At 36.7% G+C, this 121,896-nt stretch overlaps 3 protein-coding genes across 4 annotated transcripts in view; 2 read left to right on the top strand and 1 right to left on the bottom strand.

The window, feature by feature from the left end:
- Nucleotides 1–13,740: 13,740 nt before the first annotated feature.
- On the top strand, nt 13,741–62,241 carry LOC129237051 (glutamine synthetase 2 cytoplasmic). Of its 2 annotated transcripts, none has more exons than XM_054871445.1 (6): nt 13,741–13,882; nt 27,377–27,561; nt 60,145–60,485; nt 60,569–60,760; nt 60,840–60,943; nt 61,016–62,241. In XM_054871445.1, exons 1-6 carry the CDS (start codon nt 13,869–13,871, stop codon nt 61,302–61,304), a joined length of 1,125 nt encoding a protein of 374 aa, XP_054727420.1. In that variant the 5' UTR covers nt 13,741–13,868; the 3' UTR covers nt 61,305–62,241. The 2 variants fall into 2 exon arrangements, with proteins under 2 accessions (XP_054727420.1, XP_054727421.1); XM_054871446.1 differs by lacking the exon at nt 13,741–13,882 and adding an exon at nt 22,449–22,753.
- A 7,997-nt stretch (nt 62,242–70,238) lies between these two features.
- On the top strand, nt 70,239–98,810 carry LOC129237052 (glutamine synthetase 2 cytoplasmic-like). The gene is made up of 6 exons (XM_054871447.1): nt 70,239–70,488; nt 75,747–75,928; nt 97,287–97,627; nt 97,695–97,886; nt 97,948–98,051; nt 98,106–98,810. The coding sequence occupies exons 2-6, from the start codon at nt 75,748–75,750 to the stop codon at nt 98,392–98,394; spliced, it is 1,107 nt and encodes a 368-aa protein (XP_054727422.1). The 5' UTR covers nt 70,239–70,488; nt 75,747; the 3' UTR covers nt 98,395–98,810.
- Nucleotides 98,811–113,364: 14,554 nt separating this feature from the next.
- LOC129237044 (ecotropic viral integration site 5 ortholog) overlaps nt 113,365–121,896 on the bottom strand; it is a 112,716-nt gene continuing 104,184 nt past the window's right edge. Inside the window, exons 13-14 of the mRNA XM_054871431.1 lie at nt 120,817–120,915; nt 113,365–114,026 (exon numbers count right to left, since the gene is read on the bottom strand). Coding sequence (XP_054727406.1) covers nt 113,889–114,026; nt 120,817–120,915 — 237 coding nt within the window. The 3' untranslated portion in view covers nt 113,365–113,888. The remainder of the gene's footprint in view (nt 114,027–120,816; nt 120,916–121,896) is intronic.

Genomic DNA, 121,896 nt, shown 5'->3' with positions numbered 1-121,896 from the left:
CGTCGTTGCTTATGGTGTTCGGGCAGAATATTCTACAGATGATGCGGAGGGATTTGTTGACAAAAGTTTGTAGCCTCTGTGTGATGGTATTGGAGACTAGCCATGTTTCACTTCCGTAAAACAATACAGACTTGACAGATGAGCTGAATATTTGCAGTTTAGTGCGCTTGTAGATTTGCGAACTCGCTCATGCTTTGTTTAGCCTGCAGTTGACATCTTCAACTACTCCGCCGTCGTGCAGCTGTGTAGACGAGGTAGCAGAAGCTTTCGAAAAATTCCACCGCATAGGTATTTCACCATTATAGGTCTTGCTTCGTTGTGACTGATTCTCATAGCCTTTGTCTTGGCGATGTTGACCACCACTCCAATAGTGCGCACCAGCGTGACTAGTCTGTCCAGATGTTAGGAGGAGGGAGGTTATCAGCAAAATCCAGGTCTGTCAGAGGAGGCAGGTGTTTTCAGCGAAGTCCAGGTCCTCAAGATGTCTGGTGAAACTCTATACGATGCCTTTTTTGCAGGGTCAATTGGCTCAAACCGCCATCTAGGACTATGGCAAAGATAAGGGGCCACAGGGGACAACCTTGCCTTAAGCCAGTTCGGAGCTTTCGTAAAGGGCTCAAATGAGGCTTCTACTATGATGCGAAGGGTGTTGGCTTCGTCGACACAGCTTGCGTGAGGGCGAAATCCAGCTTGTTCGTCCCTTAAGGAACCTTGCACGATCGTGGCTAGAGTCAGTTGCCGCAGGCACGCAAATCGCATTTCTTGGGCAATTTCATGACGATGCTTTTCGTCCAGGACGGAGGCAGCTTTTCATTGTCCCAGACTAGGGCAAGATGCTGTTATTTTGCTGCGACCATAAAACAGTTTTAAACTATTTGCGCAAATATTTTACGCAAAAATAATGGATTTATTAATAAACTAATATTAAGTGAAAGCATTGCATCGTCCACTCTTACTGTTCCAGTATAGTTTCCTATAAGCTCTTTCCTTTCAGGGCGGAGAGGGCCGTCTTGAAATTACATATATTGTAAAACTACTGAATATTAGGCGTCACAAGGAATCCGATTGAGGAAGATAGGGAGTTAAATTTCACCATTTTAAAAACAATATACCCTTATTTATTGGTGGATGCAAGCACTGCCAAAAATTTAAGGAAATATCTTCTTCCCTTTATTTTAAAAATTTACTTGATTTCATTCGTGAGCGACACTAAACAATTAACCACCTTTTTTTAAATCTAATCAAAATATTTATAATAATCTTTAAGCATGCAAATTTTTTAGTATATTCGGCTTTCCCTGATATCCCGCAAAAATCATAAAAAAACAGAATTCGAGACATTCCTTAACTTTATACTCAACGTTGTATGCATTGGCCTGCTACAAAAGGAAATGAGCACCAAAGTTTTTAGTTTATTGCATTATCATGAAAGTATGGCGCTTGCTTAATTTATCAATACCTCTACTGAGGCGATGTTGCGTACGAGCAGCAAATGGAATTTGGCACTCTATTGCCAATAAAAGCTAATTCCTACGAACTACGTAGCCAAATGTATTTTAATCTCCGTACGTAAGTTACTTTTATGACTATTTTTTTTTTTGTGCTCTTCAACCCATCATGCGGCTAATGAGTGATTCTAACGCAATTTAAAATATATGTAACTATGTACGAACGTGAATATAAAACGTGATATAAAGGGTGTCTCTGATTGGAAAAAAAAGTATTTTTAACTACAAATAATTTCTTTAAAGATTTTAGTATTAAAAATTGCAATTTATTTATTACACCAAAAATGTATTTCCTATGACATCAAATAAAAATTAGGTAGCAAAATTATTTAAGTTTTAAACATACTTTTGTGGCAATAAAGAACCTTAATGTGGTAAAAAGTTGCTTAACAGTTCTGAAGAAATATTGAAAGTTAGATTATATTTTTTATTTAGACTATATTTTTTGACGGCCGCCGTAGTGGAATAGGTTGGTTCGAACGTAGGTTCGAATCTTGGTGAAAGACCAAAATGTGGAAAACATTTTTTCTAATAGCGGACGCTTCTCGGCAGGCAATGGCAAGCCTCAAAGTGTAAAAACTGCTCATAAAAAATATCTGCCGTTCAGAGTCGGCTTGACACTGTGGTCCCTCCGTTGGTGGAACAACATCAAGACGTACACCACAAATAGGAGGAGGAGCTCGGCCAAACACCCAAAAAAGGGTGTACGCGCTAATTATGTATGTATGTATGTAGATTATATTTTTAAAATCTATTTGGCGTAATGTCTTCCAATCAGAATCTCCACTTTGCATGCTTCCATCCCTAGGCAGGTAGGTAGGTAGGATGGTTGCCGTAATGACACACTTAGACTTGTCGTAGATCCATTGTAACTCCACTGGAACTTTTCCTTGTGCTATGGGTTACTTTTTAAACCATTCTTTAGCTTTTATAAACGAGCAAAGCTTCGTTAGTTTTAAAAAGTTTGCATACTTAGAAGTGAAGAAATATTAAAAACAAAATTCCTTTCCATATTTTTCATATTTAAGGAAAGGAATTTTATGATGGATCAGAGGCAATATACAGGGTTTGATTGAAAAGTAATGAGCCTTATACAACTAATATTCTTCAAAATAGGACCCTTGAGCATCAGTACACCGCTGGTAGCAGTCCTTACACTGCAGGAAACATTTTTTGGATCGCCTCGATGGAGTCGAAACGCCTCCCCTTCAGATTCCTTTTCAGGCGCGGGAACAAGAAGAAGTCCGGAGGGGACAGGTCTGGGCTGTAGGGAGGGTGGGGAAGCACCGGAACCCCCATCGTGGCCAATGCAGAGGTGCAGAGGAAGGCGTTGTGCGCCGGCGCATTGTCGGAATGAAGGGTCCAATTGTTGACGAGGTCGGGCCGAACCCGGGCGACGCGGTTTTCCAGCCGAAGGAGCACTTCTTTGTAAAATGCCGCTTTTATAGTGCTTCCTGGAGGTACAAACTGTTTAGTTTTACGCACAATTTGATCTAGTAACGTTGCTCCAACGATCGCTGCATTTTCGCCACTGCAAAATCCTAACACACTTTTAAAACAGCTTTCACGCGGGGAGCGATGTTGACTGCACCGCTGTTGCCAGCGAGCTGGGACCGGTTTCTAGTGGAAGGGGAAGGTCCAACGATCATTTTCCCCCACCAGCCGATTCGGTTGATCGCTTGGCAGACGCTCCGCGCGGGAAGGCTCATTACTTTTCAATCAAACCCTGTACTTTACACAGATATCTAAAAGTAGCTGTCTTACCTTCGCACATGATGCAGCAATGCTCGTAGGTTAGGTTAGGTTAAGGCGGTTCTCCACTATGGAACGCGCTCAGGCTCATAGCCTGTTGTGATACCGCGTGGGGAATTCGTCCTTATCGCTTCTAAGTCCAGTGTGCACTTTTCAAAAATTTTAGAAGATCTCTCATTTCCATAGTACTGAAATTCTCCGATTCATTAAAAAATTGTCTACTTAAAATGGCAAATCTACATTTGGATAGAGCAGAACAATGGCATAGAAGAAGCGAGATCTCCTCTTTCTCCTTTAGAAAGCTTTTGCAGAAGACGTGTGCTTCCACGCCCATCCTCTGGGCTTGTCTACCTATTAGGCAGTGCCTTGTTATAATGGAAATCAGTGTGTTAAGACTGAGCTTATTTTGACTTAGCAGAGATTCTGAGCGTTTGGAATTCAGAGGAGAGTCGATCACAATTGTCGAACGATTCTGCAGGTGGTTACATTACACATTATTTCATGCGCTGCTCTTACAATGTTTTTAAAGATAAGTAGCTTACAAGTCTGCAAGGGTTGTTTTTGTTTTTTTTTTTTTACGAGGAGGAATTATCGAAAACTTAAGTCCCCTCCATGTGGGACTTTAACCCCCGAACTAAACCTCCTACCGTCAAATGCATATGTGATACATAGTCTGTGTACTTGTCAGTCAACTTGGTGTCAAGTCTCGCTGGTTTATCGGCTCTGCAGTTACCCTCAATGTTACAATAGCCAGGAGGAGCCCATGTTACCTTTTTGGTGAAATGACTCAGCCATCTTGTTAAGAGATGTCACTCATTTCATGGGTACCTTAGAGGATGCCGATTGCTTCCTAGGGACTTAATAGCCATCTGGCTATCAGTAAAATTGTGGGTATCATCCCCAGGTATCGCATCACTGTGTTATGGTTTTTTTTATTGCATCAGTTCAGTCTGAAAGACAGTGCAGTAGTCGGGAAGTCGAAAACTAAAGGAGATCCCCAGATTATACTCGTAATTGACAAGAATGAGAAATTTGATTAAAAAGTATAAAAAAATATTTGAAAATAAAAATATTAAAATATTTGTATATTAGAAAAAATAATTAAAAAATTAAAATAAAGATTTTTTGTTCGAAATTAGAATGTTTTTCTGATTATTTATGAAAACAATTTCCATTTTGAAGATAAGCTTTCAATTCCGGTATCGGATATATATCACAAATGTATATATATAATGGCGCTTACACCTTTTGTTGGGTGCTTGGCCGAGGTCCTCCTCGACTTTATGGTGTGCATCTTGATGCCTTTCCATAACTGCGGCCTCCGAACGGTAGATGCATTTTTTATGCGGACCTTTTATATGGCAGAAATATACACGGAGTTCTACCATTTTTTGCCGAGAGGCCACTGCTTTAAAAAAAACGTTTTCTGTCACTTGATTTTTCTTGCCCGGGATTTCGAATCAGTTACTTGCGGATGGCGGCCCATTCTGCTACAGCGGGCGCTCATATGTATGTAGTATATCGTGCCGTAAATTAAAATGTCCCAAAATTAAAATGAGCCATTTTAGCACCCTCCGTTAACTCAATTTTAATGAAGCGGATTTCGATTTGAAGCTTTTTTTCTGCGCAAAGTATTAATATATATTGAGCACGTGGCGTGGCACCAGAAATAAAAAATAATACTAATACCTTCTGTCAACTTCCGAATTTGTACGGTTAACCCTCCGTTGTGCACCCGGCTCTGGTGAGACTGGCTTTTTCGACTTTGAACGTATATTTCTATTAGAGCTACCGTCTTGAGATTCCAGTAGCTTCCTAAAATTTAATTTTCTATCGATTTATGTAAATAAGAGTTTAAAAAGGATCTTCGAACAGGACGAAAAAAGGCTAGACCCAGGGACACAACACAAGGTTTTAAAAAGAGTCCCCAATGAACTTTATTGGAATTTGGTATGATGGCATATGCGAGTATTATAAGTACCCTACAACTACTAGAAAACTGTGCTTTCAACCGAGAAACTTTACTTTACAGAAAAGAGCGGAACGCATTTCTAGATGAGTATTGGCTTAGTAGGCGTTACACATTTTATATTGGCTGTCACATGGTTGGCTGCGAATGGTTGTTTTTTTATACTCTAAATGCGTAATCGGGAATTTGAGCATGAATAGTGACGGTTTCGCTTCTCCCAACAAATTTTGTCCTCTTCTTGTTCGTGTTCGATTATATTTTAGGTGTAATCCGGCGAGGAAATTCTGTGTTCGTTTCCAAGATGCTACACTCAACGAAGGCCAAAGAGGCAAACATTTTCCCTTGAGAAACTTTGTCAGGAGAGTTGGTTGCATTTAAAATGTTAATGTCAAGAAATGCGTGGGTCAGACAAAGATAGATATATGCACGCAGTGTTTTATGCGCTCTGAGTAGGCAAAAAACATACCTGTTTATAGGGTTGAGTGCAATATTGAACAATTTTTTCGTAGAAATGAAAACAACGCTCGGGGCAAAAGGATATAGAAACACTGAAAATGGCGTATATACTTTGAATGGCGTATATACTCACAGATATTCAAAGAGACGCACTACTTGTATATGCTTTGAGTGCGAGAAGGACGTCTATACGGCTTGGAACATGTCACCGATCAGGAGGCAAATCTTTTGCTTCAGCTCGTTGAGTTGATAATCTGTGAATGCTGATTATGACCCAAAACCATGTCAGCTTTGAAATTCCATGAAGAGCACTTGGCATCAAGTACTGCATTGGGCGGTGTTCCTAATTGATATCAGTTTTGAGGTCAGTAAAAATTTATTGAAAAGGCAAGCAACAAGAATGTTGCGCAATTTTCACGTTCGGCCATTCTGAGACACCCATTATGTACTTAAACATGTTTAAGCGTTTGTGAGCTAATTACTAATGAGTGCGGGTAATTTTTGTTCTTTTTCCCTTTGCATACTCTGTTTGTACTCCGCACAGTGGCACAAATGCGGGAAGATATACAAAAAAAAATTTAATATGCAAACATTTTGCATTTACCTATAGATAATATGTTAGTGATAGTACATCCTGTATTCTTTTTACTATCCTTCAAAGTTCCACATTTCGGAGGATGCACATTTTAAATGTCAAGTGTACACCTGAAAAATTTAAATATGTTCATTCCATCTTGAAGGCTTGGATGGCCACGCTTAAACTCTAAACCCATCGATTTTTAATTGAATTTGTTTTTTTATTTCTTTGTTATTCCACTTGGGAACATTAGAGCTTCAACAAAACATGTATATCTTATTACTACTTACTGCTGTTCTCTTTGCGATATCCCATGTTTGGTTAACTGCTTCTAAATGCAGAAGGTTAGAACGCCTCCAGGTATTTCGTAGACGATCGAGTCGTCTGTGTCCTTGAGGATTCCATTCCAATGCTATTATGCTTATGCTTTCCCTGTCCTTTCTGAGAGTGTGCTAGGCCAAACTTTTTTTTATAATTTGAAGGCATTTATTTGTGAAGCTTTCTAGTTTCTGTATAATGCTTCTCGACACCAACCACGTCTCACTTCTTCTTCTTCTTAATTGGCGCGATAACCGCTTACGCGATTTTGGCCGAGATTAACAAAGCGCGCCAGTCGTTTCTTTCTCGTGCTAACCGGCGCCAATTGGACACACCAAGTGAAGCCAAGTTCTTCTCCACCTGATCTTTCCAACGCAGAGGAGGCCTTCCTCTTCCTCTGCTACCACCAGCTGGTACCGCATCGAATACTTTCAAAGCCGGAGCGTTTGTATCCATTCGGACGACATGACCCAGCCAACGAAGCCGCTGGATCTTTATTCGCTGCGCTATGTCTATGTCGTCGTAAAGCTCATACAGCTCATCGTTCCATCGTCTGCGATATTCGCCGTTGCCAACGTGCAAAGGTCCAAAAATCTTGCGCAGAATATTTCTCTCGAACACTTCAAGCGTCGCTTCATCGGATGTTGTCATCGTCCAAGCTTCTGCGCCATACGTTAGGACGGGCATGATGAGAGTCTTGTAGAGTGTTAGTTTTGTTCGTCGAGAGAGGACTTGAAATCCAACGTAGAATCTCTCTTGCCAACAAGTGCTACTTTGGACTAAGTAGGCAATTGAGCAGTAAAGTCCTCTCTCGACGAACAAAACCACGTCTCACTACCATACATAAATATTTGTATATGAGTTTTCTGTGAAATTTGTGTTGGCTTTTCCAAATTGGCTGTGGCCGTGCAAAGGCTGACCTACATAGCTGTACGCAGACGTCTTCTTCAGCTGCTCCGTTTGTTGACAATGTTCGATTATATGCAATATTGTTGGGATTTGTATTATTGAGTCGCATTGATAACCTTTTTTTGCTGTTTATTTTCAGGCCGAATTTTAGTGCAGCAATGACTAGAAGATCAATTTTGGCCCGCGTGTCGGAATGTCTGTTTGAAAGCAGGCAAATATCGTCCGCGTAGTTCAGGTCATGTGGTTGGCAGGATAGCGTTCAGCTGATGCCATGGGTCTTGGTTTCGACTTTCTGCATTATTTCGTCAAGTGTTACCGCAAATAGATGTGGCGACAGTGGGCAGCCCTGTCGTTGTTCTAAATGAAGTGCTTGTGGCGCTATTGTGGAGAACTGTTAGCCCCGCAAATGAAGGAGCCAAATCCGTTTAATTATCTTTCGGCATTAATTACCTCCTCATTATAGCTTAAAATTTTGGGTTTGTTTTTTTTTTAAATATGTGCGACTCTACGTGTGGTGCAACGTGAATATCATAATTCCTGAAAATGTAATGAACTCTTTCATTTTGTCAGCAGTGAGAGCTGGTGTGTTATTGCGAGGCAAAAATGTTAAATGTAGTACCTGTAGACATCGCGGGCAAAACTGCCGCTTCATGTACCGTAATCAGGCTGAGAGGCTCGGACTTCAGGCTCGACCTCACTTACGGACGCTCAACTATCCTTAGACATTTTGGGATCTGTGTATACCCTCGTTCCAACCGGAACTTTCTCCACATGGAAAACTTGGCGACAGGGCTTGGTGAACCAGTTCGTGGATGGCTCGAAGTCCGATGGAAAGGTTAGCGGAGGATTATTCTGCGAAGAGCTCCCCTTCAGACTCAAATTCAGGTTACCGGATCACTGCAGTGTGTTCCAAGCAGAGAGGTAATTAAAGAAGCAGCTGACTGGCTACTTACTTGTGTAATAACTGTTAAGAGAGTAAATATTTTCTCTGATAGCCATGCGGCGATTAGGGTCCTAGGCTCAATAATGGTGCATTCGAAACCGGTCAGGTAATACCTGGTTTTACTTTCGATTGCATCAGAATTCTTTGACATAAGCCTCATCTGGGTACCTAGTCATAGCGATATTGCGGGAAACTGCGAAGCGGACGAACTGGCCAGAAAAGGGATATGTGAGGTAGTTTCCCCGTGAAAGGAGAATCGTGATCCCTTGACAACTACTCCTGGAACGATGGGCTTCACCTCAACTCAACGAGCGCTGGGCAAGTACATAAACTTGTAAAGTCGCGAAATCGTTCTGGGCACGTGTGGGTCGGAAGTGTTCGAGGGATATTCTGAGAAAGACAAAACCTCAGCTCTCAAATCTCGTGGGTATCTTCACGGGGCAATATCTGCGCGGTATGCATGCCGTGAGACTTGGAATTATTTTGCGTCAGCTGTATGGAGGATGAGGTGGAATCATCTTATCACCTTCTCCTTAGCTGCCCTGCTCTTCGGGGGACTAAGATGTAGGGATCTTGGTTCTCACTTCTCTCCTACGTCTGTTGATATAGCAGACCTTGATATTAAAAATCTGATGAACTTCATCAGCAGCATAAAGCAGTTAACACAAGCGTAACTAAGCCGCCTTTTATAATCCTCAAATACTCAACCCCTTCCTTACCCCACCCTTTCCTCTCCCTTCTTTCATCCTATCGGTTTCCTTCATCTCTTTTCCCTTGCAATGGTAAATTTCTCGTCTAGGTGAGCCCATTTTCCAGGGCAACCATTATACTGGTAACCTAACCTGACATATTGTAAAGCAAAACGTATCAGTTCAGCTAACACAATTTCTGTTTTCCCTACAAGTTTTCGAGAACTTGTGGCTAGTAGCTTAGAATATACTAATAACTATTGTATTGTGTTAATATTTCATATGAGTAAATTGTAGACTTCATTGGAGCCACACACTTACTTAGTGTTACTGTTAGTGGCGAATGGCTTGGGCGACCTCTCATGTCTCGTGAGACTCGCCCGCGACAGAGAAATATCACATAAACACGGCGAGACAATAACAAGCGATACTCATTTCGCTTTACACCGCTAAGAAAATGATATCATCTTCTCTGAATTCATATAAGATTGACGATTAAGGCGGGTCTATTTAAAAATCGCTCATTGCTCTGTGAAAATCGTATTCTAGGGATCAAAATAAGAAACTTTGCCGAAGGAACCATACCTCTAAAACGAATTCTGATGTCCCCCATTTTGGGTCGAACGAAAAATCCCACTTTGACCCATTTAGAGTGCTCCAATCGAGTCCAAATGTATGACCGACCCCCACTAACTTTGGACGGCCGATCCACCCATGCCAGTGGCACACCCCCTGGAACTCTCTGGGGGGTTCCCCATACAATCATTTCAAAATATCACCATTTTTGGCCTTTACATATGAAAAGAAACTAAAAAGTTCGACCCAAATTGGGGGACATCAGAATTCGTTTTAGAGGTATGGTTCCTTCGGCAAAGTTTCTTATTTTGATCCCTAGAATATGATTTTCACAGAGCAATGGTCGATTTTTTTGCCTCCCCACAAATCGACCTGGCCTATTGACGATAGTTCTCGTGCACCTTACATTTTTATTCCGCTTTTATGTAGCTGAATAGTTTTAGATCTCGGCGATTAGCCAACTTTCTTGGCCCACCGCTAAAACAAAATACTTCCAAAGACTGCAAGTGAAGCCAAAATGAGTGGTTGAATTTCTATCAACTCTTTCTTGTGGGGACCTTTCAGAGAAGGGGACTAAAAGAGCACTTTCTCTGTCAATATCTTCGACAGCCTGGTGCAGTGCGCCAACCTAAATCCCATCAATCTTCTTCATTATATCAACAGCTCTGGTTGGCTATAGATATCTTCCGATAATATATGAGTTTTCAAAAATGTATACAGTGTTGCCAAAGTTTATTATTTATTTGTGCTTTTCTCGGATATTTCATTAATTCACAGGCAGTTATATGTGGAAAATTTCATAGAGATTGCAAAACGCTTATTATTTTTGGTCATTGTTCGTGTAGCCATTTGCGTACACTGTGCAATATCATCATCGAATAAAGTGAGAACACGCGTTAAAAAAATTGCAATAAAATTTTTTACTCAACTTGATCACTGATATACTTCAACTTAAATGTACATTCAAGTACATACAGATGATTGCAAATCTTCACATCCCATCTAGACTGTTAGCGGTCAATAAAAAATTAAGAAAGTAAAACACGTTCTAATCAGTATCCCGATAAAACAGGTTTTGTACGTATTCGACGGTATAAATTGGCGTGATTAGGTTGTTCACTGCAATTGTTTAAAAATAAATTAGCAAAATTCGAAAAATGACGCAGCTCGCTGTCTGCCAAGTATTTGTATACGAGCATGCATTGTATGGAAGTATATTTAGCGAATCCCGTTCACATTACTATGCGAATGAACTTCAATTCACAACTTCTTAGAGGTGACCAGCTTTCGTCCTTCACATACTCGCCCACAAAAGATAGGAGCACTTTGGCTCATTTTTATTTAGTTTTACTTTTATTATTAGGTACTATTTGTGACTACTTTAAAGATATCGTTTTGTTCTCCCGCTTTTACAAATGCAATTAGCAGCAACTGTAGCCAATAAAACTTGTTAATTCTTCTAATAAGTTGGCAAATATTAAATAATGCACCCCAGCAGGGAAGCCCATTAGCTAAAAATTGGTATGCTACCTTTAAAAAATTCAGAACTATGACTACTTAGTCCGGATTGTCAGCATTTGTAGGCTGAAAGTGGAGATTCGAGAGTGGACGATTTATGTTTTCAGCAGGACATCACGGCATGCCAAAACACATCCGCTTACATAAGATGAATGGGATCCAGATGTAGCTACTGGAAAGTGGATGTGGGTAGAGAAATTAAAGAAAAAATTGCACAATTGAATTATTGTTGCAGAAAATATTTAGAAGGTTAATATATGGCTGTGATGAGCATGCAGCATGCATGACCAAGACGGATGACCACACGGAACCTATACTCAATTTTACTAACTCGTCTAGGGAAGAGTGGAGCACGAGCCTAATATGGCTACATGATGACTCACAAAAGTGGTATACAGATGGATCAAAAACGCTCCGGGGTGTAGGAACAGTAATAGTGGGGCTTAGAGCACACAAATATTTAGCACTGAGCACAGATACCATAATTTTCCATGCGGAGCTTTTCGCCACAGTGGAAGCAGTGGAAATCGTATCCAAAAGAGGGTTTGAAAAGGTAAAAGTTAAAATACTTTGAAGACAGTCAAGCAGTCTTCAAAGTCTTAAATAGCTTTCCGTTCAATTCAAAAGTCCTTATAGAATGTAACAATGCACTCAACAAACTGGCGGCTCTGAATCAGAAAAACCAAAAAATGGACCAAAATAAAAAGCAAGGAATACTGGGACGGCACAAATAGTCTTAATCACTTCAAAAAGCTCCTGAATTTTAATACCAATAGCGTAAAATTTGCTATAACCCTAGACAAAAAGGGTCTCAGATTAATCTGTGGAGCATTTACAGGTCACTTTGCCTGCAATAAACTTTTCAGTACAAGAGGACTATCTAGCACTAGTTTATGCAGGCTCTGCTGTGATGAAGAGGAGTCTATGGAACACTTAATCAGCAACTGTGATATAAGGTCACAGGAGACACAGAATCTTGGGCTCGCACCTCCTCGAGGATGAAGACTTACAAATGCTTCCTCCTAAGGAGCTGGTTCGATTCCTCGCAGTACTAAACAATTAAAATTAAGCACATAGAGGCGGACAATAGATCAATCTGGTCGTAGGACCAGATTGCGTAATTCGTTTCCATTACCATATGGCAGTGGTGCCCATTCGAATGAGCAAGCTCATATGGTTGTTAATCATCCAGAGCTCCGACTAGAGCATAGATTTGAGCGCCATATGTCATGTAAATGGACAAAAAAGAAGTATTCTTAGGGAATCTAAGCTGTTAGTAGGCAGCGCACGTCCTAGTTGCCGTTGCTTGCTGCGCAATGAGATTAATTATAGTAAACAAGTAGCTTTAGCCCAAGCATGATAGATTACCAGCCTTGCTAATTAGCTATGGTGAAAAAGAAAATTGTGTGTTGAACTTTTGATTCGATAGCCGAAGTCGCACGATCATTTCACAAATATTCAGAAACTCTTCCAATCAGTCGTTGTTCAGACGACAACGAAGTGCCATTGGTTGATTTTTTTCGTATATCACCAAAACAATCTCAGTTTCTTTGTAAACAAACCTCAAGCTGATTCTGTCAAATTCGGTCAGAGCACAATACAGGTTTGTTTAAGAGCTCACCTTTGTAATCTTTTCACCATAGCTTTAGCCAAATAGGTTGATGCGTGACTACTATTCGGAGGTACACAGGTTGGAATTTCCGGTCATGAAACACCAAATTACAGAAAAAGTTTTTTCGAAAGGCGATCAATTTAGAAGTATCAGATTTTAAATTGAAATGAAACAAAAAAAATTAGAATTGATAGGACAATCTTTATTATTTTTGTATAGAATAAATCATGACATTTATCCTTTTAAAATGTGGGCCGCAAATGCGCTGTAATTCGGCTATTCGTAAACACCAATTTTAAATGACTCGCTGGAGGACTTCGGTCGGTATCTTGTGAATAACTTTAGTACTGAGTGCATTGTAAATATCATGGACTTCAATTTCCGCCATCAAAAAGTCGTTTATCATGGCGCGATAGCATTCACTAAAAGGCTGGGAGCTCCATACTATGTTTATTGAAGAAGCTGCTATAATACAGAAGAGGAGGAAACTATTAGACACCTTCTTTGCGAGTGTGAAGGATTAGCTAAAAGAAGACTTTACACGCTTAACAGATGTAACGGATATAGCGCATCTTAAACTAAAGGCGTTAAGCTCGTTTATAAAAGCCGCAGAATGGCTGAAAAGAGATCTCATAGTGTAAAGAAGAAGTTCCAGTGTGTCATGTTGGCAGCCACCAGATTCGCCTAACTACCTTTATGGCCTAAAGCAAAGTGAAGGAGTGCATCTCAATAATGGTTCTAAATTCACTAGAAGCGTCCCAGTTCGGTGCTAACGGTTTTCGCTACAGGGTTCGGATGCATTTCTCGTTGTGATTTCTTATATGCCGCTGTAAGAGTGTGAGTGCTTAGCTGGAAGATCGTCTATAAAAAGTCGATAAGAGTCTACAGCTGCTAAAATTATCAATTCGTTCGTTAAGATAAGCGGAAGTGTTCATTACGTGTGACAAAGCTCGCCTAGTAAAAGTATTTTCATCTAACTAAATTTGAATTTTTTAAAAAGTGTAAATTGTGTAAAGAAATAATTTTTATATACTTCTCATCATGCGTTGTGGAAAGTAAGTGAAGAAGGATGATTGCATAACATCCTTAAAGTCCGAGTGTAGCTGAATGAGCCTATGAATCAATGAAAACTGGCAGATATGAGAGTATTTGAGTTAATTTAAAATAGTATTAATTTAAATAAAAATTAATATTCAGCAAAAGTTTTAAACATTGGATAACGATGGTTTCAAGGCTTTATTCGGCTCCACTATTTATGTGATTTGAAGATCAGAAACGTGTAGGTTATTGTATCAAATATTTTTTTTTGGTGGGCGAGGTAGTGCCTTCACACTCATAGCGACCGTCGTCTACTGCGTCGTGTGGTGTGTCCACTAAAACGATCCCTCCTCTCCTTCTTGGGAGACACCCTTCCAGGGACTGCTTTCTATATTACTTCGGGAGGGCCCAGAACGGCATCCATAAAGGGCCAATTCTATTCACCCACGTCTGAGTCAATCGTATTTGTAGCAATATTGTATCAAAGTATTGGAATTAGTTCTTTTTAAAATATTAATCTTTAACTAGTAGGTTGCAGTAAATATCCTCTTGGGATTTTCAGTTCACGCAGTAAGGGTGATCAGGAATTAGAGGTATCGGATTTTAAATTGAAATAAAACAACGAAAATTCAAATTGATTGGGCAATCTTTATTATTTTTGTGTAGATCCCTTCAGGACATTTATTTTTTAAAGATATTCCCTTTCAAATGGTGGCCGCAACTGCATCGTAATTCGGCCATTCGTAAACACCAATTTCGAGTGACTCGCTGGAGGACTTCGGTCGGTATCTCGTAAATAACTTTAGTAATGTTGGCTGCCAATGTTGTTGGCTCAATCGAAGCGAGTTTATCCACAAAGCATTTAGACTTCACATATATCCACAAATAAAAGTCCAAAGGTGAGATATTACAGGATCTTGGTGGCCAATCCACAGGTCCGAGACGAGAGATGAAATGCTCACCCAAACGACGACGCAGTAAATCCATTGCCTCACGTAGTCGTAAGTCGTAAGTCTTTCCATGATGAAATGTCAATGAATACTAAAATTATGTATTTAGTTTGACAGTAGTCACGCGTGATCTGTCGAAAAAAACCCTATTGGAAAAAGTATTACCTCCCATCTGAACACTCTTTAAATTACTTATTCAATAATTGCCTGCCACCTGATGTGGTGAGATTGGATTATCCGTAAGAGAAATAAAATAATATCTTCGCTGGAATATGGTGGATGGATGATCAAAGAACCCTACATTCAAAGTGGATGGATGGTCAAACAACCCTACATTCAAAGCAATCATGATTCTGTCGCAAGACAAGACAGGCTTGTACTTATATGGGTTCCGGGACACTCCGGTGTTCAAGGAAACGAAATCACCGACGAATTAGCCAACCGTGGATCAGCGGTGTCCCCACAGGGGCCAGAGTCAATCATCGGAATCAGTTCCGCAGGAATCATGAATTGGATCAGCGATTATGTAGGCAATCTGCATAAAGAACTGCAAAGTGTTTTGTGACAAGACCGAATAGAAAACTGTCAAACTTTCTACTAAAACTTACAATAGAAGGAAAGACTTTCGGTTGATGGTCGGTATCATTACAGGACACAACCCGTGGGGTCAGCATATGACCATCATTGGAATCATCGAGGACCCAGTGTGCGTGTCATGCTTGGAGGAGGCGGATAACCCTGAGCACTTTCTCTGTGAGTGTCCTGCCTTTGCTAGAGCACGGCTACGAGTTTTGGGTTCCGATGTCATGAGAATGAGTATATTCGTTCTCTAAAACTGGAGCATATTTACAGATTTGCCAAAGAATCTGGAAAATTCTCACAGGACTAACTATCTCTACCTCTGTTTCTATTCTTTCCGATCTCTTTCTCTGATACTTTTCTCCTTCCCTCCTTGACTATCAACCCCCTTTCCAGAGCTTTAAATACAATGGGCTTTTTAGCCTGAGTGTTTTAGGATCCACCAAATCTCCTGGTGCTCCTTGGCTCGACCTTTTCAAATTTCAATTTTCAAGCAATCGTGATTCATATCATATATGGCAATGGTAATGGTAATGGGGATGGTTGTACGTTTTAGGCTAAGACCTTTATGCACTGCGATCAGATTGATCTATTGTGCGCCCCTAAGTGCTTAATTTTAATTGTTTAGTATTGCGAGGAATCGAACCAGCTCTTTAGGAGGGAGCATTTGTAAGTCTTCATCCTCCAGTAGGTACAAGCCCAGGATTCTGCTTCTAACTTGATACTTTTCTGCTTCACAGTTGGTGATTAAGTGCTCCATAGACTCCTCTTCATCACAGCAGAGCCTGCATAAACTAGTGCTAGATAGTCCTGTTGTATTGAGAAGTTTATTGCAGGCAAAGTGACCTGTAAGTGCTCCACAGATTAATCTGAGACCCTTTTTGTCTAGCGTTAGAGCAGATTTTGCTCTGTTGGTGTTAGAGTTCGGGAATTTTTTGGAGTGATTTAAGCTATTTGTGCCGTTCAAGTATTCCTTGGTTTTTATTTGGGTCAATTTTTTGGTTTCCTGTTTTAGGTAAAAGTCTGTCTTCTTGTTTTTTTTGTGTCCTCATGTCCTAATACCCAAATCAGCGAAAGCGTAGTGAGAGTCGGCAACCTATTGAGTGCATTTTATACATTCTATAAGGACTTTTGTATTGAGCGTAAAGCTATTTAAGGTTTTGAAGGCTGTTGGCATCCATCACGCCAATTTTCAAAACCGGCAATAAGAAAGAAGTAAGAAATTAAAGGCCTATATCTAAATTATCGACTTGTTCCAAACTTTTTGAGAAAGTGGTAAAGGACAAGCTAGCATTTGCTGTTGTTGGACTATTTACTGTTGGTGGACGATCTACTGTTACAAATTTAGTTGTCTTTTCTCAGTTCTGCGTCTCTGAGTTTAAGAGTAAGTTTCACCATATACACCGATTTTTTGAAAGCATTCGATACGGGCGTGTACAAAATCCTCCTATGGAAACTTGAAAATCTAGGCTACCACTCGGTTTACCTCTTATGGCCGAAATCCTACCTGTCAAATAGGATCTCATTTGTTTAAATTGGGGATACTAAATCCAATACACTGGAGTACCACAAGGTAGCATTCGTGGTCCTGTCTTGTTTATACTTTTTATTAAAGACGTTGGTCGGTGTTTCAAGTATTCGAAATATTTACTCTGTGCAGACGATTTGAAACTTCTTCGTAGAATCTCCTCTCTATCGGATACACTGTTATTACAGAAATACTTGAATGCTCTGAACTATGTCTTAATACTAGTAAGTGTTATCATATGACGTTTTCCAAGTCTATGAATCCCCTATGATAGTAATTTTAAAGACCCATACACTTTAGTCAGTTCGAAATTGGAGTATGTCTCCGTCATCTGGAATCCGATTTATTCCTCACATTCTCTTAGCTCTCTTTGCTCTTTAACCTTTATACTTTAATAGTCCCTTGCCATTCTGCACTGTTAGCTGCATGCTTATCATTTTTTTATCATTTGAGATCCGACGACTTCTTCAAAGCTTACTGTTCATATACCATATAATATCTGGTACCATTGACTGTTCATATCTTCTTCTTCTTCTTAATTGGCGCGAGAACCGCTTACGCGATTTTGGCCGAGTTTAACAAAGCGCGCCAGTCCTTTCTTTCTCGTGCTAACCGGCGCCAATTGGACACACCAAGCGAAGCCAAGTCCTTCTCCATCTGATCTTTCCAACGCAGAGGAGGTCTTCCCCCTCCTCTACTACCACCAGTTGGTACCGCATCGAACACTTTCAGAGCCGGAGCGTTTGTATCCATTCGGACGACATGACCCAGCCAACGTAGCCGCTGGATCTTTATTCGCTGCGCTATGTCTATGTCGTCGTAAAGTTCATACAGCTCATCGTTCCATCGTCTGCGATATTCGCCGCTGTCAACGTGCAAAGGTCCAAAAATCTTGCGCAGAATCTTTCTCTCGAACACTCCAAGCGCTGCTTCATCGGATGTTTTCATCGTCCAAGCTTCTGCGCCTTGCGTTAGGACGGGCATCATGAGAGTCTTGTAGAGTGTTAGATTTGTTCGTCGAGAGAGGACTTTATTGCTCAGTTGCCTACTTAGTCCAAAGTAGCACTTGTTGGCAAGAGGGATTCTACGTTGGATTTCAGGGCTCCAATTCCAATTCCTCTATTTAAGTCACTTATTGAGTCTTATTTTTTTGTCAAACAAACTATCTATTTAATTTCAGTTCTGAAGTTTTTCTTTATTTACCTTGTAAATCTAGTCAGTAAGGTTGTTACCATTGGCTTAGGTTAGGTTAGGTTATGGTGGTAGTCGGTCCGTATGACGAACTCACTTAGACCTTACAGGACCATTGTGCGACGCGGTAACCTTGTTTATTTACTTTCATGAAACCATTTTGAGGCTCTTATGAAGCGCAGGATTGGTCTAATCCCCGCGCCAGATAGTTCTGTAAAATAATGGAAAAAGTGTTTACCTAGACAACCTGCTCTGATTTTAGCTAAGGCTGGGCAATTGCAGAGGAAGTGCACAACTGTTTATTCCTCTTCCTCATCTCTACAGCTTCTACAATATTCATGGGAGAATACTCCTAGTGTCAAGGAATGCTTTCCAAATAGCCAGTGGCCGGTGACACAAGCCTCGACCTTCGAGATATCTTCTCTTGAGAGGCTAAGCAATTCCCTTGTCCTTTACTTGTTTATTTGCGGCCATAGTAGCCTGGCTGCTACGCATGTATCTTCGTCTTCCCATGACCTATTGGCCTCTTGGGTAATGTTGTTTTTTATTTACCATTGACTTAAAAAATAAAAAAGCAGGTAGATAAGTGCGCACACTGAAAGTATGAGACCAGCTTCTCACTTTTTAGCGAGGTTTTATTAAAAATAAAAAATAAAGGAATTTTTTTTTATTTAAAAAAAAATTCACTTTTTTGAGTTCTTAGCCGAATCTATCTTTAGATTGCAACTTAAAGACTAAGACTAGGACAAACTTGAATTTCCTGCAATGGTATTACTGAAGCATACTCGTACCTTTCGTTTTGTCCACCTTGCATATTTGGTCAGTTGGTCAGTATTAGCGAGTGCCGGAAATGCAAATTCGGAGTTCAATATTTGTGCAATTAAGATGTAATAAAAACAATTCATTATAATCACTTTATTTCAGGCGGTACGTGTCGAAAATGCAAATTCAGTTAAATTATGAATACTAATGATGTGTATTATACTTAAGGGCTTCACTAAAACAAAACACTTCTCCTCTCTGGAGAAACCCAGCTGTGTTTGTTTAACAAAGATGCTTGGTTTTTAGCGCGAAGATGTGCACATTTTTGAGAGTAGTTTGTTAAAAAGCATGGAAGGGGAACTACTTATTAATGGAATTGCTTTTAATTACCCTTTGTGGAGTTAAAGAGCTGAGAATTATTCAAACGGAAAAAACGCAACGGTAACGGGAAAAAAATTGTAATACAAACTCAGTCTTCTTTTAGCTGTTTGTGTGCCCATATTACGCTGAAATTAGGCTCAACTATAAGAGAATGAAATTTGATGCTTCTTCTTTAACCTAGCTTTATCCACTCTCCTTGGGCGAAATCTCCAGGTCACGCGGTTCTGACTCGTGTCTTTGCTAATGCTTCTGTATCGCTTGTCGTTTTCAATGGTGTTTTGATGGTCCGCCTGGCCTTCTTTTCGCTACCGCTATCTGCAATACTTTCTTTACTGCGTAAACCTCTGGTCGGTACATAACATTACCGTACTAGCGCAGGCGATTTTCCTGCAGCTCAATGCTGATTGGAACAAATTTATTGCTACCAAGTATAAAGGGGTTTTGAATCTTTCCAGCAGTGTAACGGCGCTGGCCCACCATTCGCATTTCAGCTCTAGTTTACGTGGTACAGCCCGATTATGCTTTTGTAGATTTCACCTTTTAAGTTTTGTGGAATTTTCTTGTCGCACAGGACACCAGAGGCTGCTCTCCAGCTTTCCCATTCACAGAGAATTCGGTGTGCAATTTCTCGTCGAAGGTGCCATCTTCGTTGACATGCGAGCCCGAGTATTTGAAGCTATTAACGATTTTGAGGAGGGGGCTGCGTTATTTATTGTAAGAGCTGGACTAACGCCACTCGCTGTGACAAAATGAAACTCGATTGCTTCGGTATTTGAGCGGCTTACTCGTAGCCCGTTCGGTTCAAGGACGGTGACCTACCGGTTTAGATTTTCTTGGAGGATGGCCTTGTCGCGTGCGGGTAGGGCTACATCGTCAGCATACAGTGGTGTGCAAGACAGGTTGTCTTGGATTTTACGCGTAAGGAAGTCCATCACTAACTTTTGTAGATTGTTAACAGGGTTGGAAAAAAATGTACATATTTTATCACAGGAAAAATTAAAAAAATGCGTTTTGAGCTCAGGAATCCAAAAAAAAAGGAAAAAAATTAGTATATCGATAAGCATGCGACAGCATATCTCAGTAGTAACAAGTTCATTCTTCTTCACTTTTTCACTTCATTCACTTCTTTTAAAAATTATCTTACAGTTCAAATTAGGAGCCAAGATTCAAAAAATTATAGAATATCGCCAAATAAAAGGAGTATATAATGGAAATTTAAACAATTTTTTTATACACAACTAGTGGAGTCGACAGACGTTTTTATTCTGCTGACCTTCACACACCGCCCTATCATCATGGCGACGGTTCTGTTCAGGAGAATTAAAGAAAAGGGTCAGCTCGGGTGACCTAAGTATCTTCGCTTCCTCGAACTTTGGCCACCCTTTTGGGACCCACTAAAAACCCAACAGGGATGTTTTTTGCCAGAGGGCTTCCAACTAAGAGGGAAACTTCAGGTTCAAACTTCAGGTTATTATTATTAACATAGGGTTAATAACCGATATAATAAAGAATAATGAAATAAAACGCATATAAGTATTTTCAGTAATCGCTTTATTGTAAATCAAGTGAATCATAATTATGAACAAAAATCTGTTTTATTTTTATTGTAGTGCTTTATGATATACAATGTATTTACAAACAAATCTGATGGTTTTCCAACACTGGAACAGGCAACATACAATTGACCATGTGAGAAACATGGGTTTTCCAGATTAATTAATAATGTTTGTCTTTCGTTATTCTTAACTTATGTTTATCTTCTGTTCTTCTTAAAATATGTTTATCTTTTGGTATTCTTAAAATATGTTTGATTTTGTTCAGCCCTGCATGACTATTCTTGGAATTTATTTACCTATTTTTATTTATTATTTGTGAATGAACGAGTTAAAGTTCTGAAACTAAAACAAAAGAAAGAATATTGCGAGGCCAATCAAATCTATAGTACTTACATTTTTTTACTTTTCAATTTGGTCGGGTCCACGATATTATCACTTTTGTGTGAACGCATTAGATCCTCCAACGCGAGCACGCACACACACGAACGCGAAATATTTGTATGGGAAAAAGAAAAAGGCTGTTTTAGAGTTTTCTCGGAAATTATTCGATTTTTTTTCGCCGCACAAACCATCCTTGGACTTCAAGGAACATTTTAAAAAAATAATTGTTAAGATTGGTCCATGCGTTGTTGAGTTATGCGCTTACCAACACATTTTGCGATTCATTTTTAAATTATAGATTACGCTTTTTGAAGCATGTGAAAAATGTGGTTTGAAACTTTTATTCTTCAATGTAGAGGATGGGCGCGAGACGGGTGTGGAAGTTTAGCATATCACCTCTGCCCCTGTCTAGGTTTGGAAAATATGCGACACTACTGGCTACAAAAGTATTTATTTGAATGTCCAGCAGACCTAGAAATAGCCTTCGAGAATTGCCATTGCGTGGTACTATTAGAAAACTATTAATATTTTCTAGATTTTCTACTATTTTTACTATGTATTATTATTAAATTCGTTAAGTGCCACTGTCACTACAGTGATGGCTAATGAAAATGATTGCCAGTTGCAAAATTGAGCAAAGTCACTCACTCACCCCAAGCGCTCCAATCGCTTGTGCGCAAACACAATTTGCACATTCTACCGTATTTCCCCTTTGTTTTAGTTGTTGCAGCTATTTAGTTTTGTTTTGTTTTGCTTTTTCATTCTTGATTTAGTTTGTTGTTATCGCTGCTGTGTGAGGGAGAAACCGTTTAACTACAAAAACCATTATCAATCCGCCTGCCGTTGTGAACGCTTTTATGCTCAGCAGCGATTAGCTTTTGTTTGTTAATTCTTATTGTTGTTATTATACAAGTATTATAGTGCTATGTACCACCGTTATACATGTAAAGATATACACATAGGTATGTGTGTGTGTATACATTGTAATTGTTGCTACTACATTTTTGTCATTTCATTTTAAGCTTCTTTATTGTTTTTGCATTTGCCATTTTTGTCTTTGCGCTAGAGGAGAGGGAAATAAACTACATATTAGCGCACACATATATACATACAAACACGTATATGTTCGTATGTTTACTTTCATTGAGTTAGTGTTCCGCAGCGCTAAAAACATACGCCTGTCGTTATGTATATCCGCATATTAATTTAGTTTGTTTGTTGTTATTATAAATTGACTTGAAATAGCGAATTTGAGTTTAGTTGCATTCTAGCAACGTTTGCGCTCAATACTGAAAAAAATTATAAAATCAGAACGCAAACGTTTAAATTTTGTGTCGTTTATACACTTGAAATTACATTCACCCATACATACGCGTCTTGTTTTACTCGTTTATCCTGCGCCTTTGTTTGTAATCCCTTCCGGTTACGCGTCACATCATTGCCGATCGTTGAAAGCCGCTAATCTCGCACAGTGCATTCCATTAAAAAAATAGAAATAAAAAAATATTACATTACAGGATTTTTGAAGTCAACTTGAAAGGTTATTCAAAAAATCAGCAGGTTGGTGTGTTTTTGTTAAAGTTTGTGATCTGTGTTATTTATGCAAAAGTGTCCTTTTCTTCGTTTGTGAAGAATGCAAATTTTATTCATACAGGCTTTGGAGATGTTTTTTGAATATTTTTGAAGTTTCGTAAATACGTTATTTTATGCAGCTGTCAAATTTTGAGATTTTGCATTCTTTGAAAATCTATTTTGTTTATTGCTTGGTGAGAATAAAAATATAAATTTGGCGTTTAGAAATTTTGGCATAAAAAAATATTAATAATTTTATGATTTAACAGGATTTTTTTTTTAAATAAAAATAATAATAATGAGAAGAAATAAGCTGATAAAGCTATAAATACACTTTTTATTTACTAAAAAAAATATTACATTTTCGCTTTAAAGTCCTATAAAAAAATGCAGCATCCGAATGAGTTGGTGTGTGACTACCGTTCAGTTGGTGCTGGGCTGTGGATTTGAAGCATCAGATGCTGAAAGAATTATTTCAAATAGCGGTTGGCCATGGCAAACAGCTAAGATTTTTTCTGCGAAGAAAAGTTTCTTATAAAAGTCAATTGCTGTAGGTCCTTCCATTTCCATTAATTTCAAAATTCTTACTCGGAACTTGTAAAAAAATGCAATTTTATAGCTCATTAAATTTTGGTTTAGTAAAGTGCAAATTTCAAGTAGATCAAAAATCACACTAATTTTTCAGAATTTTTTTCGTTCGCGGTCCTGTGTAATTTCTCCATTTGGCGCCTAGTCCACATTTTTTTACATGGAAGAAAACACCCAACACAGAAAAAATTGTCAGAAATCAATGCGATTTTTGAACCAACTAAAACTTGCACTTTGTTATGCTAAAATTCAATGAACTATAAGACTGCCTGAATTTTTTTTTTAATTCTAAGTAAAAAGTTTGAAATTTCCACGACTCTCTTGCTTCGGATGCGCATTTTTACAAATTTAATGCAAAGTTCGAAACTTTGCCTTATATGGTTCTTGTTCTACTAACTTTTTTTGTTTTGGTGGGTGATGTAGAGTTCAAAATGTCTTCGTACTTAGCGACAGTCGTCTTCTACGTTGAGTGGTGTGACCACTAAAACAATTACTCCTCTTCCTCTGGGGAGCCACCCAAATGCAAACACCTTTAAAAGGCATACAAATTATAACAATTAATGTAAATTAAGAAAATAAAAAGACAATTTTCAAAATATTCTACAGAATAAATTTTAACGAGTTTAAGAAACGTTACCTGGAAAAAATTATAGCAGCAAAAAGTTTTGCCACAAAAAATCAGTGTTTTTTACGTATGCAGAAATAATTTAGTATTTCGTAGCACCTCCTGTTTATTTTATGGCTTCTTGATATCCTTGAAACATTGAATTTACCAAATTTTGGGCATTTATCCGGAAAATAGAGTATCAAGGCATTTGACACTGGTTCCGCATTTCTTCGCCATTTGTGGCTTAGAAGGGTCCGAATATATTTTTCAGTTTTGCCCAAATAGTATGCTCAATTGGGTCTAAGTCAGGAGACTGCGGCAGTCGTTCTTAGCGTTAACTTTTTCTTTCTAAAACCTATCCCTTGCCAATTTTAATGAATGCTTAGGACCGTTATCCTCCATAAACTACCATCTCATAGCTTAAACAGACGGTGGCGTTAGTCGTAACTACCATCATAATTTGGAATTAATTGAGGAATTAAGTGCAACTAGTGCGGATTGACAACTAGAAAGATGACTAAACTAAAAGAGGAAGACCGATGGGATGCAGGGAGAGGGCGGGGAGAGGTAGTGCTGGGATGGTAAGGGTTTAGAGTGCGTGGATTACGAACGATGACTGTGCTGCGTTTGCGCACTTATATCAGTAGGCGTAACAAAGAAGATGCCTGGATCTTAGCCGTTGTGAATGAAAATTAATGAAACTTTTAAAGAGAAGAACAAGAAAGACTGGATGCAATGCTAATTTGCACTAAAACTTTCGAAGTTACATTCCATGTTTTGATATTTTGGACCAGTTTGAGAAATTTTATTTTAAGATTTTCCTCAAATGAATAATTATTATAATTATTTTTTAATATCAGTGCAGCTAATACCCGCATTTGTGGCCTGCGGTCTATCTTTCACTGGTAAAACTATCAAATAAACAAATCAGTTGTTTACTAATCCGCGTAGCAACCGTCTGTCACACTACAGTTTTAATCAGAATTAACTGCGTCCGGTAATCCCGATTAACGCCGCCGTCTGTCTAAACTATTAGGGACCTATTTTCTCTTGCATATTCTCGCGTAGTCCACCGCACACGTTTTATCTTTTATGCAAAATATTCGACTTATTTCTTCCTCCGCAGAACATTGCCACACCATTATTGGTTTGCTTTGCTGTTTTTTTTTTGTATATATGGGATCAGATGCTGAACTTGTGGACCGTGGAACATATTGTTTTTCATCAAATCCAAACATGCATTTTTTTTTTGTTTAGTCTGCCCATAGCAAATTTTTCCTGCCTCGACGAAAGAGGTGTTTCGTTAGACTTGGCTCTATATCGTTCGTTATTGACAGATGCAGTGCGATTTTTTTGTTTTCTACATACAAATTTAAGCCTTCGGTCGGAAAACCATACCAAACAATGAACTCTTCAAGGTGAATCGGCAGTTAGTTTGTTTATGTATGTATGTAGTTTGGTATATGCAAATGCCAAATGGATACTTTTTCACTTTGTGTGAAGCACTCTGCGCAATTTTTTATTTAATCGCCGTTTTCTCATCTACTAATTTTCACATCTGGTGAGCTTATCTAACCGATCCAAAAAAATTTTCCTAGCATTAAATTTCGATTCTTCAAAGACAGATTTGTAAGATCCACAAAACAAAAAAACAAAAAACTGATTTCAATCAATCATAATCAAAAAAATAAAATTAATAAATAGAAAAAATCAGCTACTATGTTAAACTTTTTCCGAGGCTAGGGAAGCCGGTGATTTAAACCATCCGCCACTTGCAGTGCGGATTAATTTTCATTAATTTCACATCATTTTGAACCTAACCACAAATGGTTAAGAGCACCTTAACTAACATTATAAGAGTTTAACAAGCTTTTGAGAGAAAAAAATTTTAAATTAACATTTTTTTTTATCAGCAAGATACAGTTCATCGGCATGAGAAAGATAAATCTAAGTGGTCAGCTGTGAAATTAGTCTTTAAACTGATTTCGGAAATAAATTTCGAAAATTTTTCAATGCTGCTCGGTTGTAAAGGGAAAACGATATGAAAACAATTGTTACTCATCAAAATAATGAAATGTAATGTAATGAGTCGGGTACAAGAGAAACCCCAGAGCATCTCCTATGTTACTGACCGGCTCTCTCAAAAACTATGGCTACCTGGCTGCATTCAGTTTTGACAGACTAGAATGTATACCTGTACTGCAGCTTAAGCGACTCATAAAACTTGCGAACAGTACACGCATCTTGAGTGATGCATATTTTCCCTAACATAGAATGATCTGATCCGACATCGCTATGGACCAAAATGGTCTCCGCGTGACTTCGGGCAGCCAGTATAACCTAACATAACCTATCAAAATAATGGTACTAGTGCCGGAGCTTCGATCATCGAATTTTGTGTTTGAATCCCTTTTTTACTAAATAAAAAAAGTGGTTTTGAGTGGTGGAAATCTCTATTTTCACCTTTACGTGCTCCATTACGTCTCTGTTTGTTTACTGCAGCTGTCTATTTCACAAGTGTCAAATATGATTGATGTGCGAGGCCATTTGGTGATTAATTTTGCGCAAGCATACAGTGCGAGAGTTGTTACATAACCACTTGACGCTTGAGTTTTTTGTAACACAAATGTTACCAAAAATATGAGAAAGTAAAATAATAGAAATAAAAATTATTAAAAAGTACTAAAAAAGTTTATATTGTTTAAAAATAAAAATAATTAAAAATAGAACAAAAAATAATTTTATTAATATATTTAAATATTAAGTATAAAAATATCAATAAAATATCTAATGAAACTTAGTAGTTTGATTTTGAGGGGTATATATAGAAATATTACTCCAAACATAAGCCAACTCCAAAAACCACTTATAACGACTCTCCTCTCTTCGGATGCGTTTCCCTGAATTGTCTTGCTTGGAGGAACGGCTAATTTTATTTTCCATTTCAGTAACTGTCATCAAAAAGCGACTTTCTGTCAATTTTAAAAACATGCGCATGCATAATCATATGCAGAAGCCGGTATAAATGACAAGTAGCGATTGGCAAGCACGATTTGTTCACATGTCTTATGCAAAATAAAAATGCCAGAAACCTATGAGCATCTCTTGGGCTAGGGCATTGAAGTATGTCCACTGCACGCGAGCACTTTTCGTTAAAAATCATTAAGCGTTTAAGTTTTGAGATATGGCAACAGCTGAGTGAATAAGTGAAATCTGACAATTGACGTCATAAAGTTTGGTATTTTTAATAATAATCCTATACAGAGGGTTTTCTTCAGGGGTCACCTCGTATGTCGAAGTTATTTGTGTGACTCGTATTTCATTTTGGCTTTCATAATTTATTTTTGTTGAAGTTTATTAAAAGTATACTTTTTTTTATAAATACTACATATTATTTATTTTCTCTATATTTTTAGCATGTCATCTCGTGTTTTAGAAGGTTCACCAAATGCCCATCTTGATAAGACCATTTTGGAACGCTATCGCAGCTTACCATTGAAGGAGAATATCGTACAAGCCACCTACGTGTGGATCGATGGTACCGGTCAAGATTTGCGTTGTAAGGATCGTACGCTAGATTTTATACCAAATGACCCAAAAGGTGAGTCACACGTGAGAAAATAGTGTATAAAATGTAAGCAATAGATGTTACTCTGAATGAGTTCAGGGAATAGTAAACCTCTTTTAAAAAAGGTTCACAAACTTAAAACTTCAAAAAAAAAAAAAAGAAAAAAGTGTAATCTTGCTTTCAAAACAGTTTTCAATTTAATCAAATCTATGCACTCGGCTTAAGAGAGTTTATAATGACCCATCTTTAGTCTAACTATCTTGACTCTCCTGTGACACAATCACAAAGTGTTTGTTTCTCTAAGTCAATTGGTTTCATTTTTTTGAGAGTGTTGAGCTTTTTGAGAAAATTTTAAATGATAGCTGGGACTTACTCTTTTCTAGGGTGCCTTGAAAAAATTTAGAAAAATGTAAATCTTCAAAAAAAAAAAGACGAAAAATTGGAATCTTGCTCTCAAAGCACTTCTCATTTTATTGAAATTTATTCACGCAGCTTAATTTTTAATCTATCATTCTTAGCTTCCCTGTGACACAATCACAAGAAGTTTGCTTCTTAGTTCTCTGATTCCATCGGTTTCATTTTTTTGAGAGCGTTGAGCTTTTTGCGGAAATTGTTATAGTCTCAATGTTGGACTAGCTATTTTGGAATACATTTCTGCCTTAGGAATATAAAGAGAAATTTGCTTCAATCTGTATCTTATAGAGCACCGAACTCGATAATTTTCTTAGTAGGTGCTGATTGATAAGTAAACAGCTCAGAAAATTTCACGTTCACGACTGTCTAAGTGAACAAGTTTTAGCACAAAACCTCACATCAGCAAAATCAATTATATGGGAACTGCTATATATGTTGTAGTGGTCTGATCTTTTCAGTTCCGATTAATGTATTATAAAGGGTGGTTAAGTTTTAGAGGCCGGTATTAATTTTGAATAAAATACATCCTTTTTAGGAAATTATTATCACTTCTCTTTATTATGATAATATTGGTATGGCTCAATTATATATAAAACAAAATATGGGCCAAACGGCTGCCGCGGCCTCGGCGGCACACCTCCAAAGACCACCAAATGCAAATAGTTCCTTATCTACCGGGTGGTTAAGTTTAAAGGGCCGGTGTTGATTTTGAACATAATACAATTTTTTTTTTACATTATTGATATTTTTCTTTATAATGATAATATTGCTATAGCTCAATTATATATGGAGCAAAATATCGGTCATATGGCCGCCGTGGCCTCGGCGGCACACCTCCATCCAATGGTCCAAATTTTCGACGACGCTGAGGCATAATTGAGGTTATATGTCTTTAATGTGCCGAATTATCTCATCCTTTAGCTCTTGAATTGTTGCTGGCTTATCGACGTATACCTTTTCTTTCAAATAATCCCAAAGAAAGAAGTCCAACGGCGTCGTTGACGTTTAGGTGTGGTTCACATTCAACATCGGCCCTTGAAATGTAACCACCCTTTACTATAAAGATACATTTGTCTATCGAATTTCAGCCCAATAGCTTTAACCCTTTGCGGTCGTATGTCTAATCTCAGCCGCTACAGCAAGAAACCCCATTAATTTTATGCAGTATTTATTAATAGAATTAACAAGTCTTGTTTATCCGTCATAATCTTACATCAGTTTCGATCAGTACGACCCCATCTTCAAATTTAATACAACCGCAAAGGGCTAAAAGTGAGAGATTAGTTTGCGTTCAAAGAGACTGATAAACGGACATATCTAAATCGACTGAGATCTTCGTCCTGATCATTTTGGTAAAAATGTTTATTGGTCTCTCTGTTCTTCCTACTCCGGACACGAAACACCACTTGATAGAAAAAGTTTTTTTCTAATAGCTGTCGTTCTTCGGCAGACAATGGAAAGCCTCTGAGAGTAGTTTTGACATGAAAAGTTCCTTAAGAACCATTTCCCGTGGGAAGGGGGCGTAAATTGTAGGTCCCTCTATTTGTGGAACAATATCAAACGCGCAAACCACAAATAGGAGTAGGAATTGTTGAGATTTTTCGAAAATACTTGTAGAAAGTCACTCGAAAGAATTTTAACACAAGAGCTTTAAAAAAATTCCACCTTTTATTGCTTCAAGCCCTTGATTCGAAATAAAAATGACTAACCGCTTAAAATTGATGGAATTAGAATTATATTTTATTTTAAGCATATAAATACGCGACAAATAACAGCACCATCTCTAGGCCATGTACCGGTTAAGATTGGTAGTTTTCGAGTTATAACAGACCAAACTGGGTCTCTTTTCACGAATTATTTGCATCAGCTAGTTTTAAAGGTTATAATAATATTCAGAATTTATTGCTTCACAGGCTTGCAAGTACTATAATTCACAAACAAAATTCCTTTCGCATCCCAAAGAACTGATGCTAACACCTTCTTGGCCGATTTCTGGACACGAACTCGTTTTGGAGCCGAAGAACCAGGCTCATACCACTCATTAGGTTTCTGTTTTGATTTAGGATCATGGTGATAGACCCAAGTTTCTGCTATAGTGATGAATTGATGCACAAAATCCACTTTATTCTTTCGAAAAGGCTCTAAGTGTTGCTGAGAAAGTCGCGAAAGTCGCATTCGAATGTGCTTTTTGTTCCATTGTTAGCGAATGCGGCACCCATTGTGCATGCAGCTTTTTGAAACCCAATACTTTAATCAAAATATTGCTTATACTAGGGCCTCTACTAAATCTCTTTGCATCACTTGACGATTTTTCAATATAATATCCTGTATTTTTTCCACGATTTCTGGTGTTGTTGCTGGATCATCTTCAAAGCGTGTACGACCATGCTTAAATTCAGTAACCCATTTTATTACTGTACTAATTTATGTGAATGAACAACCTGGTAATATACATACTATAAAATATACATACACCCCCTTTTGAGGTGACTTTTTCAATCCCGAGTAAGCCAATAGAAAGTTTCCATATCAGCCTATGATAAGTATTTTTTCAACAGCGAAGTCCGCATTGCTGCGTTTTATGCACGCCGGTTTATCGACTATTCTGCTGGTCCATTCATCGGATAAGCTTCTCGGTGCAGGTGGTCGAGAGGAGGGACGCTTGTTGGATTAATTTGACAAAAACTATTGAATTGAAGTGATTTCTTCATTCCGATTAAAAAAAAAAATTGTGCGAACCGGAAAAACGGACATAATTTAAATTTTTAAATAAAAATGCAGAACAGGTCTGATTTCCAAACCCTTTTTTCTCAATTAATTTTATATATAAGTACGTATCTGATTTGTTTTCATAGACAAGCACAGACATAGCACAAATAATTCGTGTGGAGGGCTATCACTTCAACAAGATGTAAATTAAATTAAATTATTATAAATATACATTTGCAAATACGTAACGAGTAAAGTGTTGCACTTGAGTGCAATTTGAAAAAATTTCCCCGCATGCTTGCGGTTAGCATCAATTATTAATTTATAATTAATTTTACATAACTTAACTGCGGGGCACGAGTGCGACTTTTCTAATTTCGACGGGTAATTTTTTTTTCTACCTTAAAACGAAATATAAGTATTCGATTAGTCTATTCAAATTCAGCCCTTTATGTATATACCTACAGATTTACACTAGTACGTGTGTAGCTGTAATTCATATTTCGATTGCGATTAGTTTCATTATCTGAAATGTGAATTGAAAATGTTCGAGTGGCTATTTGTAATAATTTTATTGCAGTTTAACATTTTAATAGAGTAATAATTGTTTATAGATTTATAGCGAACTATAATTGATTACCCTTTGAGTATGTACGTATGTGTGCACATGTGTGTACGTATAAGGCCGACAACACACATCCGATTTGATTGTACAATGCACGCAGCGATTTCACTAGCATGAAAGCAAAATTAAACTAAAAATAGTAGACATTGGAAACTGATTGCATTGATTGCGTTCTCAGTGCTGTTGATGTATTGGAGGGGAGAATAGCGAACGAGACAGGAGAAGTGCCTCAGGCTACCTCCAAAAGGCACACTAAGGAACCTCGAGCTGCTAGAACCGGACATTTGCAAAGGAAGTGTTTAACAGTCTCTTTCTCTGCAGTATCCCCACAGCTTCTGCAATGTAGATAGATACGGAAGTGTCAGTACGGAACTCCAAGCTTCTCTGCATGAGTTCCAATAACCTAGTGACTGGTGAACATCGTTATTTGTTTGGAAAGTGAATGGCGGGGTAGCTACAGCACTTTAAGCTTCCAGCTTCTGTCGTACTGAGACCAAAGAGTTTTTGAGATAGCACACGCTAAAATAGAACTCCATCTATTTTGCGCTATTTTAAGGAAGAAATTGTATAGTTTTTCTTTAACATAAAGATCGATGGTCCGGCCTGGAACACTGCAGAACTACAAAATGTTTTGTGACAGGTTCGAACAGAAAACTGTCAAACTTTCTACTAAAACTTGGAAGAAAAGACGTTCGGTTGATGGTCGGTATTATTACAGAACACAATCCTTAGGGTCAACATATGGCCACCATCGGAATCATTGAGGACCCTATGTGTCTGTCATGCTTGGAGGAGGCGGTTAGCACTGAGCACTTTCTCTGTGAATGTCCTGCCTTTGCTAGAGCAAGGCTACGAGTTTTGGGTTCCGATGTCATGAGAATGAGTAATATTCGTTCTCTAAAACTGGAGGATATTTACAGATTTACCAGAAATCTGAAAAATTCTTACAAGACTAACTACCTTTGTCTCTGTCTCTTTTCTTACCTATCTATTTTTCTGATACTTTTCTCCTTCCCTCCTTGACTATCTGTCCTCTTTCCACAGCTGAGTGCTTTAGAGCCAACAAATCTCTAGGTGCTTGACCAATTCAAATTTCAATTTCTAAATGTTCGCTTTAACAACAGTGACACCGATATCTGAGATGGGGACCACTGAGCCGGTTCTGTTGACTCCTTTCTGGCAGACTCATCAGCAATTTCATTTCCCTCTATCTTCCTATGCCCTGGAACTCAGATAAGAAAAATATTTCCTATACGTTCGAGAAGTTTTATCTCTTCCTTATAGGAGTTGATCAGAAGAGAGCTGCAACATGACGACGACAGAGCCTTGATCGCAGCTTAACTGTCAGAAAAGGCATTAAAGTTTCCACCCTAACAGCGACCACAAAGCATTTTGTATCGTGCAGGTATACAAAATCGCGAAGATCTCTGCTTGCAAAACTCTACTAGTTTTTTCCGCAATTTGACGAAGACTGAAATATTGCCTGATTTAGAGAAACACCCCGCTCCAACTCCAGACTTCATCGGTGAAAACAGAGGTATCTATGTCCGTGCAGAGTCTTCCCTCTTTCCAATCCAGCCTGCGTGGAAATATAGGCCTAGCACAACCCTCGAAGTACTAAGTACAGAGAAGGAAGAAGAAATCTGCCTCAAAATGCTTCATATCCTATAGGAGATTGCCTTCAGAGGCCAATCTTCTTCAACATAATAGCGCTCTGAGCAGCAATGGATTTCACTTGAAGATCAACGGGAAATAAGTGCAGAATGGCATTAAGGGCGATAGTGGGCATGAACTACACACCACAGTGATGCTAGTACATGCAGTTCTCTACACTCGCTCTAATTTAGTGGTATTATAGCTCTTCCGAAGAGCTCCCCACAAATTAGGCAACCATATGTCAAAATTGGCAGAACCACTAAGTTGTACATCCCAAGTTCGGCACGTGGTTTGAGACCCCATATTTTGCCGAAGATAGATTTACAGGAGTAGAAAGCTATACTGGCCTTCTTAACTCGATTTTCGATAGTAAAAACCTTCTAGCGCATTTCTGCCATGAAAAAGCCTCCGAACATAAAGGCACATAGGTATCACAATTTGTTGGAGTAGCTCGGTCAAAGACCTAACAAAGAATCGTGTCTGTGTACGCAGTTTAAGTAAACAAATTATTATATTTTCTGTAACTTTTCTGTATCTTCTCCTCATGCAAACTCCAGCAATCTTTTAGCTCCTTTCATTCCTCGTAGTTCTTATGTGACGCATTTCAAATTTAGCGCACAATCCATTTCCTTCTTTCTCTGTTTCTGTTTATTTATCTTTAGACTATAACTTTCGGTAGTGTTCTGTATATTTGTGGAACTCAATTAACATATTTTTAATGACGTGTAAAATTGAATTTTTGTTTTTGCATTTTCTAAATTTCCTACACATTTTTCTGAAATCCGCTTTACGTCTGCGTACATATTTATTTAACAAGCAAATACAAACACGTGCATAATTCCGGTTAATCTGTGAAATAGAAATTATCAACGCACCTCTAATTAAATAATTAAACCACTCAGCTTCAGTACTTTGTATGACATATATTTTAGCGGCTTTACACTTTAGTGAATTGGCTGTATTTAAATTTTTTTTTATTTCGATTTCGAGTTATCTCAATATTTGCTTTGACATGTTAAAACCATGCATCCAGCTTCATTAAAATTAAAGGAAATCATTTAACATGTCTGAGATTTAGGTTCCCGTTTTATTTTTATGTGCAAATATTTAATTGGCATATCTAGACAAAGTAGACAGAGCAGAGGAGACATAAAATATATTATTGCGCCTTAGATTAGCGACGTTAGCTGTGACGTTACTAGTTTCGGCTGCTTGTTATGTAGCGGCAGATAAGTTTAGAACACATTTCTGATTACGCAGAAGTTTTTTGATGATCGAGCCGCCATACATAGATTTAAATTTCTTAAATAATGGGTGATTCTTCTTAACACATGTCGAACAAAATATTGGACATCTAGAGCATAGATATAGAAATAAAAATAGGAATAGATATAGGAATAGAGCTAGAAATAGACATAGACATAGACGTAAGCATAGACATAGGAATAGATTGGCATAGACATAGGGATATACATAGACATAGCTGTAGACATTTTTTGTTTGTTTTATTTTCCAGCGGAGGTTAAAATCGAAAATATCAGAAACATCAACAAAGGTGCCGTCACACTAGTGGTATGTGGTGCATGCTCCCAGTAATACTATAATATTCTCCCCTCTTGGCTTATTCCCCCCTAGGACTGCTAAAAGCTTTTAATCAAGGTGGATACGCGTTTGTGATTTTCTAAGTACCTGCATCCAAGTTCTTCTCCTAGTTTCGTATCGGGGTTGTATGCTATCAATAGCCTCTATTACGACTTTGCGAATAATGCGGCATCGGAGAGCTGCAATATCGTTGCTCGATTTCGACTTGTCGTCTGGTTGGCCTGTTTTGTGGCTTACTTTAGGCGTTCGGCTGCTCGTAAATACAGTCATCCCCATAGGAGATATGCTTCAACATGGCTTCTTTGGATGACGCATCTACTGGATGTTCTAGCTCGGTCACATTCGCCTTGTTTCCACTATGCGCTTCCTTTCTATGTTTCGGAGTTTTATTACAATCTCTATATATATATATAATTGTTTGGATGTTTGCCGAGCTCCTCCTCCTATTTGTGGGGTGTGTCTTAATGTTGTTCCACAAATCCTTGCTGCAGTATTTTTTACTGCTTCCTATTTCTCTTTCGAGGGCATCATTTGCAACGGCGGACATACGCAAGAAAGCTACCATGTCCGGTAGGAATGTAGGCTAGATAGAAATCTGTTACACCATGTTTTCTTTTTATCCATTCATCTAGTTTGGGAATCAACTTATATGCCCAGCGGCCTTTGGAAGAGTAATGCCATCTGATTTGCTGCTTTGCTATAGAACATGCGCGTTCGGTTAACTTTTCTTCAACCGTCGATTTGTGTCCACGTGAGTGATACAGTCGCTTAAGCTCCTCTGCTCGTATATTAAAGGGAACTTTACTTGCTATAACGCAGATTGCATCATCCGATACTTTTCTGTATTGCATACGCTCAGAGAGCGCACTAAGTCTTTTAACTTGCAGCTCTTTTGAGCGTCTCGTTCGTCCTCCTGATCATACTGGTGCGGCGTATAGGAGAATAGAGCCAGTAATTGTTGAAAGCGTCTTTCTTTTACCTCCTTATGGTCCTCCATGGCTTGGTAGCATGCGAGTGAGTGTGCTATTTACTCTCATTGCCTTGCAACTGCTTATTTTCTTCTCGATGCTTCTTGAATATCAGCTTCTCAAGGGTATGAATCCCAAGACACTTTAACGATGCTTGGGACTCGATATCATACCCTTCAATCAAAATAGTGCGGCTCTCCTTCCGCCTAGAATTAAAGATACGGGAGAGCTCAGTTTTTTGCGCCACCAACTCCAGATTAGCGTTGTGTAACCTTTGAACCCTCGGCGCACCATCTTTAGACTTATGCTGCAAGCAGTCACTACGGTAGACATAGACATAAGTAGATATATATAGATTTATATATAGACACAGTAATAGGCAGATCCATGGCCATAGACATAGACATATATGATACATATGTAAATATAGGCATGTAGACTTGATCTCCAGGCTGATGGAAATGCTAAGAGTCGTTGCGAGACGATCACCGGACAGATTCTCGTACTGACAGAGGCTGACTGATTTGAGTTAACATACTTCATAACGGTTTCCCGACATACTACTTAACGGCAGGGTTCCGGGAGAAGCAACAGTTAGAGCAATGGGAGGTCTTAGTTCGTGTTAAAGTCCCACACTGGCTGCTACAATGGCTATAGGCTTTCGAAGAAAAATACATAGACACAGACACATTTATAGACATATACCTAGAAAAAGATATAGGCAATGACGTATGTAATCTTCAGGATATTTCTAGATCGTGCCACTTCCTCTAAAAACCATCCTGTGCTCAGAATTTCTTTCAAACTGAAGACAGAGCCAATCCCATATTTTGTTTTACCAATCGTCTTAGTGCTAAATAGTTCAAACAAGATGGTACATCATGCCGTAAGGCGCAGGAAACCAGCACTTTATGGAGACGAATCATCGTAATACGAGGGGTGCCTTTTATGTGTCGGGATTAGAGAACAAAAACAAATTTTAATCATCGAAAATCACTTTATTGTTTTTCAAAATATTCTCCATGAAGACCTATACACTTTTGCATGCGTTTGAACCAATTGTCGAAGCACTTTTGCCACTCTGAATGAGGTACCTCCAAAACATGCATTCTGAATGCCGCAACCGCTTCCTCAGGTGTCGAAAAACGTTGACCTCTCAGTTTTTTTTTACGTACGGGAATAAAAAGAAGTCATTCGGTGCCAAGTCAGGACTATACGGCGGATGACCCATTAATTAGATGTTTTGGGTGCTCAAAAATGCAGTTGTTTGAGCCGATGTGTGAGAGCTCGCATTGTCCTGGTGAAGAGTGATCCGTCTTTGGCGATTGGTTTTCCTAATTTCTTGGAAGACAACTGGCAAACAAATGGTTGTGTACCACTCAGAATTTACTGTTCTGCGTTGTTCTAGTGGTACGGTTGCGACATGTCCAGTTTTTCCGAAAAAACAGGCGACCATTTGCTTGGAAGTGCTTCGTGCACGAACAACTTTTGTTGGATTTGGCTCATCTTGAAACACCCATACAGTCGACTGCTGTTTACTTTTGGGCTCATACGCGTAAATCCATGATTCATCACCTGTCACGATGTCATAGACGTGTTTCGAAGCTCCGCGATCGTATTTTTTGAGCATTTCCTTCGACCAATCGACACGAGCCTTGTTTTGAGCGATTGACAAATTGTGTGGGATCAAACGCGAACAAATGTTTTTGACAGTCAAATATTTATGCAATATTGAATGTATGCTGGTCCCACTAATGCCTAAGATTGTCTCAATCTCACGATAGGTCACATGACGATCTTGCAATATCAGTTCGCGCACAGCATCAATGGTTTTCGGAACAACAACTGATTTTGGACGACCTTCACGAAATTCGTCTTGGAGTGAACTACGACCACGATTGAATTCACCATACCATCGATAAACACTGGTCCTTGATGAAGCTTCATCGCCAAAAAATGAATTAAGTTAATCCATGCAATGTTGCTGAGTTAATCCACGTCGAAAGTTGTAAAAAATAATCGCACGAAAATGTTCACGATTTAATTCCATTTTTGGACATAGATGAATCTTTTAAGTTACTGTAAACAACACAAATAGCGCTGGTATTTCAAAACGTTCTGAGTACGTAAAAGCCAAAAAATGTCAAACTTTGCGATACAGCTGTCAGTTGCCAGATTGCAACACCAGGCTTGCCAAATCCCGAAATATAAAAGGCACCCCTCGTAAATGGGCCTGGTAATTAACAACTTTATTTATATGGCTGGCCCTTTTTACTACTCTCTTAGGGGTTCGTCTAGTCATTGGTGGATGCTAATCAATCCGTGATGCCATATAATACGTCTTAGAAGCCTACATTCGTAGCATAGATAGCGAGTTAAGAACACTAATGCTCAAAGAGGTGCTACAAAGTGCAGCCAAGCGGATTTATTCGACTCAGTGAAGTTAGCCATAGGTCCAAAATTTCTATAAACACTAAATCCCATACAATTTCCAAGCTATTGAGGCAAAATTTTGTTCTTGATTTGTTTGTTTTTATACGAAAGAAATTTCCATACTTCTAAAACCAACGCCCGTTACATAACGAGTACAATATATACTAAATATTTGGCTGATAAGAAAATAATTTCGGGTTTATAGTAGGTAATAAATATTTCATTTTATTTTATTTTTAATAAAGGAAGTAAACTTTAACCCACCGTATACGTATTTCACCATCTGTTGCGATGACCGTTTGTCATCTTTCGGATGTCTGATGCCGTTATCAGCCAAAAAATACAACAAAATTGCGATTATTGGCTGTCATCATTAGTGAAAGTTTTACTAGTTATTCAAAGATGCCTAAGTCCATAATACAAATTATGATACTGTCGCGTATATAACTTTGAGGGGTTTAAGTTGAGCTATCTTCCAATTGCCTTGGACACAGTGATAGTTATTATATATGACTTTGAGGTAATATCCTGATTATCATCTTTCTGTGGTAAGTCAAAGAGACTACCAGACAGAGTTCAGAGTTCAATTCATGAGGACTTGTAAGCGAACTTGGGAAATTTGACGACCATAAAACTTTGGCTTCTTCTTCCTCTGCTTGATTGGCGAGATAACCGCTGAGCGCACCAGCCGTTTCTTTCTTTTGCTAACTTGTGCCTATTAGACACATCAGCCGAAGCAAAGCCCTTTTCCACCTGATCTTTCCAAGGTAGAGGCAGCCTTTCTCTTTCTCTGCTACCACCAGCTGTTACGGCATCGAATACTTTCAGACCCTAAGTGTTTGTATCCATTCAAACGACATGACCGAGCCAAAGAAGCCGCTAGATTTATGGACTATGTTTATGTCGTCGTAAAGTTTATAGTTCCACCGCTGGCGATACTCGCCGTCACCAACGTGCAATAGTCCAAAAATTTTCCGCAGAATCTTTCTCTCAAACACTCCATGTGACCAACAGTAACGTGGGTGTCGATAGGCAAGTGCGCTGACTGTTTGTTTGTTTGATGGTAGGAGGTACTTCGTTTTGTCCTCGTTCACCACCAGACTCATTCACGTTGCTTCTTATGTATGTTGATTGGACATCTTTCAGGTAGGTTTTCAGGTTGACAGGAGTTGCTATATGCTTAATCGAGGACCGCCGATGTTGGGCATTAGCCTCCATAGCGCACAATTTATTCGTGTAACTTTGTCACTTACTGATTGCAGGTGATGCGTGGATGTCATACGCGAATCGATGAGCGCTCTCAAGTATTTTATATACAGCTGAGACGTGGTGTTTGCTCACCAATCGTAATAATTAATTCCATACACATCCATAGTGTGCTCAGAAGGACCGATTCGGTTTTGTGTTCCGCAAACTCGACCTTTGCCTCTCTCTGCCATAGTTGAGCTCTTGAGATAGCATCGTTACACAATGCCTGAAGGCGCAGGAATGCCTGAAGCGTATCTAGGTGTTTTGCCACTTCTACCAGTGCTATTATCATCAGCGTATCCTATGAGCGTTCTTCCTACTGAGACATCTAGCTTAAGTATGCCATCATACATTCACCCTTTCTGAAACCTCTTTTGGTAGTTGTTCACACCACTTGCAAAAATGTAGAATCCTTTAATAGGGTGATTACTTTTGCGCCACCGTGTATGTGTAAATATATAAGTATACCTCGCGGCAAAAAGATACCACATAAACATTTTTGCTATTCTAAACTATTTTTCTTTGCTGTTTTGAATGTTCATTATTTTTCTTTATAAAAGCATACCTAGGATTGTCTAACAAAAACCTATTAGCCCAATTTTCAAATATAAAAATAAAAAATACATTTCAACCCAACTCCATGGCTTTGAATTAAAGTCCCTATAAAGAGTTTTGGTACGTAGTTTCATGGCTTAATAAATTTTAGCTCAATAAAGTGCAAGTGTAAAGTTGCTAAAAAATCCCATTGATTTTTTATAAATTTTTTCGTGGCGGTGTTGCGCGTTTTCTCCATATAAAAGAGCATGAAATTTTTTTTATATGAACCCAAAAAACCTCCCCTTTGTTTGTGTGCATAAATATCTACGTGGTAAAATATGAATTTCGTGATATATACAAGTAAAACACCTTTTCCGCTTTCCGATTTCCGATTCCATGCAATGCAGCGCCTTTCCATATATTTGAAGTCTATGGCGAATCAACGTCGTGTCTGCTATATCTGCTAAGTGCAGTTATACACAAAAATGTATATAAGTGTGTATGTACATATGTATATGTGAATCAGCCGTCGCAAATGCGCGCGCTTCTCATTGCACCGCTTCGCGTTCACCTCTGTCTCATAAAGTCAAAGTGTGGGCGCGAGTGACTGGCGAATTTTAATTTTGTTTAGTTTTTACGGCGTGTAAAAATAAGTAGCGGAAAGTAAGTGTGTGCACATATATTTATATATATATTTACCAGATGTGTCCATATGTATTTGTTTCTTTTCCAATGAAATGCCTCATAAATCACAATCGGGGGATGAAATTTATTTTTAATGATTTGTTTAAATGTAATATTTTTTTTTTGATGCACGCGAATTAAATACTTTGTGGTGGTACGTAAATTAAAGCAAAAATACTATTATTTCTTATTTCACTTCAGCTGAATGATAATGGGTAGGGATAATTTGTACACTATTTGTTTGAATTATTTATTACTTTCAAAGGGGAATTTTATTAATAATCAGTTTAATTTGGTTGCCCTCTACTTCAAAAGTGCTCGCCTAGGGCTAAATTTATTAAAAAAAAAAGCATAATAATAAACAGTATTACATTAAATACCAAAAAATAGCCAACTATTTGGGGTATAACCGCCGAGAAAAGCTCTCACATACCGAGTATTCTTTCTACTTGTCATAAGGGAAGAGTGAGAACGGGTCGATGTAAGATAGGGTGGACAGATGTGTATATTCATCCAAAAATCTCCTTCAGTTTTCGGCGCCCCCGACTATTGCAGTGTTTTTCAGACTGAACTGATGGCAATAATGAAAGCCGCGACACTTCAACAGTGTGATGGGATACCTGGAAATGATATCTACATTTCCACAGAAAGCCAGGCGGCGATAAAATTCCTCACTAAGCAGTCTACAGCCTCCAAGGTAGCCATGAGTTGTATTTTGGTTCTATAAAGGTAGCCATGAAATGCCGCACATCTGTTAAAGAGATGGCTGAGTTATTTCACCTAAAGGTGTCTAGGAAGACAAGGAGATAATTAAATTCCAAGCCCGGAATTTTGTCAATGTTGAATGGTTTGCCGAAAGCTCGTACTCTTGCTTTTGATAAGCCCGGACAATTGTAGAGATAGTGAACAGAAGCCACCTTCTTCCCCACTTCACTACCACCGCGATATATACAGATTGTTGTTGTGTGATATGCTTAGCCCCGCCGCATGTTTCTCTATCTTTCAGGGTGCAGCGAGAACCGCGATTAGTTTTGAGATGTTGAGTCATCGGTGCGTCAGCATTGGTTTGGTCTTTGATAAATTATAGTCAGTCCATGTCTTTCTGGATATGGCACAGGTTGGTAGTTTTCTCCGTCGTCTATTTGCATTGCTTTAATAGTCAAACTCCTCTTCTTCTTAATTGGAGTTTTTGGCTCAATCGTTTCTTTTTCGTGGTAACCGGCGCCAATTCTACACACCAAGTGAGGCCAAGACCTTTTCCATCTGATTTTTCCAACGCAGAGCAGGCCTTTCTCTTCCACTGCTACCATCAGATGTTGTCATCGTCCAAGCCTCTGCGCAACACGGTTGCTCGGGCATGGTGAGAGAAGCCTCATTTGGTATCAAACGGCTCGAAGACTTCCTTCCCAATTCTGGCGGCGCTACTAGTATTGAGTAACGTCATCTTGCATAGGCGTATTAGGTTTGAGAGGATACCAAATTCAGACACCGCGCCATATAGGTAACTCCTTTTCGTGTTGTTGAATGCAACTTTAAAATCGACAAAGAGATGGTGTGTGTCGATGCTCTTTCCTGGGTCTTTTCTAAGACTTCGCGTATTGTTAATAATCGATTGTGGATGTTCCTATAGTGAGACTCTAGTTCCACCTTAACTTAGCTATAGTTAACCTTTTCTGGTTTCGCTTCGGTAGAGCTTAAACGGGATTCCAGCCTAAGAAGGTCGTCCCTCTTCTCGATGTTCCATACTAGAGTTATATCGAGTCATTGATTGAGCGAGTTGAGTTCCTTATATACTCTGCATTACCAATTCTGTAATTGGAATTCTGAGTTAACCGCCTTTATAGCAGCCGAACTTTCCTTGAAGTGTACCCGTACTATATATCTTTACGGCCAATGCTCATAAACTTTAAATCTCTTGAAAATCATAAGTCAATCCTATGCCATTCCTTCACTTATGAAATCATAATTTGTGCAGTTGAGTGTCCATAATTATTGCAATAAATAAGAAATAATGCTCCCCAATATCTTCCTGCTGATTTATAATTATTACAATAGTTTGCTTAAGCGTCGATTATGTGCCGCATAATGCCAAAGTTAATGATCTCTACTTATTTCTATCGCTTGCATTTTTTTTGCCTCAATCGAATCCAGGTTAGATCGCTGCGGGCTATTTCGTCATGCAGGTTCTGCGTCTATAACCTTGTAGGTTCTACTTCAAAGCCGCCGTTGGTGTTTCTTGGTTTGGTTTTCTGAGGGTGTGCCCACTCCATGCCCACTTCCCCTTACGGATTTCGATGTCAATTGTCATTTGATTGCACCTTCTGTGCAATTCAGCGTTCGCTATCCAGTTTTCTTCAAGAATGTAAGAAGAAACTCAATTCTGTTGCAAGACGGAATAAGCTTGTACTTACATGGGTTCCAGGGCACTGCGGTGCGAAAAAAAGGGAATGAAATTGCCGATGAATTGGCCAAAAGGGACTGAAATTGCCGAAAAATTTGCCAACTGCGGATCAGCGGTTACCCCACAGAGACCTGAGCCAATAATCGGAATCAGTTCTGAAGGAATCATGAAGTGCATCAGAGATTATGCATGCAATGTACGTAATATTGTGACAAGACCATACAGAAAAAATTCGAACTTTCCTCTAAAACTTGGAAGAAAAGACGTTCGGTTGATGGTCGGTATTATTACAGGACACAATCCATGTGGTCAACATATGATCATCATTGGAATTATTGAGGACCCGATTTGCCTGTCTTGCTTAAAGGAGGTGGATGGCACTGATCATTTTCCTTGTGAGTGTCCTGCCTTTGCTAGACCAAGGCTACGAGTTTTGGGTTCCGATGTCATGAGAATGAGTAAAATTCCTTCTCTCAAACTCAGATTTACCAAAGAATCTGGAATATTCTCACAGGTCTAACTGCCCCTATGTGTCTATTCTATGCAACGTTTTCCCTTCTGTTACTTTTCTTATTTTTTCCTTGGTTTCTACCCTTTCACTTCCCAGAGGCTTAAATACAATGGGATTTTTTAGCCAGAATGTTTTAGGAGTTGCCGAATCTCTCGATGCTTCTTGGCTTGACTTTTCAAATTTCAAATTTCAAAATATGTGAACTCTTCAACTTATTCAATCTATTTGGACTGCAGATGAAGCTGCCTTATTGAGAAAAGAAAGATGTTTTCTTCCTGATTTAATTTCGTTCTAAATCTCAATGCTAATCAATGCTTTGACTTATTTGAACCTTTTGAATTCCGCTGCTTAGTTTTTGAAGTTGTTACATGTAATTAGTTTTAAGTCACTTATAAATTACTGTAAGACACAAGCAAAAAATAAATAAAATAAATAAAAATCAATTAAACAATATATATATTATATAAAAAAAAAATAAAAATTTGACGCATGGAAAGGCTTTGTAATACCTTCTACTCAAATATGAACGAGACGGTATCAATAAAACGGTCCGCGGATGACATATGGCAAAAATAAATTTTTTGTTTTTTGGTAGGACTGTTATAAGCTTACATGGCAAATTTCAGCGTGATATGTTACATAGTTTGTTCTCTGTGCTACTGTAAACAAGTCAAGCTCGAGTGTGTTCTTCGAATTCTCTTTTATGACTTCAATTGTCTCCAAATGTTTTCCACGGAGCGGCAACTTGAGCTTGGGAAACGGGAAAAAGTCACATGGAGTCATATCAGGCGAATTTGATACTTGATACTTTGATATTGATACCGTCTCGTTCATATTTGAGTAGAAGGTAATTGCCAAGCACTCGGCCTCATTTGAAAGTATTTTAAAGTGCATGTTAATCTCATAAACTTGATGTGGTTAGCAAGTATATAAATCTAATGTCATAACATTCTTGAACACATTCCCATGAAAATAGAGCACGAGACCATTAAGCTGTTGAAATTGATATCGTGCGAGTGATATTGAAGTGCTCTCTTAGAATAGGCAGGCTCTGCAAATAAAAAAATTCTATACTTGTGAAACTTCAACTCGTGTCAGTATGGACAAACACTCTAGAAACTCATGGAAAGCAAGCACAACTCTGGGTGATGGGAAACTTAGAATGTGAAAAATGTTTTAAATGCAATACAACAACAATGTACTTGCATATTTATGCATGTGGATATCTGATACTGTTATCGCGCAGGCGGCCTTTATTAATACAAAACTAGACTCGACTATTAGTTAAAACGTAAAATATCCGATATCAAATTGACCCAATTTCTAAGTTGTTCTTAATAAACATGAAAATTGCAAACTAATTGCGAGGTCGTCAATATAAATTATTCTGGAAAGCGCATTTCATGGATTTCGTATAATCACGCATGCAATGACGGATGCCTTGGCCTGCATTTGTGTGTGTAGCTTACAGCCAGTATGCAGTGTATTCGATTTCCATTGCGGCCATCAAATAACAAAATATGTTTTGTAAGCGTGAACAGGCAATAAAAAGCTTGCGAGCTTGTTTGTGCTATACAAAAAAGCCACCATATACACCCACTTACAGCTTGAAGCATCTTGTTTTGAAAGTTCTTAAGTTTAAAGCTATAAAAATGGAAAGTAAAAGCTGAGCCCAAACAGCTTTCAAGGATATGCGCGCTTCCCACTTAGTCTACACATACAAGGTTTCAATTCAATTGTGTTAATAAATAAAAATTATAAAAATCTTTAAAAGACTTTTGCGTGCTCCATTGTTTGTTTGTTTGCCTACTGCAGCTGTCTAGTTGACAAGTCACAAATATGCTTGACGTGAGATGCTCACTGTCATGCGCCAGCGCCCCCATTTGCAAAAATTATATGTACATCTTCCGATAGGGTGATTAATTTTGCGCCACCTGTTGTATTAATGCAAACATTGCTTATGTTAGAGAAAAAAATTAACTAATTTTTTTATTTTTACTTTTGTTGTTGTAACGTTGCTTATTCCTTTCATTTGCTGGTGGAATATTTCTTCAGGCTCATCACCTCAGTTGCGAGATTATCCGGGCAGAAATCCATATGCGAAGATAAAAATTGAATTTTTAAAGAAATGTTTAAAACTAAATAGATAAATATTTAGCGCGTACACTACAAAGAAATATTTACTCCAACAAAAAAAAAAAAAAAAAAAAAAAAAAAAAAAAAACATACGATACTGATTTTATATTCAAAAAGTAATCATTTATTGTTACCCAGTTTTGAATATTTATCCAAATTTTTTTTATTTGTACCCAGTTTCGTATATTTATCCAAAATTTTTTTATTTATACTTTTTGTACTTTGTGTTTTTATTCGCGTTTATTGCCGAAAAACTCAGTTACTGCCATTCGAAAAGAATTCCAAGCAGCAGATGCACTTAAAGTCGGCGCATAGCTTCCAATCATAACCGGTTGGATTTTGGATGTGGATTTTCGCACTCAGCGTTCTATTTTACATAACCATTAATCCGCACAGCCATTACCTTTGCCATTAACATTGTTTGAATCAGCGATCTATTTAACATGCATACTACATATTTGGTGTACCTTGGTTAAGAATCTCGGCCATCAAATGGAATGTTTTATCACCAGGTTATTTGTAGCTGGTGCAGTTCGCTTTCAATATTTTATGCAATGCAAGCAACTGGTATTTTTAATATGGCGATGTCCTACGATAAGTCAGTTGTTAGCCCATGCATCAAACCTATATCAGTTAATGAACTAATCAATCTCTACGTCCGCTTTATACCAGTTAATGAGTCATAATGTACCCAAAAAAGGTCTAGTCCAATTTGTGTGCGAAAATCACCAGTTTTGGATGAGTTGAAATAGCAAATCAAAATATATAAGTGAAAGTTTCAAAAGTATTTCATTATGCATTCAAGTGCGAGTATTATGAAATATTTTTTAACTTTAAATTTGCTGTACAACTTAAAATGATTTCATTCTTAAAAAATATATGTAGACGTATTTTATGAATTTGAAGTCTAAATTCTGTTGATGAAATTCATTTTGCCTTTTGTTTAAATACTCTGCTATCTGATACTTTGTCTTTTGATTGATTGGACACTCCGATCTGGCCACACGTTTTTCGATTTTGGACGTGAATTTATCAGATTTCTATCAGAGCTAATGACTTGAGCTTCCAGGTAATATAGCTTCCGAAAATTTAGTTCTCTATCGATTTGTGGATATATCTTTTTAAAAAGAATTCTATAACAGGACGTAAAGAATGATTTAAAAGGTTACACCTTCGGAGGAGGAAATTGAAGGGCTCAGAAAAGGGGAATAATTCAGCTATTATTTCTCAAGTTCTTGGGTAAATAAAAATTATTTATTATTTGAAAACCAAATTCCTCTCGGACACTCTCTAAAGACTTAAAGGGCGGCACAATAGAAATTAACAATAACAATAAAATGAGCGTCTCAAAGAATACTACATTAGCATTTTAAAAATTATAAAGCAATTTAAATTTAATTATGAAGTGGCGCCTCATATAAACAATACGGGTATAGACCAAAACATTCGCCGTATGCAAGGGTTGAAGATCTCAACCCAGACTTAATACTATCCAGCAATTCATCTGTTTTTGAATGAATTTTTTACTAAATAAAAAATATATTTTGAGTGGTGGAAATTTGTATTTTGTGCCGGAGTTAAGATCATTCAATTTTGTGTTTGAATAAATTTTGTACTAAAGTAAAAAAAAATATTTTAAATGATGGAAATTTTTATAATAAAGTTAGTTAGTTGGAACGTTATGCCCTCCATTGCTTGTCTGTTTTGATTACTGCAGCTGTCTAGTTCACAAGCGTCAAATATGATTGACGTGCGATGCCCTTTGTAAAAATTGTAAATCTTCCGATAGGGTGATTAATTTTACGCCACCTTGTACCTGCATGAATATGTATACTTCAACAAAATTTACTTACAAGTGTTGTCAGTTTCAAGTATCTGTGCAAGCATTCCCACTTATTTGCAAATTGTTTTATGAGCCTTTCAATTTAATAAAACTACAGTAATTTGCGTAAACGGAAACAAATGCTTAAAAAATATACTCATACATTAGGGTGCCGCGTCAAAATTTAGTTCGTTTCGAGATTTCTCCCAAATTATAGAAAACTTATTTTATTATTTACGTGCGCCAAATCGATTTGAAAGTGCAACATTTCCAAAAATCGAGTTCTTACAAATTAGTTTTCAAAAATATGCTTTTCAAAAATGCTTACCTTAGATGATAGAAGAGTTTGCATTTCCAAGGATTGAAAAAAAAAATTCAATTAAGGAATTCATTAATTTATAATTCATAAATAAAAATTTAAAAGTTTTGCATCAAGGAAATCATTAATTCATGAGTCAAAAATATTTTGACAGAAGTTTTGCATATATTTTGATACATTTTATAATTGCAATGAAAAAAAGTACCAATTTCCTTTGTATGAGCAGTGTTGCACCCTAATGCACATAGATTAGTAGATGGTCAAGTGAGTAAACAATAATTTGCAGTGTCATTTTAATGTAATTGACTATGAAAATGTTTGAATAGACCTCCTATTGTGCTATCATTCAATGCCTTTCTAACTCGCTCGTCTAACTGATAGCACATGACACGTTTCCCCAATTTGTTTGTTTGCATGACTTCCACTTTTCGCTTAAAAAATATAGAATTTCATTTGACTTATTATTGTAAATTAAGTTCAAATACATGAAAAAAATACAAAATAAAAACTGAAAAAAATTATATTATATTAAAATTACACACAAATAAGTATTTTGTGTTGCGTGACGCCATTTTCACTTGAAATTGAATACTAATATTTTAATTAAATACGACAACAACAACCGCAGTAACAGCTCATCATCCAACCGCACTCTGGCACAGTAGCCACTTAGTTTCATTGCAAGTATTGAACGCCTGCCCTACTAGCACTTCACATCTTATCCAACCAGCTGCACTGAGGATGCAACTAGCAAATGCGCTAATGTTGTGTTGTTGCTTAGCAGTATTGAGCTTAGTTAGATGGAAGTGTCTGTGATCGGCAACAAATCCCATATTTCACATGCAGTCATTCGACATGGAGGCGTATCATAGAAACTGCATCGGCGTAGAACTGTCACTTTTGACATGAGTGATGATGAAGAAAATATAAATAAATGCAAGTTATTGAAAAATAATATAGAAAGTGATGTGGCTGCATTGAGTTTGCCGCTGCTGGGACTGAGAGTGTGAAATATTATATATATGTATGTATGTGTGTCTGTGTGAATGCAAAACTAATTATCAAACATTTGAAGCACGTGGCATTTACGTAAGCAACCGAGCACTAGCATTTTAATTAAATAAACTAAAATACAATAAAATAAAACAAAGTAATTACATTTAATTAAATTAGAAAAATATATTGCCTGGGTTGCCATAAAAATTCAATAAGAATCGCAAAATTACTGCATTTTACTACATTCTCACAAAATAGAGAAGTGTGTGCTTGGGTATCACAGGTGCTATGAGTACGACATCTGGTGATGCCCTTAATGTCATTCTGAACTTGCAACTAATTCGAAAGTAAGCGATGAAGGCAAAGTACAGGCTCAAGTTAAACGAAGTTTAAGACCACTTCTTCATGTCATTTTTATCAATCAAATAAGCAAAAAATGTTTTTCTTTTCGAATTTCTTGCTCGCATCTGTTAAGGACTCAGTGTAACAGAGTTTAAGGATTTTGGAGTGTTACTCGATACGAAATTTTCAATTCAGGGGTAACATTAATTTTATACTTTGAAAATCATACTCTGTTCTAGGCTTCATTTCTCACAATGCATATCAATTTTCTGATCCGTATGCCTATTACCTGCTGTTTGCGGCTCTTGTTCGTTTTCACTTGGAGACGCTGTTAGCATTTGAAGGCCTTACGGCCAACTTTCGATATATACATATAATAGAAGAGCGTCAGTAGAAGATGGGTATAGATGCTGTCAGTTGTACGAAATATAACGAATTTATGTACTATGCTAATGAGGGTAGAGTTTCGTAAAGTGCTTATAAAGGTACAAGAATTTAAGCTGCGGTAGAAAGAAATAGTTTTATCCACTCATCTTACTGATAATGTTTTTCAGAATAAAAATTTGTTTGTGAATCTGCGAATATTCGTGTTGTTAGTGAATGAAACCCAGTACCATTTTGTGCATCTCACAATTTCGGGATTTAAATATGTTGGTCCCGTAATATCGGTACTTTTCGGGATTTACCATCTCAGCTAAACAAACTTATTTCGGCTAGAATGTGAATCTCACAATTTCGGGATTTAAAAATGTTGGTCCCGTATTATCGGGATTTTTCGGGACTTACCATATCAGCTAAAAAACTTGTTTCAGTTTGAAAGTGAATCTCACAATTTCGGGATTTAAAAATTATGATCCTGAAGTATCAGGATTTTTCGAGACTTACCATTCCAGCTAAAAAACTTATTTCGCTTAGAATTCTTAGGCACTAACTGCATATAACGGTTAAAATACCATATTGGGACTTATTGCACGAAGTGTTTCTAATAGATTTCGGATATCATAACTACAATAAGTAAATTAAAAAATCTTCAAATTAGTAATATTTTCTCTGCTTGCAAACATTTTTACTTTAATACAGATATGAGTAAAAACATAACAAGCAATAATGTGCAGGAAAAAATTAATAAAAAACTTTAAATGCGCATAAAAAAATTAAATGCTAAAATAAAGATTTATTCGTAAAAGATTTATTTTATTTATTTTAAAATAAACATGTTTTTACTTAACCAGAGATACGAGCGAACTAAGGTAGACCGCAGTTTGGGCACAACGAAAGCGCGCTAGTCTCGGTACTCAGAATTATAGATCCCGATATTAAATGGCGTACTTTATACCTAGTTTATATTTTGCGTACAAATTTCGAAAAAATCTTTTACAACTTGTGGTTTCTTTTGTTCAAATTATCCAAGCCTTAAATGCAACTGCAGCGGAGCACACATTTTATTGCGTATACGCAGTGCAGGCCGATTGCAGCAATTTTGACTAGTAAAAATCAAACATCAATTTCTGATGATAGCATTGAAGTAACGCTAATTTTGAGGGTTTCGATAAATTATATTTCGAAAACACTAAATGATGAAAAGGTTTTGATTGCAGATATTCGTTCAGCACACAAAATTCACGCGAAAGCATTAAGTCTCTGTGACTGTGACGTAAAAAAATTGGATTTCGCAGTGCTAAGAATTAATGAAAAAATACAAATAAAAAGGTAAATGGCAAACCATTGATTTAAAACTAGGTTTGCGTTAATTTTATGTATATATATATGTCAACTAACTCAAGACTTTTCAGTTATTTGAGAAAAAATTGGGTATTTGAATTTCGCAATTAATCGCTTGATGTGAGACTGTGGAGAAAAGGCTTATATTTTTTTCTCAAAATCTATGCATTAAAGAAAATTTCATTTGGACAGTAATATATTTCACTTTGATTGATTTTAGGCGAGCATATGGAGCAAATTATAGTCCAAGGAATTCATGAATGAGTCTTTCATCATCTCTCATTTCATACCATTTTTATGTTACTTATACGCCTAGGGATAGAAAGTTCTTTGTACATACATTTGGTGTTCGTTTGATTGCGTTGTTGTATATTGTATACTTAAATGTGTCACAACAGTTCTGATTCAACAGATCTGATTCTACAGTTTTACTGTCGAGCACGCAGCAAGCCCTATCAAATGCAGATCACTGGTATTTAGAACCAGACGGGCATAATCTTAGCACCATTGCTCTTGGCGTGGCACTAAGTGTATTTATCTTATACAGACCAATTTTAGAGCTTTGAGAAAGAAAATTTGCGTGATGCATATTACAGGCATAGGCCTAGCCGTTATAAAACAACTCACAACTAATTAACGTCGCGTAGAACACTACAGCTACAGCTAGCTAAGACAATATCAAATAAATTCTTACTAAGTCTTCTCAGCATATGCTCCATACTTCTTTGCGTTGAAAACTAATATTATAAATTTTAAGTGTCACAAATTAGAATACAAACAAATAAAATACAGACACCTCTGTGCAACACTTATGTTTACATTTTTTGTACACTTTTTTTATGGTCTCTTACCTACATTCAAGAACTACTACTGAGTGCTAATAAAAATTCAGAAGTATGCGAATATTTAACAAGTTCTTTAAAGATAAACGTAACTAAAGAATTTTTAATGACTATAAAAAGCACTTCGTGACAAAACTGCTCAACTTGTCTGCTATATACATACTTATGTATGTACATATTAACTTATCTAATACCCTTAACAACAAAATTACGCGCTATCAATTTATGAACAATAAAAATGTTGGCCGCATAGCCGGGAAAAACGCGTATAGCACTTCATATCAGTTGCGCCAATAAAGCCGTTAAGTGTTTTTATCCAGGGGTGTTATAAGGTGACTGCTAAATTGATAAAATTGGAAAATTGCAAAAATGCAATCATGAACAATTTATGCAACCACCAGCCATTTTAATACACATTTCCATCCAAGGGATGAGTAATTGAAGCAATGACGATCGGCATGCCTAACAGTAGGTACGCTAACCACTGTGAGGGAAAGTAAACAAAGAAGCAGAAAAGCAAAATAAAAAATACGAAATAATTTAAGCACGCCAATAACGAATGCTAATTGTAGCGCAGTAGAGCTGCTCAAATAAAACTGACAAAATCATTGTCAATAACATAGTCATTAGTGACAAGTGAGGTAATGCAATAATAGTCATATGGTTTTTATTTATTTATTTGGATTTATGTTCTTTTGCGGTAGAATTCTATTGGGATACAGATAGATAGCTGCATATATATGAAAAATAATGTGTGTTTTTCGAACAGAAGTGCTATTCTTAGCCTTTTACTTAATGCTTATAATTAGCTTTATTTGAAGGCGCGTACTTTCGATTTCTTCTGACTTTTATGTTTTGTATTGGCTGCCGCCGTGGGGTGGGTGCATGACTAACATTCGGAAGTGCACAGTAGCGATTCTCGGTACATGAATAACCAAGTGATGGAAAAAGTTGTCTCTAATAGTGGTCAGCCTGGATGATTAACTTTGTGTCACTTTGCATTGTGTTATATTATGCAATGCAATGTTATGTTATGGAATAGACAAACAGAATTAAGTTCTCGTCAGACAAAGTCATCTTAATTTTCTTAATAAGAAAAAAAGTTATTGAAAAACAAATTGGGATGATTGATTTGGTGCCACCTTGTATTATGTTATGTTATGCAATGCAATGTTATGTTATGGAATAGACAAACAGAATAAAAGATTTCTATCAGACAACATCATTTTATTTTTATTTAGAAAAAATGTTATTGAAAAATAAATTGGGATTATTCATTTGGCGCAACCTTGTATTATGTTAGGGAATGAACAAGCAAAATATAGATTTTCATCACAAAACATCTTTTTTTATTTAGTAAAAAAAGTTCTTAAAAAAAAAATAGCGTGACTAATTTTGCGCCACTTTGCATTATGTTATGTTCTTCTTTGTTATGCTACGTATAGTGTTATATAAGCTGTCGTGTTATATTATTCATTGTTATGTTATCTTATGTTTGTTATGTTATGTTAAGTTTGCCATGTTATGCTATGTAATGTAGTCATGAGTTTTTAATATGTTATGTTTATTTTTGTTTTTATTCGAAAACGAAAGTGGATCATTAATTTTGCGCCATCTTTTATTCTGTTATGTTATGCAATGCAATGTTATGTAATGGAATAGACAAGCAAAATAAAGATTTCATCAGACAACACCATTTTATTTTTATTTAGAAAAAAAGTTATTGAAAAAAAATGTGTTATGCTATGCAATGTTCTGTTATGTTTTTCTACGACATGCTACGTATAGTGTGATTTAACCTCTCGTGTTATATTATTCATTCTTTTTTTGTTATGCTATGTTTAGTTTGCGATGTTATATTATGCAATGTTGTGTTGAGTTTTTAATATTTTATTTATGATTTGTTATGCTATGTTTATTTATGTTAAAATTTGTTTATGCTATGTTTATTTTTGTTATGCTCTGTTATGTTTTTCTATGTTATGCTATGTATAGTGTGATATAAGCCGTCGTGTTATATTATTCATTGTTATGTTACCTTATGTTTGTTATGCTATTGTAAGTCTACCATGCCAAGTTATGCAATGTTGTGATGAGTTTTTAATATGCTATGTTATTTACGTTATGTTAAGTTTTGGTTTTTTGTTATGTTATGTGTTTTGTGTCATGTTAAGTTATTACTCTCTGCTTTAGTAAGAGCTTTCGCCATTCAACTGAAATCCAAGATTCTTATGTTGCCAGCTTTCGACTTATTTCCTATTGAATATATTTGTTAAAATCAAGCTTACAGCCCCTTCAAAACAACAACAATATCTAAATAAGTCTATGAGGGCACATTTTCCTTCATTTTTAATTCAAAGAATTCAGGTGCAAAAGTTTTGTTATAAAATGCAAAAATAACTAAAAATTCAGTACGCACAAAAAACTATTATTTAAACTCAATAAACTCAAAATATTTATACAAAGATCTTTATGTATAATATTTGATAAATCTAACGTCTTTTCACCAAAGCGTAGAGAGAAAAATCATCACTGAAATATTATATTTAGCACCTCAAAGTGTTAAGTTAGCATGCAAATCGTGTGATTCTGATTTAACAGCAGAGTCTAGAAAAACTGAAAGTTTCTTATACTTAAAATCGCCTAAAATCGATGGTATGAACACAGGCAAGGATTCAGAAGAGACTCCACATTTAACAATAGTGAGATATCCTTCAACGTTTTTATCCAATGAGCGCCGAGGCGTACAGTCTTCTCAAAAAGCATGCGCGGAAGCCTATGACTTGACAGAATAAAATATAGATAATAAAGTACAAACTATTTCGATGTGGAGTATTTGGTGGCAAAACTATAATTTTTTTAATAAAAAAAAATGTAGAAGTATCTCAACTGAATCGTATCTGTCGGCACCACAAACTTGTGCTCCATAAAAGATGGTCGGCCTTGAGCACGCATCATGAGTTCTTACTTTATTTGAAATGCAGATTCGAAAAGTATTAATATATTTAAGCCAAGTTGCATTGATAGCGTTTTTAGAACCAGCAAACTTCATATTTAAGTGTTTTGTATAAAAGAGTTTGTATATAAGCAGCACGCCCAGATATTTATGCTCGTTAACAATCTCGATATTCTCGTCGCCAATCTTCCAAATACAAGAAGAAGTAAGACCCGAATTTTAAATGAAAATAGTGAAAGAATACATTGCATATTTTATTTTATTTATATATTTTATACTAAATATATTAATATATAATACTTATTTTATATTAAAACAACATCTGCGCGCGTCTTTTGAAAGACACTTTACTTATCTCAAAAACAGAAGTTGGCTTTGATTGTCACGCTGTACACGTCTGATTTATTTATTTGTTGAAGTAAAAAAAATAGTCAACAAAAACAAAACGTCTTACAGAGCAATACAAAATATCTGTGTAGCATAAAAATAATCTTAATCCGCTTGAAGAAAATATAAAAAAATGTAATAAATCAAACTATTTATAAGCATAATTAAGAAGTTTAATGACCGCCTGCTTAGAAGAAGCGAAGTCAAAAGATTTATAGATAGTATTGAACTCGAGCTCTTATGATGGATGCCTTCCTTGCATAAAGAGTTTCCATAAAGTCAATAGAGAAAACATCTAAATTACGCCGCGCTCTAAATTTTTTTTTTTTTTTTTATTATTATTTACATTTACCATTTACTAGTTAATAAATTATAAACTAACGAACAATTTGGATTTAATTTTGTACAATACAACTAAATTTAAAAATACTCTGCATCAGGCTTGCAGGGAAATGGGCTACTGCGTGAGTTGGTGCGGTTTTTTTCGTTTCAGCCTTTCTTTCCATTTAACGGGGTCAATTAGGGCTGAGGCTTCGCTATTTACATGGTGGCGTAGTCTTTCCATATGAGACTTAGCGTTGATGTTGATCGAAGTGGCAACTGATTCGATGCCAAGGTCGCGTTCGATATCGGTGTTACGGACGTACCAAGGTGCATTAACAGCGCATCGTAGTACTTTATTTTGGAATCTTTGTATGGATTTTATGTTGGTTGAGCTTGAGCAGCCCCATAGCTGGATCCCATATGTCCAAATTGGTTTAAGCACCTGCTTATATAAAAGAATTTTATTGTATAGGGATAAGGCTGATTGGTTGCCCATAAGCCAGTACATATTTCTAAATCTGATATCTAACTCTTCTCTTTTCTTTTTAACGTGAGCATTCCATCTAAGCTTGGTATCTAGTGTCATACCTAAGTATTTGGCGGTGTTGTGATGCGGGATTTGTACGCCGTTTATATGTAGTGGCAGATATTTGATTTTCTTCTGTGTGAAGTCTAAATGAACCGATTTTGTTTCGTTTAGTTTTATGCGCCATTTAATGGTCCATTCGGAGATTTTATTTAAATAAATTTGAAGGTTTTTGATTGAGTCAATCTGATTTTTTATTTTTTTTTTATAAGCTTACATGATAATAAAATTATAAGTAAACTCAAGCAAACGCAGCGCTAGCAGCAGAGGCTTTCGGCTGAAAATGAGTTATATGACATGCATGTGAAGAATGGTAAACCTACCGGTATGGCAGCGCCGGCGAATCAATAGGTAACACAGAGAAGCAGAGTATTGGGTGGTGATCAGTCATGTGCACCAACCGACCAAAGTTATACGGTTTTTATTCCACAATGTGGCGCAAAATTAATCAGCCTTTCGAATGATTTATAATAGCGCAAATAGCGTCTTACGTCTGTCATATATGACACTTGTGAATTAGGCAGCTGCAGTATAAAGGCAGACACGCAATAGAGCGCGTAAATATCAAAATAGAAATTTCCACCACTAAAAACCACTTCTTTATTTAGTAAACAAGTTTGGATGTTTCATTTTACGCAAGCTTGCAGTAGGGCAAATTTGCAAAAAGGTAAAAAAAAAAAAATTATATAAAAAACTAAATAATCAAAACTTGACCATTTTACAAACTTCAGGACATCAGAAAACTATATACATATATACACTACCGGGAGTTAAGGAAACAGCTCATCGTTGGCGATTCGTCATTTTTGCTGAATTCCGTCAAAACACAGTAAGCACCAGCAGAGTGCTTATTTTCATTATTATCTAGCTATGAATTTCGTTTAACGACCAAGCAGTGAGGAAGCAACAGAATAAGAAGAAGAATAATCAGTTTGTACTGTAGTCAAATGAAATATCAGAAAAGTTTACGTGTGGCGCATTTATCAAAGGGTGTTAAATAACTCACGCCTCGGTCAGCTGTTGCAAGTAAGCAAATATCAAATGTGCAATACAAAAGAATCAACAATGAAATGAAAAGCAAAGAAAATTTTTGAAGAAACAAAGAGACCAAATCAACAGCACACTTTATAATGTACGAGTATGTGTGCATGTAATTAGCGTCAGTTCATATATTAACAAAAATATATGTATGTGAATATCTCTATATGGCCAAACAAATTAGCTTAATTATAAGATGGAAAAACTGCAAGCAAGCGAGCATTCCGCAAAACCAAAACAAAACAAAAACAAAAAAAACCAAACACAATACGATTTAATTGCGCGCCCAAGTAAATAGTCATACAGTGAATAAGTCACCGTATAGCAACACATGCAGGCTGTCATTCATGCACTCTAATCACGACGTACATGCCTGCATATTATTGCACCAACTGTGCAAGGCGCTGTTGCTATTTCTGAGGCCGGCTATTGCGGTTAGTAGAAAAAGCATTTATATTAAAATGCGAGCAAGTAATTGTTTGTGGAAGGAGAATTTTACATAAATATGGTTCCGCTTTGAAAATTGGCAACCTCAATGACCTTCAGCTTTATCTTCTTGACAGGTGAATCAGGGGTACCCATGCACGTACATATATATATACGTATGCAGGCATGTATATGTTGCACTAATTTATTCCTTGATCAGCGTCGTTCCCTGGCAACAGCGGCTGCTGCTGCTTTCTTTTTTTTGGAGCCAATCTAACAAAGACATAGCGCAGCGGTTAAAGATCCAGCGGCTACGCTGGCTGAGTCATGTTGTCCGAATGGATACAAGCGCTGCGGCTCGAAAAGTATTCGATACGATACCAGTGGGTAGTAGCAGAGGAAGAGGAAGGCCTCATTTGCGTTGGAAAGATTAGGTGGAGAAGGACTTGGCTTCACTTGGTGTGTCCAATTGACGCCGGTTAGCACGAGAAAGAAAGGACTGGCGCGCTTTGTTAAACTCGGCGTAAGCTGTTACCGCACCTATTAAGAAGAAGAAGATCTAAGAAAGTTATTCAATTTCGTTTGTTGAAAGAATTCGATGAGTATAAACTTTTCAACTGTATAGGTATGCCCAAATTCAGACATCTCTGGAACCATCTATTATTTTGACACTCACAATCTTATTTGCCAGTTAAGCATAGTACTAAGTACGCATTTCACGTGAATTCCGCTACCGAAATCCATACAAATTGCATTGCCGTGAAATATGCATGAAATTTCATATCTATCACACGGCAAAGCAGAACTAAGTTTACGGCGTGAAAACAGCGCGAAACATGTCATTAACATTTTCTCAGACCTATTTAAAATACTCATATCATTTAAAATTGAGCGCAAACTGGCAGTTCGTTTGCGAGTGAAGTGCCTGAGTTCGAATACTCCGCAGATATGGCATTTTTAAGCGAAATGTCGTAGATACGTGGGCTAAAACATGTAGTTTAAGCCTTAGTGCTATCCAAATAGAATTAGTATTGTTTGCAAGAATGAAAGAAATCAAATTCCTACCTGCCAACTCCCGACATTGAACGGTACGGTTCTGTTAGTCGGTGAAAGTGCTAGATATCCTGGCTTAATCCTGGATAGGAAAATTTCTTGGAAGCTGCACGAAGGCTGCTACAGCACTCTACTCCGCAAAAAAACAATATACTTAAAGTGGGATCTATCTCCCAAGTTAGTTTACTGCCTGTATACAGCTATTGTAAGAGCAATCTTGACCTACGGAGTTCTGGTCTGGTGGTCAACTCTTGAGAAGAAAACTTGGATCAAGCAGCTAGACAGCATTCAAAGAGCAACTAGTCTTTATTGGCGGGATTCTGAGATCACCACCAACATCAGCGTTAAATGTAATGTTGCATTTATTGTCGGTTGACCTGCTTTGTAAACAATCTGGCGTTAAAGCGGACCTAAGATTGAGAAAAAAAAGAGGCATTCGCGTATTCTCAGGCTGTTGCCTTGCATTCCGTTCACCACTGACTTTTTATGACTCAGTAGGCTTACTCCTTTTACATATATGGTATGCGACCTGTATACCATATAAATTCCATGTATACAAGATTAAGAATTTGGTTCAGTGTCAGTCTATATACATATGGTGGCTCTAAGCTCAACGATCAAGTGGCAGGCGGTGTGTATTCGGTTACTATAAACATCAGCATACCTTTCCGCTTATCTGATCATTGCAGCGTATTCGAAGCTGAAGTTTTAACTATTGAAGAAGGTCTTTTAGCGCTAAATAAAGGCCCAAGTGGAGCCAGAAATATTTAAATATATTCCGATAGTCAGGCAGCTCTGAACTCGCTTCAATCATGGAAACACTTTTCGAAAACAGTGGATGAATGTTATAAACAATTAGTATAATTGTATAAATTAGTAAAAGTTCTGTCTTATAGGAAGGTGTGGCAGTAGAATTGTAGCATTATATTTTGATTTTGCATAGTCTGTTAGGATGTAGAAGAAGAGGAGACACCTTCTAAGCTACTGCATGGCTCTGTGTAGAAGAAGGTTGAATATGCTCGGTATAGCATTTCTGGACAGCATCGCGTATGCTGCACATATAATTTAGCTAGATTAACTATATTCATAAATTTCCGGTGGTATTATAATAGGCCTACATTTGGCCTAGGTCCTTCATAAGACAACCACTGACCTAATCTAACGAAACGCCTTTGCAAAGAATGTAGGTAAATCTTCTTTATAGTTTTGTGCGCCAGTATATTTGGGAATTAATTTGTTTAAAACACTTCATGTCGGCTATGCAAGATAGTTTGTGCTTTTTTTTCTTTTCTACTTTCTTTTGTTATTTCCTTGTTGACTTAGCCCCACCACCTTTAATGAATACGCCTTGTTTGCTATATAAAAATGTTACAAATAGACAAATTCTTTGCGACCGACTCTTTGATTTGAAATTTTGAAAATATATATTGTTTTTGATTGCTGATTTTCATAGATATTTAGCTTTCAAATCAGTAAAAAATTATTTCACACAAAAAATTATGGGCTTCAGCTACAGAGCGCAAGTCATTACCCAGTCAATGTCAAGTCAAATCCTTGATTTCCTCATGCGTGTGACTTGATTTTTAAGTTATTAAATATTTTTAAATTCTAAAAACATTTTAATTAAACATAAATTGACAATTTATTCAAACTTTTTGCTCAACACTAATTTATCTAAAATATGCCGCATCTAAAGTACTTTTTTCCAACCAGTTTTTCGTGTTGTGTTGTAGCTTCCACCTGAAGGAAATTATTTTTGGATGTGTGCACATGTTGTTGGTAGTTTATTTGGGGTCTTAAGTAGTACATATACGAGCATTAACTTATGCGTATTAACTCATTCCCTTTACTCATACGAACATTTTCTCTTTTTTTTCAGAATTACCAATTTGGAATTACGATGGCAGTTCCTGCTACCAAGCGGAGGGCTCCAATTCGGACACCTACCTCTACCCGGTGGCCATTTACAAGGATCCCTTCCGTCGTGGCAATAATATTTTGGTCATGTGCGACACCTACCGCTTTGACGGCGAACCCACCGCCTCCAACCACCGCAAGAGTTGTCTTGAAGTAGCGAATAAGTGCAAGGATCAGGAGCCGTGGTTCGGTATTGAACAAGAGTATACATTCCTTGATTTCGATGGGCATCCATTGGGTTGGCCCAAGAACGGTTTTCCCGGACCACAGGGGCCCTACTACTGTGGTGTAGGCGCCAATAAGGTATGCCTAACTAAAATGCCAATGAGATTTAGAGAAAATATCTTCAGTACTAACCCTATTTTGTATATTTCGCACACTAACAGGTTTATGCACGCGATGTTGTCGATGCTCACTACCGCGCCTGTTTGTATGCGGGCGTCAAAGTGTCTGGCACAAATGCCGAGGTGATGCCGGCCCAATGGGAATACCAAGTGGGACCCTGTGTGGGCATTTCAATTGGTGATGATTTGTGGATGTCGCGCTTCCTTTTGCATCGCATTGCCGAGGAATTTGGTGTAAGTAGAAGTGAAATTTAATGAAGTGTTCAACGAAATGAGGTCTTCTATTGTGTGTGTCTGTGTATTTATTCAACAGATTGTTGCCACTTTGGACCCCAAGCCAATGCCTGGTGATTGGAATGGCGCTGGCGCTCACACCAATGTTTCAACCAAGAGTATGCGTGAAGATGGCGGCATTAAGTGAGTTTATATTTTTTCTTGTTTATTTGCTGAAGAAAATGAAACTTAAATAACTCCTTCTTTTCCACGCAGAGACATCTTGGCTGCAGTTGAGAAGCTTTCCAAACACCATCAACGTCACATTCGCGCCTACGATCCCAAAGAGGGACAGGACAATGCGCGTCGTCTAACCGGTCACCATGAGACCAGCTCAATTAATGATTTTAGTGCCGGCGTTGCCAATCGCGGTTGCTCTATACGCATACCGCGTGGCGTGAACGATGATGGTAAGGGATATTTCGAGGACCGTCGCCCCAGCTCTAATTGTGATCCCTACTCAGTGGTAGAGGCTATTCTGCGCACAATTTGCTTGGATGAATAAAATGAGCGCTGCTTCACAGTTGTCGAATGCAGTTGGCTATGGTTGGGTTTATTGAAGGTGTTTAGTGTGCTGAGATACTAGAAAAGTGAAACGAAACCAAAGGCAGCGAATGAACTTGACAATACAAACAAAAATATTCATTAAGTACTAAGTAACAAAGAGCAAAATTTACACTCGATTTATTATTATGTCGACGTATTAAAAAAAAGAAGAATAATTTCTGAAAAAGAAAATTTTATAGGAGAGCCAAAAAATGGCGCGCGAAACCCTTGTATTTGACGTTAGTCGCCAAGGATTTCTTGTTAATTTTTTGTAAACTTGTTGCACATTTTTTTATTTGAACTTTCCACTTGTCATAAGAGAATTTATTAATTGCTTTCCGGCAAAATAAATATTTGTTATGCTCATATAGACGTAAATTGTTAACTGAAATGGTACGAGTGCACTTGCGTTTCTACAATACCCATCAGCAGTGGAATAATTGAGAAATCATGCATAATTATTTAAACATTGAAGAAGCCACCTGATGCTTGCATTTTATATCAGAAACACTTTTATCTGCAACGCAATCGCGTGTGTTTGCCGAATTCGTAGACGAGTATATAATTGTTGTTAGTGTTTAGTCATTCTATATATCGCTCTTTAATTATAAAACATAAATATATATGAAACAAGACAAATGTTGCAGACAAAACGAAAGAAAGACAAATGTTTAAGGTAGAAAAGCTTTAGATAAAGTAAACAAAAGCAAAAAAATTAAGAAAAAATTGTAGTTGAATATATCGTACGAGTATTAGACAATTAAGGCACGTAATAGCAAAGAGATTTGTTCTCTGTAGTTTAATATAACAAAAACTAAATACGAATACCGAATACTAAACAGTATACCAATATTGATAAATAAATTATTAGCAGTACTAATATGCACAATGGAAAATGTTTCTAATTGTTATTCTGCGCATGCTTGTCTAGCTATGGCTTGGGGCTTTGTGATATACATTTTTGTCATAAAACACCAGTTGTTAACTATTCAACGAAATGTATAGCGTACAGCTACAGACAACACACGTTTAGATAGTTTTTTTTATATGAGTCTAGATTTCGGGTGAACTTTTGAGCGGCGAATGCGATTATTGTACGTAAAGTGCGCATCACGTCGATTGTTTGAAAAAAGTAGGGGTAAAGCACAAAGAATCGTTTTTATAGGGTTTTACAATTTTTTAAATTTTTTTTTAATTTTCCACAAAACACCAGCTTATTCCACCATCTGTCAGGTCACTGGTGTATAAGGGAATGCTTAAATTCAGTTAAATTTTTTTTAAATATCATTTTATTTTGTTAATGTCAGTAGTACAGAGTAAGATTTAAGTGTTTTGAAAGTTAGGTTTAAGGTTAAGTGGCTGCCCTAGCTAAAGGGCTCACTTGGACAAATAATGAAGTCAAGGCTTTATTCACGGAGCAGTCAACAGGCATACGGATCACATGACCTAGCCATCTGATGCGCTGCGCTTTAACAAAACGCACAGCTGTCTCGTTCTGAGTTAGATCGTTCAGATAAGAGTTCAATCGAATTCTGTAGGTACCATCATCATCCATTCTTACTGGGCCAAAGATCTTTCTTAAAATTTTTCTTTCCAAGTTAGCAATCAGCGCGCAGTCTTCAACCTTAAGAGCCCATACCTCACAACCATACGTTAGGATTGGACGAATAAGGGTCGTGTACATAGTTAATTTTGTAGCTTTAGGCAAAAGTAGGGACTTGCACAAATTAAAGTGGGCGTAACACGCTTTGTTGGCGGCGTTGATGCGATCCCTGACTGCGGAAGTTGAATCACCGCTATATGCGAACATAACTACTAACTGCTGCACTGTTTCAAAAGTATAGGCTCCTACATGGAAGTTTTGCATCTGTGCAGGCCACCTCGATTTCAACAGATATTTGGTTTTGCCCTCGTTTCGAGGGCCAATATCGTTCGAAATTTTGTAAATTTTTAGGAAAATTTCTTTTAAATCATTCCCATTTCTTGAGAGAATAGCGATGTCATCTGCGTAAGCACATATTTGGGTTGTTTTAGTTATCTAGGTACCACCTTTGCTGACTTCCCTTACGACAAAGTGCAGCATCAAATTGAATATGACTGTTGATAGCGCATCACCTGACTCTGTGAGTTTCCCTTCAATCTGGTATCAGCTTCTCTAACAGATAGGCAGATAACTTGAATATGGTAAGTTTGCACATAAATATGCAATTCTTAGCAGACAGATAGTTTTTAATACTGCAGCCCATTCTCTTTGTTCGCCAGGCAGAGATATGCTCATATTAGCCAATCCCATAACATACCCCACACCATTACATATATCGCACCCTATATACAAAAGGGTCACAACTCAAAATTTTCCACACTCGAGCTTGACTTGTTTACAGTAGCACAGAAAACAAACTGTGTGACATATTACGCTGAAATTTGCCATGTAAGCTTATAACAGTCCTACCAAAAAACAAAAAATTTATTTTTGCCATATGTCATCCGCGGACCGTTTTATTGATACCGTCTCGTTCATATTTGAGCAAATGGTACATTTTGAGTTGTGACCCTTATGTATTAAGGGTGCGATATGTAGGTGAGACATATGACTTTGACACATTCAAACATTAGCCCAAACAGAACTAGCAGACAAATAATTGTTTATTTTGAAATATAAATCTCCAACGAGACCAATGCGGCTGGACAAGTAAATGACTAAATTTAGAACCAAATTTACATTATTGGACATCAAACCACCAACACGCTTACGTAGAATGCGAACTGAAGAAAATATCGCAGCTGTATCGGCGAGTGTTAATGATGACCATCAATTATCGATTCGTCGCCGTTCGCAGCATTTGGGCCTCTGTTACTCAACAAAGTGGAAAATTTTGCAAAAGGATTTAGGTGTGAAGCCTTTCAAAATACAGCTGGTGCAAGAATTGGGGCCGAAGGACCTACTGCAACGCAGAATTTTTGGTGAATGGGCTCTTGGAAAGTTTCCCGAAGATCCACTTTTTAATCAAAAAATTGTGTTCAGCGACGAAGCTCAATTTTGGATCAATGGGTACATAAATAAGCAGATTTTTCGATTTTGGAGTGAAGATCAGCCAGAAGAATTGCAAGAGCTACCAATGTATCCAGAAAAGGTCACAGTTTTGTGCGGTTTATGGGTTGGAGATATCATTGAACTATGAATGGCGAGCGCTACCGTGAAATGATATCCATCTTTTATTTGCCCAAAATGCAAGAACTTGACTTGCATGACATGTGGTTTCAGCAAGACGGTGCCACATGCCACACAGCACGCGTAACAATGGACTTGTTGAGAGGCGTGTTCGGTGAACATTTTATTCACGTTCGGGACCTGTCCATTGGCCACCCAGATCGTGCAATATAACGCCTTTAGATTATTTTTTGTGGGGCTATGTTAAAGCGCATGTCTATTCAGACAAGCCTGCTTCAATTAACGCATTGGAAGACAACATTAAAGCATTTATATGTGAAATACCGGCCGAAACATTGGAAAGAGTATGCCAAAATTGGACTAAGCGGATGGACCATTTAAAGCGCAGTCGCGGTCATCATTTGCATGAAATAATCTTCAAACATTAAATTATATGGACTGTACTATCGATTTAAATAAAAATTTCATGAATTTTTCTGAATTTTAGGTGTGTTTTTATGAAGAACTTTCCTATAGCTCTTAAAAATCACCCTTTATATAAACACGTCTGAAATGGTTTTAAATACACATGATTTCTTTGACAGTGAGCCACATACCTCTCTCAGGTGCAGAAAGCTCGTGCGTCAGCACATGTAACAGCGCGACCGGAATTAACGGGGGGACACCCCAAACTTCAGCGAAGAAAAAAAGTTTTGTAATTGTCTTAATTGTTGTTTTGCTTGTTAAAGTTGTCGTAGTTCTACAATACTTAATTCTCGATCTAACAAAACTCTTACATATTAAAATTTTATTGTTGTCAGCAATTTGAAAGTTTTATAATTGTGTTTTGACTATTCAATTACATCAGCATAGTGATCACTTACTGCCAAGGACGAGATGATAGCTCTGCCTAGAACCTTATATACTTCACCTGCGGAATCAAACAGTTGTCGAAATTGTTGTTGACCAAAATATTGGTGCTATGAGCTTGTGCATGATTCTACATGTTTCTAGATTGAAGAACGGATTAAGCGAAGTAGCCACTGTCTTGAAGTCGTTTACTTTAATGTGTAGGTTATTTTTCGCTACTCAGAAGTCTTGTAGGGCGTGTTTTCAGCAGCAATTGTATGCATAAGTAGTTGACCCGAAGAAATATTGACGAGCAACGGGGATAGACAACTACCTTGTGGAAGCCCGTTTGACACAACCATCGTCTTTTTCAGTTTAAGAACTATCTTCGAGTTGAAATTCGAGGGCTGAGAGCAAATGCCTCTCTTCTGGCTGCAACTGGCCGAGATGTCTCAACCTTCTGCGCCATAGCGCCACATTTAAGGAGTCTGCGGGTATTGGTAACAGAAACGACAAGATAGATATCCTGTGCAGTTGACCGCGCATTCTTCGATGGGCTGTAAGAATGCCCGTGAATATTCTTAGTTTAGTTTATCCTCCGGTGTTGTTGATTTATTAGACTTTAAATGTTAGCCCAACTTTGTCTGATTTGCACTCCTTTTTCCTTCTTTTTGCAATGTTTTGTAGCAGTTTAGCGCTGAGTTTGCTTCTCGGAAAACCTTATTGCGCGTTTTTCATCGGAACACATTTTGAGGAACGATGTTAATCCGCTTTTCTAAATAAGAAAGTGCAACTAACAACATTTTCATTCTTAGTTGCCTGGATAAAGAAGGTTCTGACTTCTCACCAGCTGCTGTTTGAAAGATGTCCTCTGTCTCCCCAAGTTATTAGCCGTATAATGAAACATCCTAGGCCGTAAGTCGAAAATGTTTCATAATTAAATATGGCCGTTATAAAGAAATGCCGAGTGGCCGTATAGCGAGGTATGGGTATACTCAAATTATTTTCATTATGTGGCAAACAGCGAAGACGTCATGACATCCACTTAAAGGGGATTGGACAGATCTGGTCAAAAGTCGAGAAAGTCGAGAAAACCGAAGTTGCTATTGAACTTTCTATATACATAAAGTGTTAATGACCGTTTTAAAAATAGGGCACACTACCTAGAACTAAAGATACAATACGGAAGTGGTAATGCATCTCAAATGTCACCACCAGTAAATGAGTAATGTCAGTGAAATGCCCAGTGCGTTTAAAATTTATTGCACCGTTTCCAGTTATGCCTTTGTCACTGTTCCGCACTGGCCACGACACGAGACTGCGGTCGCCAAAAGTATTTCTTTGAATGGTAGTGAACCTAGAAATGGCTTCGGAGAACTGCCATGGTTTGGCACTATTAGAAAAAAATATTTACGTCTTCTAAATTTTCTTTCATTAATACGCTGTAACTACAGTAATGGCTTAATGAAAATTATTGCCACCTGTAAAATTGAATAAAATCACTCAAACGCTCGCGCGCAAGCACAATTTCCACATTATACAACACTTCCCACAGAGAACCTCCCATTTGTTTTAGTTGTTGCATCAATTTTAGTTTTGTTTTGCTTTCTCATTCTTGATTTAGTTTCTTGTTATCACTGAGGTACTACGGAGAAACTGCTAACTACAAAAACTATTATCAATGGGTCTGTCGTGAACGCTTTTATGCTTATGAGCGATTTGCTTTAGTTCGTTAATTCTCATTGTTGTTATTATATTATAGTATCATGTAAAGATATGTACACATATGTGTGTATGAACACATTCTAGTTGTTGCTACTACATTTCTGTATACATTCAAATGCTTTTATTGTTTTTGCACTTCCCATTTTTGTCTTTGCACCCGAGCAGAGTGAAATATCCTACAAGCAAAGCAATTCAGCGCTGAAAAAGTAACCGATTGGTAATGGGTTGCGATGCAATAAAGAAGAAACTTTTGATTTAAAATCGGAATATTATTCGTTCCTGGTATTGTCAAGAAATGTGGATTTTAAGCCATTAGTGCCTGACAATTTATAGAGACGCTTATATATGTAGACCATGAACGTTGCCTTAAGAAATTTCAAAGTTGCAACTTTTGTCATATCTGAGATCTGCGATTTAAATTCGCAATGGACTAATTCGAGTTTTTAGTGAATGTGAAATTGTTTATCAATAGAAATTTTTTGTTTGCTTTAAGAGACAGTTGGAATCAGCTGTTGAAAGCATGCACTTTTTCCTATTTCAGAAAAACTTAATAAAATAAAATAAAATTTTTTACTTGTGAGAAAATGCAAGCAGAAGTGGATAGTTGGATAGTCGAGGAGGATATTGGTCGGCATACAGGCAAAACAAATGCTTTTATTATGCCGCCAGAGGATGTTGATGACATCAGCGATTATGATGAATTGAAAGACAAAATCCTGAACCCAGAATATACCTTTTATTTTACCATTTTCATATTTTTTGTATTTTTTTTATGAAAAAACACACCGAAGAACATTTTTGCTAAAAGCAGTTATGAGCGGGAGTTTTAAAATGAAAAAAAAACCGATACGTCAAAGCGGAGTTTTTGAATAACAAAAAAAAAAAAAAACAATTAAAAAAAATTTAATTTTGCTCTTATTCAGGTAATTAAAAAAAATTTTAATGTAGAAAAACAAATTAATTTGGTTTAAAATGGTGAAAAACCGAGCGAATTCTTTCAAGAAAAATAAATAAATAAATAAAAAGAAGTCTAAAAAAAATTAATTTTACTCCTATTCAAGTAATTAAACAAATTTAAAAAAAACTTAATTTTTTTATTTTGGCTGCTAAAGGCTACTTCAAAGTAATTTCTTTGGAAAAATACAAGAATTAAAAAATTTTAAAAATTATATTGTACTCTTATTCAGGTAACTAAAAAAATGAAAAAATTTTTTTTTTTTATTTTAGCTACAATAGAAAAAAGAGCTCCCCTCTTTAACTAAAAAGCATTTAATGTGGGGAAAATCCGATACTTCAAAACGAATTCTTAAAAAAAAGTATACAAAAATTAAATACAATAATTTAAGTTTTACTCTTAATCAGGTAATTAAAAATATAAAAAAAAACTTGTAAAATAAAAAAAAATTTATTTTTATTTTCTTGGCTGCAATAGAAACGATTATGGCGGGAGGTTTAAAAAGCATTTAAAACGAATAATCCGATACCCCAAAGCGAATTCTTTGAACCAAAACAAAAAAACAAAAAATACAAAAATTTAAAACATTTAAAAAATTTAATTTTACTCTTATTCACCGAATTAAGAAATATAAAAAAAAAATTTATATAAAAAATAATTGTTTAATTTTTTTATTTTGGCTGCATTAGAAAAGATTAGGAGCGGGAGCTTTAGAAAGCATTTAATATGGGAAAAAGCGAATTTTTTGAAAAAAAAAAAAATTAAAAAATTAAAAAAAATTTTAAATTTAAATAAATTTTTTATTGTCTTTCAAATTTTAATTTTTCATATTTTTGTTATTAGAAAAAATTATGAACGGGAGCTTAAGAAGCATTTAAAACTGAAAAATTCAGTACCTCAAAGCGAGTTCTCTGAAAAAAAAACAAGAAGTTCAAAAATTTTGCGAAATACATTTAACTCTTATCCACGTAATTAAAAAAATTAAAAAAGAAATTTGTAATATAAAAAAGAGTTTCTTAATTTTTTATATTTCTTATTCACCGAATTAAGAAATATAAAAAAAATGTATATAAAAAATAATTTTTCATTTTTTTTTATTTTGGCAACAATAGAAAGGATTATGAGCGCGAGCTTTAAGAAGCATTTAATATTGGAAAAAGCGAATTATTTAAAAAACAAAAAATAAAAAATTAAAAAAAGCTTGGAAAATTTCATTTTACTCTTATTCAGATTATTAAAAAATTAAATTTTTTTTAGTGGCTACAATTGAAACGATTATGAGCGGGAGCTTCTCAAATTGAAAAAAAACCGATATATCTAAGCGAATTCTTTGAAAAGAATAAAAAAATTAAAAAAAATTTAAACTTTTTTTATTTTGGGTACAATAGACTGATTATGAGGGGGAGCTTTAAGAAGCATTTAAAATGGCAGAAAACCCATACCTCAAAGCGAAGTCTTTAAAAAAATAAAATATATAAATTAAAAATAAAACTTTACTCTTACTTAGGATATTAAAAAATTAAGAAAAACATTTAATTTAATTAACAAAAAAAAATTAAATATTTTAATTGTGGCTACAATAGAAACGATTATGAGCGGGAGCTTCTCAAAATGAAAAAAAAGATATCTCTAAGCGAATTTTTTGAAAAGAATAAAACAATACAAAAATTAAAAAAAGTTTAAAAAATTTCCTTTTACTCTTATTCAGGTAATTAATAAAATTAAAAAAAAATATATATAAAAATTAAAAAAAAAGTTTAAAAATGAGTATAAAGCGATTTGTTTAATTAACGAGTGCGGATGTTTCCAATTTATTTGTTTCTCTATACATTTTATTTTAATTTTTAAATACTCTTAAATATATAAAACGTGAAATTATGAATTATTTGTATACTGATTTCGTGTATTGATTGAGTTGATTAGTCCTGAACTCCCTAAGGCATCGCTGCGCTAAAATTCAGTGATAAATTCAGTAGTAAGGCCCTCATTTTGCTTATTACGAACTCATTTCCTAGCCATCACCGTTTGCTGCTGGCATACTAACAAGCGTATATATATATTATGTTTTTGTTTTCATTGAGTTAATGTAACGCAGCGTTACATACATACGAGCGTCGTTTGTAAACACATGTAAATGAGCAAATTAATTTAGTTTGTTTGTTGTTAATATAAATTGACTTGAAATAGCGAATTTGAGTTTAGTTGCATTCTAGCAACGTTCGCGCTCATTTCTGAAAAAAAAAGTAAAAAAATAAAATCAGAACGTAAAAGTTTAAATTTTTGTGTCGTTTACATACTAGAAAAATCCTTTACATTCTGTTCTTATATCCTGTGCCGGTTGCGCGTAACATTATCGACGATCGTTGAATGTCGCTAATATCGCACAGTGCATTCCAATAAAAAAAATAGAATTTGACGGGACTTTGTTTAGTCAGCCTGAAAATTTTTACAAAACCAAAGCAGGTTGGTGTTTTTGAAATTTGTGATGAGTGATAAGTGAGTTTTGCTCAAGTGCCTAGGTACCTATTTTCAGGCCTGATAAAATACAAAAAGTAACTTCACTTTTCTTGATGTTTTTATAAATAGAGGGAGCTACAATTTTATGCAGCCTCCGGACGGCCAATGGTTTTTTATGAATAGCTTTTTCATGGCAGAAAAATAAAAAAAGTTTGCCATTGCCTGCCGAAGGGCGACCACTATTAGAAAAGACTTTTCCTATCAATTGTTATTTCGTGCCCAGTTACGGCGGTCAATCAAATAATAAATTTATATGTATATATAATTGGCACGTAAGCCCTTTTTGGGTGTTTGGCCGAGCTCCTCCTATTTGTGGTGTGCGTCTTGATGTTGTTCCACAAATGGAGGGACCTACAGTTTCAAGCCGACTCCGAACGGCAGATATTTTTATGAGGAGCTTTTTCATGGCAGAAATACAATCGGAGGTTTGCCATTGCCTGCCGAGGGGCGACGGCTATTAGAAAAATGTTTTTCTCATTCAAATTAGTACTAGAAAATTTAGATAATATTGATTTTATATAACTCTAGTTCTGAGACCCAGGCCAATAATGAGAAAAAGTGCGCACTATTTCGAAGAATTTTGCAATAAAAAATTTTGAAAATATACCTATCATTTCACGTTAGAAAATTTTATCAAGTAGAACTTTAGAAAATAGAATTTTAACACCCAGAATTTTTAATGCAGACTACTGGACCACAAGAATTTCGTACACAACCCGTGCATATTTCCTTAATACAGTGATTGGGGAGCTTTATTGCTTAGCGAAAATGTTAAACATGTTCCAAGAATTAAATTGTTCTTTTTTACTATTGGTTTTTATAAGTTGAGCGGACTTATTTGAATCTTTCAAGGGATTTATGTACCCAGTTTTAAATTCGCCGCCATCCAGTTAGTGAAATATCAAATCTTAAAAAGAGAGCTTTCTACGACGATTTTATCATCCGAATTTGTTTATGAACAATTTTCTTTAACAATTAAATAAAAAAAAAAAATAAACAAATAATAAATAAAAAAATAAACAGATTAACGAAACCAATGCAACACTCAGTCTTGTCGAGGCCCTATGCTTCCGAGAGGAGTGAACAAGAAAAAAAAAACAAAAAAATAAACCTCCTTTCTACGAAAGTTAAATCGAGTACCACTGTGATTTTTCAAACAAATCTATTTTTTTGCATTTTCTTAAAGTAGATATATTCAAAAGTAAGTAAAAACAAGTTTAACTTAAAATCGTGAAAATTGACGAAGTTATATCCAATATAATAAGTGCAGGCAGTGAGTCACAATGGCCAATAAAAACTCTAAACGCATTTTTCTCAAAACGACTTTTCTGAACGCGGTGGCCTCGGTTTTGTCGAAAACTTCTAACCCGATTTTAATTTGTTTTTTTTTTAATTTTTGTACATGTATTGGCTAAAGTTGTACATAGCCGTTTTTAAAAATTCCAAAAATTAATATTTTTTCAAGCCTTTCGAAAACAAAAAACGGGTAAAAACACAAACTCATTTTTCAAACCTGCACCATTTTCTCAAAACAAAAAAAAAAAAAAAAAAAAAAATAAAGAAATCCGCCACGTACGATGATAGCCATTGATGTATAGATTAACAAGTTTTTTGGTTTTTTGCTTTCAGATGATTTTTCATCGCTGTATCGTGTCCACCAGGGTGCATAAGTTTTTTATTACGTCATTGCATTAATATTTATGAAAATTGTAATTTTTAAAATTTTTTAATAAAAATTTGTGTCAATATAGGTGAATATATGGCCAGCAGTTTTATGCTATGCCAATGTGACCGGGAACCCGAACGAACCTAATATCGTAGTATTCGGGTGCAGTCGAGAGAGAAATCATATATATATTTCCCAACCAAACGCACAAACAATGAGCCCAGAGCTCTAATATCCGCCTGGCAACTACTGCTTCTTTAATTGCGGCTACCCCCGCTTGGAAAACATTAAAGTGATCCAGAAGCAAATATTTGAGCTTGATGAGAAGCTCCACGCAGAATACTCCCCCACCAACTCTAACACCCAATCTCGAATTCCATTTCGTCTGATTTTTTAACTTCCCTTTATTTATTAATTTGAACAGTTTGAATTAGCGCGAAGTCAGTAGTAGAAATTTGATGTTTTTGACTGAAAAAAGTAGATAAAAATAAATAAATGAGTAAATAAATAAACTGCAGAACTGGTACCGAAGTAGAGGACGCATTTGCAGTAGAGACTACAGCTACGAAGTTAAAAAACTCGAACCCTTCCTTGCTAAGGAACAACATACCATCAAGGAAAAGCTTAGAAATGAAGAGCTAAGGCTAAGGGTTAGCTAGCTGCTCACTATGGGACTACGCCAGGCGAAATCCTTAGTGGGAGCGTATAACCAAAAGACATGTTAAACACTCACAACCCTCCCTAAAGATAAACTGAGAATGCATTCGCACAGGCCACTGTAGACTCCTTCTTGCATGCAGCGCTATAGCGCGAAGAAGATTGAGATATCTCGGCAACTTGCAGCTCAATCCAGTTCTATCTTGAGTTTAATAAAAGAACTGAGTCTGGATGAGGTACTGTGATGAGTAGAGGGCACAAAAGACTATGAGGTGGAAGTGCAAACCTCAAATCAATCTATGTCTTTGTTATTATTATTGAAATAAATAAATTTTACTCATAGCATTTTTCTGCAACTGGCAAGAGTGGGCAGACTAATGAACTTTAGAGGACTACTGCTTGGATGAAGATCATATAGCGAGTCTCATCCAAAATTACTAAGGCAAACACGAAAAATTGTTTTTGAATATATTCTAGTCTAGTTTTTTTATCCGCATATCTTAATTTTAGTAGTGCGATTTCCCGATTATCAAATCAAAGTGAAAAAGTTTAGTACCTAAAGTAATAGCTTTGAAGTCTGCTTTGTCTTAGCGTAGAAGGAAAATAAAAAATTATTTTCAAAAATATGTTTGCCCTTGCTGAAATGACCTTTGAGAGCAAAAAAAAAAAATATTTAAAAAAAATTGTTTATTAAAAACATATTATTTTAAAAATATTGAAAGGAAAAACATAAACAAACAAAAAATAGCTTAGTGCCTAAAAGGCTCTAGAGAGAAAGAGAGAGAGGTGAGAGCTAATACGTTTGTGTAAATATTGTTCCATTCTTTGTGTTTTGTAATCATTTACAAATTTTAAAAATATTTTGTAATAAGGCATTATCAAGTGTAAACAACAACGGCAATCAGTTAAATTCCAAAATTATTGCAGAATTTTTGTTATCTGTAGATAATTTCTTGACATTGATGATGGAAAATTATTGCATATAGCAACTAGCATAACAACAATGGGAACATTTAAAGTGCGATTGGAACTTTACATGAATAATTTACGACTTTTCTTTCCATACTCGCATGTCGCTGTTGGTTTTCAATGCTATTGCATCGGGTATAAAAATGCCTTCAAAAAGCTTCACAATAAATAATTCAAAGGCGTAAATTTCATGACCCGGCGTGCAAGGCAATTTCTGAAAATAATCTTATCGCCGAATAGACTCTCTTATCACCATTGACTAAGCAGATGGTATGGCACGTAGCTACTCCTTCGTGAAACCAATAGTCTTCCAGCTCATGTTCGCGTACTCTTGGGTATAAAAAAGTGCTAGACATTATTAGTAAAAGCTCGATTTTCTTATTTTTTTTAAGGAGTAATGGCCAACTAAGCCTCTAGACTAATAAAGGCATGAAATAATAATATTTTCGTGCCAATCGGTAATTAATAAGTTACCTATGAATGCAATACAATAATTTCCCTTATTCACTAAGTTGGATTCCTGACGTTTTGATTCATGTTTGCTTAACTGCTATTTATTGGTAATTTCCATACGGATTTACCATCCTTTTCCCACTAACACAGTTCTTTAGTTTAGACGAGCCGTTTGCTAAAAAACCGACGCCCTTTTTCGGCCGCACTTAGCCTGGTGGATGTCGCTGCAAAAGAAGCCTGGCGAGTCCTTAGACCAAATACGTTGGAATGGCCTCACCAGGACTCTCTACTCTCTCAGCCGTGACCTTATGTTTCATGTGGGTTGGATACCGCATCTTCGTTAAGGTTGTTCCCATTTCACGGGGAGCGCGACGTGGACATAAGAGCAGGAATTGAGTATTGGAATCCGGCTGTAACTGCATACCCAAACCAATTGCAACACCCCATTACCCATTGTCTTTTGCGTGGCGGGTCCAAAACTCTACGCACAACTTGGATACCGCATCTTCGTTAAGGTTGTTCCCATTTCACGGGGAGCGCGACGTGGACATAAGAGCAGGAATTGAGTATTGGAGTCCGGCTGTAACTGCATACCCAAACCAAATGCAACACTCCATTACCCATTGTCTTTTGCGTGGCGGGTCCAAAACTCTACGCACAACTAGATATCCTGGGCTGCTTCGTTTTTTTACACTAGCTATCCCTCGAATGGATGTTCGGAAGCAACGCAGAGGATGTGCAAAGCCTGGAAATTGTGAGCTGCTTGAGCCGTACGCAGAAAGACCGACCTGGCCACTGTCAAGCCAATGACGGTCAGGGCCTTTAACACAGAACCATCCACCGTGCAGAATAAGATGGAGATATTTTATCGATGCCCTATGCTTCAATGGGAGAAACAGGAATTGAAGATGATGTCGATGATTCACTAAGTTAGAAGACAACTCATCTCTGAGCACAGAACACTGGGCGAAGCGCACTGTGTTAATTTTCTGGCTAACAATGACTTTCGACGTAAATTTGAAAATTTGACGCTTAAATTCACGTACTCGATTTATGAAATGTCAAACAAAATAATTGAAATTGAGTAGTATATTAGTTCCTCACTATTGAAAACGGATCTTAACGAAACCACTCAAGTACTTATAAAACTTAGGTAGGTAGGTGAAATGGTTGAAGTATTGTAGCAGACTGGCACTTCCCAAGTAGTACTAAAGCGACGTTCTGATATCATTCTGAGACCTCCAATGAGCAGATATCTACCGCCAATCAGAGCTGATGATGTAATGGAGAAGTTTGATGGAATTTAGGCCGGAGCTATAACAGCCGCCACATTTCCGTACTAAATTTTGTGAAATTTGAATCTGTGAAATTTTATTGGTTTTCTTTGACTAAAATTATAATGTAAAGCTTGTTTTCGAGTAATATAATGACTGACATTTATGTTCTCTATATTTTTTAGTATGTCTCGTGTTTTAGAGGATTCGCCAAATGCTCATCTCGATAAGTCCATTTTGGAACGTTATCGCAGCTTACCATTGAAGGAGAATATCGTACAAGCCACCTACGTGTGGATCGATGGCACCGGTCAAGATTTGCGTTGTAAGGATCGTACGCTAGATTTCATACCATATGATCCGAAAGGTGAGTAACAAATGAGTGAGCTGGTATAAATAAATCTTTGTTCTTATGGACCCAATTTAAAGGGAAATAAAATCTATAGAAAAATAATAATAATTATTGAGATCTAAAAAAAGGAAGGTCTAGAGTATTAGAGCTTTATTTAAATTTTATTTATTTTTTTCATATCGAATTCAAGATGATCTTTCCAGTTTATCTAGACTTGTCTATGTTACAGTTGTATTTATTGCTTCTCTTGATCGCATCCGTTTTATTTATCCACAAGAGTTAGTATAGGAAGCTTTAACATTACAAGAAGTTTGACTTAATACCCCAATGTGCCGACTTCGTTTGACCAGAGGTTGCGCTAACCTGATTAGAAGCAGTGAGCGGTCTGATTCATTGTTTATTACAGGGATTAAAATTCCTCCGCTACTTATTAGGCCGCCGTAGCCGAATGGGTTGGTGCGTGATTACCATTCGGAATTCACAGAGAGAACGTTGGTTCGAATCTCGGTGAAACATCAAAATTAAGAAAAACATTTTACTAATAGCGGCAGGCAATGGCAAACCTCCGAGTGTATTTCTGCCATGAAAAAGCTCCTCATAAAAATATCATAAAAATATCATTCGGAGTCGGCTTGAAAAATTTCGGCTTCAGACGCCTTAAAAATGTTGCAGACAACCTATGGGGACTCTGCTCTATCGCGTGCACGTGTTTTCCAGTGGTACAAATCTTTCAAAGAGGGCCGTACATCGGTTGAAAACTTGCCTCATGAACGTCGTCCAGCAACATCAGTAAACGACGAAAACATCGGAAAAGTAAAGGAAATTGTGCTTGAAAATCGCACAAATCGCAAAATCGGTTAACGCTGAATATTATTTAGACGTTTTAAAGCGTTTGCGCGAGAACATTCGTCTTAAAAGGAAGGAATTGTGGGACAACAAGTCATGGTTCTTGCATCACGATAATGCACCAGCTCACACATCACGTCTTGTTCGCGATTATTTGAACAAAAATAATGTTAATATCGTTCCGCAAGCACCGTATTCGCCTGATATGGCTCCATGTGACTTTTTCCTGTTTCCCAAGCTCAAGTTGCCGCTCCGTGGAAAACATTTTGAGACAATTGAAGTCATAAAAGAGAATTCGAAGAACACACTCGAGCTTGACTTGTTTACAGTAGCACAGAAAACAAACTATGTGACATATCACGCTGAAATTTGCCATGTAAGCTTATGTATTTAAAATGTATTTTTGCCATATGTCATCCGCGGACCGTTTTATTGATACCGTCTCGTTCATATTTGAGTAGAAGGTATACTTATTAGTTTTAATTTTTCCTCTCGCTACTACTCTAAGTGGAGCAGGTAGCGCAAAGCGCACAATCAATTGGTTTACTCGACTCAAGCGACGCCTCGTTATTGCTAGTAGCTCAGAGTATTAGTCAAACAAAATGCTCAGTGCTCTCTGTAGTTGGAGTAGTAGCAGAAAACTGGGAATCGGCCATAGCGCTACTTGCAAAATTATTCACAGCGGGGAAGGAGGGGGTTGAGTATTAGGGGATTATGAACGATGGTTGAGTTACGGTTGTGTTAAACGCTTTATACTGCTGATGAAGTTCATGAGATTTTCGATATCAAGTCCTGATATATCAGCGTAGGAAAGAAGTGAGAACCAAGATGATTAAATCTTAATTCCGCGTGTGCAGGGCAGTTAAGGAGAAGGTGCTGAAATGATTCTACCTCATCCTCCATACAGCTGACCCTAAAAAGACTCGAAGTAAATCCGAGCTTCACGGCATGTATACCTCGCGGATAGTGCCCGGTGAGGATGCACATGAAATTTGAGAACGGTGATTTTGTCATCCTCAGAAGATCCCCCGAACGCTTCCGTTCCATACGTGACTAGAAAGACTTCGTGACCTTAAAAGTTTGTCTACTTTCCCAGTACTCGCTGAGTTGACGCGAAGCCCATTATTCCAGGAGTAGTGCGCAGGTGATCAAGAGAATCCTAATTGTTTCCTTTCGCGGGGAAGCTATCTTACAAGTACCTTGTCTGACCAGCCTATCCGTTTCCTAGTTTCCTCCAATGCCGCTATGACCTGGTCCCCAGACGAGTTTTATGTCAAAGAAATCGGATGCGATCGAAAGTGAAGCCAGGTATTTAATGACCAGTTTCGAATGTACCGTCATTGATCTCAGGGCCCCAATTGCCATTTGGCTATCGGAGTAGATATTTAATTTCTTGCCAATTATTACGCAAGTGAGTAGCCAATCAGTTGCTTCTTGGGTTACGGCCACCTTTGCTTAGTGTACACTGCAGTGGTCCGGTAGCTTGAATTTGAGTCTGATGGGGAGCTCTTCGCAGAATACTCCTCCGTCAATCCATCCGTCCAACTTCGAGCCATCCATAAACAGGTTCACCAAGTTCTGTCTCTAAGTATTACATCTCGTCCACTCTTCCCTTGATGGAATGTGTGTTTGGAGAATATTCCGCTTGGACTAAGCAAGGGTGTACACTGATTCCTCGTGTTTGGATGATCCGTCTAATGTTACAAGCTACTTATATAACTTTTTTGTTTGGTTTCAAAAACTAGCTGCGACGCCAAATTAAATTTCACTCAAATTTGCGCGAGTATCTATATAAAGATCGGTCCGGGTCGAATTTAGCATTACCTTAGCTTTTTATTTTCATTGTCATATTTTTCAGTATTTTTCATATTCTTTTGCCAAAGAAGACGGCCTTATGTGTATCTTTCATCTAACGCTAAATCGATCCTCCAGCTCGCGTTGTATCTGCTGGAACTATGGCTCTATAAGTAGCATTATTTTTTGTTGTAGCATTCATGGCTCTGCATATCAGTTGGTTTTCTTCAGCGTTTTACCCTCTTAGGGATGCCATGAAGAGAGTGAGAAATATGGTATCACCGCTCACACATGTTGTTGTGTTAAAGAGAATTTCCATTTCCTATCACAGACACAAATTAAAGCTTTTCACAAATATTTGTTTATGTGTGTACTTCTGTTTATCTGCGTGGTAAAATATGAACTTCAAGAGCAGATACAATATTTAGCAACCATTATGACAGTTATGAGGCGATAGACAAAAATTAAACACTCTTTCCGCCTCGCGATTCGATGCAATGCAGCGCCTCTTTAAACATTTTAAGTGCCTGACGAATTAACGTCTATTAAATTCGTCCAAAACCGCGTCTGCTGTATCCACTAAGTGCAGTTATGCACAAAAATGTATGTAGGTGTGTATGTGTGTATGAATCGGCGTTCGCAAATGCGCGCGCTTTTAATTGAACATCGTCGTGTTCCTCCTCGTAAATTCTGAGTGCGAGCGCAACTGATTGGCGCATTTGAACTTGTTTTGCTTCCACTAAGTGAGGGAATAATTTACGGTTCGCGTATGAAAATTTTGCAGTTTTCCCATTTTCTATAATTTTTTCAACATTCTAATAACTCGCATTTTACCTTAATGATAGTAAGTAGTTTGCGTATTTTAATTAAGGTCCTCTCGGCTCATTTGAAATGGTGTTTTTGGGTATTTCTTTAAAAGCACGGAAATGAAAAAAGATTTTGTATTTTTGTTTGATCCAATGTTAAAAAATAAAAATTTCGTTTTAGCCATACAAGGTTCGTTTAAAAAGTTGTCAGCCTTTAAAAAATGATCTTCACATGGACAATGGGCAAAGATATAGCCGGTTTTACTGAACCGATTTTATGAAATAAAATTTAAATGACGTCGAATTGATGTCGTTATTGTGTGAACTACGATCATTCGGGGAAACAAATTTTTAGTATTTTTTTCGGACCTTTAAAGTAAAAAAAAAGAGTATAAAAAGGTCTTCCATCTTTGAAAGTCCGCCATTTTCTCAAATTTAATTTTTTTTTTAAAAGATTGTAGCTTACACGGCAACGACATTCAAACTGAACAAGAACTTTTTTGTTTTTTTTTTTTTTATTTCAGATACATGGGAGTGCCATAATCTGTGTCGTCAGCGATATACCGTTTTTTGGAAGGCCATTTTTTGAAGGCTGACAACTTTTTGAACGAACCTCGTATGGCCAAAAAATAATTTTGTTTTTTAACAATGGTTCGCAAAATAAAATACTGAAAACCAAAATAAAAAAATTTTTAGTTTCCCTTTCACGCGTTTTTAAATAAATACCTAAAAAACACCATTTCAAATGAGGCGAGGGCCTTAAATTTATAAATTATTCAATACTTTCAAGAGACAAATTTATTAACATGCAAAAGGAAATTTATTAACATGGAAATTGTATAACAAATATGTAAGTCTATCGGCTTCAGCCTCAATTGCATTCAACAGTATACCTACGTATACACTGCTCGAAAATATTATAAAACCAAGATGGTTATGATGATATCTACTACAACAATAATAAAAATATGTCGCAATATCATTTGCTTGATTATATGTTTTAAAGAATATCTCATAACGGAAATTATTTTGCGCTTATTGCTGGTATTTTAGTGACACACAAATTCTTGTTCTAATTAATATAATAATTCTTCTAATTATAAAATCAAAATCGTTTACTTTTAATTTAAAAGTTATTACAAAACTAGTTTTTTTTTCTTTTTCACTCGACAAGACTCTTCCATCGTACTCGGTTCTGTGCTGTTGTTTTTGCACCGTCCCATGAGATGTCGGCATCTGCTAGTTCGTGCAGCATCGACCTTCTCCAAGTATTTTTTAGTCAACCGCGACCTCTGCCCCTTGCGGGTTCCAGTCCAGTGCCATTCTCGTGATGTTTTCTGGTGGTTTTCTCAATGTGTGACCTATCCATCGCCACTTTCTGCATTTGATTTGCCTAAGGATGGGTTCCTCGTTCGTTAATCTCCACAGTGCGTCGTTACTGATGGTGTTCGGCCTCGACGGTGACGAAAGATTGTAGCATCTGTGTGATGATGTTAGAGACCAGAGATGCTTCACTTCCGTACAACAATACTGCCTTTACGCATGAACCGAATATTCGTAGTTTAGTGCGCCTGGAGATTTGCGAACTCCCCCATACTGTATGTATTCGCCCGAATGCCGCCTTTGCTTTGTTTAGCCTGCAGTTGGCATCTTCATTTGCTCCACCATTTGCCGTGATGATGCAGCCGAAGTAGCAGAAGCTTTCAACGAATTCCACTGGGCATCCGTCAACCAATATCTGCCTTGCGCTATTGTGGTAAACTCTCATTGCCTTGGTCTTGGCAGTGTTGACCTCCAGTCCGACAGTGCGTGCCAGCGCGACTAGTTTTCCCGCCTTCGCGTGCATGCCAGAGAGTTTGTGAAAGTGGAGGCAGATTTCATCGGCGAAGTCTAGGTCCTCAAGATGTCTGGTGAAACTCCATACGATGCCTTTTTTTGCAGGGTCAGTTGGTTTATGACGTCATTAAGTACGATGGGGAAGAGAAGAGCGACAGGGGACAACCTTGCCTTATGCCTGCGTTGGTAGTGAATGGATGGCTGATACCGCCTTTGTGAAGCACTGCCAGTTCAGAGTTCTCGTAGAGGGGTTTGATGAGGCGGATTATCCTGGCGGGAACTCCCTTTCTACTCAGTGCCAGCCATATTGCGTCTCGTTTTATAGTATCGAACGCCTTCCTAAAGTCTATGAACAGCATGTAGAGAGGGGAGCGCCACTCAACTGATTGTTCTACTATAATCCGAAGTATGTTGGTTTGGTGAGGGCGAAAACTAGCTTACTCGTCTCTTAAAGAGCGTTCCATATCTTTGTGCCTGCTTTGTATGATTACGGCAACAATTTTGTAGATGGTGTTAAGTAGGGTTATTCCTCGCCAGTTGCCGCAGTCACAGGTCACAGGTCGCAGGTCGCGTTTCTTGGTCAGTTTCACTATGATGCCTTTTGCAGGAAGCCGAAGAAAGCTTTTCGTTGTTCCAGATGGCGATGATGTGGGGATGAAGAATTTCCGCTGATATTTGCGGGTCGGCAGTCATTAGTTCAGGCTGTATGCTATAATAAAATTATTTATTACGTTAAAATTATTACGTTATAAGTGCTGATCGTTTGATCGTTGATCGCTTCAGAAACAAAAAATATGCCGCGCGGAAAAGTTTTATCTGAATTTGAGCAGTGACAAATCTTATCATAAAGAGAGGGAGAGGACTTACAATGCGAGGGACTGCTTCAAAATTAAAAAGAAATAAAACTGGGGTTATACATTACTTTCATTTGAAACAACGGGTGTACCAAGAGAAGTGGTAGAAAACCAAAACTTAACGCTTGAGATGCTCGAGAAATCAAACGCTTAGCTATAAATAAATCAAAAGAACCCTGCTGAAATTAATCTCTTAATTTGCAGCCTTGACCTCCACCCAATCGAAAATTTATGTATGGGCAAACTGATGTTACTTGTCATGTCCGACATGTTAAGAAGCGACCACCTTGGCTCCTTGTCACCACAAGATCTACTCAGATTTCTTCGGAGGTCGAGTAGATTTAAAAAAAATTAAAAAAGGGAATCCGAGTGCAGTACAATGGATTTAATTGTGGCTGAGTGCTGTACTAGTCTGTCCCGAAAAAAAAGAAACAAATTGTATGGGAAAAACTTTCTCAATAGGTTTTCAAAAATGGAAGAGAGTTCGATAGGGTGAATAGTTTTGATAGTTGAATAGTCACTCATTTATTAAAATATTAAAAGAAACTTAATCAAATCAGTGCCTCCACAACTTCAACAATTTAAAATCGAAGGAGGATCGAACACAAATTACTAAGCTCCAAATTATAAACTAAACCCTAGAATTCTCTTTGTTTATCTGAAATATAAACACTTTTTTTCGTTCCATAGACTTTAGTTTTCTTAATAATTAATATAAGTTTCATGAAATGTGTGATTATTTTTCGGATATTTTTAAAACTTTTATCATTAAAAGTTTAAGTATTAAAAGCATAAATTCTTAGCCCTAAACTTACAATAGAAATATACAATATAAGAAATTTAGTTGGTCTTATAACGTTTTCGTGTGGTGTAGTAGGTAATAAATACAGTCAATATGCCGGAACTTGTTGATGCCTGACCACAAGCGAAACTTATACTCTGTTACACCAAATGTAGTACTGGGTTTTTCAAAGGGTGTGCTCACACTTTGGCGGGTATTTCACGGGTATGAGCATTTAACCATTGAAAGCGCCACGACTCAACAACGCATTGAACGCGTTTAGCAAAATGAGTGCTCTGTTCAGGTAGCGTTTTGGAAGTAAATCATCTGAAGTCACAAGCAAGCAATATTTTCGGATTTGGAGCAACGATAATCCACAGAAGATTCATATAATGCCTCTATGCTCCAAAAATGTTACTGGTTGGTATCGATTTTGGTGCAGTAGTATCATCTCGCCTTAGTTTTTAGGAAATGCGCTAGAAGCTACGCTCTCAATAAATGACAACCGATATCGGACGATTGTAATGCAATTTTAGTAATCTGCGATGGATGGACTGGGCTTCACAAACATGCAGTTTCCACAAGACGACGCTTTTTTTCATAATGCATGGGAAAATTTTAATTTGTTGCACAAGAAACTCGACGACTTCATATGCTTGCATGATGGCGACAACATTCACTTTCCAGCGAGGTCGTATCATTTAACTCTGCTTCAGATATCCACCAGGTGTGCATATCAAAACATCTCCTCTAAGTGTGAACAGGTAGTGACGAACCATCTGTAAAAAAACTTCCCGAAAAAACCATGTGCCGTTGTGAGGCGTTAAGTTCTCTACGCAGAAAAGAACATCAAGGCGCATACCGTAAAATAAAGCAGAAAGTCAAAGATGATAGATAACGGGTTTGGCCATACGGAGCAATATTGTGAGAGTAACTTCGGCAGTCAAGTCATAAGAGATTCGGCAGCAGAATTCTCCCGCTCACTTCACACGTACTCTTACGCTCGTCCAATCAGTTCTTGTTTATACGCCAACGAAGAAACATTGGTTAATTTTTTTTTTCTTATGTGACCAACATAATATCAGTTCTTTCACTAATGAACCGCTGTCATGACCCCGGTTACACCAGCCAATCAGCTGATGACTGCGAAATCGCTGAGAGCCGATTAACGGCCTAATGTTGGTCACACCTACAAATTCTGTATGTCGTGGCAAAAAGTTGCATGCACTTACGAGTATGTAACAGTCTATACATACAAATAGCTTCTCATGTGAACATACCCACCGTTGGCATTTTCAAGTGCATGAGTATCACCACTTATCCGAAAATTGGCCAATTCAGTAATATTACAATAATTTGCGTAAATGGAAGCAATTGCTTGTGAAATATACTCATGTATGTACATACATTAGGATGACTTACCGAAATTAAGTTCATTTTAACATTTCCGCCAAAATATAAAAAAAAAATTATTATTTACGTGAGCCAAATCGATTTGAAAGTGCAATATTTCTAAAAATCGAGTTTTTTACAAATTAGTTTTCAAAAACATGTTTTCCAAAAAATTACCTCAGATGATAGGAGACTTTCTACTTGAAAGGACTGCATGAAAATTTAAAAAAAGTTGTATCAACGAAATCATTAATTCAAATCACAGACCTTTTTAGTACAAAATATAATACAGGTACATACGATACATAATACATACAATATGAAGTGTTACCTATTCAAAAGACCATAACTGTTTTGTGTGAAATTAGTTTCTATTTTTTTTAAAGAAAAAATTGTTCAAAAATGATTAGAATTTTAACATATATTTACTTTAGCTCGACATGACCACCTTTTGCCTTCAAACGGTCAAAAAATGAGTTGCATGCTGCACGAATGTGATCTTGAGGTATTTTGGACCATTCTCGTATAATCGCTTTTTTCAGCGCATTCATACTGGCATATTTTTTGGTCCTCACCTTGCTCTCCAAAATGGACCAAATGGAATAGTCCATCGGATTTGCGTCTCGCGAATTCGAAAGCCATTGTGTGGACGAAATGAAGTGTGGAACATGATTTTTTAACCATTCTTGGTTCACACGAGCTTTATGAGGCGGTGCCGAGTCCTGTTGGAACGTCCATGGTCTACGACCGAAATGTGCCACGGCTCTAAAACAGCTTATAAAACATATTCCCGATAATAAGTCGCATTCACTTTGACAGCAGGCTCGATAAAAACGATCGGAGAGCGTCCATCAGCGGTCACTGCGGCCCAAACCATTACTTGCGATGGGAAATTGCTTCGAGTGGCCATACGTGGGCTCAAATTCTCATATAAGCGTTCGGTCAGGTAAACGCGATCGTTTTGAGTGTTTATGAACTGCTCAATTGGGAAATTTTTTTTCATCAGAAAACACAATGTTAGAAAATTCGCCACGTTCGTGCAAGCGCAACAATCCTTTGCTCTTTCGCACCGAACTTTTTTTTTGCTGGGGGGAAAGATCGTGTGCTTTTTGGAACTTGTAAGCCTTGACCTTGAGCTCATTTTTCAATATGCGTCGAATGCTGTCTTGCGATATTTTCAGTTCTTTGGCCTGTTTTCTTCCACTTCGACGTGGATTTCGTTCAAGTCGAGCCTTCACTTTCCGAACCATTTCTGGCGTTGTTGCGGTGTTTTTTGGTCCACCTCCATAGCATTTTGCAATGCTATCAGTATCATTGTAACGTTTTATAGTGCGATACACAAACATTTTATTCACTTTGAGGTGATGGAGCTCTCGAACCATGGCTGGTTCCAACCAAATACAATATAACACAATCACACTATTGCGTTTGAATTTCATCACAGAAAAAAAAATTCAACAAAACTGAGACGCAAATGCTTTTGATGGCTTATAAACAATATATTGAACTGTCATTAGAACAATATTGACGTTGATGTCATGAGCTGTTTTACAGATACAAGCAGTGTGAAGTTCGTAAAACTTCATATCGTTCACTCTGTGTTTTGACGAAAGCTTTACAATATACTACATTTTATAATTCCTATGGAAAAATATTAACTCTCGAGGTGTGGTGCACCCTAATGTACAGGGTTGGCCATATTAAACTGACCCATTGAGTAACCCTATAACTTTTTACTGTAATTTCAGATCAGCTAATGACATACCGCGTTTGGAAGCGTCAGTCGAAGGAGATTTATACCATGAAACAGTACACCCCAATAGAACGCGCTGAAATTGTTCAGCTGTACATTCAAAATTCCTTCTCGATTGTAAAAACGCAACGTGCGTGGAGAAAAAAAAATAAAGTGAAAAGTGCGCCGTCAAAGAACGCAATCAAGCAAATGCACAAAAGATTTTTGTCTTGCGGCACTGTGGCTAATACCCGACGTCCAAATAAAAAGCGGCCAAGACGATCTAACGAAAATATCGTGGCCGTACGAGCCAGTATCGAGTCATCGCCGCGAACGTCAGGTAATCGTCGTTCTGCTCAGTTGGACATCTCTCGGACCACTCTACGACGTATCATTCGTTTGGATTTGGGGATATTCCCGTACAAAATACAACTAAATCAACAACTGTTGCCGGCCGATAAGCCTCGTCGCTTGGAATATGCCAATTTTGTCGTCCGAATGGCCCAAACTGATGAGGATTTTTGGCATCAAATCATTATGAGTGATGAGGCCCATTTCTCCTTGAACGGAACCGTAAATAAGCAAAATTGCCGTTTCTACGCCACTGAAAACCCTCAAATTATTGAAGAGGTACCTCTCCACGACCAAAAAGTTACAGTCTGGTGTGGCATTTGCGCTGATATGGTCATTGGGCCGTTCTTCTTTGAAAATGGTCAACACCAACCATTGACCGTCAATCAAGAGCGTTATCGGGCCATGATAACCGATTTTGTGATGCCGATTGTTCGTGAAAATGGTATGGAGCACTTCTGGTTTCAGCAAGATGGCGCACCACCACACACAGCACGAGTAGCCGTCAACTTATTGAAGACTTTGTTCCCTGGCCGTTTGATATCAAAAAGCGGCGATTTTGACTGGCCGCCACGATCACCGGATTTGACGCCACCGGACTTTTTTCTTTGGGGCTATTTGAAATGTAAGGTTTACGTTAACAAGCCAAAGACACTAGGCGCACTTAAGGCCAATATCCGACGGGAAATGCCGCCATATCGGCCGAGACGCTGGCCAAAACTATGGAAAACGCCGAAAAACGGGCACATTACGCTATACGAGCTAAGGGCGACCACTTGCGCGATATCATATTCAAAAAGTGATGTAAACGAATCTCCTTGAACTAAATTAAATGTTTTTCACAATGAAACACAAAAAAATGTTTCTTTTTCCATATTTTTTTAATAATCACATGGGTCAGTTTAATATGGCCAACCCTGTATATAGATGAATGGACGGTCAATTGCGCAGAATATAAAAATGTTGAGGTAGTTTTGAGTTCCTATTGCGCAATCATTCAATGCCTTTCTAAATCGCTCGTCTGGCTGATAGCACATGACTTGTTTCATAAATTTTTTTAATTAATTGTTCATAAAATCTAGTTTTCGCATTCATTTCATTCACTTGACTTATTATTGCAAATTTAAAAAAATACATAAGTATTAAAAAAAATTATATTCAAATTCCAGACATACTATATAAGTATTTTCGAGTTGCGTGACGATTTTTTCAATTGAAATCGAATACTAAAATTTTAATTAAATACGACAACAACAACCGCAGTAACAGCTCATTATCCGACCGCACTCTGGCACAGTAGCCGCTTAGTTTCATTGCAAGCATTGCACGCCTGTACTTCTGCCCTACTGGCACTTCACATCTTATCCAACCAGCTACACTGAGGATGCAACTAGCAAATGCGCTAATGTTGTGTTGTTGCTTAGCAGTGTTGAGCTCAGTTTGATGGAAGTGTCTGTGATCGGCAACAAATCTCATATTTCACATGCACGCGTATTATAGAAATTGCATCGGCGTAAAACTGTCACTTTTGACATGAGTGATGAAGAAAATATAAATAAATGCAAGTCAGTGAAAAATATGATGATAAAAGTGACGCCATTACATCGAGTATGACGCTGGTTATGCTGTTATGTGGTATGGGTGTGTGTGTGTGTGTGTATGAAGCTAATTATCAAACATTTTAAGCACGTGACAACTATGTACGTAAGCAACCAAGCACTTGCTTTTTAATCAGACAAATTAAAATGGCATGAAGTGAGCCTGCAATGTGGACAAAAAAAAGGAACTCAATCAAAACAGCTTCACTTCAACAATTCATTAGCTGATTTATTCAGAAAGTTAGTGAACATATTTTTGAATTTATCGGTATACAAAGTGAAGTCTAAAATAAACAAGTCTGAGCTAAAATAGAAACGAGAGAAGCTTTGATCTGATAACTTCGATTTTATTTATTCAAAATAGTCCTCTCTGGCCCCGATTCACTGTTTTGCGCGATCTAAAAGCTTTTCGAAGAGAAATCCGGAATGTACTTCAGGATGTCGGTACAAGCCTTTTGGATGGCCTTTACAGGCGCAAAAGGTTACCATTTCACAGCCCTATGCAATTTTCCGAATAGGCAGAAGTCACGGGGAGCCATATCAGGCGACTACGGTGAGTGATTGATGGTTAAAATGCGATTTCCTGTCAAAAAATCAGTCACAAGAGTGAATCGATGAGTTGGTGCATTACATGCAATACGCACTAGCTTCTTCCTTCGCGGTATTCAGGGCGAATTCGACTAATGTGATGCAACAAACGCTTCAAAACGCCAAGTTAGAAAATTGCATTGACGGTTTAGTCAGTTGGCACGAACTATGATACTTATGGACAATTCCCTTGGAATCGTAAAAACAAATGCGACTTTTTGGGGTGGTTCATCTGGGGCCTTCCATTCGGCAGTTTGACGCTTAGTTTCTGTTTCATGTGGGAAACACCACGTTTCATCACCAGTGAAAATATTGTAAAGGAAGTTCTCTCTCGTCTTTTCTCACCTCTCTAATGACGTCTTTCGAATGTTGAATTCTCAGCAATTTTTGGTCCTCAGTTAACTGATGCGGAATGAAACGTGCATAGACCGTTTGTAAGGCCGAACGATCGGTTAAAATGCGATAAATCGATGTTTTGGATATATTGAACTCCGATTCCATGAATTTCAACGATAATTTCGGTTCATTTTTGATGAAGTTACGAACAATTTCGATGGAGTTTTCGGTGATTACTGATACTCATAACCATCTCTGAAACGTGTAAACCTCTCATGAACTCTGACACGAGATAAACAGTCATCGCCATAAACTTTTTTCATCAATTCAAATGTTTCGGTAAACGTTTTACCGATTTTAGAACAAAATCTGATATCAGCTCTTTGTTCGAAACTCATTTTTGTACTGATGACACAAACATACTGACTCTTTAGACGCAAATTCGCGTGCACTGAACCGAATGTCACCAAGCTTTCACTGGAAGCCAGTTAGGGATGTAAGTTCCATCGCACTAACTCATTAAAAAGATGGCGCCATCAAAAACATTTTTATGACGCCAGTCTTTTTTTTTGGACTTCATGTTGTATATCATATACATATACATATGTTGATTGTTGTACTGTTGTATTGTCAACTGGAAAAAGAATTAGCCCATCTTAAGGAACGACTTGTGAAATAGCAAATCTGCCAAACATTACTAAATTAAGGCTTTACAAACAAAAATACCATGACATATATAAATAGTACATATAGAATGCGGTAACTAGAGACGATGACAAATCCACGGGAATTGTAAAGTTAAAAATATAAGTAACTAAGCACCATTCATAAAGCATCATTCATTTCAGAAAAGGAATAAACTTACGTCCCTTTTTCCTTTACTTCCAAATTGCATCAGTGGATTAAGAGGTTTGGGGTAGTCAGAGACACGACAAAATTATGATTTTCAAAAATTTTTTTTTTGCAAGTCAATTGCTTTATTTTAAATAAAAACATAGCATTAATACATCATGTTTAGACTTGTCATTAGCAAAATTTCAAAACAAAAATGAATAATTGTAAAAGTTATCGCTGTTTGTGTGGACCCCGTTTCCAGAATTCCCTTGCGGTGATCACAAGTCCTTGGCGAATCAATCGGACAAGGCAAATTAGTTTTGTTAATAGATAATCTTGTGCCTGAACGAAGCTTTTTTTCAAAATTAATAATATGGCGGCCTCGGAAAATATTTTTCAGATTTTCGAAAAAAAAAACCGACAATTAATTGTTTTAAAAAAATCGAAATTTTTGAAAAGGCACGAGTTTTTTATGTTTTTCAAATATAGTAAAATTTTTACTGAAATCTACCAAGCGGTTTTTTAGTTACAGTAATCACCAGTTCAAGACACATAGTTTTGAGAAAAACGCCTTTAAGGTTTTGCTATCTATTCCGCAGCGCCCGAGCGCCTTTTTTTAATTGTTGAATAACTCGAAAAGTATTTGTCAGATTCACTTCAAATTTTCACACAATATTTTTAAGATACTATACTTTAAGAAAATGCAAAAACGAAATGCAATGTTTTGAAAATTCTGACTACTCCTAACCTCTTAAGTACACAACATTTCATTATCATTATCACGGACCACTTTTTTAATCCCTTAACCCTCTCATTAGTAATAAAAAAATTAAAAAATTATAATCATCAGAATATTCAACAAATTCTTACAAGGATAAATGTAACTAAAGAATTTTAAAATGAAATAAAACCACTTTGTTACCAAGCACTTTAACTTATCTACCCCACGCATATATACATACTCGTATTAACTTACCTAATAGACTTAATAACAAAATTACGCGCTATCAATTTATGAATAATAAAAATGTTGGTCGCATAGCCGGGAAAAACGCGCCTAGCACTTCATATCATTTCCGCCAATAAATCCGTTTGATCAAGGCGTGTTTTAAGGTGACTGGTAAATTGATAAAATTGGAAAATTGCAAAATGCAATCATAAACAATTTATGCAGTCACCAGGCATTTGAATTTATCCAAGGGATGAGTAATTGAAGCAATGAGTGTGACTAACTACTGTAGGAATGAAGCCACCGTGCATGGAAGAAAACGAAATTGTAAAAGAAGGAAGAAAAAAATGAGAAATTCAAAATAAAATCGCAGTAAAGTATTTCAATATGTCACAATCGTTGGCAACAACACAGCCATTAGTGAGATATTGCGTACTAGAATAGTCAAATGGTTTTTACTTATCAATCATATAGGTATGTGGAAATCCATTCAAAAGTTTATTAACCTATTAGGGCGTTTAGGGTAATCCATGAAGTGTTTTTCTTTTTTTTATTTGATATTTCGACAGTAAGAGATCTTTCTCGCTGGAAATTATCATATCCTGAAGCGAAGTGAATGGTTTTACGCTTGAACAAAGCTGGGAGCTATGCAAATTTCGTCCTAAAGTCAATGTCGTGCAAAGGATAATATTTTGGTTACAAAGTTTGACTATCCGAAGCAAAATTATCAGAGTAACTTCGGCCACCGGAGGAGTTAGAAAGTCCTGGGGACTCTACGCCATTGAATTTCCAAGCTCGTAGCTGTGTTTTTTCCGGTCATTGGACGATCGGCACATACGCGGAAAAGCTAGGATTATCAGTTAACCCCCATTGCAAAAGCTGTGCGGACCTTTCGGAGAAAGAGACTGTTGAGCACTTTCTTTGTAAATGTCCGGGTTTGGCAGTTAAACGATTAAGGTCACTGGTGCTCCTTTCTTCGACAGCCTGCGGCAGTGCGCCAACTTAAATCCCATCAACCTTCTCCATAACAGCTCTGGCTAGGTGTAGATAACTGCGAGTTAGTGGCCTCATAAAGGTATTAAAACGGCGCTTTAGTGCTACCTGGGGAGTGCCAGAGTGGTACTTCAACCATTTCACCTACCTATCTAACTTTGGCTGCCATGTTATACGGGCTTCGGCAGCACAATTCTGCCGCTCATTTCACATGTATTTTTACTCACGCCAAATCAGTCGTTGTTGAGATGGCAATGAAGTAACATAACCAATTGCTGTGTTGATTTTTTTTATACCACCAACACAATCTCAAACCGCTGTCACATTCCCTTTTACGTCAGCAATTCACCTGATTCTTTCAAATTCAATGAGAGCCGGTTAACGGTCTGATTTTGTCTACACCTCTTGAATTCTTTTCATGATGAAGCGAGTTTGATGATTCTGCTTATGGGCTGACGTCACTTGAGGCTTGTTTACAAAGAAACTGAGAATGTGTTGGTGATATAATATATGAAAAAAATCAACCAATGACACTTCGTTGCCGTCTGAACAACGATTGATGGGACGAGTGTGTGAATTCGTGGAAAGTGATCGTGCAAAATTTGGCTGCCGAATTTCCAAGTGACGAGGCAGCCAAAGTTCCCCTCACAATTTTCTTTTTCATCATATATCATCCTTCAAGCGTATTAAAAAGAAGTATAAACCAACTTTTCGGACGAAACGAAAATGTCGCATCTGGGGATCGGAACACCCACACTAGATATATCTTCGGAGTTACAACTGGGAGTGACAATTTGGTGCGGATTTTGGAACGGTGACATCTTTAGGCCATTTTTCTTTGAAATCGCTGCTGTAAACGCTATTTCATGTCAACGGTTACAAAGGCATGATAAATGATTTTCTGTGGCCTTTGGAATTAGCATATGGCGTGCCATGCCACACAACTCATGCAAGGATCGATCTTTTACGATTCAAACTCGATATTCGTTTTATCAGCCGTCTAGGCGTACTAAAGGGTTTACCTGGGAGCTACAATTTGACGCCGTTCGACTTGTTTTGCGGCGTACCGTGAAGGTTCGATTTTATGCGAACAATCCATTAACGATCCAGGCCCTTAGGGTGAGTATCGTGAGCAGCAGGCTGCGCTACTGTGAAGCCAGCCGGGGCAGTCATATGAATGAAATCTAGTTCCATAAATAATGGGAGTATTTTTTTTTTATTTTATGTTTTTTTTGGGTGGTGAGTAGGGGTTTAAAATGCCTTCACACTTACAGCGTCGAGTGGTGTGCCACTAAAACAATCCCTCCTCTTCCTCTCCTGGATGTTTTCTTTACTCCGGAACTACGGTAGCATTTCATCGAAGACAGAGAAAATCCAAGTAGGCTTTTTGATAAAAGTTGCCTCTTCTACTCTCCTTGCGTCCAGGGTCCCCGGTTTTAGATAAGCATCATGCTATCGGCTCATTCTTTAATTGTTGGTCGCTACGTCAGGTACGCTCTTGGAATCTCGTCGCCTTAACCTCGCAAACGGTATTTTCTTTTAGTGCTGAGATGGTCACTGGGTTTGTTTCATAGACTTTACTCTTGAGGTATAATATATAAATATATAATTAGCGCATACACCCTCTTTGGGTGTTTGGCCGAGTTCTTCCTATTTGTGGTGTGCGTCTTGATGTTGTTCCACAAATGGAGGGACCTACAGTTTCAAGGCGACTCCGAACGGCAGATATTTTTTATAAGGTATCCTCACAGAAAAAGAATCCATAGGTGTAAGATCGGGCGCCCTGGGTGGTTAGGATATACCACCGAGACACAAATTATTGGCCTTGAAATAAGTTTCGTATTCGCATTCGTACGTTGTTCTCCCATCCACTACAACATCGTAATTAATTACATAAATCGTACGTATAGTATAACGAAGCTAACGAATTACTTATCCGAAAAACACAATTTAAGCCACACCTTCTCTATCAAATTCAAGTAAACGATATGAAAAGCTCCAAGAATACTTAGGTCTAATTTTAGCAACTGCACATTTTTTGCTGTCGCAGTTTCCATTTTGCATAGACTCCTACGTAGGAAATTTTTGTACAATTTTCATGAATACCGGCAAAATACATCACATCACTGGCAAGGTGATAAAATTACAGAATAAATGGAAACGTTTTTGTAGTCAAATGAAATCTCATAACATTTTACATGTGGCGCATTTATCAAAGATGTTATAAATAATGCTCGGCGCGGTCGGCTGCTCCAAGTATCAAATGAACAAAGCAAAAGAAACAACAATCAACTGGAAGATCACACCCATAGCACCTAAGTATGCACATACAAACTTATGTGCGCGTAAATACCCATGAAATGCAGTCAACAAGTCATTCATGCATTAAAATCAGGGCGAACATGCAGTTGTGGTCACTTAATTAAGTCAACTTATCTTCTTCAGACAAACTGAAATTGGCGTCTTTTTCTTTTGAGATCGTTGAATCTTTTACCTACTTAGGCTTCAAACTGAGTAGAGACAATTCAACAAGCCTCACCATCGATAAGAGAATCCAAGCAGCTAACAGATCGTACGCGTCACTAACGAAATTCTTCAAATCGGAACTACTAAACAGGCAATGCAAATCGATGCTGTACAAAACCATCCTTAGACCAGTCTTATGTTATGGAGGTGAATCGTGGATTGAAAGAGATAAAGTAAAAGTGCAAACCCGCGAACGAACAATACTCTGAAATTTTTTTTGGATCAATCAAAGATTACGGCGAGTGCCGTGTAAAGTGGAACAGTTTATAAATGGCGAAAATGTTATACATTTTATCGAAGCTCACCAGTTAAGATGCTAGGTCATATAACAAGAATGGACGGTACGAGGGCACAGAGGAAAATTGTAGAAGGCAGAGCATTCAACACTAGAGCTGGAGGAAGAACTAGAGCAAGAACTAGAGGAGGTTATGAATGAACTTGAGATAAGGAATTGGAGAAAAGTCGCAAACGATCGAGAAGTATAGAGGTTCCACGTGCAGCAGACCAAAACTCGCAAAGAGCTGTAATGTCGACAGATGATGATGATGATGATCTCTTTACAATATTAGCAATATTTTTCAAGCTAAATGCTTATGAAGTAATTATGTAGTTGAAAAATTCAGTTGTCTTTTGATAATTTCTTTTTTTGTTTTTTTGAAATTTTTCTTCAATAAGAAGTGCATATTCAAAAGCCTTTACTATGGAGAAAACACTCAAAATCGCATGCGAAAAAATTATGAAAAATCAACGCGATTTTTAGGCGGCTTAAAACTTATACTTTGACATACTAAAATTGAGCAGGCTACAAAATTGCATTTAGTGTAGCGCAATTTGGTTAGCTTTAGACGTGAAATCCGATCGAAAATAATTCGCCTGTCCAAAACCCTGTATGAGGGTTCTGAACTAGCAGTAGTGCACAATGGCACCATAATGGCGACGCATTCTCAACTAATGCTGAAGTTGGTCCCGCTATCTTCTCTCACTGCTCTTATTCGTATTCATCCTGGATGAGGTCATGTGCCAATTCACCACTCACTTCAGAGTCATTACATGGTTTCTTACCAAAATTCATCAAATTCTCAAAATTTAGATTTCTATATTTTCAAGAAAAAAAAAGTCGATTTAAGCCCGCAAAATATTGAACCAAATCGTAAATGTACTAGTCAATTTTTACACAACTGTGTTCCCCCATGTTGGGAAACACGACCGGAGATGAGTTTGGCACTGCAAAATATTTTACAGGGTCCGGCACTCGAAGTGTCATCAATTAAAAAGGCCATAAATTTAGTTTGGAAAATTACTTTTATTGATCAAAAGTAAAAAAAAAAGTGTGAAAATATAATAATACAAAATTAAGAAGCAATTCACTTTTGCTCGATACGACCACCTTTTGCCTTGACTATGGCCTTGAGACGGTCCAGAAACGAATCCCAAACTGCCCTAATTTGACTTCCAGGTATTTTGGCCCACTCGCGGACAATGGCTTTTTCAGACTAGTGCAACTTTTAGTTCGGACCCTGCTCTCCAAAATGGCTCAAAGAGAATAATCCATCGGATTTGCATCTGGTGAATTTGAGAGTCGTTGTGTGCACGTTATGAACTTCGAAACGTTGTTTTTTTAGCCATTCTTGGTTCATTCGAGCTTTGTGAGACGGTGTCGCGTCCTGTTGAAACATCCATGGTCTCATACCGAAATGTTGGTGTGCGCACGGCTACAAAGCAACGTCCAGAATACTTTCCCGATAATATTTCGCATTTACCTTGACGCCAGGCTCGATGAAGATGATTGGAGAGCGCCCATCTGCGGTTAAGCGGCCATTACAGTCATTACCTGTGGCGGGTGCTGCTTCATGGTGGCCAATCGATGACTCAATTTCTCGTATGAACGGTGGGTCAAATAAAACCTGTCGTTTTAGGAGTTTACAAATTGCTCACTTAGAAAAAGTTTCTCGTCAGAAAACACAATATTCGGAAATTGACCGCTTTCGATCCTCTTTCGCTCTTTCAAGTCTGACTTGTTGCTTCTTTGGTGTGAGATCGCGCGCCTTTTGTATCTTGTGAGGCTTGACTTTGAGATCATTTTTCAGTATGCGGGGGATGTTACGGTCAGTATTCGCCATTTGATTTGACTGTCATTTAGCCAACTAATAGACCGTGCATCAGCTGCGTGAACGGTCTGAGGTTGGTTACACTTCGAGTTCCGGACCCTGTACATTGATTTCATATATGTCCTATGTACCTGTATATATGTCTTCTTTAGCCCTACAACTTTATGTGTGAGTTTTCCTGTGCTCGAATCCTTGTTGGAAGTCATTTTCTGTCAGCACCTTGGTTTGTTGCTCCAGTGGGCTCAAATAGTGTTCCTTTCAAGAAAAATTTCGCTTTAGGAAACAGCAGAGAAAGTGCATAGGTTAGGATTTGGTAAATGCTTAAATCCTCGTCTTGACTAAAAATCTCAAGGAAAACATTGCCAAATGGGACGCATTTTTACATTTATTTAGTATTTGTTGAGGTGGGTAATTCGTGTTAGCCCGCAATATGTGACGTGCCCATCTCAATCTGTTGATCATGATTGTGGTTATCACAGATGGGTGCGCATATAGTTTTTCGAGTTCATGATTGCAGCTTTTCCGCCACTCGCCTTTATCGCATATCGCGCCAAAAATTTTCGCAGAACTCTCTTTTCAAAAATCAGTAGTTTCTGTTTATATGCATCTTTGAGTGTCCACGTTTCACTACCGTATAGCAAGATGGAAATTATAATTGAGCAATACAGTGAAATATTTGTTTTTCTGTCTAGGAGGTGACTCTTTAAGTGTTGGCACAGTGAAAAATAGCAGCGGTTGGCCACAGGATTTCTGCAGGAATTTTGTGGTCATGATTAATTATTACCCCAAGGTATCACATTTAAATTCCTTCACTACTTCGAAACCATAGTCACCGATTTGTAGTATTTGACCCACAGAGTGAAGTTGAAACTAGCGCTTTATTATTTTCGGCCCATCCCCAGGCCGAAGTCCGTTCAAGGTCCATATTATTATCCGATATTTTTATTACATTTTACTAGGGTAGTAATTCTTGTGGATATCAAAGCATGAAAGTATGCCTGTATTTTTAATTCATTTCTATTATTATACAATTATAATCTCCTTTTCAGAACTTCCAATTTGGAATTACGATGGCAGTTCCTGCTACCAAGCGGAGGGCTCCAATTCGGACACCTACCTCCACCCGGTGGCCATTTACAAGGATCCCTTCCGTCGTGGCAATAATATTTTGGTCATGTGCGACACCTACCGCTTTGACGGCGAACCCACCGCCTCCAACCACCGCAAGAGTTGTCTAGAAGTAGCGAATAAGTGCAAGGATCAAGAACCGTGGTTCGGCATTGAACAAGAGTATACATTCCTTGATTTCGATGGGCATCCATTGGGTTGGCCCAAGAACGGTTTTCCCGGACCACAAGGACCCTACTATTGTGGCGTAGGCGCCAATAAGGTACGCTTAAATATATCATCAATGGGATTTAAGACGAAAGATATCTACTACCTCTCCCTGTTAACAGGTTTATGCACGTGGTGTCATCGATTCGCATTATCGCGCCTGTTTGTATGCTGGTATTAAAGTAGCTGGCACAAATGCTGAGGCCATGCCAGCACAATGGGAATACCAGGTGGGACCCTGTGTGGGCATTTCAATTGGCGATGATTTGTGGATGTCGCGCTTCCTCTTACATCGCATTGCCGAGGAATTTGGTGTAAGTAGAAGTGTAATTTATGGGGAAAAGGAAAAATTATTTTTAAGCGTGCGTGCACTAGATTGTTGCCACTTTGGATCCCAAGCCTATGCCTGGCAATTGGAATGGCGCTGGCGCTCACACCAATGTCTCAACTAAGAAAATGCGCGGTGATGGCGGCATAAAGTGAGTTTAACTTTTTTGTAAGTAAACTTAAATAACTGCTTCTTTTCCACACAGAGAAATCTTAGGTGCAGTTGAGAAGCTCTCCAAGCATCATGAACGTCATATACGCGCCTATGATCCCAAAGGAGGTCAGGATAATGCACGTCGTCTGACTGGTCAGAATGAGACCAGTTCAATTAATGATTTTAGTGCCGGTGTTGCCAATCGCGGTTGCTCTATACGCATACCGCGTGGCGTTAACGATGATGGCAAGGGATATTTCGAGGATCGTCGCCCCAGCTCCAATTGTGATCCCTACTCAGTAGTGGAGGCTATTCTGCGCACAATTTGCTTGGATGAATAAAATGAGCGCTGCTTCACAGTTTTCGAATGCAGTTGGCTATGGTTGGGTTTATTGAAGGTGTTTAATGTGCTGAGATACTAGAAAGTGAAACGAAACCAAAGGCAGCGAATGAACTTGACAATACATAAAATATTTATTAAGTTCTAAGTAACTAAGAGAAAAATGTACACTCGATATACATAAATTAAAAAAAAACATAAATTTCTGAAACAGAAAATTTTATAGGAGAGCCAAACAATGGCGTGCAAGACCTTTGAATTTATAGTTGATCACCACTAATTGTGAAAAGTATATATTATATTATATTTATTTTTGTTGTTGTTGAGGCAAAGCAAACGCTGCAGGCAGAATGAATGAAAGACAAATGTTTAGCGTAAAAAAATCTTTAGTGAAAATAAAAAGTATAGTTGAATATATTTTTATTCGACATTTATTTTATTTATTTTTTCAGATATGCAACTCAATTGAGACAATTAAGCTTTAAGTTGAATTACCATCAATGCTAGATTGTAAGTTTGTGAATTTGAGAAATGTAGAGGTAGTAAGTTTTTTGGCTAGTTTGGTTGAATTTCATTCTAGATTGGCTTTGAAAATATGGCTGCATTACAGCCAAGGCGTATCTATGGATGGTGATACCAGTAGAGCAGCTGATTAATTCGCCTTGGGCACTTATGGGGTAGCCAGAGGCCCGAAAAATGATGATTTTCAATAATTTTTATAAATAATTAAAAATATAGCATTAATACTTCATATTTCGACTTTACTTTAGCAAAATTTCAACAACAAAAAAATATTGCGCAACTAAGTTCCCGCTGTTTTTCAATAGATGCCACCAGAAGTGTGCGCTAGTCGATTCTAACATAACCTAAACGTCATGAACCAAGCTTAGACATATGGTAAACAAACTGCTTCGACACATTAGTGATTTTGTTTTGGTATCATATACTTTTGGTATTGTGAAAATGTCTGATTTTGTGCCGAATAATCGTCATTTGCGGGCAGCATTGATTTTCCTCTTTCATTCGAAAAAAAAAACGGCGGCTAAAGCGCATCGAGAGCTACAAAAAGTTTATGGCGAGGCTGCTTTAAGTGAAACAACGTACCGAGATTGGTTCCGTCGCTTAAAATAATTGTAAAAGATAACGCTGTTTGTGTGGAGCCCGTTTCTCCAGAAGTTCCTTGCGGTGATCATCACAAGTTCTTGGAGATTCAGCTAAAATCAATCGGTCAAGAGAAATCGAAAAAATCTAGGAATTTAAAATTCATCGGCGGCCACAGGAAATATTTTTCAGACTTTGGAGAAAAAAAACCGACAATTAATTGTTAAAAAAAATCGAAATTTTTGTAAAAAAAGTCCTTCGATCAGGCACGAGTTTTCTATGTTTTTCAAAAGCAGTATAAATTTGATAGAAATCTACCAAGCTCTCTCCTTTCATCCCATAGGTTTTTGTCTTTCACCTCACCTCCAGTAAATGGTATCACAAAGGACGAATCCGTTTATCTTCGTCCAAGTGTGCTCATTCCTTGGGCAACCATTCCAACCTAACCTAGCCTACAAAGCGGTTTTTAAGTTACAGTGATCACCAGTTCAAAAAACATTGTTTTGAGAAAAACACATTTAAAGTTTTGCTATCGATTAATGTAGAGTTATACGAATTATTTAAAGTGTCATCTATTCCTGGGCCATATAATAGTTCTTCAGCCGTCATAGCAGCTTCCAAAACATCGATTTGCTGTTGCCTGCGTAGCATTCTACCGCTGTCATACGTGCAGCATCCATTTTTTCAGCATACCGATAAGAATTAGGCTCCGGAGCTCCCGAGCGCTCTTTCTCAATTGTTGAATAACTCGCAAGGTATTTGACGAATTCACTTAAAATTTTCTCACACTATTTTCAAGACATTACACCTTAGGAAAGAGCGAAAAAAATTGAATTTTTTGAAAATTCTGACTACTCCTAACCCCTTATGTCAAAAAAGTATGCTTCGTTTACATGATTCAATGATAAAAGGTTTGCTCAGTAAACAGCTTTTTCGTTTCCTCTTGACAAATCGGCTCCCTTAGCAAGACATTGGGTTGCTAGCTCTAGAAATTTTGAGTAAAAGTGGAGGAAAAGTAAAATTTGTAGAAAAAACATTTCATTTTCAAAATGGTCTGCTTACGAGCAACAACTCGCTAAAGAGTTTCCATCGGTATGTTCAGGACTATGGTAGTATGACATGAAATACATACCGCTTAAGTCAGGACAAGATACAGTAATTGACGCAATCTGAGATCGATGAGTGGAGAATTAACAAAGCCTTATTTTTTATGATGTGGTGATTTAGAAGGAAGTCATGTTTTGCAAAGAGCTAGCAATTCCCAAAGAGTTACGGCAGGGAGAATAATTGGATAGTCCCGACGCGATCGATAAAATTTCAGACCTCATTATAAAAAAGTTGGGATTTACGGAACTTGTTTCCAATGAGCCCAGCTTCCCATGGATGGATGAAGTGTCCAGAGGAGGCTTAGCAAATGCCTTAGCAGTACCAGCATGAAAAAGCTTCTCATAGAAAACCATCTGCCGGAATTGGCTTAAAACTGTAGGTCCTTCCATTTGGGGAACACGCGCTACAAATAGGAGAAGGATCTCGGCCAAACACCTAACCGAATTGTACGTGCCAATTATTTATTTATTTTTAACAAAAATATTAAAAATTAATTCACAAAATTAAATCTTGGATTAAGTCTAATAATTTGTTGTTTTAATATTAGACTTGGCAATTTCCGCTAATAACTTCTATTTCTACCATTATTCACATTCAAATATTAATTAAAATTTATTTTTTAAGCCGTTCGCAGTTTCTTTCCATTTAAGTAAAAAAATACTTTTTGCTACCATTTTTAGCAAAAAGGATTTAATATTTTCCACTTTATTCACCTTCTTAAATACAAGCTTTTGTAAGGGAATGTTACTAGTGAGCAAACCTTAAATAACACAGGCACACAAAAAAAAAAAAGTGTCATGTCCAAGACATTAGACTAGTGTATTCCGACGTATTTTTTCGCACTGAATCCGAATCCGAAGCCAGAATACTCAAATTGGCTCCCGTTTTTGAGATAATCTCAAAAAACTGAAAAAAAATTAAAAAACTGAAAAAAGAAATAAAATTTTTTTTCAGATCCTACGGTAGTGTATTTCGATGTATTTTTTCGCGCTGAACCCGAATCCGAAGCCAGAATACTCAAATTGGCTCCCGTTTTTGAGATAATCTCAAAAAACTGAAAAAAAAATAACTGAAAAAAGAAATAAACATTTTTTTCAGATCCTACGGTAGTGTATTTCGATGTATTTTTTCCCGCTGAGTCCGAACCTGATGCAAAAATTTTTCATATTGGCTCAAATTATAATTGATCATGCTTCGTTTACATATTATATTTCGTTATTAACGTTATTTTATTCAAGCGAAAATTCGTATGCGTAGTGTAAATAATAGCATTTCGGTCATTTAAATTAAATCTAAGCAAATAAAAAACAAAAAGAAGTAAAATTACTATTTTGATTATTGATTTTCTTTGTTCAACCAATTCGCCTTGGAAATAATCATTTTGACAATTGAGCCCAAAAAGGACAAACAAAATACATGCAACATCCCCGTGAGTAGATTCGCCTTGATTATAGCCTGGATAGACGACGGCGATAATTTTGAGTCTTTGATTTTTTCACTTAACAGACTTCTAAGAGGTGCATGGGGCATGTAACTCAAATTATATGGAAATTAGTACTAAATAAAGGGTTTTCCAATAAGAGGTGTTATTTTGATATTCAAAGAAAAATGCTATTTTTTAATATAAATGATCGGATGTTTATTTCATTATAAAGAGGAAGGTATGCCGTTAATAGTGGAAATTAACATCAGGCAAATTACCACCACGACCACGCTTACGGGACAATACCCTTTTCATGAAAATTTCCATAACCGAATTGCAAAGTGGCTGCCCTATGTTCTCGATAGCCTAACAACTTTCATCTCTGAGGTCTTAAATCTACCCTGGGCTGTTGGCGTAGACCTTCTCTTTCACGTGGCCCCAAAGAAAAAAGTCACAAGGTGTTAAATCACAAGATCTCGGTGGCCAATTGTGATCAGCTCCTCGAGAGATAAACGGAAACTTTTCCCGTAAAAGATCAATGGTTTCGTTGCTTGTGTGGCACGTAGCACCGTCTTGTTGAAAATAAACGTTATCCAAATCAACACCATCCAATTCCGGCCATAAAAAATCGTTAATCATCTCTCGATAGCACAATTCATTCATTCATAACACCAGTTATTAGTAAACCATTTATAAAATTTAATAATTGAGTTTTTGTATGGTAAATTGAGCTCTATTAAGTCATTGGTTGTTTAAATTTCCTCAATTAAGATGTATATCTGGGGACGCACATATGGAAAGCAACGAGATTTGCTCTCTATAGTACAACAATACAAAAACTAATTACGAATACCAAACACCGAATACCAAACATTATAATATTAACTATTAACGAATAAACTATTGCCAATACTAAATTGCACATCAAAATCGTTTTGATTCGTTTTTTTTCTATTAATAATGCTTTACTTAACAAAAATTGGAGTATACCAACAAATGGTGAATACGGACGTTGCTTATAATCGATGGCGGACGTAAAATATTAACAGTACAAAGGCATTCTAAAGGCATAGAAAGTCACGAGTAAATAATTTTTCCTGGAGAAAGTGCAACGAATCTGCCCGTTGATGACTTCAAAATGAAAGGAAGGTTTGGTGGATAAGTCTTCTGTGAATAGCTCATCAATAAACTTATATAAATGACCGATAGTACCTTTCTAATCGGATACGTCCACGATATCGCCGCAGTTATCAAGGCAAGAAACTCTGAAGAAGCTCATAGAAAACTTAACCAAGTCATTATATGGAACAAACGTGACTAGATTTACGTGACCTCAAATTAGCCACAGAGAAAATGGTGCTAATAATTTCAACCAAGGAGCACATCCCGCATGCCAACTTATTCAAATATGCTAATTACAAAAAAGGTTCTGAAGTACCTAAGCATACTAAGATTGAGCCCAACGCTCTTCCGGGGTTCAAATAAAGCATGAAGCAGAGAAAGCCGCTAAGATGGTATCCCTATTCAATAGACTGATGACAAACATAGGGGGGCCAACCTAAAGGAAACTGGAAATAATGATGGCTGCCACGCTTTTCGTTCTCTTATATGGAGCTGAACTGTGAGCGAATGCGCTAAAGGCAAGTCATCGGTGTAAGATTCTATCATCGATAAAACAAAGAGTAGCTCAGAGAGTTGCGTCTGCCTACCGCACACAGTATCAGGGCCAGCTGTTGACGGATTTACTAGCCTTTGAATGGAAAAAGTTGTAGGCATTAAAGAATCAGAGGATGGATGAAGGAGTAAGCGAAAATGCAGGTCGAGAAATAAAGGACGAAACGGCGGCGTGATGATAGGGTGCGCTTAAAAAATCTTCTAAAATGCTTAAAGGTGCTCTAAAGATTTTCAGAGCTGCAGCTCTCGTTGCTAAAGGGAAATTGCACAGCTTAGTGCAGAAAAGATGGAGCTCCATTTCTTCATGTGCTATTTCGAAAACCCTTTGACCGCAGTATAATAGACACAGGGATCTGAAAGTTCTGGGAACTCCACACCATTCAACTTACAAACTCGTAACAGTGTTTACCGGTCGTTGGACGATCAATACACACGCAAAAAAACTAGTTTTAACATTTAATCCTAATTGCAGAAGTTGTGGGGCTCTTTCAGAGGAGACTGTTGAGCACTTTCTCTGTAAATGCCCGGGTTTGGCTGCTAGACGGTTAAGTCCATTGGGTGCTCTTTTTTTCGACAACCGGTGGTAGTGATCCAACTCAAATCCCATCAAACTTCTCCATTACTTACTTCAAGTAATTTGAGCAGGTACTCCGATGTGTATCTATACTCCTCGTACAGTTAATTTCAACATAACCTCGGGTTCCCTTTGGGGGTGGGGCTGTCTGGAGGTTGATGAGTCAAAATAACATCAGCGACTCTTCTTAACTTGAGCTGCATTCGTGAGACTAAAGTTCGAGACATTGGGCATTCCCTTTTGACTACGCCTGATGACCTATCGCACTGTCTTTTACTATTCATGTTACTAAATGTCACCGTCCTAGTATCTTCTTTGCCATACTTTAGGCCAAGTTGTTGAGACCGGCGCTGTATCGATTCTTCCGCGAGTACGCCGACTGTTTGTTTCATGACAGGAGGTACTTCGTTTTGTCCTCGTTCACGATCAAATCCATTCGTTTTGCCTCTTTATCCAGTTTGGAGAAGGCAGAACTAACAGCGCGATTGTTAAGGCCAATGATGTCAATATTATCAGCATACGCCAATAATTGTACGCTCTTATAAAAAATTGTGCCTGAGCGATTAAGTGCTGTGGCTCGTACGATTCTCTCCAACAAGAAGTCACATGACAGCGAGTCGCCCTATCTGAAACCTCGTTTGGTATCAAACGGCTCGGAGAGGTCCTTCCCAATTCAGACGGTGCTGCTGGTGTTCAGCAACGTCATCTTGCATAGCCGTATTAGTTTTGTGGGGATACCAAATTCAGACATCGCGGTATACAGGAAACTCCTTTTCGTACTGTCGAATGCAGCTTTTAAGTCGACGAAAAGATGACGTGTGTCAATTCTCCTTTCATGGGTCTTTTACAAGATTTGGCGTATTGTGAATATTTGGTCGATGGTAGACTTTACAGGTCTAAAGCCACACTGATAAGGTCCAATCAGTTGGTTAACGGTGGGCTTCAGTCTTTCACACAATACGCTCGCTAGAACCTTATAGGCGATATTTAGAAGACTAATCCCGCGGTAATTGGCACAGATTACAGGATCGCTTTTCTTATGAATAGGGCAGAGCACACTTAAATTCCAATCGGCAGGCATGCTTTCATCCGACCATATTTTGCATAGAAGCTGATGCATGCACCTTACCAGCGCCTCGCCACCATGTTTGTGTCTTCCATCCAACATGATCGATCTGGTTTCACGTTTTCTGATCAGGAGACAGCCAGGTGGCTTGGTGAATCTTCTTATGCTGGAATCTGGTGCTGCAGTCTACCATGTTTCGGGCCCCGGCAAAGTCGATCAGCCTCTGTCCGTTACCGGATGTTTCGTTGAGGAGGCTGAATTTTCCGACCAATTTAGGACCAAAAATTCCCTCCTTGCCCACCCTGGCGTTGAAGTCGCCAAGCACGATTTTTATGTCTTGGCGTGGGCAGCGCTCATAGAAGGGTTCCAGGCGCTCATAGAAGGAATCTTTGGTCGCATCTTCCATCGGGGCGTGGGCGCAAAAGAGCGAGATGTTAAAAACTCGCGCTTTGATGCGGATTGGCGACGAAGTCTCTCTCCCACAACAAATCCGACACCGATATTACATGGCAGCTGTAGTAGACGTCGCAAGGTCCTATAGTTTTCTTGCCTTGCCCCGTCCATCGAATCTCTTTGACTGTAGTCACTTTATTGAAAAAAGTACACCCAATCGCCTAATCGCCCTTTGTGTTCTGAGGATTGAAAACACAAGTTTTTGATTTAAAGAATTTTTATTCGCAATTTTTGTAATTTTTTTATTTTATTTTTTTTTTGTAGTTCGTCAAAATACAATACAGTTATATTCATTTCATTGCACTAGTTGACAAACTCATACAAATGTATTTGTTGTATATTTTGTTTTTGTCTGCAATAACATAATTGCCCGCTGGCTTATTTTCCTAAATTTGAATAATTTTGAATGCAGTTTTGTTGTTGTCATTTACTGGCATTACACAAATAATATGCATTGGTTTTTGGTTTTCAATATGTGCTAGATATATGTATGTATGTACGTTGTATGTTTGTATCGTAATATTGTTTTTGGATAATATAGTATCGTTTAAAATCGTTGGCTAAAAACACTTTACAATAAGGAAAAATGTCTTCGCTTTTTGTTTTTTTTTTTGTTGTCAATTAATTTAAATTTTGGTAATTTTGGTTTACAAGTTATTTTCCATTACATTTTTTTTTTGTTGTTTTTATTTATCTTTAAGTTACCTACGGTAGTACTTAAACACGGGAAATGCTTACACGTAAAAGTAGTGGGTTTTCTTTGAAGAACTGTGGGATACTTTATTGTTACGGAATATTTAGTTAAATACGAGAGAGATAATTTGGCATTTTCATTGGCCACGTATCCATGACCTCTATGACTTATCGGAAGTAAATAAAGACTAGGAAAATAGTAAAAAAAGAAAACATTTCTTTCGTAAAATTTAATGAGTACCAAATAGTAGCTGTTTGGAAAATTATAACAATTCACAACACTAACAAATTTGTGCGTAAAATTAGAAAAATAGAATTTGAAATATTGTTTGGGGGGAAAAAAATCCATTATTTTCGGAACGAAAAACAAAAGCAGCAAACGAATTTTTCTAGTGTGCAATGCCAACTTGACAACGCGCATACATTTTAAATTGCTTGATCGCTACTTTAGGAGATATCAATCACTACAGCCAACTACCGGGAAAATAGTGGATTTCTTTTTCCCCAAGCTAATTTTATTACTTAAAGAAAAAAAATATTATATCGAATTTGGAATAATATCGAATTCGAGCCTTTCACAGCGTTCACATTTCTAAATTGCTATAAGGAATGTTTAAATGTTTTATTATAAATACAGTTATTAGGGAAATTCACCACGCATTTATATACTTTGCTTACTTGCCATTTCACATTTGTTTTTTTTTTTTGCTGTTTGCTTTGAGATATGTGCCAGCGTTTTTCATTTGTAACGTTTTCGTGTGAAAATTTTTAATAAGTGTAAGTACAGTACTTAACAAAAAAATGGTAACAAAGTTTGTTGGGTTTACAATTTAAATTAAAAAACAGCGCTAAAATCAATTAAAATTGGGGAGATGGACGTATTTTACAAGAAGAAAACAACAAAGAAAAATAAAAAATAAACAAAAAAAAATAATTAATTAGAAGAAACAAAAACCATCAAGAAATATTGAAATGAAAAAGGAAGAAAACTTAAAAAAATTAAAAAAAGGAGAAAAAAAGATCAAAACCAAAAAATATAAAAAAAAACGACAAAAGAAAATTAAAAAAATTAGAAAGAAACAAAACAAAAAAAAAATATATGTTAAAAACAAATAAAAGAGGAGAGACGAACAAAAAGAAAAAAAAACGAATTTCAAAAGAAAAAAGAAAAGAAACTAAAGAAAAAATATTAAAAAAAACAATTAAACACGAAAAAAAATCCACAAAAAAAATTTAAAAAAGAAAAAACACCAAATTAAAAAAAGGGGGAAAACAAAACCAAAAAATATTAAAAAAAAATTACAAAAAAAAACTAAAAAAAAAATAAAAAGGAACAAAACAAAAAATAGAATGGTTAAGAAACAAATAAAAAAGGAATGACGAATAAAAAAAAAACAAAGAAAAACAACGCATTTAAAAAAAAAAATTGAAGGAAAAATATTAAAAAAAAATTAAAAAAAACAAAAAAACAAAATCCACAAAAAAAATATATATATAAAAAGAAGAAAAAACCAAATACATTAAAAAAATAAAAAAAAAACAGTTTTTTCATACATTTTGTTTTTTTTAATTTTCTTTGTTTTCTTGTATTTATATATGTATAGATTTTTGTGGATTTTGTTTTTTTCTTTTTTTTAATTTTTTTCAATATTTTTTCAAAAAATAGAAATTATAAAAAACAAAAAGAAACAATAAAGGTCAACAAAAATAAAAAGGAATGACGAACAAAAACAAAAGAAAAACACGCATTTCAAAAGAAAAAAATTAAAGGAAAAATAATTAAAAAAAAGAAAAGAAACAAAATCCATAAAAAAATATATAAAGAAAGAAGAAAAAATAAATAAAAAAACAAAACCGAAATATGTTAAAAAAATTTGTTTTTGGTTTTTGTTTTAATTTTTTTTATTTTCTTCTTTTTTATATATATTTTTTTTTTGGATTTTGTTTTTTTCTTTTTTTTAACTTTTTTTCAATATTTTTCCAAAAACCAAGAAGTTATAAAGAAACAAAAAACAATGAAAGTCAACAAAAAAATAAATAAAAAAATAAAAAAGAAAAGGGGAACAAAAACAAAAAAGAAAAAAAATTAAAAAAAAAATTTAAAAACCACCAAAAAAATTAAAACAAGAACAAAAACAAATAAAAAAATTAAAAAAGAAAAAAAATCAAAAAAAAAAGTATTAAAAAAAAATTTAGCAAAAAGAAAGAAAACAAAAACAGGAAAAACAAAATTAGAAACAAACAAAAGAAAAGGTAAAAAAAAAAAATTAAAACAGGAAAGACGAACAAAAAAATGGGGAAAAGAAAAACAAAAAAACCGTAAATCAAAATAAAAATTTAAATTTCTATAATATACCTACTATTATATGCAGTTTTCAAAAAACAAGAAAAATCTTAACACTTCCTACATATGCAATTGTAAATATTGTACGTCTATACAAGTATAATTATTATAAAATATTCATAATTTGTGCTTCAAAGCTGGCAAATTGTCTTCTTATCGTGGCCGCCTTGCCAACTTTTTAAAATGTATTTCTAGTGCTTCTTAATATGCTTTGTGTTTTGTTTTAAAAAATTATAATAATTACAGTCAACTGTGTTTTCATTAAAAAAAGGACCAAAAGTGGCAGTTATTATACATTTTTTTGTAATTAAACTAATTACAATAACACAATTAATATCCAAATAATAATATATCAAACTTAAAAATTCGTTAAAACGCGTTTTTCGCCGCAGTCACGCCTATATTGCACTTTAATCTATATTAAATATTTGCGTATGTAAAGAAAATATTTTATTAAAATTAGTAATATTTGCCAACTAGGAGATGAACTGTAGCTGCAATTATTTTTTTTGTTTTTCCGCATATATTTTGACAGAAGGTTTTGTTAAATTTGAAGATTTGAGTTATAATGCAATTATTTTTCACTTGACTGTAATAAGCATGAACTATGTTTTGTTTGTTTTTCAAATCGGATATTTGTGACGTGAATCATTTCAGCAATTGTGTCAAAGACTATATGCAAAGAGCGAAAAGGAATGATAGTAAAATAACTGAGGGCATTTGACTGAAAATACGAAAATAATAAAAATAATTGAATGCTTTGTTTTGGAATCGGATATAGGAATTAAGCAGCACATACGTTATTGATGTTTCAGCATAAAACTTTTCTTGTAAAGCGTGATCAGTTTGGAGGAACTTTTTCCAATACGGGTTTTTTGACAGATCACGCGTGGCTACTATCAAACTAAATACATAATTTTTTCAGTATTTATTGACATTTCATCATGGAAAGACTTGCGCCTCAACAACGTTTACAAATCGTAAAATTGTTTTACGAAAATCCAAGCTTTGTGGAAAGTATTCATCCCGCGCTCAGGCCAACTTATGGTGTTTAGGGATGAGGCCAATTTTTGGCTTAATGGTTACGTCAATAAGAAAAATTGCCGTATTTGGGCTGAAGAGTAACCCGAAGCCATGCAACAGCCATTACATCCATTGAAAACAACCGTTTGATGCCAGCAGCCATCGTCCCATATTTCTTCATAGACGAGGCTGGCGCCAATGTAACAGTGAATAGCGAACGCTATCACGCCTTGATAAACGACTTTTTGATGCCGGATGCCAGAAATTAAAGCCCGTGATCTCCACAGCATTTCGTTTCAACAAGATGGCGCTACTTGCCATACAACAGCCCGTCGTCGTTTCGTTGAGCAATTTAGTTCTCGTCTCAGACGAGTGGATTGGCCACCAATATCCTGTGATATCATACCTTTGGACTTTCATTTGTGGGGGTATATAAAGTCTAAATACTTTGTGAATCAACCAGCTTTAATTGAGACATTGGAAGCCAACATTACTAAAGTTATTCACGAGATACCGACCAAAGTCCTCCAGCGATTCATTCAAAATTGTTGTTTACGGATGGCCGAACTACGGCGCAGTTGCGGCCAATATTTAAAAGGGATTATCTTCAAAAATAAATGTCATGAATGGTTCTACATAAAAATAATAAAGACTAGGTTGTACATAAAATCGCCATTAAATTTTCCGAAAACGTTTGCATTTTAATATCATTTACAGTCTTGTGAAAAGACTGCATACTCCTCTTCAGTAGATCTGTTCTTTGCTTGGGTTAACTTTTTTCTGTTTTCTAATTTTCCTACTTTTTCAGCAGAAGTTACAATTGTTGGCCACATGCTTTTCAGAAAAATACCTGTAATATGTATGTATGTATGTTTGTAATTCGTTATTTATGTACGCTAATTTGGAACACTACTTAATTATGCTGCTGATAGGGGTATTCACTACTAAGATGTGTATCGAAATATGCGGAGTTTTTGAAACTTTATCTAAGGCTTCAAAGTACGTATATTTTATATGAATTTTCTGGAGTTCGAAAGCAAAGTATGCTAAATATTAAGGATGCCTAAAAAGGAATTAATTGCTTTTTTCTTGGTCCTTGCTTGCTTAGGCAGGCACCCACTTGCCTAGAATGTAAATATTTGTAAGGAATATTTATATTGGTTGGAGTAATGACGGGATATTGTCTCTCTCCATGTCACGCAGCTAAAATGGGATTGGTCCAGAAGGACGCATGTAACTTATGCGAAGAAAGGGGTACGTTAGAACACCTCATTTGCCACTGCCCTGCTCTAGGCAGAACTCGTTACAACTGTCTGGGATTGATATATTTTTCGTATCAGAAGGATATTGCTGACGAAAGTTTAAACTGTTTATTAAAACTCCCCAAAACATGTATCACGAACTATGCTTATCACGACTCTAACGACACTGGTAAAACTACGGACCCTTTAGATCTATTCAGATCAGCCAAATATACCTAACCTAAGCTTGATATAACCCCTAAATTTATTCCATAGCCAAACAAACAAATTTTATTAATTTTTTCTATTTAAAATTTTTCCGTGATTTTTTAAATTTTTTGTTTATTTTTTTTGGCTTTTCAGTGTCCCTATGAAGATTTTTTTTTTTTTTTGGTAAAGCATTGGATATTTTTTTAATTTTCTTGGCTTTTCAGTGTCCCTATAAAAATTATAATTTGTTTTTAATAAATCAATAGACATTTTTTTTTTAATTTCCCGGCTTTTCAGGGCCTCTATAAATATTTTGTTTTTTTAATAAAGCGGATAGTAAATAATATCGATCTCTAAATATTTTATAACAAATTTACGGAGAAATGCATTTTTCTCCTGGGACTTTAATAGTAATTTTCAAAGCGTTGGCCGTGGCCGTGGGACTTTAATGATAATTTTCAATTAAAAAAAAAAACAACATAAATAAAAAATAGAATTCCCACAGAAAAAAATAAAAAAAGTTTCTATAGAACAAATTGAAGGGCTAGCATAAAAAATAATAATAATAGAAACAGAATTTCCATAGAAAAAATTTAAGAGGTAGCATCAAAAATACTTTTTTTTGGTCCATCAACTGTATATATAATATTTATTTTATCTGAAAATTTGCATAGCTATGAAATTACAGTCGTACGTTTTAGTTTGCTTGCGTGTATGTCTAAGAAATAAAATTGCATTGTAGCCTTTCATGATTAACCAAAGGTATTCCAACCACATAGGAGGTATTCTTTCATAATCCTGAATAACTCTGTTATACTCTTTTCTGTTATTCTACTACAATTTTCGCTATATTTCGATACACATTTCGTGAGTAAATAACCGGTGAATAACCGTTAATTATGTATGCACGCTTATGTGTGTGTGCTGATTAAGTTTCGCTACTCGTAATCGACATTTCTACAACGATTATTTATGCCAAAAGGTTTTGTCTAAAGTTTAAGTCGTAGTATTCTCATAATGCTTCGTTTCAGCAGTTTGGTCATACATAGTTTGTTGTTGTTGTTGTAATACGTGTTTACATATTTGTATAAACTAATGCTACATATTTATGTAAAATTTATATAAAAACATGTTCATGCATGCATTTTAGCATTTCATATCATTCCTGTATTTTATGTTAATTTATAAGCCAACATTTTTTGTTCTTGCTCCCTTATGTCATCATCATCAGCTAACTCGCCACTATTGAACTCTCTTTAATTCGATTTTTCATTTTCATTCGCATTTACTCACAATTTAAATATTACCTAAACATAAACATATGTAATTACAATTACTGGCTAGAAGTTTTACTTGAATACAGTAAATTGGGAAGTGTACACTGGTGCAGTAAACTCAGATGCGCCATCGCTAAATCTCCAACGCTAAAAATTCTTAGGCGTGCAAAAAGCATGATTTGTGCTTGAGATGTTGAATATTTTTAGGCAAACACAAACACAAATGGAAAAAAAATGTTTTTTAAATTATTTAAAAATAAAAACAAAAAATTTTTTTTATTCAAATTATTTTTATAAAAAAAAATTTTTTTATTAAAATTATTTTTATAAAAAAAAAATTGTTTATTAAAATTATTTTTATTTAAACAAAAATTTTTTATTAAAATTATTTTTATTAAAAAACAAAAAAAACTTTTTATTAAAATTATTTTTATTAAAAAACAAAAAAAAACTTTTTATTAAAATTATTTTTATTAAAAAACAAAAAAAAACTTTTTATTATAATAAAATTATTTTTATTAAAAAACAAAAAACAAAATGTTATCAAAATTATTTTTATTAAAAAAATTTTTTTTTATTAAAATTATTTTTATAAAAAAGAAGTTTTTTATTAAAAATATTTTTATAAAAAAAATCTTTTATTAAAATAATTTTTATAATCATTTTTTTCTCTTTTTTATTAAAATTATTTTTATAAAAAAAATTTATTTTTATTAAAATTATTTTTATTAAAAAATATGTTCTCTTATTAAAATTATTTTTATTAATTTTATTTTTTTTTTTTAATTTTTCATTACATTACGCCACAAATTTAGCGTTAGCGCATCGAAGCCACCACACACACACGCACACTTCGATTATGTTGCTTTTTAATTTACAATTATATTAATAGTAATAATACAATAATAATAATAATCAATTGGTATAGTCGCTATAACAAACTACAATAAATTAGTTATACATACATATACTTGTTGGTATGGAAGATGCAAGCAAAAATTCAAAATAGAAATATGTAATAAAGGAGATACAACATAATCGCTGCAAAGCGTAAAATTCTCATGCATAAACTTACTTAAGGCTAAAAAGAAATTATTTTATTTAATTGTTAATTTGGAATTTTCTACTCTTCAACAATAGCAGTTATGTTCTCTATTTGTGTTTACTTTGCTTTTTTTGTCTCGTTTGTTTGCATTTTTGTTGTTTTGTTGTTATTTTGGATACACGCCTAATATCAATTAAATATCAGTACGCCAACTGTGTGTTGGTGTCTCTTAGAGAGTGAAGTTCTCCTCAGCCGCATTGTGTATTATGTTGTTGATAATTCGGCACTCTCTCGTCGCAAATTCAATTCATTAAAGTCAATCTCGTTGGATTCGATCGATTGTATTGAGGCGCTTCGCAGTTTGTTGATTGGATATTTGCCACGACTCCGAATGGCGGTTAGCTGTAAATTATTGCGAAAATTTGTAAATTAATGAGAATATGGGCGGTTAGTATAGGTATGTATCTATATGTATGTACATATGTATGTGAACTACTTTGACACAATACACATATGCAGTGTATATACATTTAATGGCATGCGTACAATTATTACAAATACAGTTTTAATAAATTTTAGGATAGAATTTTACTTCTGTAGTTGTTATTGAGTGTGAAAGGCTAGACGGATTTTATTCATTTTTAGGATTATGGGGCGAAGCATGGATTCGAAAAAATATTTTGTGGTGAACTAAACCAAATATAATATTATATATGTAAAATGTACAATGTTCAGATATGTACAAGGTGAAGTCCACAGTAAACAAGACTGAGCTACAATAGAAACAAGAGAAGCTTTGTTCTGATAACTTCGAGTTTATTTATTCAAAATAGTCCCCTCTGGCCTCGATACACTGTTTTGCGCATTCTAAAAGCTTTTCGAAAGAGTGTTTCAGGTCATTAACCGGAATGTCCTTGAGGATGTCGGTACAAGTCTTTTGGGTAGCCTCTACGGAAGCAAAACATTTTCTTTTCATCGCCAAATGCAATTTTCCGAATAGATAGAAGTCACAGAGAGCCATATCAGACGAATACGCTGAGTGATTGATGGTTAAAATGTGATTTATAGTCAAAAAATCAGTCACAAGAGTGGATCGATGAGATGGTACATTACATGCAATAAGCGCCAACTTCCGCTTTCGCGGTATTCAGGGCAAATTCGACGAAAGCGATGCAACAAACGCTTCAAAACGTCAAGATAGAAAATTGCATAGTCGAACTCCTTGTGGACAATTCTCTTGGAATGTAAAAAAATTAGCATCGATTTGATTTTTGACTTCTCCAAACGCGATTTTTTGGGTAGTGGCTCGCCTGGGGCCTTCCATTCGGCACTTTGACGTTTACTTGGAGGTTCATGTTGGAAACACCACGTTTCATCACCAGTCAGAATGTTGTAAAGGAAGTGCTCGTCTTTTCCCACCTCTTTAATGAGGTCTTTCGAATGTTGAATTCAAAGCAATTTGTGGTCCTCAGTTAACTTGTGCGGAATGAAACGTGCACAGACCTTTTGTAAGCCCGAACGATCAGTTAAAATGCGATAAATCGATGTTTTGGAGATATTCAACTCTGATTCCATGAATTTCAATGATGATTTCGGTTCATTTTTGATACATTTACGAACAAATTCGATGATTTCGGTGATTACTGATTTCGGGCGGCCCGGCCCGTATATTCATTGTCATTTATGTCCTCACAACCATCTCTGAAACTACTCATGAACTCTGGTACGAGATAATCAATCATTGCCATAAACTTTTTTCATCAATTCAAATGTTTCGGTGAATGTTTAACCGATTTTAAAACAAAATTTGATATTAGCTCTTTGCTTGAAACTCATTTTTGTACCGATGACACAAACATACGGACACTTTAGACGCAATGACATTGGTTTCACTGAACCGAATGTCACCACGCTTTCGCTGGAAGTCAGCTAGAGATGTAACTTCCAACGCACTGACTCATTGAACAGATGGCGCCATCAAAAACATTTCTATGACGCCAGCCTTGTTTATTTTGGACTTCATCTTGTAGGGAAATATCAACGCACTGTCAATTTGTTAAAGTCTGTAATCAGACATCTTCTCTGTTACTGTCCTGCATGGCATGCCACTAGCTTTAGATACTCTGGCTCATCGTTCTTGAGCGATATAGATGACCTTAGGGATACACATAAGGTTAGCGAGGAGTAGCAGATAGTAAATTTATCATCCTTGAATAAAACTCTAGTTTGAAGTGGCTCAAAAACCGCGTTGATTTTTGACTTGAGCTAATACTGTTATTTTTCGCATATTTATATGCTTAAAATAAAATATAATTTTAATTCAATTTTTTTTTCCTAAATTTTCAAAAAGTTTTTGCGTCATATGGATTTTGTAAGCGAATGAACTATATTTTCATAACATTTTTTTTTAATTTAAATAAGAAACAAATAAAGTGTCAAAACTTGCCCCTGCACTATATTTATTTAACGCACTTTAAGTGGTAAAGGTAAATGAAAATGATTTATGAGAGAGTATTTTGATCACTAAAAAAACAATATTATTATTGTAAAAAAAATTCATGCTATCAACATTAAATGAAAGCTGAGATTTGTGAATTTCACAAAAAAGGGATATAAAGATATAAATTCGAAAAAATTCCAGTCTCATGCAGCTTATTTGGTATGAATTTTAATAATATACTAATTTATATATATGTATATGGTACATTTGCATGCAGCTGAGCATGAAAATAACAGTACCCTTAAAAATTATTTTATAGTCATTTATTTTTCCCCTATAGATCATACAAAAGAAAATTTCAGTACCAAATATCTACGAAGGGTTAAGATGTTTCAGAAGTGTAAAGTTCATTTGAACAAATCAATAAATCTAGCAACTACGGTTCTTTACGTGTTTAAGTGCAACATTGAAATAGCAGTGCCGGCAATTTTTAAAGGTTTCACAAGAAAGAGTATTAATAAAATTTAACTTCAAGTCAGGTGGTGAAGACTGTATAAATGCAGAGCTCATAAAATATGGCGGAGAAGAGTTGATCAGACAGATATGAGCTAATACGTCAAATATGGAGAGCAGAAAACATGCCTGAATGATATACAGGTTTAATAGACCCAAGTTATAAAAACGGAGACAAATTAAATTGTGTAAATTATAGAGGGGTCGCCCTTCTCAACGTGAGCTACAAAATTCTGTCAAAGATACTGTATGAGAAGCTAAATATGTCGGCAGAAGAGATCGTAGGAGATTATAAATGCGGTTTTACACAAATATGTGCATACGCTGACGACATTGTGATTCTTGCGAGAAATAGGGAGGCCCTTCAGAACGTTTTCAAACGCTTAGTGCAAGCTATCGTACCAACGGGCCTCAATATAAACGAAGACTGGTAGACTGTAAGACGAACTGCATGACACGATCCTTTCATGATAGTCACATCAGAATCGGAAGTTATATTTTTGAGTTCATGCAAGAGTTTAAATACCCAGGTGTAGTACTCAGCATAAATAAGGATCCGTCCAAGACCGTATTCGGGCGGCTAACATAGCATACTTTAGCCATATCAAACTTATGAAGCCTTTATTGATATCAAAGGAACAAAAACTCTAGATGCACAAAACCATAATAAGTCCGGTTCTTACTTACGGCTGTGAAACATGGGCCCTTAAAGTTAATGTCGTGAATTTACTGATACGATTTAAAAGAAAAATTCTCAAAAAAATATTCTGTCCAATACGATTAGAATACGGTACATAACGTATACGGTATAACCACGAGCTCAGTGTTTTAATCGCGGGACGAAATGTAACGCGGGTTATAAAGTCCCAAAGATGACGGTGGTATGGACACGTCCTAAGAATGAGCAGCGAAAGAGCGACCAAAAAGTTTTTGAAGCAAATTGTGAAGGAGCCAGAAGGAGAGATCGCCCAAGGAGACGATGGTTGCAAGACGTAGAAGACGACATAGAAAAGATGAAAATCTCACAAAATAGAGCGAAAGCGGACTGTTGAGAAGAATGGAGGCGTATTGTAGAGGAGGCAATGGTCCACCCCGGACTGTAACGCCAAGATGATAATTAATAAAGTGTTACACATGAAAGTACGTTCTTTATTTATACTTTTTTATAGTAGATTCCATCTCACACAGAATTTAAAAATAAGCTCAACAAAGATTACTTCAAATGTAATCAAATTTGTGGAAAAGCTGAAAAAAGAGGAGGAAGACGAAAAACTTCAAAGCCCCAAAATGATCGCAGAATTGTAAGGTGCTCCAAAGAGAATCCCATGCAGTCAGCCATACAAATTGAAAAAGAGGTCAACAAGCCTACGGGAAGTGGGTAAGCAGCTCGCAGCCCACGAAAAAAAACCACTCCTGGCACCAAAAGATGAAGCAAAACGTTTGGAATTTGCAAGATAACATTTTGGCAAGACCGCTGACATGTGGCGTAATATTTTATGGATTGATGAGTCTAAAATAGTTTGGTATGGCGGCACTGGTGCGGGACGTCCTCAAAAATAACTGTTTGCGATGTTTCTCATTATATGGCGCAGGTTCCATACACAAAATTGATGACATAATGGACACCAATATTTATGTGGAAGTATTACACAATGTTATGTTTCCGTATTGCAGAGAAGAAATGCCAATAAAACAGGTATGCCAGCGGGATAATGATCCTCAACACACGAGTCGAAAGGCAAGGATTGGTTTCGCGCAGATAAAATTGAGGTAATGAAATGGCCAGCTCAGTACCCCGACCTCCATCGAATATAGAAAGACGCAATTGGCGGATGATGCACGGGCATCAGCTGTCTGTTAGTTAGCTAAATGACAGAGTATTGCTTACAAGCGTGCGGAAGCCTTCTGCCAGGAGTAAACGCGACAAAAGAAAATCAGTCATGGATTTCAAACATAATAGTGTGATTGCATTATATTTGGCTGGAAAATCACCACCAGCGATTGTTCGTGAGCTAGAGCGCCTTAAAATAAATAAAGTTTTTGTTCATCGCACCATTACTCGTTTCAATGATACTGGTAGCATCGCGAATCGTCATGGAGGTGGTCATCAAAAGACTGCAACGTCACGTAAGTGGTTCAAAAAGTGAAGAAGCGACTTGAGCGAAATCCTCGACGACCAAATGGTCAATCAAATGGCGAAAGAACTGGAAATATCTGACCGTGGCAACCGCCGTATACTGGAAAATGATCTTAAATCAAGCCTCATAAGATCCCAAAGGCGCATGATCTCACACCAAAGCAGCAACAAGTCAGGCTTGAGAGAGCCATGGAGTTGTTTTTTGAAATTGAGCAATTCGTAAATTCCCAAAACGATGGCGTTTATTTGATCGGCCGTTCGCACGAGAATTTGAGTCATCGATTGGTCACCAGGAAGCAGCACCCACCACAGGTAATGGCTGTAATGGCCGCCGTAACCGCAGATGGGCGCTCTCCAATAGTTTTCATCCAGCCTGGCGTCAAGGTAAATACGAAATATTATCATGAAAGTATTCTGGAGGTTGCTTTGAAGCCGTGGGCACACAAACATTTCGGTGGCAGACGACGGACGTGTCAACAGGACTCGGCACCGTCTCACAAAGAGCGATTGAATCAAGAATGGCTAAAGAACAACGTTCCGAACTTCATAACGGCCACACAATGGCTCTCAAATTCATCAGACGCGAATCCGATGGATTATTCTCTTTGGGCCATTTTGGAGAGTAGGGTCCGAACTAAAAGATTCACCAGTCTCGAGCCGCTAAAATAAGCAAGTTTCCGTGAGTGGGCCAAAATACCTGCAAGTCACATTAGGGCAGCTTGCGATTCGTGTCTTAATTTTTTTTGTTTTAACTTAATATTCTTTTGGTACTGCTATTTTCGTGTTCGCAACTGTATATATGTATGATCATATGCACATGAGCAATGAATTTTCTACATTTAATTATTATCATGCAAATATGCCTCCTTTAGCTGGATAACAGAACAAACGGCATGCAGCGAAATATTATAAATTTTAAATTTTTTACTACCATAATTATAGCATTTTTTTTTTTCATGACTTTTTTTGTTGACTTGTATGCGGTTAATGACTAGTTGTTCTGCAGCTGTATAGTATTTGAGCAAAATTTCTTAAAATGAGCTATAATTGGAATCAAGTTGATTGGTTGGTTAGTAATGACCTGATTTTTATATTTTTCATTCTTTGTTTATTTAGCTTATCCACTTCCATGGTTCAGTATCGGGGCTTGTTATTGGCGTGGGATACTAAAAAAAATATACACAGTGAATAATTGATATTGAAATGTGAGTTTTTGTTACAATTTTGTTTATGTACATCAGAAAAAAATCAAAACAAACATAAAAAAAATACTATGAAAAATTAAAAATTGCAATTAATTTATTAAAACAAAATATGCAGGTAAAAAATCAAAATTCAAGTAATTTCCTCTATATCCCATTAAAAATTTGTATAAAAGCGCGCATCGAAGCGGAAAAACGTAGCGGAGGAAAATGCATAAATTATTGTACGAGCATATAAAGGCAAAGCTCTTTAGGAAATTGCATTTGCATGCCAAATAACGGGCAAGCATACATACATATGTATGTACACATGTGCGCTTGCATTAAAGTAGATAAGTTTGTAAGTATTTGTGTGCATGTTTTCTGTTCAAAATGTTATTAGTTGGTTAACTGAATGGAATGGAATGGTTCTTCTTCCCACCATCGGGCGCCCAAAGCCAGTTAACAAATGCACCAAAGTGTGTGTGTATGCGTTTTTGTTGTTTTTTTCATGTACTAGTATGTGTGGATGCATGTAAGTGGCGTATTTTGTGTAGTGTAAAGAATAAACAAAGAATATATTGAAGGAAAATGAATTCAAACAACAGCTAACGGCGCCCAATGGACTTGGCAGTGGTGAATTTAAATCGCGCGTGAACATCCATCCACCTTTTCATAAAATTTATAATATTTTTTTAAATGTCCGCTTTTAATAAAAAAAAAAAACTGAATTCGACGGTTGTGTATATGAGCGCGCGGCTATGTGAATGGTATTAGTGAAATTATGAGCTGTTGTCCAATTTTTTTTTTTTAATATTTTAAATTATTTACAGCAGAATTTTTCAATAAATCAAAAGACAAATAATAGAAGAATTCTTATCATTTTTGATACGCTTATTGCGGGTTTATAAGGAAAATTACCTCTGCTTTAAGATCAGCCAGACGATCCTGCAGGTCGCGCACCTTGTCAGATTCATCCAAATTGGAACGTAGTTCACCCTCAGCCAGGATTTCAGAATTCTGAAAAAAAGATTTATGAAATTTTGTTTATCGTCTAGTTTTTAAGTAGAATATAATATAAATAAACTAAGAAAGTATAGTAAGGGGTCTACATATGAAGAAGACGGCAACCATGAGTGCATTAAGGGGGGAGCCTGGTTTATAAGGTCAAAAAAATCAATTTTTTTTTTCGTTTTAAGCGATTCCTAATATATTTCAGAATATTCACACAAAGTTACAGAGCCTAATTCTCAATATTTCCGTAGATACAAAGCCAAAGGTAGGCGAGCGTTAGGTAGTTACGCTGTGACCGGACAGCTATAGTACAAACTTTATCTTCTTTTCTCGACTTTTCATTTTTATGATTTCTTTGAATTGGCGTACATAAATGAAAAAAAAAACTAATGAACCTTTTGAAATGAATCATAGCTTGTTCCCTTCAGTATTAAATTCTCTTCTATTTGAGCTAACAAAATAGATAAAAAAAAATTTTCAAGATTTTTATACCAAGTTGAAGTGAATTTTTTTTTATAGAAAGGCATTTTTTTCTTTAAAACCTCCAAAAAGTTGAAATTTTGGAATTTCTCTCAGTTTTCATCTAGAATAAAAAAACATGATAATTAGAAATCCATTTGAATTTTTTGCTTTAGATAATAATTACGAGCTGTATCTTGTACGCCAGTTGGAAACTCCAGCGTTGCAGCGCTCTACTTTTCTATGTTAAACATTTTTTTCAACTTATTTTAACCAGTACAAAAATTTTTTATACTTTTTAAATGTTCATTAAAAGATAGAAAAAACTTTGCAGTGCTAAATTAATTTTTTCCTTAAAAAAAAATTCGCAAAGAGATGCAATTTTTAGACCTCATAAACCAGGCTCCCCCTTAAGGTTAAATGAAGCGGGTCGCTGGAGAGAAAAAACTTAAGGTCATGCCAGTCTACTATTGCGACAAACTCAGTTAACCTCGGCGAGGACTTACTACATCGTCCCGACGGTAACAT

The sequence above is a fragment of the Anastrepha obliqua genome, chromosome 2 (genome assembly GCF_027943255.1).
Source record: "Anastrepha obliqua isolate idAnaObli1 chromosome 2, idAnaObli1_1.0, whole genome shotgun sequence".
In the NCBI taxonomy this organism is placed as follows: Eukaryota; Metazoa; Arthropoda; class Insecta; order Diptera; family Tephritidae; genus Anastrepha; species Anastrepha obliqua.
This window is presented reverse-complemented; position numbering and strand designations above follow the sequence as displayed.

Excerpts from the sequence above, each read along its gene's own strand:
- LOC129237051 (XM_054871445.1), top strand. Across the intron at positions 60,761-60,839 it reads GCATTGCCGAGGAATTTGGT|ATTGTTGCCACTTTGGACCC; the intron begins GTAAGTAGAAGT and ends TTTATTCAACAG. Across the intron at positions 60,944-61,015 it reads CGTGAAGATGGCGGCATTAA|AGACATCTTGGCTGCAGTTG; the intron begins GTGAGTTTATAT and ends TTTTCCACGCAG.
- LOC129237052 (XM_054871447.1), top strand. The coding sequence starts at position 75,748 with ATGTCTCGTGTTTTAGAGGATTCGCCAAATGCTCATCTCGATAAGTCC. Across the intron at positions 75,929-97,286 it reads CATACCATATGATCCGAAAG|AACTTCCAATTTGGAATTAC; the intron begins GTGAGTAACAAA and ends TCTCCTTTTCAG. Across the intron at positions 97,628-97,694 it reads GTGGCGTAGGCGCCAATAAG|GTTTATGCACGTGGTGTCAT; the intron begins GTACGCTTAAAT and ends CCCTGTTAACAG.